The sequence below is a fragment of the Schistocerca americana genome, chromosome X, assembly GCF_021461395.2.
Source record: "Schistocerca americana isolate TAMUIC-IGC-003095 chromosome X, iqSchAmer2.1, whole genome shotgun sequence".
In the NCBI taxonomy this organism is placed as follows: domain Eukaryota; kingdom Metazoa; phylum Arthropoda; class Insecta; order Orthoptera; family Acrididae; genus Schistocerca; species Schistocerca americana.
In genome coordinates, this window is record NC_060130.1 from 767,756,720 (window position 1) to 767,900,898 (window position 144,179).

General features: G+C 40.6%; 1 protein-coding gene across 1 annotated transcript; it reads left to right on the top strand.

Moving 5' to 3' along the window:
* The first annotated feature begins 33,455 nt into the window (after window positions 1–33,455).
* Window positions 33,456–110,587, top strand: LOC124554689 (protein artemis-like). The gene is made up of 8 exons (XM_047128316.1): window positions 33,456–33,867; window positions 33,950–34,211; window positions 41,349–41,608; window positions 64,700–64,860; window positions 67,968–68,072; window positions 92,131–92,280; window positions 105,689–105,724; window positions 110,094–110,587. Exons 1-8 carry the CDS (start codon window positions 33,759–33,761, stop codon window positions 110,220–110,222), a joined length of 1,212 nt encoding a protein of 403 aa, XP_046984272.1. The 5' UTR covers window positions 33,456–33,758; the 3' UTR covers window positions 110,223–110,587.
* The last annotated feature ends 33,592 nt before the right edge of the window (window positions 110,588–144,179 follow it).

Genomic DNA, 144,179 nt, shown 5'->3' on the forward strand with positions numbered 1-144,179 from the left:
CCGAGCTTGCGCTCCGTCTCTAATGACCTCGTTGTCGACGGGATGTTAAAAAACACTAACCTAACCTAACCCCAAAAATGGACTTCTGTGAACAGGGCATATTAAAACTGGTGCCGCCATGAGAGAAATATACTGAGAACAGTGGCGACTATGGAGTAAAGTAGGTACAAAATGTAAATTAATTTATGATTCTTTTTTGTATTCTTTCCTATTAAATATACTGGTAATAAAATTATTATTTGTTGTCTTGTGATCTTCCCCATATGGCTGTTATCAGATGACTTAACTTAACAAAATTAAATTGTGTAACATTTGATAGTGCTATGATTATTATTTTTATCATTTCAGGGTTTAGTTTATTCAAATATCGGTTTTGGTGCTCAAGGATAGAAATCTTTTCTTACTTCTGAAGTTTTAAAAATGGAGCTTAGGCTTAACTGTCGTTTTACAAAAACATTGTTTATTTTAACTGTTAAAAGTTATGTTTATTCTCTCTGTATTTACTTCTTTTTTGCATAGTTTGCTGGTGTTTACATATTTCCTTAAAGACTTCATTATTTACTGAGAATTTTGTTGGGATCAGAAGATATTGTTCTTTCTTTATTTTCATTAATTATTGTTTATCTTACTGAATTTGATTATGCTATGTTTTCCTGTTTTGTTTGTCTTTAATGTTTGGGAAGGGATTTTGAGTCTTTCTGTTCTAGTTCCAATACTTCATTTTCATGATAATATTTTCCTTCTCTTTATGTGATACTATATTTTCATAAATATATTTTCACCCCTCTTCATTTGCTAAACAGTTGTTGATGATTGATTCATTCTTCGATGTTTCTGTCAAATTTTATTTTTACGATTTGTATTTTTTCTTATGCTGATCTGAATATGATTAAATTGAATTTTTGTATCGATTACACTTCTTTTAGTTTGAATTTTTCAATGTATAAAAAATGTATTTGACTATCAGCTGCTTTTTTTATTTAAAACCCAAATATCATCTACTTTCAGTCACAGACGATCTTCACAGTGAAAATGGTCCATGACCAAAATCAGACAATTTTTTGAATTGAGAATAAAAAAGCAGCTGATGTTTAGACATGCATTTCATTCATTACCTGACGGCTGTTAATAGCCACCTTACAAAAAAAAATTTTTTTAAGTTTTTGGTTTTGTTCTTTAATGTTCACTGCTAGATGTACAGTTTATTTATCTTCTTATCAATGTATTATCTTTATTTTAGCTGTTTTAAATTTGATAAATAAGTTGTCTTGTTTATTTGGTAAATTAAGTTTATTATCTTTCTATATTTTCCTTGAGGCTCTTTCCTTGGTCTCTACTTCGCTTTTGATTTTCGCTTAGGTTTACCAACCTGAGCGTTTATAGGCTAATCTTCATATACTTTTTTATATTTTACTAAATAGATTGCCATTAATATTGTTTTATTTTGCGGTTCAGAACTTTGTTATTACTCTGTACTTTACTTGATTGTTAACTCCAGTTCCTCCTATTTTATGTTTTATATTTATATAATTTTGGCTGCTTAGCAAAAGTCCCAATGTTTTTAGTTCATCTTTGACTCCCTAAGCCTCAAATAGAGGCCTCTATATCAGGCAAAATGATTGTCACTGATGTTTTACTGAAGTTAGATGTGGATGGTATTTTTCATGTAAAAAGGTTATTACTTATTTCGGTTTAAGATTTAATTATTTTTGATTGCATTTAGGTATATCAGGTGGTACCTTTGTGAGATTTATTGTTTTTCTCAAGTTGATTTAAAACCTTTAATGGATTATTCTTCTGTTGCTGATATACAAATTGTTACTGGTGATTCAAAGTCTATAACTTGGTGAGGTTGCTGGATTTATTTTCTTTAATAACTGGTTTTTTTATGTTCTTATGGTTTGTTTTGTTCGCCAAATTTTATATATAAGCATTTATGTACATGAAGATTATTAATTAACAAGGCCATAACTAACCTTATACCTAGTACAGTGTTTTGAAGATTTCTTTTGAGATTATCAGTTATTGCTGCTCCTCCTTCTTTAAATCTAGTAGGCGAATTGAGATTATTAAATAGAATTATGTCTTGATCTTTGACATTAATTTTTTATGTGTTTTAGAGGCTTTATATGTTGTATATATAATCATATTCTGATTATGGTTCTTGTTATTCTGGTATTTATACTTGTTTTCTCCATTATTTATGTGAATATCAGCTTCAACTATTGCAGTGATTACCTTTAAATAATCCTTATGTAAAGGGTTAATAACTCTTTGTATCAAATTTTTGGCTAAGTATTTTAATAAAAATATTGTTTCGTTGTATCAATGATACCAATTTTTTTCACTGTAGGACATATATTTGTTTTCTACTTGTTCAAAGGGTTTTGTCATTCTTTTTATTAAGAGCAGTAACCTTTATTTTAGGTATTTATTATTTACAAATTGAGTATCAAATTTTTGTAATGTGAGAACTGTTTAATTTAAATTTTTCTATGGTGGTAATGACTTTAGTTTTGGATTGAGTATTTTTATTTTTATATCTTCTGTTACATAATTTTCTTCTTAAGTTGTTTATTGTAGATAGGATTACATGTCTAGTGGAAAGATTATAAATCATTTTATTGTCATTATTTTAATGTTTATTCCTTTAGTGAGGTTTTCTTCAATTAGTTCAAATTTAATTCTAATGTTATTGTGTTAAGATGATCTGTTTCTTATTCTTTTGTTAATTATTATGAAAATGCAAGGTCTTATGGTGCTGCTACATTAACTGCTTTATGAAATCCTTTTGGTGATGTTGCTATTTTAATCTGTTGCTTGAATTTTAAATGTTTGTTGTTGAAGTGGTATTTAATGTTATGACTGTATTTTTTATTCCATGAGATACATCTTATTACTGTATTGATTGTTTTAGCATCTATAACTAAGAGACGTCAGATTCCCTTTTCTTCTTACTTCCTGTAGCAATGACTGCTTCTACTCCTGTTTCTGCATTAGTTGATTAATCTAGTCTTACTCTGGCTGGTTATTTATTAACTATTTTTAATCCAATACTTGATAATTATAATTGTGGTAGGTTTTTATTATTATCATATGTATAACTATATTTATAGCAAGTCTAGGGAGTTTTGAGTTTGATTTGAAAAAGGTTATTGCTCTTTCTACTTTAAATCTGCTTGTATCCATAACAAGAATTTTGGCAGTACGTTATTCAAAGCTTATTTTTTTAATTTTTAACTAATGCATTATTTATGGCACTACTATTTATATGTGCAGGTTCAATAATTCATAAATCAAAGGATTCTCAACATATCCATTTTAAAGTTTCTGTTGTTAGTTTCATAGTTGTATCTTCTGTTGCTAAAACTTTTCTAGATTGTCTTTATGTGGTATGCCTTTTTAGCTGGCTTTTCTGTTGGAAATGTCAGACAGAACTTTGTTAGATACAGCAGCTATAATAACCAATATTTCGAGGGAGGTACAAACATCAACCACAATTGGGCATGAAATAATTGCCTGGCAAAAGTTGAAAATTTGTACTGGACAAGGACTCAAAATTAGATTTCCCACTTTACACAAGCGGTCACATTAGCTGCATTGGCTTTACACTCATGCTTTCTGTCTGACCCAAAATCTCACCGTGTTGCACACTTCTAAGTACGTCCCTGTCCATTGACCTTCTTTGCTGTTAGGAATGCCGGTATTTCCACAAGAGGCTAGGACACTATTGTGTGTGTGCACTAAGGATATGACAGCAGTCAAGTTGACAGACATACTACATATGTTTCGTTTCCTTGCTATCAGATATCCAGATCTGGAAGACGACTGTTCATTCAATGATGGCTTATCTTACCAAAACACATGGAGCATGAATAAGGTAGCCAACGGCAGCAATAACAGGAGAATACAGTTTCCACCCTCTCTTTTTACTTAGTGCCCAACTACAGACATCCTACCACTGGCAGAAAGCTTTAACTCATCAGTCATCTCTAGTAGAATACAAATTTATGTTCCCACTCACATTTCCCAAATCGCCAAAAATTGCAAAATTCCCAACCACTCAATATTTCTCGATTTTTGCCGATTCTTGGGAAAAATTAGCCAGAACATACATTATTATTCTTTTATATGGATAAAAAGAATTAAATGTGGATATGAAAGTTTCAAATCATAGCCTCATTTTTAGCTTAAAATTCTACAAGATGGTGTTCATTGAAATCTCCTTATTATTTTCTTCGTTTAAGTCTCAGATTAATATTTTCATCTCTAAAAAACTGGAAACAACACCTACTTATTAGTTTCAGATATTTGTTTAGAAAAAATTTTAAATTAATTATTGAGCTCCATACAATTTTTTCTCCATATTATGTACTTAGATAATTACATGCAATTAAACACATTTCTCAAGGAAGAAAAAGAGAACTTTCTAAAGCTGAATTCTGATGATCACTGATGAAACTTTTTGTCATTATGAAAACTGTGAAAACCTGTTCAAAGTTGTCTGTTTCGTGTTTTCTTTACCTCGTTCGAATGCTGCTCAAGAGAGAATTTTCAACCTCATGAGAAACACTTTGCAAGCAGAGAGACCGTTTACCAGTGGCTACATTATAAGCTGAATTACTGGTGAAATTCAATTACTTATTTACATGACTGCCGTTTCGTAATTTTTTCGATGGGTAAGAAGGGAAGACCCTACCGAAGCGTTTGAAAAGCGAGCAAAAATATCGATAAGGTAAAATGCAGAGTTTTGTTATACTGTATTTTCAATTTTTGTCAGATACATCTTTTGTCTAGGTTTAGTAAAAATTCCCTGTTTTGTTTAGAAAGAATCTGGCAACCTTGGTTGGATGCTATTTACAATGCTCTGAAGACTTATCTAAAAGCTAATGTTTTACTCTGTACCCCCTGTAATTATGCTTCGTGCAACTGCACTTAAAGACACTAATATAGTTGGTGATTTCCGTTATTAAACGCTACACCGAACATGGAATTATATTGCCAGTAGAAACCTTGCTACTTCCTTACTGAAATTCACTGGGCAATTGTTTAAGAACATTGAAGTTGCCATAATACTTCACCACATAATTAACCAGTAAGTGTTCATAACTGCAATGCCAAAACATCATACACCTTCACCACATAAATGAACCACCATGTGCTCATAATTACAATGTGTCTACCTTTAACTACTGACAGCTTTGTGTGTAGAAAGTTAATATCATATTCCTCTTTAAATACCATGTTGTTATGATTCAGGGCACATTCAGTTTGGTATAACACGTATCTACATGTACATCTACATGGATACTCTGCAAATCGCATTTACGTACCTGGCAGAGGGTTCATCGAACCATCTTCACAATTCTCTATTATTCTAATCTCGTATAGCGCGCAGAATGAACGAACACCTATATCTTTTTGTACGAGCTCTGATTTCCCTCATTTTATCGTACTGATCGTTTCTCCCTATGTAGGTCAGTGTCAACAAAATATTTTCGCATTTGGGGGAGAAAGTTGGTGATTCGAATTTCGTGATAAGGTTCTGTCACAACAGAAAAACACCTTCTTTTAATGATGTCCAGCCCAAATCCTGTATCATTTCAGTGACACTTCCTCCCATATTTAGTAGTAGTAGTAGTGCAGTAGCAGTAGCTTTATTCATCTGTAGATCTCTTTTTACAAGGATATAGGACACGTCTAAGTATTTATAAGTTTAGATCAATTTAAAATAAGCTAATTTGTATTCACATATATTTACAGACTTCTAGTTAGAGACAATCATTAGATTTACTCCTGGTACACATTACTTTTTTTGAAATAACTTTTTGAATGATGTACACTGTTCACTCATATCTCACTATCAATCAGTCCACATACTATTCACACATTGTTTCATAACACTTCACTCACTACACACACAAACACACACATACACATACACAAACACACTGGTGATCTCTGGGCCATTTTCTGTATGGCAACTTCCCATTTGCTAGCCTGAAAAACTGAGTCAGCATTCCTACATTATGAGTGAGATATTGAGCTCAGAAAGAGAAAGAGGTGTTAGTATTGTGTTATGCATAGCTTGGGGGTAAGTATTTCTAGAAAGGAAAAAAAGAAGGAAATAAACATAAAGTGAAGGTGTTATGTGGAATGTTGGATGTTTTATAATCATTATTATTATTATTTATTTGTATAACATTTTTTTGTCAAACAGCTACTCAGTTTTATCTATGTAATCCTTCAATGTATAAAATGCATTGCAAATAGGAACTTTTTAGCTGCCTTTTTAAATAAGTATATTTTTTTCAATTTCTTTAATCTCCTTTGGTAATTTATTGTACAGTTTTATTCCTTGGTAGAAAATGCTGTTTTGAGTTTTATGTTTCTTTTTTGTTGGTAAATGTAAAATTGAGTCTATCTCTTGCTGCATGGTCATGGACAGAACTGTTTGTGCAGTAATTACCAATGTTATTTTTTATGTTTACAAATGGTTCAAATGGCTCTGAGCATTATGGGACTTAACATCTGTGGTCATCAGTCCCCTAGAACTTAGAACTACTTAAACCTAACTAACCTAAGGACATCACACACATCCATGCCCGAGGCAGGATCTGAACCGGTGACCGTAGTGGTCACGCAGTTAAAGACTGAAGTGCCTAGAACCGCACCGCCACACCAGCTGGCCAGATGTGTACAACTCACTGGTAAATGTATTGACATGGAGCAGTCAAAATCCCCAGTGTTTTGAACAGATCTTTACAATGAGCTCAACTAGTATTTTTTTTTTGTTATTATTCTTATGGCTCTTTTCTGCTGTTTGATGTTGTGTTCATATTTTGTGCGTTTGTTCCCCAGAAAAGAATGCCATACCTAACAATTGAGTGTAAATATGAATAATATGTAACTAAAAGACACTGCATGATACACACTGATGATAGGATACTAAGGGCATAACATGCTGATGACATTCTGTTTGCAAGTACCTTTGTGTGTTCACACCATTTCAACTGAGAATCAGTATTCATTCCTAGAAATTTTGCATTTGTTACACAGTCTATAGAGGTGCCTTCTATATTTAATTTAACATTGTCGTTTTTCTTCTTCAAACTGAAATTTATGGCATTAGTTTTCTTTATGTTCAATGTCACTTTATTGCTTATTCACCAATCATAAACTTCCTTGAGAGTTCCAATTGCTTTCCTGGTAAGGAGTTCTCTTGTTTTCTCAGTGACTATAATATTGCTGTCATCAGCGAAGAGAATTTTTTCACCATAAGTAACACTACTCAGAAAGTCATTGATGTATATCAGGAACAGTATTGGTCCTAATATGCTACCTTGCGGAACCACTATATTAATGTATTTGGATTCTGATAAGTGTTTACCGGAAACCCACTCATACTCATTTGTACCTGCAAGCATCGAGTCGACATCACCCATTGCAAACCATGAGTTTGCTTAAAACACTTGTTCATAGAGCTCATACTGTCTCAGATCTAGATAGCTTACCTCAAGAACTCGCCTATCTAAAGACAGTATTCAGCGAAAATGGGTATTCCATCCGTCAGATTAACAGAGCACTAACAGTTAAAACTAAGAAGCAGGAAGTGAATAAAGAGGAGAACGTGCCGGAACAATCTTTAGCTTTTCTTCCTTTCGTTGGCAACATTTCGTTTAAAATAGCAAGAATCCTCCGAAAAATTCAGGTAAAAGTGGTTTTCCGCCCACCATCGAAGATTGCGGACCTTGTGGGACCAGTTAAGGACAATCTGTTATTACGAAAGGCCGGAATTTACAAGATACCGTGTCAATGTGGTATGGTTTACATAGGTCAAACCACACGCACCGTGAAAGAACGCTGCACTGAACGTCAACGTTACACCAGCCTTTTGCAGCCAAGCAAGTCCGCTATTGCTGAACAGTGTATTTCTACTGGACATTTAATGGAGTCTCAGAAAACAATGATTTTGCCCTCAGCAACATCTTTATGGAACTCCATTATTAAAGAATCCGTAGAAATACGACTGTCGGAAAATCTGTTAAACCGTGACAGCGGCTACCAGCTGGACAATGCATGGAATCCCATCATCTCCGGAATTTGCTCAAATCGAAGACGACAGAGTGCGTCGACGGCCGTGGCAAACAGCAACGCAGAGGGCGACTGAGTTCCGCTATTCCACCAGCGAGGACGCTGCCGGCGGGCAGTGTGGTTCATCTATCAAGTTTTCGACGCATACGCAGAATAGTTACAGTACACTATATATTGCGGAACGGAGGACGTTTTCGCTGTTTTGATCATCGTCAGTGTGCCACATCAGTGTTGTGTTTAGTGCTGTTTCTCCTGTGCGTCAAGAGGTGTGATTTTAATTGTGTACTGCCTTGAGGTTCGCCGTCAGTGGTTGATATGTGCTACACCATCCGTCGATGCCTTTTATGCTCCAGTCATACTGTGCCTTGTGGTCTTTTAATTGTCGCAGTGTGTGGCTTTTTGTGTGTGCTAATTTTAAACAGTTTTAACAGATTTTTATCTCCATTTTACGGTCACCCCGTTTTTTATCTATTGCCTTCCATGATGTTCCCCCTTTTTTTTATATCTATGTTCACCATATTCTCTCCTTTGTGCTTTTTAAATATCTTCTACTGTTAGTTCTGTGTCTTTCAGCTGCAGAGCAGCGCATATGCTGCTGCCAGCCCGCCCCGATGGGGAATTGAAATACAATAAAGAAAAAAAAAAAAGTTTTCGCCAGTCTGCGACGGCTCCCCTGAAGATGAAAGTATTGAACGACGACCGGCTGCAAGCCAGAAATTTGTTTGAATAGGCTATAATTTGTTTACAACTATAATATGGTTGCTACATAATTTTCAGAACAAGCTTTTTGCTTGCTAGTTCAACCTGCAGACATTCCACTTCTATAAGATTTTAACAATTGCTTGTGTTCGTTGATGTAGGTATTGTGAATGCTTTTTGTTTTTGCAATATATAAATTATAATCATGGGTGGTTCTCCAACATGCCATCCATAATTTCAAGCAATTCTTGATATTTGCCTTGGTAGCCCTAATTTTTGCGTTTCTGTTAACAAGGCTGCTCCCTGTACCGTTCAATAAACCGTAAAATTGTTACTAACAAACCACTTTATAGACATTTTCAGGCATTGTGAAACACACGTGGTAAAACTGCTAATACGAAAACACAAATAGAATTTCCATCGCGTTTACAAAAATTTTATTTCTTCTAACTGTTGTAAAAATGTGAAACATGCACACAACGTTCCAAACATATTTTTTAACATAAATTAAATACTGCTATTGTCACTTCTGCGAGTAGCAGAGAGATTTCGACTTCTTACATATAATTAGGCCATAGTTAGGAATGAATCCAGTCTAACATTGCTCTATTTTGAAGAAGTCTGCGTATTCAGTCAGACGAATAAATAGTCGACTAGTGATTACAGATTAAGAATATTGTCGCGGAGGTAGGCTGAAAACTGAAGTGATCTATTCATAATTACTTTCTGTGTTAATGTCTGTAAAGTGTATTTCACTGACGGGAAAATCCGCGTTCTACCGATTGAAGAACATATGTTGTACCAGATTGAGTATGAATTATCTGTAAATATTTGTCAGTGAGAGTTCGAAATGCTGCTGATAATCATTGAGAATTTTGATGACCTAACAAAGAGTCTAGAAGGGGGAGACATGTCATACCAAAACTTATGTTGATTTGATTGCCCCCCCCCCCCCCCCCCCGTGTTAGTCAAATGTAGAAAATGTGGGGTGTGAAAAATGTAACACTTTCCTTTCCATGTTCCCCGACTTTGATGAGTCTGTCACAAGACTTTCTCTGCAGAACATTGTTCTTTTCGCATGAATCGCAAAATTATCGCTCGATTATTAAGGACAAATAAATAACACAGGTAGCAACGAATCGTGCCGATTGTAGGCATTACTGTGTGCGAACTTGTAGGTAGAGGCATCGACTCTGCGGTCGCCTTAGTGTGTTTTTCACCTTTGAATGAAAGCGTTCATTCACCCTGCATCTCGTTATGAAAATTAGCCCAATCTGCAGAGTGCACACCAGTTTCACGCACGAACTGGTAACCGTTCTAGGAAAGCGGAGGATGTAAGTTCGAGTCATGTACTGATTTACAACTTTGCTATAGCATTACCACAGCGCCTCTGCCTTTGCTACCCCTTTGCCTATTTCATATAGATATGTGCACCAGGCGCATCATTATAAATGGTGTCTGTTCTGTTGGACATGTCCGACAGAACAAGGCGGTACAACATGCGATATGACCACGATACGATGCGACTCACTATACCACACAGAAGTACCCACATTGGTGGATCGCGTAGGAAAATAACCGAAGCGAATTAATTGGTTCACACTTGGGCGACAGAAATACGATACCGACACGTATCTCAGTCGTATCACCCAATGCGAAAGGGAGTGCCGGTTGGTCCACACAATTATGTTGTATAACAAAAATTTCAAATCATGAGATGTGCCCCTCAAAAACGTTTTTCTAATTGAAGCAAAGGTACATGTGTCTCTCTACTTAGCTCCTTAGGAAAGTTTTTACTTTTTGCAAAATAAATAAATAAAAATAAAAAATAAAATTGGAAACAGCAGTTACTACAATTGTATGTTGTTCTTCGTTATGCAGTCTTTCTCACTCAGTTGTCGGAAACTATTCGGTAAAAAAATTAAAATAAAATAAAAATTAAAAAAACAGTTTTTTCGCATCTGATAGTCCCAAATCACGGTTTGACAATGAATTAGCATCGTCCTTGTGTGTTTCATAACACTGCTAAATTATGGTACACAAGGCATAAAAGGGCGGAGCTATCATTTGTACTCAGGTGATTCATGTGAAAAGGTTTCCGCCGTAATTATGGCTACATGATGGGTATTAACAGACTTTGAATGCGGAATGATAGTTGGAATTAGACGCATGGGATATTCCATTTCGTAAATCGGTAGGGAATTCAATATTCTGAGATTCACAATGCCAAGAGTGTGGTGCGACTACCAAATTTCAGCCATTACCACTCACCATGGACAACACAGTGGCCGCGACCTTCACTTAACGACTAAGAGCAGTGGCGCTTGTGCAGAGTTGTCAGTTCTAACAATCAAGCAACACTGCTTGAAATAACAGCAGAAACCAATGTATCCGTAAGAACAGTGCGGCGAAATTTGGCGTGAATGGGCTTTGGCAGCAGACAACCAACGCGAGTGTGTTTGTTAACAGCACGACATCGCATGCAGTGCATCTCCTGGGTTTGTGATCATATCGGTTGGACCCTAGATGACTGGAAAACCGTGGCCTGGTCCGATGATTCCTGATTTCAGTTGGTAAGAGATAACGTTAGGGTTTGAGTGTGGTGCAGGCCCCCTGAAGCCAAGGACTTAGCTTGTCAATAAGGCACTGTGCAAGCTGGTGGTGGCTCAATAACTGTCTGGGTTGTGTTTACACTGAATGGAGCGGGTCCTATGGTCTAACTGAACCGATCATTGAATGGAAATGGTTATATTCGGCTACTTGGAGACCATTTGCAACCATTCATAGGCTTCATGTTCCCAAACAAAGATTGAATTTTTATGGACGACGCTACACCATGTTACCAGACCATAATTGTTCGCAGCATTCTGGGCAAATCAAGCGAATGAATTGGCCACCCATCGAACATTTATGGGACATAATCGAGAAATCAATTCGTGCACCGAATCCTGCACCGGCAACACTTTCGCAGCTGTGGATGGCTATGCAGACAGCATGGCTCAGTCTTTCTGCAGGGGATTCCAATGGTTTGTTGAATCCATGCCACGGCGAGTTGCTGCACTGCACCTCGGAAATGAGGTCTAGCAGGATATTAGGAGGTAACTTATGACTTTAGTCACCCCAGTGTGTATCATCATTATATGTGGTATGCTAATGTGTCTTCCATGAAAAACATGCCTTTGTAGTCCGACAGATGTAAGGTATTTCTTCCAGTCATAATGGTTGAAATAACCGAAACCGGTCAAGAATTGATTCAAATGTATACAGTTGATGGCAAAAGTACTTTTCTTTAGTTTTCTTTTCACTATTGCCCATATTTATTGTCATACCATGAAAATAAGTAAACCACCGTTCATATTTTGAAAAGTCTGCAGTGAAGAAAGTATAGTCTGTTGACAAAGAGAAGAACGAGAGCTTCCTAGTTCAGAATCGGCAAAAATCAGTAAAAGTCGTCTACTTCAGCCTGCTCATGTTTTGTGTCCGGCTGCGATCTAATCCAGAACATTGCTTCTGTAGCTACTGCGAAGCGATTGTTGTGCTGTGTTGTGTCGCAAATTAATACATCTATTCACGAGTGACAATGCGATTACTATCCCATCATGGGCAGCGCCACATACGCCTTGCACTCCTCAGGGATAGACAACATCTACATCTGTACTGCGCAAGCACTTTGCAGTGTATGTTGTGTATCACTGTCAGTTCCTCCATTTCTTGTTCCAGCCGCAAATAGTTCGCGAGAAGAATGGTTGGCGATAGGCTTCCATGTGGGTTGGAATCTCTATAATTGTACACAATGTGATCAAAAGTATCCGGACTACTGGCTGAAAATGACTTACAAGTTCGTGGCGTCCTCCATCGCTAATGCCGGAATTCAATATGGTGTTGGCTCACCCTTAGCCTTGATGACAGCTACCACTCTCGCAAGCATACGTTCAATCAGTTGCTGGAAGGTTTCTTGGGGAATGACAGGCCATTCTTCACGGAGTGCTGCACTGAGGAGAGGTATCGATGTCGGTCGGTGAGGCCTGGTACCAAGTCGGCGTTCCAAAACATCCCAAAGGTGATCTATAGGATTTAGGTCAGGACTCTGTGCAGGCCAGTCCATTACGGGGATTTTATTGTAATGTAACCACTCTGCCACAGGCCGTGTATTATAAACAGGTGCTCGATTGTGTTGAAAGATGCAGTCGCCACCCCCGAATTGCTCTTCAACAGTGTGAAGCAAGAAGGTGCCTAAAACGTCAGTGTAGGCCTGTGCTGTGATAGTGCCACGCAAAACAACAAGGGGTGCAAGCCCCTCCATGAAAAACACGACCACACCATCTCACCATCGCCTCCGAATTTTACTGTTGGTGCTACACATGCTGGCAGATGACGTTCATCAGGCATTCACCATACCCACACCCTGCCATCGGATCACCACATATTGTACCGTGATTCGTCACTCAACACAACGTGTTTCCACTGTTCAATCGTCCAATGTTTACGCTCCTTACGAGAAGCGAATCGTCGTTTGGCATTTACTGGCATGATGTGTGATTTATGAGCAGCCGCTCGACCATGAAATCCAAGTTTTCTCACTTCCTGCCTGACTGTCATAGCACTTGCAGTGGATCCTGATGCAGATTGGAATTCCTGTGTGATGGTCTGGATAGATGTCTGCCTATAACACATTACCACCCTCTTCAATTGTCGGTGGTCTGTGCCAGTCAACAGACAAGGTCGGCCAGTATGCTTTTGTGCTGTACGTGTCCCTTCACGTTTCCACTTCACTATCACATCGGTAACAGTGGACCTAGGGATGTATAGGAATGTGGAAATCTCGTGTACAGACGTATGACACAAGTGACACCCAATCACCTGACCAAGTTCGAAGACCGTGAGTTCCGCGGAGCGCCCCATTCTGCTCTCTGACGGTGTCTAATGACTATTAAGGCCGGTGATATGGAGTACCTGGCAGTAGGAGGCAGCACAATGCACCTAATATGAAAAACATGTTTTTGGGGGTGTCCAGATACTTTTGATCACATAGTGTATCTTCATGGTTTTTCCGTGAGTTATAAATAGGAGGAGGCAATATATTTGTTGATTTGCCGACGAATGTACCCTCCCGGAACGTTAACAGTTTTCTCTATTGCAGTGTCAGCCACTGCAATTGATTGATCATCTCTGTGACGCTTTCGTGGTTACTATATGAACCTGTAACGAAGCGCGCTGCTCTTCTTTGGATCTTCTCTATCCCTTCTATTAGTCCGTTCTGCTACGGATCTCCTACTGACGAGCAATATTCAGGTATTAATCGAGCGAGCGTTTTGTAACCTATCTCGTTTTCTGACGGACTACATATCCTGAGGGTCATTCCCATGAATCTCAGTCTGGCATCTGCCCTACCCGCTATTGGTTTTATGGTTGTTCCATTTCAAATCACTCCATACGCATACTCCTAGATATTTTGTAGAAGAAACTGCTTCCAGTGATTGTTCTGCAAGTGTGTGATCATGCAATATGAGGTTTTCCAGTGTATGTATTCTCAGCCCGTTCCATTTATTTATGTTGAGGGTCAGTTGCCACTCCCTGCACTAAGCGTCGATCCTCTGCAGGTCTTCAGCATTTCGCTGCAATTTTATAGTATCGCAAAATCTCCATATACAACAGCATCAGTCGCGAAAAGCCTCATGGAACCTCCAACGTTATCTACTAGGTCATTTCTACATATTGTGAAAAGTAATATCCTGTAACAGGCCTCTGGGGCACGCCCAAAGTTACTTTTACGTCTGATGACTGAGCTCCATTCACAATGATATACTGCGTTCTGTTTGCCAGAAACTCTTCAGTCCAATCACGTTGATAGTCTGATATTCCATACGCTCATATTTGTTCATTAGGTACCCGTGCGAAACATTATCGAATGCTTTCCAAAACTCAAGGAACACGGCATGTACCTGAGCGCCTGTATCTACCGATTTCTGGGTCTCGTGGACGAGCTGGCTTTCACACGATCGTTGATTTCGGAACCCATGTTGGTTCCTACAGGAGAGATTTTCGACCTCCAGAAATGTCATAACATGCGAGCATAAAACCTGTTCCAAAACTCTGCAACTGATCAACGCCAGAAACACGGGCTCATAGTTTTGTGTGTCTGTTCGACGATCCTTCTTGGAAATGGGAATGACCCACGCTATTTTCAGTCGTCAGTAACACTTCGCTCCTTCAAAGACCTACGATACAGTGCTGCTAAAAGAGTGGAAAGTTCTTTCGCATACTCTACGTAGAATCATATTAGTAGCCCGTTCGGTCCAGTGGCCTTCCCTGTCTTGAAAGATTTTAGTTGCTTTTTTATCCCACGAGTTAACGGAGGCGCTGCAGAGTGATCTTACGCTATAAGCAGGTTTGGAAAAAGACGTTTAACACTCCGGCCGTGTCTGGACAGATGGCTTCGATTCGTTTGCTGATTTAACGTAAGACCAAAACATCTTAGGCTTTTCTGTAAAGTCAGAAGATAGAACTTTACGTTCGAAATCGTTGAATACTTCATGCATGGCCCCCTTTTTTCGCTAAATTCGGATTCGTTCCATTTTTGTTTATCTGTGAGGTTTTGACTACGTTTAAATTTGTAATGAAGCTCTCCTTGCTTCCGTAGCAGTTTTCTAACGTGGCTATCGAACCACAGTGGGTCTCTTTCATTCCTCACAACGTTTCTCGGCACATACCTGTCTAAAGTGTATTGTATAATGCCCTTGAACTTTGTCCATGGGTACTCAACGTTTTTAGTGCTGGAGATGAAATTTTCGTTCTGACTTCTGAGGTAAGCTGAAATCTGTTTTTTGTCGCTCTTGCTAAGCAGGGAGACTTTCCTGCCTTTCTTTGTACACGGTATTCGGTGATGGTGTAACAGCCATATGACCACTGATTCATTGTTCTACACTATCCGAGTCGAAAAGTTCGAGTCTGTTTGTCACCAGCAGGTCTAAGATGCTATTTTCACGAGCTGGTTCACTACTACCCATTCTAATGACCTGAGTCTCCCAGTCTATAGTTGGTAAGTTAAAATCTCCACCTAAAACTATAACATGACCAGGAAATTTACGCGAAATATTCTCCAAGTTTAGTATCTGATGACCATGTTTGTTCCACGTTTAACACTTGTCTTCATTCAGTTTTTTTGGCATTCGGAATATGTAATAATCTCACTAGATATTATCGTATTTTTTATGGCTGTAGACAAGCGTCCACCCATAGCGTTCAGCCTATCTTTGCCATAAACATTCCAATGGGAATTTAAAATTTCATTTCTGTTGGCATCTGGTTTCAGCCAGCTTTCTGTCCCTACTCTGTAGTACTACGTGGGCATTATTATCGTTTATAAGCGAAATTAGTCTGCTACCTTTCAGTAGACGCTTCTCCAGTTCACTAATACTATATTAACACTTTTTTCTTCGATATTCTGTGGTACTCTGTTCAGACTTGGAAGGTATCTTATTGGGCCTGTTGAGGGATTTCTCGATTCTAAAAGACCCAGCTGTGCACATCACACGTACTCCCCTGTCCTAGTAGCCGCTTCCTGCATGTAGTGATCGCCTGGCCTATTAAAGGGAATCCTACGATTCTCCATCCAATATTGGATGACGAGAAATTTGCATCCAATATCGTCGTAGAATGGTCTGAGCCTCTGGTTTAGACCTGCTACTCTGCTCCAAACCAGAAGACCGTCATCGGTTCTGGGTCACTATTGCAAAACAATAGCTCTGCTTCCACCCTGCCGTTGAGGCTAGCTGTCTTCACCAAATCGGTCAGCCACCTGTAGGACCCGAAGATGGCCTCTGAACCCAGGCAGTAGGCGTCATTCGAGTCTACATGAGCCACGATTTGCAGCCAGATGTACCCAGTGAACTCAATCGCTGTCAGCAGAGCCTCTTCCACATCTCGGATGAGACCCTCGGCAAGCAAACAGAATGGACGGCCTTCCTTCCCGATCAGCCAGCTATTTTCCTGAGGGCCTCCGTCATCTGTCTAACATTGGAACTCCCAGTGACAAGCAGTCCCATCTTCTGTGTTCATCCGGATCTCTCAGGAATATCAGCAACAGTCCCAACAGGTGAGGCGTCTTGTGCCAGCTCAGACGTATATTCTGCAGCAGGCAATACATCAAACCTATTTTTGAGAAGTGAGGGGACAACCATGTAGGTGGTACACACTTTTGCCTTCGGCCCAGAGATTCGTGACCTTGCCACTGTTTACCAGTTACCCTCAAGTAAGTGTCGATTGGCCGCACATGTACAGACGGTAGTACATAGTTTACGCAGTGGAACAAGAAGAAGAACTAACCATTTCGCTGAATGTTGTGCGCAGGAGAGCAAAAATAACGACTTGCTCCTCTCTCTCTCTCTTTCTCTTTCTCATTCAATGAGATGAACAGTAATGTACGCAGAAACAAGCTTCAGTACGGTGAGAATTCGGAAATTTTGCAGAAAGGGTCCTAGGAATCCAGAAGGAACACCTGACAAAAAGAGACAATCTTCAATAAAAATTTTCAGTTCGACACTGCTTTGAAACTACCCTCCTCTTTGTCTGAAACGTTCAAATGATAATTTTGTTTGTGTCCCTAAAAGTACCATTATTGATTGTTGAAATTCCTGATACTGTTTCCCTTATATGGGGACTATTTGAAACGTATCCATTTGTGTAGGTTCGGGTCCAAGGCACTGTCACATCCTGCAGTCATTTACTCTGGTGGGCCCTCGTTCACAAGTAATGAACAAGAAAGAAATTCCTGTGATCCACTAAATGACTAAAGCCGCTCTAACAATGACGATTATTGAAATCCCTCTGTAGTGGGTGCATAAGTTGTTCAACTGCTGTGCTGAAAGTACTGAATACAAGTCCTTCATGTGTGAAATTTTTTTGCATATTTATAGAAATGATGGTCATCATTATCATTCTGAATGATTTATCCATACTTACTATTCAGCGTTACATTTGTTAATAAAAGTTCATAATTTTAATCAGTCTCTTTATTGCCACAATGTAACTTTTGCCTCTGGCTCTTTTTACTTTCGAATTCTCTATGAGAACTGATACAGAATTAGTAGCAACAAGCACATTTATTCAATATGAAACTCTCAGTTTCGGTTTCACTTATGCTGTAAGCTTTCGTCACGCCCCTGTCTCAGTTCTTACTTTCATGGATGGGCAATATGCAGCAGGTGACAGCTGGTACGCCGGCCACTTGGAGTATAAATTGACATGTGTGTGCAAGTGTGCTGCCAGCACATGCATGTGGAAAATACGACTTGTTTCCCCCATCACTGCCTGCCACCCCTCAGCTGCCCATTTGGTTGGAGGTGATGGGTGGAGCTTGCTTCCTCCACTCTCCACACCCTCCTCAAATTCGTTCTTCTCCTAATGATCAGACTGTAGTCTCCGTCTACTTTACGTTTGGTGCATTTTAGGTCATAGATTACCGCATACGAAATACAAGGTCTTTCAAAAAGAATGACATGATTTCAAAACTCCATGTTTATTGATAAAACCATGCTACAAACATGGGATAAATTGCAAACATACTCACAAAATATTAAAGTTTTAGCTATGCTCTTACAAATGCTCTATGTGTCAACCAACAGCAGTGTGAACAACATCTAGATGATAGCTAAATTCATTATAAACTTTACACAGTGTATCTGCTTTTACAGAAGTTATGGCGGTTGGTATTCTGTTTTTTCACTTCTTCTATGTCACGAGATGAAGGGGACATGAACACTCTTTCCTTCACATATCTCCATAAGAAAAAATCGCGTGGGGTCACATCTGGCGATCTTGGAAGCCAAGAATGCAGGGCGGTGTTTTGGTGTCTTGTGTGCCCTCTCCAGCGTTGAGGGAGCGTCACTGAGAAACAGACGTACGTTGTTGTGCCAGTGTGGTGGAGCTCCATCCTGTTGGAAAATGAAGTCATCGGAGGCCTCCTGAAGTTCAGGCAAAAGTCAATTCTGCATCATTTAAAGATGGCTCATTCCAGTCACTGTGTTTTCCTTACATATAAGGAGCTATACGCTTTTTCTTGACCCCATGCAATTTTTTTGTGGGAATATGTGAAGGAAAGTGTGTTCATCTCACATTTACCTCGTGACATAGAAGGAGTGAAGAATAGAATCACAGCCGCCATAACTTCTGTAAAAACGGATCCAGTGTATAAAGTTTATGATGAATTTAGCTATCGTCTAGATGTTGTTCGTGTTGCTGCTGGTGGACGCACAGAGCATTTGTAATAGCACAGCTAAAACTTCCGCATTTTGAGAGTATTTTGTAATTCATTCCCCTGTTTGCAGTATGTTTTCATCTGTAAATGTGGGGTTTAGAAATCAGGTCATTCTTTTTAAAACACTCTGTGTAGCTAACGTACCAAAATTGTTTGGTCGTCCGCAATGAGGTTGGCAGCTACGCGCCACAAGCTAGTCTCTTGCTGCCTGTCATGGCCTGCTGTGTTGGGTTGGGAGCTGCCCTTTTTTTTCATTTTTATATGCTGCTGATACAAGGTGAAGCTGGAAATGATAAGAGAAAGCTTACTGAAATGAAAAGCCATCGAGATTCATCGGCTGATGATGCTGACTGAATGTTTTTTTCAGTTTATGCTCCCTGGTTTGAAGAAACTTTGTGACAGCCGTAAAAAGATCTGACAGCTAAATTTCTATTATTTCTGAATGAGCAGTTAAAAGACTCCGAAACTGACATGTCGGGATTTTCCGTATTGTCATGGGCTTCTTCCATTTCTTCAAATGTGCTAAAGAACTTGCCCCCCTTCTAACAGCCTTGTACCGCAAGTCTCTAGAGGAACGGAAGGTTCCAAATGATTGGAAAAGATTACACAAAGTTCCAGTTTTCAAGAAGGGTCGTCGAGCAGATGCGCAAAACTATAGGCCTGTATCTCTGACATCGATCTGTTGTAGAATTTTAGAACCTGTTTTTTGCTCCCGTATCATGTCATTTCTGGAAACCCAGAATCTACTATGTAGGAATCAACATGAATTCCGGAAGCAGCGATCGTGTGAGACCCAACTCGCTTTATTTGTTCATGAGACCCAGAAAACATTAGATACAGGCTCCCAGGTAGATGCCATTTTCCTTGACTTCCAGAAGGCGTCCGATACAGTTCCGAACTGTCGCCTGATAAACAAAGTAAGAGCCTACGGAATATCAGACCAGCTGTGTGGCTGGATTGAAGAGTTTTCAGCAAACAGAACACAGCATGTTGTTCTCAATGGAGAGACGTCTACAGACGTTAAAGTAACCTCTGCCGTGCCACAGGGGAGTGTTATGGGACTATTGCTTTCCACAATATATACAAATGACCTAGTAGATATTGTCGGAAGTTCCATGCAACTTTTCGCGGATGATGCTGTAGTATACAGAGAAGTTGCAGCATTAGAAAATTGCAGCGAAATGCAGGAAGATTTGCAGCGGATAGGCACTTGGTGCAGGGAGTGGCAACTGACCCTTAACATAGATAAATGTAATGTGTTGCGAATACATAGAAAGAAAGATCCCTTATTGTATGATTATATGATAGCAGAACAAACACTGGTAGCAGTTACTTCTGTAAAATATCTGGGAGAACGCATGCGGAACGATTTGAAGTGGAATTATCGCATAAAACTGTTGGTAAGGCGGGTGCCAGCTTGAGATTCATTGTGAGAGTCCTTAGAAAATGTAGTCCATCAACAATGGAGGTGGCTTATAAAACACTCGTTCGACATATACTTGAGTATTGCTCATCAGTGCGGTATCCGTACCAGGTCGGGTTGACAGAGGAGATAGAGAAGATCCAAAGAAGAGTGGCGCGTTTCGTCACAGGGTTATTTGGTAAGCGTGATAGCGTTACGGAGATGTTTAATAAACTCAAGTGGCAGACTCTGCAAGACAGGCCCCCTGCATCGCGGTGTAGCTTGCCGTCCAGGTTTCGAGATAGTGCGTTTCTGGATGAGGTATCGAATATATTGCTTCCCCCTACTTATACCTCCCGAGGAGATCACGAATGTAAAATTAGAGAGATTCGAACGCGCACGGAGGCTTTCCGGCAGTTGTTCTTCCCGCGAACCATACGCGACTGGAACAGGAAAGGGAGGTAATGACAGTAAAGTGCCCTCCACCACACACCGTTGGGTGGCTTGCGGAGTATAACTGTAGATGTAGATGTACATTATCTACCCCACGCAGAGTTAACTACCTATTGGTAAATCATCGATGGTGACTGACCTCACTTCAGATCCAGGAACATTTCTTCTGAATGCTCCTCCAGCTGAATAATACACTACTTTGCGAAATTCAACAATTGTAGATACACTGTCCTAGCTTTATTAATTTGTAACCATTATTTAGATATACACTGAAGTGCCAAAGAAACTGGTACTGGCAATCGCATTCAAATACAGAGACAGTCGGCCGTTGTGGCCAAGCGGTTCTAGGCGCTTCAGTCCGGAACTGCGCGACTGCTACGGTCGCAGGTTCGAATCCTGCCTCGGGCATGGATGTGTGTGATGTTCTTAGGTTAGTTTGGTTTAAGTAGTTCCAAGTTCTAGGGGACTGATGACCTCAGATGTTAAGTCCCATAGTGCTCAGAGCCATTTGAACCATATTTACAGAGACATGTAAACAGGCAGAATACGCTGCGGTCGGCAACGCCTATGTAAGACAGAAAGTGTCTGTCGCAGTTGTTAGGTCGGTTTCTGCTACTACATTGGTACGTTGTCAGGATTTAAGTGAGTTTGAACGTGGTGTTATAGTCGGCGCAAGAGCGATGGGACACAGCATCTCCGAGGTAACGATGAAGTGGGGATTTTCCCGAACGACCATTTCACGAGTGTACCCTGAATATGGGATATGGGACCCTCGATACGTCTAGATACGACTCTGACATATGATGCGTACGTAAGCTTCCTGTCTTATCACCTGGATCCATTCATGTTCATTGTGCATTCCAGCGGACTTGGGCAATTCCAGCAAGTCAATGCGACACCCCACACGTCCACAATTACTACAGAGTGGCTCCAGGAACACTCTTCTGAGTTTAAACACTTCCGCTGGCCACCAAACTCCCCAGACATGAACATTATTGAGCATATCTGGGATGCCTTGCAACCGTCTGTTCAGAAGAACTCTCCACCCCCTCGTAGTCTTACGGATTTGTGGACAGCCCTGCAGAATTCATGATGTCAGATCCCTCCAGCACTACTTCAGAAATTAGTCGAGTCCATGCCACGTCGTGTTTCTGCACTTCTGTGTGCTCGCGGAGCCCTACACGATATTAGGCGGGTGTATCAGTTTCTTTGGCTCTTCAGTGTATACCACAATCAATAAAGTACCATACTAGGTATTTTTACTAAAAATAAACATTTAATAGGGCCATTTTAACGTCACTTAAACACTTTCACCAACTTACTGTAATATGCAGCTTCTCACTGGGAGAAATAGCAAGTTGAAAATTGGTGTCCTCATTTGTCGTTGTAGGTGCTACTAGTTGCTCTGAAAAGTGGAAACCGTTTGGACTCATTCGACTGAATTCGTGGAATTTTGTGCTCGTGTAGAGGAAGCTCACAAGAAACCACAGCCGAACTGTACAGTATAGCACTGTACAGTATAGCACTGTACTGTATAGCACTGTACAGGTGCACTCAATACTTCCTTTTCTTTTTCAGTTTTCTGAGTTTTAAATAATGATAAGCCGCAATAACGTGCTCTTCAGAAGAGCTCATGACTGCAACTAATGCAGAAAAGTAATTCGTGCTGTATTGTTGCTTGTCGAACTGCAAGTCGTGTCACATATCGTATCGGATATTGTACTCGTATCACTCCAGTGGGAACACGAACATCGCATTGATAAGCGTCGGGTCGTGCGATCTTTACTGCAACGTGTTCTATCGCATATCGCATGGCCTCAGTGAGAACTGCACCTCAGCAACAACCAACTTAGTTCTTTAAATATACTGCCACTTTATCTCTGTCCAATGCGCTAATTTTAGGTTCCAACTTTTCTTTTGGATGTAATTGTTGATCATATGTCGCAATATCACTCACAAATACTTCAAGAAGGTTACTGTCTTTAGTTTCTTCGCCACTTGTGGATTTGCAGTCTGTAACATTGAGTGCTTTAATCGTTTCTCACCACATCCACTATCTGATTAAATGTATCTGGACACCCTGCAGAATACGGAATTGACCACAGGATGTCACAAGAGGCGGACCCGCAAGCCTAAAAGGAGGCGAGGAGCATTGTGTTGTTAGTAGAAAAGCATAACAGCAGAATGGGTCGGTTAGGAGAGGTAGTTGACTTCAAATGTGAACTAGTCACTGGTTGTCACGTGAGTAACAGTCAGAGACATTTCAACCGTTGTAAGGCTGCCCAAGTCGACTGTCGATTATGTGATTGTGAAGTGGAAACACGAAGGGACAACCACAGGTGAACCAAGGCCATACAGACCCCATGTACTGACAGTCAGGAACCGTCGAGCATTGTCGAGCGCTGTTGTAAAAAAAAAAAAAAAAAAAAAAAAAAAAAAAAAAAAAAAAAAAAAAAAAAAAAAAAAATCCATGAAATTACTAAAAGGAATTACTCGTGAGTTAAAAAATGCTACCAGCAGATCAGTTAAAACAATGACTGAGTAGAGAGTTAAAAAATAAGGTGTTTCAATGGGTGAGCAGCCCCTCGTAAGCCACATGTTTCTGTAGTCAGTGCTAAGCGACCCTTGATGCGGTGTAAAGATTCCACTGAATAGTGGACGACTGGAAAATAGTTATTTAGAACCACTAATCTCGCTATATCTTTGAAGTACAGAGGAGATAGTGTTGTACCAAGGCGGTGTTTTCGTGGGTAGGATTTGGTCAACAATAAGAGGACCTTATTGTGCATAAGAAAGAGCTCAATGCAGAAGGTATGAACAGAGTTTATGGCAGTGTGCGCTATGTACTGTCGAGGAACAGTTAAGAGACAATGACTTTATCAGCATGACGATGCAACCTGTTAATGGACAATAACAAAATGAACTGGTCTGCCCAGAGTACCGACCTGAACCCAATGGAACATCTGTGGGATGAGTTAGAACGTCGACTTTGCTCCAGACCATAGCGTCCAACATCACTACCTTTTCTGGTTTTGGGTCTAGAGGAAGAATGGGCTGCCATTTCTCCACAAACATTCGGACAGCTTGTTGAAAGTGTCCCCAACAGAGTTGAAGCCGTCAAGACGAGGATGGAGATACCCCATATTAATGTCCACTAATAGATGTCTGGGTGCTTTAGATCAGGCTCATAAATATTAATCTAGAAGTTCACATATGGCATAATCTTCACGTGTTTTCTGTTGATGGCTTCAATTGGTATCTGTTATATATCCCCATAGCAAACAAATGTTCACAGGGTATCCATCTTGTGCATGGCGACATGAGTCGTATATAATACTTTTTGGAGTCAAAGTTTGGTTAGAACGATGTCATTGTAAACATATACCAAAAATTAAAAGACAGTACTGGAAGTAAACAACGAATATTCATCATCAGTGTTCTCTCCTAGGGCAGGTCTTTACATGTAGCTCTCCATGCAGTCCTATCATTTGCTAATCTCTTCGTTTTCTCATAATTGTTTCCTATTCTTTTACTATCCACCATCTGGTGTCTTCTGCATCCTCTTCTTCTCCTTCCATTCACCGTTCCTTCCATAGCATCCATCAGTAAACAGTATCTTCTCGTCCAGTGTCCAAGCCCATAGTGTTTTCTCTTCCTGATTACCTTTACAATGACTCTCTTTTCTCCCATTCTCCTGAACACCACCCTATTTCTCACATTGTCTATCCATTTTATCCTCTTCCAAATCCACATCCCAAATGCTTCTATTTTTCTTTCTTCCTCTTTCTTTAGTGCCCATGCCTCATCACCATATAATTTCACACTCCATATGAAGCACTTCGTGAGTCTCTTCCTCAGGCACCTGTCTTATTAAATGTCTCCTTGGAAAATGCTATCGTGTTTTCACGTCCTTATTACATCTCATGCGTCCATAATAATGCATGCCAAACATTTGAAAGCGCTAACTTGTTCTATATCTTCCTTTCATAACTTTATAGTTGTTCTTACATATCTTGCACTTATTACCATGCTTTTGTAATTTTCATATTTATTCTCATTCCGAATTTCTCACAGGTCTTATGTAATTTTTAACATTCTAGTCAAAGTTCTTCCACTCTCTTCCAATAACACCATATCATCCTCAAATCGAATACATTATATCCTCCTACCGCCAACCAGCACAACGCTGTCTTGTTTCATAAATTTCTGAATAATATACTCCAGATATACTGGGTGATCAAAAAGTCAGTATAAATTTGAGAACTGAATAAATCATGGAATAATGTAGATAGAGAGGTACAAATTGACACACGTGCTTGGAATGACATGTGGTTTTATTAGAACCAAAAGAGTACAGAAGTTCAAAAAATATCCGACAGGTGGTGCTTCATCTGATCAGAATAGCAATAATTAACATAACGAAGTAAGACAAAGCAAAGATGATGTTCTTTACAGGAAATGCTCAATATGTCCACTATCATTCCTCAACAATAGCTGTAGTTGAGGAATAATGTTGTGAACAGCACTGTAAAGCATGTCCGGAGTTATGGTGAGGCATTAGTGTCGGATGTTGTCTTTCAGCATCCCTTTCAGGTAACCCCAAAGCCAATAATCGCACGGACTGAGGTCTGGGGACCTGGGAGGCCAAGCACGACGAAAGTGGCGGCTGAGCACATGATCATCACCAAACGACGCACACAAGAGATCTTTCACGCATCTAGCAATTTTTTTTTGTTCTGAGTTTACATCTTTGTGCCCTCTAATTGTTATTCCTTGTCAGCATAGAAAAAATTGCACAGTAGTAAAAATTGTCTCAAGAGCTAAACGGCCTTTCTTCATAACACTATCTAACTGTTCATTCAATTGGGAGGCCACACATCGGTTAGTGATAGAATTTAGTTTCAGGACACCTTCTTTATGAATAAATGTATTTTCATGAAGATGGAATTTTTCCAAAGCCTTTTTCCAGTTAGAAAACCCTATGGAAGTAAATGCATCTTCTTTTTTGAAGAAAATTGTAATAGGTTTTTAGCATCTGCCCCTTTGCAGGTTTTGCAAAAACCTTTTTCAGTAGATGCTTCATATTCTAGCCATGTAAATTTGATTAACCAAGACTTCTGAAATGACCTCCCCTTACCGGGTTGTCCAGGTTTCGGCTGTGAACGGTTCTCACCTGAAGACTATGAAGCAATTGATGACACAATAATTGTTGGAGGTTGACCTTCAGTATCATCAACTTCCAAGCGCGCCTTTTTGGTAACAAATTTATCCATTGCAAACTTAATTCACAATACACTAAGAGACTAAAGTAAACGAATAAAATATAGTCATACAAAATAGTCCACTAGACACTAAAGTCAGAACACTAAACATGTCTGCAGCATGCACTGAACGAAACTATCCACATTGAATGACTGCCACAGCAGGGTGGGCTTTATATAGCCGCAGCGTCATAATGTCTCAAAGCGTGAAGGCAACACGAGGTGGAGGTTTCCAGTCGCTTCTGCTCCAGTCCTTTAGATGTCGCTGTGGCCACAGCATTGGCCCGCCGGCGCCAGACTTTACCGGAAGGTTTGCGCACCGGGACAAATTCTACGTGTGCCCGAAGCACCATAGCACTATCATGATTCACACCATTCGCTTTCAGTTAGCCTGCTTACTATCATAATAATTATTTGTTTTAACTCATTACTGTATGTATTTTAAGAAGGTAATTATCGTCAAACAAGGAAAATAAAAAATTCCAACATAATTTTGTGATTTTACAAAGCATAATATAACTAATAATTTTCTTAAATTATTGAGGGGCTCCAAACCCCCAAATGAATTTTTGAGGGGGCTTGGACCCCCTCGGGCCCCATGGAGTCGACCCCTGTGGTTCCACCTATGTTGCCTAATACTCCTTTTCCATTTATTAGGGCATCGAGAACGTCGTCCTCCTCTGCTCTCTGCTATCTTGATTGCTGACATTATTGTCAGCTACTGCAGAAGCACCACCTTCCTCAGCACCCGTGTCCTCTCCTGCATTGAAAAAAATGCATATACAGGGCTATTACAAATGATTGAAGCGATTTCATAAATTCACTGTAGCTCCATTCATTGACATATGGTCACGACACACTACAGATACGTAGGAAAGCTCATAAAGTTTTGTTCGGCTGAAGCCGCACTTCAGGTTTCTGCCGCCAGAGCGCTCAAGAGCGCAGTGAGACAAAATGGGGACACGAGCCGAGAAAGCGTAAGTTGTGCTTGAAATGCACTCACATCAGTCAGTCATAACAGTGCAACGACACTTCAGGACGAAGTTCAACAAAGATCCACCAACTGCTAACTCCATTCGGCGATGGTATGCGCAGTTTAAAGCTTCTGGATGCCTCTGTAAGGGGAAATCAACGGGTCAGCCTGCAGTGAGCGAAGAAACGGTTGAACGCGTGCGGGCAAGTTCCACGCGTAGCCCGCGGAAGTCGACGAATAAAGCAAGCAGGGAGCTAAACGGACCACAGCCGACGGTTTGGAAAATCTTACGGAAAAGGCTAAAGCAGAAGCCTTACCGTTTACAATTGCTACAAGCCCAGACACCCGATGACAAAGTCAAACGCTTTGAATTTTCGGCGCGGTTGCAACAGCTCATGGAAGAGTATGTGTTCGGTGCGAAACTTGTTTTCAGTGATGAAGCAACATTTTTTCTTAATGGTGAAGTGAATAGACACAATGTGCGAATCTGGGCGGTAGAGAATCCTAACGCATTCGTGCAGCAAATTCGCAATTCACCAAAAGTTAACGCGTATTGTGCAATCTCACGGTTTAAAGTTTACGGCCCCTTTTTCTTCTGCGAAAAAAACGTTACAGGACACGTGTATCTGGGCATGCTGGAAAATTAGCTCATGCCACAACAGGAGACCGACAGCGCCGACTTCATTTTTCAACAGGATGGTGCTCCACCGCACTTCCATCATGATGTTCAGCATTTCTTAAACAGGAGATTGGAAAACCGATGGATCGGTCGTGGTGGAGATCACGATCAGCAATTCATGTCATGGCCTCCACGCTCTCCTGACTTAACCCCATGCGATTCCTTTCTGTGGGGTTATGTGAAAGATTCAGTGTTTAAACCTCCTCTACCAAGAAACATGCCAGAACTGCGAGCTCGCATCAACGTGCTATCAAACTCATTGATGGGGACATGCTGCGCCGAGTGTGGGAGGAACTTGATTATCGGCTTGATGTCTGCCGAATCACTAAAGCGGCACATATCGAACATTTGTGAATGCTTAAAAAAACTTTTTGTGTTTTTGTATGTGTGTGCAAAGCATTGTGAAAGTATATCAAATAATAAAGTTATTGTAGAGCTGTGAAATCGCTTCAATCATTTGTATATCAAACAATGACTATTAAAGTGCCCCAAAAATATTGTTATCATACATTTAAGCTCAGCAGCCCAGTCTGATTGTTAATTTGATAGTTAATTCTCACTCATTAATTTTAGAAAGTAATTATTAGCTTACTGGAGATAAAATGTTAACTTCAGATGTACCGCAGGGAAGTGTACAATCGTGGTATCACGAGACAACCGAGAAGCTGCCAGCACCAGCCATAGGGCTAAACGCTATAACCCTTCTCAAGTTTTGTAACGCCTTATACAATAGTATTGTTCGTAATTTATACTACAGCTTTTCTGTATCATATTTGAAAGCCATATGTAATAATACTGTTTGTAACTTTGTTGTTCCTACCCTTGCAGGGCCAAAAATTCTGAAGATGGGTTTTACATAAGCCGAAACCGGTAAATAAACAAATATTTTTGCGATCTTGAATGTTCATTCTAACTTAAATATAGCATGAGGTCGCTGTTCTCCATAGACTATGTTGTCTAAATTTATGAACATATTTATCTAAATATTTAGGCCAAATCTATTAAAGAGCTATATTTAAGTCCTCGTTATTTCATTTAATCTAATTCACTCTCATAAAATTATTTACAACAAGAATTACACTAAACAGCAGTGCTGTTATTGACAACATTTCTAGAGATATATCGAGATTACAAAACAAATTGTATAAATTTTTCATTTAAACTACACTGCCAGAGAAAAAAAATTGTGCACTTAGAAAGACGACTTCAATTTTGATCTGGTGAAGGCATATAGCACCTGGGGGATGGTACCCTTTAATAGAGAATACTCACAGCCAGAAGGCTCAGTGTGGTGCAAACGTGTTAAGCAAGCAGGCAACCATGCCATGGATACACACTCATGCTTCCTACTGCCAAATGAACTAGTTTGAAAGGGTTCACCCAGCTGGAGTGGCTGTGCGGTTCTAGGCGCTACAGTCTGGAGCCGAGCGACCGCTACGGTCGCAGGTTCGAATCCTGCCTCGGGCATGGATGTGTGTGATGTCCTTAGGTTAGTTAGATTTCATTAGTTCTAAGTTCTAGGCGACTGATGACCTCAGCAGTTAAGTCGCATAGTGCTCAGAGCCATTTGAACCAATTTGAAAGGGCTCAAATTGCGGCCTTCTGAGTGGCAGGATGATCCATTCGGAGAATTCACACACAAGTTCGATGTGCTGAGTCATTTGTGGAATGATGCTGGTATCAGTGATTATGTGAAGATTGTCTCACCTGTAGATAAGGTTCTGAACATCTACACAGCAATGACACCTGGCAGGATTATCGTATTGTTGGGGCAGTGGTGATAAATCGTAGAGCTGACACAGCATGGAAAAGAGGGCTTGTGTGCCCAGATGTTTCAACATGAACTGTTGCAAATTGGTTATTAGCAATGGGAGTATGGGAAAGCACACCCCTAGCCTATCTTCCACTCACACTGCAACATGGACGTGCACAGCTCGACTGGTGCCATCAGTGGATCTCTTGGAAGATGGAATGGCATGCTGTGGTCTTCAGTGGTGAAAGCAGATTCTGTCTGCATGCAAGTGATGGTCATTTGTGTGTATGATGTCGACCTGGTGAGCACTGTCTTGCAGACTGCGTTCTTCCAAGACACACTGGCCCCACCCCATGCCTTATGGTCTGCAGTGCTATAAGCTACAACTTTTGTTCTCCTTTGGTGTTTCTGGAGGGAATGCTAACCGGTGCTTGGTACATGTTGTCAGGCCAGTTCTCTCGGTGTTCTTGCAAGAGGAAGGTGATGTGTTGTTCCAACAGGATAATGCTCGCCCACACACTGCCAGTGAAACTCAATGCGGTCTGCAAGAAGTGCAGTAACTTCCCTGGCCAGCAAAATCTCTGGACTTGTCTCCAATTGAGCAAGTGTGGGATATGATGGAACGAGAAGTGATGTGTGTTACTAATCAACCAATAACTCTTACAGAACTATGTGAACAAGTCGAGCAGGCATATTTGCCATCTGTACGGTTGACTGGATGCCAGAGTCAGTGTTTGCGTTGCCATCAGTGGAGGCTACACCACTTACTAATATTGATGTTTCAGCATGAGTCAACATGCAGTACCTCAGAACCAATTGTGATATTGATCTGCAAATGTACTCATTTTATGTACTCCATATGCACTGTTGCAGCAATAAATCTTCACTGAATTGGAAACATCTAAAATGGGGTACTAAGTTTTTTCTGGTAATGTACAAGACTAATGAATGAAAAAGAAATTGAGGACTAATAAATGAAAAACGAATACTATTAGCACATTGAAAAGATAGACACAACCCACTTGGCGTCAGTGAAATATGTAATACTTTCTGTAAAATAACCTACAGTTCCCAAGCAAAGCCTTTCAGAACAAATTTAATAAATTATAATGTCCATTTAAAAAAGTATTTGTGGAAACGTGGAGATCAGCTACTACTGCTGCTAATCATAACAGTTCATTCTCTATAGCAGATCTTCATTAATAGTGGTTGAAATAGCTTTGTAAATCGCTCGGGTGTGGCAGTGTAGAGGCAACCGACTGCAGCGATATTACCTGAGATGATTGCAGTGATCCGTGTGTGGGGCTAGCCCACATGCAACGGCCTGTCTGTCTGCCTTCGTGTCTGCTGCTTGAAATGGACCGCTATAGATCTCGTGCATCCACATGACACAGTCACAGTTTAATCAAAGTCCAAGACAATAAGTCACGAAACTCAATAAGTCGTGAAACACCCAGTTTTTTTTTGTGTAACCGCTACTGCAGCGGTGCCGAGCAAGTAGTATGTATAATCGCATTGCACAATTATTGTTAATTTATATATGAAGCGTAGAACAACGTTCAGGATGTGCAATCTCGATGTGTCTATATAAATTATGTCAGTAACAGCTCTGCAGATTACTATAACTAGTGTTTCAATAATAGTTTGAGAGTGAGTTAGATTATAAGGAATAACAAAGAACTTAAGTATAAATGTTTAATTGATTTTCCCTAACGTTTAAATGAATATGTCCACTTAATATTACGGTTCTGGCACTGTTTAAAAGTTAAAAACTTGTAATAATAATGAGTGTGGTTGTTTGATAAATAACTCAGAATCATCAGAAGGTGTCCAGTCTATCGTGACTATGCTGTGAACTCCCCATAAGTTCTACTTCTGCAGCACAAGCTTCAAAATACTAATCACTGCAAGATCGTGGAGTGTACGTTGTACAACTTCGTAATATAAATGTGAACTGTGGCCACAACTTCACTTCTCAGTGAGGTCTGTGGCTCCTGAATAACTATGAATTCTTAAGTTCTTTCTCGACGTGGGCAATGGGAAGTGAAATAAATCTGCACAACCACGCTTATTAACCACAGTGTAGAAATATTGCCACGCCTTATGTTAATAACGATACAAATGAGGCGGCCATACTGCCCCATTCGCATGGGATTCGTCAAACTGCCTTGGATTTCCTTGCGATCAGCGACCGATCACTGTGATTTGCAGGGTCTATGAGCCACATCACAGTCTTCATAACAGTCGCGATACTCACTGTGTAAAAGTTGTTACCGTTTGACAGGTGGGGCGACACTAGCGCTCCAGGTGGCGAGTAAGGTGAACGTCAGACGCGTCGTAAGCATGATGTTTGTTTTGCATCCATTTCCTACGTAATTTACGAAATATTTTAGTTATTTTCTTGCGTCCAAGGATTTTTGTAGTATCAAAAGGCATATATGTTTCTAAAAATGATTCTATTAACGTAAGTATGGACAAAAACCATGAATCAAGTGGCAAGCTACAACACATTTGTTGAGAAACACATGTGACGTTGGATAGAACTGCACCTTACCACGTTGATATCAAAAGAATATAAATACACAGATTCACACGTAAGAAGCACAGACATGTATCTCTACATGCAAAAGCGATCGACAGCTCATTTATCGTTCTGTAGGCCTACTGTGTTTGTCATTGTCGCCTGTTGCCACAAGTCGCCTGTTGCCATCTTTATATTGTTCTAAGTGGAACAAGCAACTGCCATATAGTGGGAGAAATATGTTGAAAACATTATAATGAGCTGATTACATTACATTTCACACAAAACCAAATATTTGAATAATTTTCAAACAATCTGTAAGTGAACAAGGTGCTAAAAAACTAATGTCATCACAGGAAGGAAGCGAGAAAAATTAAGTGACTAACAACAGAAGTGAATGAAATACATACCAAAGAAATCAGCAGCCTAAATGAGACAACTTCTTCAATTTATTATTTGCTCTCTTGTTGTTAGAAACTATGTGTTGATTCCAATAAATATCGGGATCCTACAGTCTTCAACATTCGTTTGTCCTTGTTCACTTGATCCTTCTGATACAGTTTCTGTCGCTGTCTGTAGGCACTTTCCTTGTCCCGTAATAGTTTTGCTCGAAGTCTAGCGATCTGCACATTCTGACACTTCACACGCTTTTGTAAGACACTAATAACTGCACTTAATATAACCACTTCATCGTCAAAGCAGGTCTGTGTTGACGATTCACACGAATCTGGCACTGACACATGGAGAGTTGAACTGGCTGCTTCTATGTCATAGGACTGTTTTTCAACTTTAGATGGATTGTCGAATCTTTGTGGCAGTTTCCTTTTCATCGTCAGCTGAGGTGGCTTATTTGGGATGGCAAACAGTGTGGGTACTGCATTCCACACGAGTTTATTATTGTCTGCGTTAATGAACTGGTTTTGTTCGAAATGTTGGGAACAAAACATAATATTATTACGCAGGTAAACTGGGACTTTTTTCATAAGGTCTCCTCATCTGCTATCAACTAGCCATTTTCTGCTCCTAAAACGAAACAGCAATCATTAATATGCATGTAGTTTGCAAGTGAATCCTGACGATACAGTTTAGTAACATGATGGCATATACCTCTCAGGATCCTTAGAACCTAAAAAAAGACAGCTGTGGTGGCTTCTTCCTGTTGTTACTGCAATTTATTGCGCTACAAACGCTCCTGCTTGTAAAAAACATTGTAGAAATCAAAATAAACAACCACTATTCGCTTTCACGATCGCGCCGAACTCACAGTTTAACTTACTGGCCGCTTGGGGCACTGTTGGCGCAGTAGGCAACAAAATCAAGGCGAAGTGTCGCGACTGTTACGTTAAGACTGTTAAGTTTTTGCGTTGGCGACACTGGTATAACAATACACAGGTGGTGCGTGACGTTTTTAAACGTAGTGGAAATGTCAAAATTGTCAGTTTAGTGTAATGTCGTGAAGCTTATTGAATTGAAAGTTCCTCTGCGCATTATTAATTTAAATTCCTGTTTCTGCGGAGGAAAAACAAGCTGTTTTCTCCCCAACTACAGTACATCTTAGTGCTGTTCTTATCGGCAGACGCATATTTCCATCGTCCAATCGTTATGAATAAAGTGTAATTAGCATTACAAATATTTTTTGTTCTGTTTTTATCAGAATACATAGAATAAATGAGCACATTTGGTGGTCGTATGCAAGAAATTCCTGACGTATCTGTGGATAATTTTGAAAATGAAAATCTGCGATCAACAGCTTTCTTCCTTAGTCATGCGCATATGGGTATATACATCTATATATTCTGGATAAACGTGGACATAAGACTTGCTGTAGGCTGCTGGTAACATTCTTTCCCTAATTTCAGATCACATGAGGGGCTTATATGAAGTTGCTTTCTACGAGCGGCTACAAACTGCAGAAAGGGAAGGTTATAATGTTTATTTGTATTGCACGGATATTACACGTGTTTACTTAATGAATATGAGTGGTAAGAAACTTAATAAGTATATAAAAGTGCTGCAGCTGGGACCATCCTTAATAGATGTTCCATTCTCAGAAAACCCTCATGATAGTAGAACCCTAGCTGTCACCTGCATACCTGCTGGACATTGCCCAGGCTCTGTAATGTGAGTATAAGATGACGACCTTATGTATAAATCACATATGAAACACACGGAACATGAATTATGCATTTACTTTAGCATCTGTGTGTTGACAATAGTGTACATAATTAATGGATTAATTTGTTTTGGGTTTGCAAGGAATTGTGATTTTTGAAGTGTTGCAGCAAATGTCCACCTTACATATTGACACCATGGTACTGCTTGATGTCTATGTGGATTGAGATTAAGTCAGCAACCGAATGAACATTTACCTACAGCTCTCTGCATATATAATTTCTCATAGGTGGTTCACTTAAAAAAAAAAAAATTAATGGCACTCTCCAGGGTAATTTTATCTTCTATAAAAATAGTTGGGTCCAAACTTGCAGCAATAGAGAAAGAAATCCGCCTTTTAGCTCTTGGAGAGAGGACTGAATGACAGTGTGTTACTTTCCTTTGGTGCAAAGATTATAACTTTCTTACAATGAATGTGATTTAGTCCATGACATTTTTGCAGTGTAAATAGGTAACACACATGTGTATGTGTGTGTTCTTTTGTTAGTCAGCTCTGGGCAAGGATTTTGTATGAAAGCTTGGCAACGATTTGTTTTGTATGTGCCTGCTGACTGTTCAATACCTCAATTGCATTATGTGTGGTTAGCCTCACTCCTTCCATGCATCAGTGCAGTCAGTTGTGTAGCAGTACTAGTTTTCTAAAACCAGAACTGTCAGACTTAACGGCTGGCCAGTACTTACTTTTAGGATGTGAAAGTCTTAGTACTGTAAACTGACACACACAGAAATACAAGGAACTAGCCTAGCCTTTGCAACTATCAGTTCTTTACTTGGGGATAAACGAGGAATAGGTTGGGTAAGGACAGAAAGGAGAAGCAGGTCACACAGATATCAGGATCAGAGGAACACATCTGCTGTGAGGACAAGGGGTAGAGATTTGAAGGGGGAGGTGTCGGAGAATAAGAGGTTAAAAAGTAGTACTGATCCAGCTTAAACCTAGAGATGATAGAGTAAAGGGTGAAAAGTAAAAGTTACATTAAAGGGAAGAGGAATAAAGTGAATTATGCAATTAAGAACTGAACATATCCAGAGTGTGATATTGTAGATAAGTTCAGTTCAACTTATGCATGTAATTTTTTTTCTCTGATATGATGTTGACCAAATTCCATATACATCACACATTGTAAAATTCAAGTCTGTACAAATTTGCAAACATAATGTTACAGTGAGTGTTGGACAGGGACTCAAACCTGTCAAAGATCTCAACTTCAGGTTGTAGACTGGTGCACAGTTTTAATTTGCCAGGTAGTTTCAAATTGCTGTACGCTCCATTATAGAGGAAAATTCTTTCTGGAATCATGTGACAATGTCAAAAGGTGGTATGTAAAGTGTTTTGTCTAATAAACAAGATGTGTAGGTCTGATCCCTATTATGTAGTACACTTGTTCAATCGAAAGAGAAATTTATTGCTTTTGCACAAGGATAACAAGTTAGAAATAAATCCTGGTTATAACAATGAGCTACAATATGTTCGCTTCTGTTGGCTACTTGCCACTGTCTTCAGCATGCAGCTGTCTGGCACACCAGCTCCAAACAGTGCGATGGTGTGTGAAAAATCTGAGTGCTGACCTAACAAAACAACACTCGTAGAGCTGGAGTGTGCACTATGAGCACAAATCAAGACCAGCCCTTCATTAAACAAATTCCACCTTGCACATCTTAACCAACAGCACATGCTTCATCAGTGCTGCAAGAAATGTGAAAGCAGATGTACAGATAGTATCTCCCCCCCCACCCCCACCCCCCACCCCCATTCTCTCTCTCTCTCTCTCTCTCTCTCTCTCTCTCTCTCTCTCTCTCTCTCTTTCTCTTTCTCAGCACTTGCATCACCAACATAGGATATCACATTCGAAGCACTAAAATTTGTAATATCAATTTAAATAATGGAAGAACACTTCTTCCATACTAATATTAACACTTTTATACTGTTCGTTACCATAGCAGTGATGCATTTCGAGCTTGTTTAACAAGTTAGCAATTATACAGCAGCAAACATTTTTTGTTTATTAATGTGGTATTACTTGCTTATTGTTAGTGTCCTTCTGATCACCACAGTGATGGCATAAATAGTTTATAAAAACATGTTCCCTTTAAGATATGAAACTACCAAATGAGTCATTGGTACTTCACCAGTCACTCCCACTCTCCACTCGCTGACCATGACCAAGATGGAGTGCAAGCTGTGTGTCCAAAGTCAAGTTCCAGTCTGTTATCCATGTGTATGTCTCTCACTGGGCATCCTGTTGGTGTGTTGCCATAAATATGAACATTTGCACAGAATTCAACTGATAGCCTCTGTCCTGATTTATTATTAGGGTTATTCAAAAAGAAATGAGCTGGAGGGTGTAAAACTGCTGAAGGGATCGCAGTGCCATTGCTTGTGGAAGAAGGGGTGCTCCCTATAGGAATGCTCAGACCCCAAACTCACCACTAGAGGGATGTGGGCACACACCCATGTGTGAAAATAGATGAACGGAGGCTTCTAAAGAAAAGCAAAGGGATGCAGTGCATTTCCTCAAAGCGGAAGGGATGTGGTCAATGGAAATTCATCAAAGAATGACAGAAATGTACAGGGAGTACTGAATGTTCATTGCAATTCTGCTGCTCAAACTGACCTCTGGGGCAATGACTGCCCCCATAATTGGTCAGTCTTCAATAATGAGGACGATGTGGTGTGCCGTTGGCTAATGACACCTTTACTTCTTTGAATCACTTGCCCCATACTTTGGGCCTTGCAACAAACCTGCACTGCTTTTTGTACACTTTTGCCATTATTTCATGAATTTCCATTCGACAAACTCCTTCCCCTGTCAGGAAACACACTTCATCTCTTTGGATGATCGATGTGTGCATGTGCTCGCACTGATGTCATGTGGTTGTGCACCAGTGGCCAACTAGCAGCGAGTTTGTGGCCTTAGTACTCTTATGAGGAACACACCTTCTTCTGTAGTCAATGGCATTGTGATCCCGGCAGCAGTCTTCATTTTACACCCCCACCTCATTTTTTTTTAATGACCCTAATAGGTCACCATTTTTTCAAACAAATTCAGTGGTAGTCACCTGGCTCCTACTGCTCACTTGTGGGTGTTCCAGCTTTTATGGTGGATGGTAGATAGTAATGGATTTTAAAAAGAATCATTAGTTTATCATGAAATTTGACATTAAGTTATTGTTATGTGCTTTAACTTGCCATAACTCTGCTTTATAAAGTTAAGTTACGTCTCTACATTATAAATCACTATACTGTGGAAATGGTGGACGGTTAGAAAATTTTACTGCTTACAGAGTTACAGAAGTGGGTGGTAGATGGAAAAGGCTGACCACCCCTGCTCTAATACATTATTCCAAAGGGGCTTTATTGTGCATGGCACTTGAGTCACTGTTAATTTGAATGCATGGCTTGTGTCTGGGTTTACTAAGTAATAGGTGGAGTTATGAACAATCGCATTCAAGTTTAGGCTTGCTCTGTTCACCTGATGTCACATATGCTCCAACAGCCAATGAGCATTCAGTAGTGTTCTAGGTGCTCTGCTGTGTGTTATTTAGTGAATTTTTACTCAGTTTGTTTTGAGTTGTCCACTGATGATGGTGGTAAGCGGCAAATTCTGCATAAGCAAGCCAGAGACATAATTTGCAGGATACACACTTCCTTCAAGCACAAAGCCTCTCTATGCACATACCACGACTGTCATTTGGAACTGGAAACACGGCAATCACTGTCAGTGCCTGAACCAGCACTGACCGCCATTGTACATGAATTGGACTATGCATCTTCTGTGCATCATATTTGTAACAGATCACTAATGGGACATGTGTTAACGAGATTACAAATAAAATACACTTTTTGTGTGAAAATATGGCTACACTATAGCTATATACATAACTGTATTTTTACTGTGATCTTAACATGCAATCAAATCATACAAGAAATTCATCAGTTGAGTAAGTGGCATTGTCAAGCAGAAATCGTGTCAATTTATTTTTAAAACTATTTTCAGTCTACCAGAAACCTTGACACAAATGAAGTGGTCAAATATTTTTATGGTTGATACTTTGCACGTATCTGTGCAAGAGTCAAGTAAAGTTTTAGACAGTGAACGCTATTTTGTTGCTCATGTTTCCAATTTGTGACCGGTTTTTCATAACAAATTCGGGAAGATAGTAAGTGTGTTCGTGTGCACGCAAGACAATAACAAATGGAAGCAGACAAAGTAAACCAACTTTCTAATGCTTTTGTCATCATAATTGGCAATTACACATAGACCAAATATTACTGAACTCAAGTGTTAGAGATGAGCGATGTTATATGATTTGCAATTCAAGTTGTGATCCTCAAATCAACCATTTAATAATTTTGTGGCTATTTCATTTATTCTACATCTACATTTATACTCCGCAAGCAACCCAACGGTGTGTGGCGGAGGGCACTTTACGCGCCACTGTCATTACCTCCCTTTTCCGTTCCAGTCGTGTATGGTTCGCGGGAAGAACGACTGTCTGAAAGCCTCCGTGCACGCTCGAATCTCTCTAATTTTACATTCGTGATCTCCTCGGGAGGTATAAGTAGGGGGAAGCAATATATTCAATACCTCATCCAGAAACGCACCCTCTCGAAACCTGGCGAGCAAGCTACACTGCGATGCAGAGCGTCTCTCTTGCAGAGTCTGCCACTTGAGTTTGCTAAACATCTCCGTAACGCTATCACGGTTACCAAATAACCCTGTGACGAAATGCGCCGCTCTTCTTTGGATCTTCTCTATCTCCTCCATCAACCCAATCTGGTACGGATCCCACACTGATGAGCAGTACTCAAGTATAGGTCCATATGGTGTAGCACCTTTACTGGTCATGATGCTTGCATCATCAGCTCAGAGTTAAAATGAGACGGAAGGTCATTTACACACTAATGAGTCAAAACATCATTGGTCCACTGTTGAAATGCTACAGCAGCATTTCTTCATAGTATGGATTCAGCAAGTCGCCAGTAGGTTTATGGAGGTATGTGACATGGGATGTGTATGCGTAAGTCACGCAATTTCTGTAAATTATGGGCCGGTGGTTTGTGGTTGCAGAGCTGGTGCCCAATAACTTCCCCAGTTTGTTCCATTGGGTTCATATGAAGCAAATTGGTGTAGCCAAGACATCAGTATGAGTCCACTATCATGCTGCTCAGATCACTGTAGCATGATTCTGGTCTTGTGACATGGACAGTTATCCTGCAGGAAGATACTGTCACTGTCAGGAGTGACATCAACTAGAAGGGATGCAGGTTATCTGCAATAATGTTCCCATAGTCCACAGCAGTCATGGTGCCTTCAGTTACTACCACAGATCTCATGAAAGTCCAGTTGAATGTATCCCATCGCATAATACTGGCCCCACTGTCCTGCGTACAGTGCGTGTTTCGAGCAGCTGTGTTCCTGGATGGTAGTGTATCCAACAGGACTATCCTATTTGGTGTAATGAAAACAGTAATCCATCCATGAGGTATGTTTCCATTGATCCCCAGTCAAATTGTGATGATCCTGCACCCACTGCAATCAATTAATGATGTCATTGGGTCAATGTTGGAGTACGTAGCGTCATCTGATGCAAAGCCCCCTGTTTGGGAATGTCCATACAGGAGACAGCCCATCTAGACACTGCAGTAAGGGGAACTACCTCTGTGGCTGTCCTTCCATCAGAGATAGATGTCTAGTAATTTGTAGCAACAATATGGGCATCTGGTACCCTTCTATAGGGCTGTGTTGAAGTTGTTGCCAAGATCATACTGCAACCAAATGTAAAACAAATGTCCAACAATGTTCTTTTATGCTGGCAAAAATAAGCAAGACGAACAGTGGTTAATCTTCTAGAAGACTTAATCTATTATTGCCACTTACCACTATTGTTGATTAGGAAAATGATGCCATCATTCCTCTGAGTAACATTGACCACACACTGCCTCTGGTAGCTGCCAATTTCCATTGAAGCAGTGATAAGTATACATTCTGGATGGTTCATATATGTATCCTCACCCCGAGTCCATTATGGAACCATGTACAATCGAAACTGTGCGTTTTTTTTTTATTTTTATTAGCCAGAACTTTTTTTGAAGTTTGTCAGAATAACGCAGACTGCCTACTAGAAGAGGGGCATGGGTATGAATGTATTGGACACCATATGTGGGATGAGGATTAGACAATACTGTAGAAAATTCTGACTGACTTCTCAAACACAAGTTGTTGCTGCTGGAATATGAGGATATGACATAGCAACACGCTCCTAGCACAAGACTCAGATTCACAAAATATTCATAGTCAATAACCTAATATCTCTTTTAGAAGTGTAATTCGCAATAAAACTCAAGATTGAAGAAAAAAAAAAAAAAAAAAAAACATTTTATTACAAAAAAAATTCTGATTTATACTTCAGCCTCAGCTGCACATTTTTAAATTAATAACATGTTTCGATCCCTCTAGATTAACCTCAGATGTACGTAGTTGTGTCTGCAACTCATTGTCTCTGTGTCAGAAACTTATATCAGAGTACTGTACTCCTATACGAGGTTCTGACAAATACGTGACAGGTTCTTGATACAACTGCATAGATCAGAAGACAATCCAGAAAGATTAAAACATGTCGTAAATTTAAAAATGTGTGACTGAGACTGACGAATAAATGAGAATTTTTTTCAAGTATTATTACAGTTGTTCTTTCACAGTGAATCATTCATTCATTGGGAGAAAGAGAAGAGCAATAGTTTATGAATGTCCTGATTATTACCAGCAATATGTATTTGACTCGAGGTGTTACATACAGGCTTCCCTTCACATGTGCATTCCCATTTTACCATGTTTGTGTGATGTATACTTCTGCTTGGCATTTTGAAGTAGTATCTTCAGCTCTATCTGAATATTGAAGAAATGATTTAATAAAATTTTATGGTGTAATAGTATTTCATTATTGAATTTTATGTCAAAAGAATGTTTGTTAATGTTCTTTATAATTGATTAGAACAAAATTTGTTCATTTAAGCGATGTGTTTCAATAGTTCAACATCTATTACTATACCTGCATAATTTTTATAATTTTTGTTTGTTACAGGTTTTTATTTGAAACTGACAAATTTAATGTCCTGTATACTGGAGATTTTCGAATTTTACCTGAAGATATTTGCAAGTTCACATCTTTAAGAAATGGACAATCCGTAAAGAAGATCCACACTCTATATCTTGATACAACTTTTCTAGATAGAGCTTACTATTATTTTCCTTCTCGTGCAGAGAGTGCCTCCACAGTGTGCAACAGAATTCAGGAGTGGCTTCAGTTAAGCCCCAACCACATGGTTGTGATTGATTTACCAGGTATGTTGAACTTTTTTTTTTTGAATGATGACAGTTTGCTACACTGGCTACCATGTTTAGTGGTTGTGGACCCTATTGCAATAAAAATATGTTGGACTTACTGCAGGAACACACAAACTAGTTACCAGACTCATCATACTCAGATTTTACAAACTTGATTCATGGAGCATTGAGATAACTACCACCGTGTCAGAAAATTTTGTGCTCTACATTTGTAAAAGTTGCAATAATTTAGACATGCATACATACCTGTTCGCTGCATGAAACGGGAAAATTCCTGGAAGCTTAAAATTGTGTTTCACACTAATACAGGAGCAGAGTCCTTTGCTATTGGAATATTGGGTCCAGGTTTGAGTTCCAGACTGTCACACTGTTTTTGTCTGCCAAGAAATTTCACTACAGTTCATATCCTGATGCAGATTGAAATTTTTATTGCAGAGCTTTATAATTATCACTCTCATAGACAGCATGCTTAAGTAGTACCTTGCAGTTCTTGTAATCTAATCAAGCTTTGTGTGTTCACACCTCTACGTAATGTACCTCGGCGCATTGTCGAACATCATCACTTTAGTGACCTGTGTGTTATAGTGTAGGGAGGCACAATGTTGTATGGTTATACAGACCTCCAAATGTTTGAACATGGTACACTCACCCGTTAACGTTACTGTGACACTGTACTCCTTTCCTGTGTGTCTCTTTTCAGGAGTGCATTCAGCCACAACTTCATTTTTGTGGACGACAATGCACAGTTGCATCAAACTGTGTTGCTGAAGAAGTGCTTAGAACATTAGGATATTTAGTGAATGGATTGGCCTGCCCATTCCCTCAATTTAAATCCCATCAAGCACATGTGGGGTTGAGGAGAAATATTGCAGCTCATCCACTTGCACCAATGACTGACCAACACCTTTTGACCCCAATGGTGGAGGAATGGAATGCCCTTCCATGAAAGTCTGTTACTGTCCTTGTGGCTAACATGGGTGTATGTTGTAGACCACACATTGCTGTCTGTGGCGATCTCACACCCTTTGAAGAACCATGTCTCACCATTTGTAATGCCCAGGGGCTGTCATAAATTGTGGTGACTTCAGTGTGATTATTATCTGTACATAAAAGTGTCATTTCTGTTTGTCTCATTGCATATTTCTTCCGGTTACCTTCTATGCTACATGTAGTAGTTCTTTGTATGTATGGTAAAAGTTTCATTGAGCTATGGCACTTGGCAGTGAAACAGCTTGCAAAAGCTTCTTTCTACCTTAAGTTTTGCACACCTCTTTACATATGTAAATGTGTAATGGAGATAAGACAGAACACAACTGCTTCAACTCTGATGCTTCAGCATAATCCTACACTGTTAAAAGTTCTTCCTAGGGGGAAGAATAATAATAGGGGTTAAAGAATACAAAGCAGATCAAATATTCAGAATCTATAAAAGCATACCAGGCTATCAAAGCACCATCGTTTACATAACTGAGAGGGCATACATCAAAGTGAAGTCCTTGAAGGTGTTCTTTAAGGTTTGGAAACATGAAAATCGGATGGGGCCAAGTTGGGACTGTGTGGAGGATGATAGATGACAGTGAACCCAAGGCGTCAGATTGTTGCAAATATCGCAGCGCTCCAGTAGGGTCTGGCATTGTGATGCTGAAGGAGAGGGTGCTCCATGTGTGGACAAACTCTTCAAATATGAAACTTGATTATGGCATGCTTTTTCCTACACACTGACATAGTTACATTACACACAACCATGTTACATGCTACAATTCGGAGCCCTCTAGCAGCAGGGGGCTGCAAATATGTAGACATGAATAATGAAGATGTAGAATGTTAATGACATCCATTTCATTTAAAATGCTTTAAGAGTTTTCACATTAAAAAAATCAGTGGCATTACTTTTTCAGCATGCCCTCGTGTTTTTGGAACTCTGAGTAAGGGTAAATGAAAAATAACATCTTCAGTATGCTCAACCAGCTGAGGAAAGTATTCAAAATTGCGCAATATTTTGTGATATGTCACCTGCAGTTTATAAACCAGCTACAGACTGCAAAAACTCTCCATAACTGAAGCAGCTATATCCTTACAGAAAATGTCACCAGGAAAACATCTGCAGAGAAACAGAGAAGAAATATCAAGGAAACAGAGTTGAGTAGAGTACGCCAGAAACCTCTGAAGAGGTTGATGCCATAGTGTAAATTGAAACTTCTTAGAGTAATAATTCTAATTCCATTTTTTTTCTGTGTAGATTTCATTTCTCCTTCTCAAGGGAAAAGAATGGCAAAGAACAAACCTAGCTGGTGCATGGCTCCCATACTGCATAGCAACCAGGAAGTATTTGTAACACATGTGGATGAATTAAAACATTTTGTACATCTTATACCTCTACATTTGTATCTGCTTGAAACACATGCTCACATACTGTTTACCGGAGTTACAGCCAGCACTGAAGGGATGGCCTCAGTCATGTCTGAGCCAGAGATAGAAGTCCATCTACGCATGATACATACCACTCCACTCCTGTCCTTCCTAACAGGAACTGAAGCAGCTACTGTAAAAGAGCACATTCTATTTATTATACACTTTGTAATGTCTTACTGCCACTCAAAAAAGCATAGGGTAGAGGGGTTCTCATATTGCACCTCTTCTCTACCATTCTTGTTCATAGAAGAATCTTCCAGCCCTGTAGGCCTGGGGGTAAGAATAGGTCCAAGGTATTCCTGCCTGTCGTAAGACGTGACTAAAAGGAGTTTCACACCTTTCAGCCTTTACGTGATGGTCCCTTGTAGGGTTTGACCTGCATTATTCAAAATTTTCCCGAAGAGCGAGCGAATTGGGGAAGGGCATCATACATGGTGCATCATGTCCATCGTGGATTGAGATCTTTCACCCACTTTCTCGCCGTGGCATTGCCATCCCGCTCATCCTCCATCTTTTGAGCCAGGACACCTTCCTGTGTGTGTTTTCCACCACCCACTATGCAGTGTTGTCTTCTGCACCAACAAGGACCATGGAATTCTTTGCACCTCATATACAGCACAGTAGCCAGACCCCGCCAAGCCAAGGGAATTGCAGTGGCATCCACATCACCGCTGCCTACAGGCTTTGCGTATGAGGATGAGGTGAAGATTCTGGCATCCGCTGAGGGCCTAGATCTCGCCAGACCCTCAGATACAATGGATATAGCCTGTTCAGGAAATAAGTTGGTGGCAGCAGGTGACCCTCTGGTGTAGACTTCCTCATTGAGTATTTCATGCCTTCCCAGCCTGAAGATCATGTCATCCTCTAGTGGAATTGTGGCAGTTTTTTCCACCACCTGGCTGCACTACGGCAATTGTTAAGCTTTACACCTGCTTTCTGCATTGCCCTCTAGGAAACCTGGTTCCCGGCAGTACGGACCCCTGCCCTTCGCAGCTACAGGGGATGTTACAAGAACCGTAGTGAATATAATAGTGTCAGGTATAGTTTGCGTTTATGTCCTGAACTCAGTATGTAGTGGTTCACTCCCTTCAAACTCCTCTTGAAGCTGTGGCTGTCAGGATACGTACGACACAGGAAATAACTATCTGCAACATATATCTCCCTCCAGATAGTGCGGTATCCCTAAACGTATTGGCTGCACTGGTTGATCAACTCCCTAAACCTTTCTTACTTTTGGGAGATTCTAACACCCATAACCCCTTGTGGGGTAGCACTATGCTTACTGGCCGTGACAGAGATGTCAAAAATTTACTGTCCCAACATGATCTCTGCCTCTTAAATACTGGGGCTGCTACACACAGTTCAGTGTGGCTCATGGTAGTTACTCGGCCATTAATTTATCAATTTGCCGCCCAGGACTCCTCTCGTCTATCCACTGGAGAGCACATGATGACCTGTGTGGTAGTGAGCACTTCCCTACCTTCCTGTCACTCCCCCGGCATCATGCCCACAGACGCCTACGCAGAAGGGCTTTAAACAAGGCAGACTGGGTAGCCTTCACCTCCCCTGTCACCATTGAATCTCCGCCACATGGTGCCTTCAATGTTGTGATTGAACAGGTCATTACAACGATAATTTCTGCAGTGGAAAATTCAATCCCTCGTTATATACGGTGTCCCAGGTGAAAGACAGTCCCTTGGTGGTCGCCGGAAGTTGCTGAGGCAATTAAAGAGGGTCGGAGAGCTCAACAGTGACATAAGCGGCACCCTTCCCTAGAGCACCTAATAGCCTTTAAGTGGCTCCATGCCCGTGTTCGCTTGCCTATAAAACGATGGAAACAGGAGTGTTGGGAGAGGTACGTGTTGACCATTGGGTGCCATACGTCACCTTCCCAAGTCTGGAAGAAGATGAGACGTCTTTTTGAGTACCTGACCCCAGCAGGTGTCCCTGGCTTTAACATCAATGGTGTGCTCTCTACCAACCCAGATGTGATTGCCGAGCACTTTGCTGAGCACTATGCTCGAACCTCTGCGTCGGTGAACTACTCCATAGCCTTTCACACCCTCAAAAGGTGGATGGAAAGGAAAGTCCTCTCATTCGCTACATGCCACAGTGAACCCTATAACACCGCATTTACAGAGTGTTAGCTCCTCAGCGCCCTTGCACATTGCTCCGACACAGCTCCTGAGCCAGATTGGGTCCGCAGTCAGATGATTAAACATCTCTCATCTTATTACAAGCGATATCTCCTAATCATCTTTAACCGGATCTGGTGCGATGGCGTCTTTCCATTGCGATGGCGGGAGAGCACCATCATTCTGGTGCTAAAACCTGGTAAAAATCTGCTTGATATGGATAGCTATTGGCCCAGCAGCCTCACCAACGTTCTGTCAGCTGCTGGAACGCATGGTGTGTCGGCGGTTGGGTTGGGTCATTGAGTCATGTGGCCTACTGGTTCCATGTTAGGGCGGCTTCCAGCAGGGTCACCCTACTAGTGATAATCTTGTGTTCCTCGATTCTACCATCCGAACAGCCTTTCCAAGATGCCAACATCTGGTTGCAGTCTTTTTTGACTTACATAAAGCATACGACACAGCCTGGCAACATCATATCCTTGCCACAGTGTATGAGTGGGGTCTCTGGGAACTGCTCCTAATTTTTATCCAAGACTTCCTGTCGCTCCATACTTTCTGTGTCCGAGTTGTTGCTTTGCATAGTTCCCTCCCCCCCGGTTCCCCCGTACTCAGGAGAATGGTGTTCCGCAGATTTCTGTATTGAGTGCATCTCTATTTTTAGTGGCCATCAACGGCCTAGCAGCAGCTGTAGGGCCGTCGGTCTCCCCTTCTCTGTATGAGGATGACTTCTGCATTTCATATTGCTCCTCCAGTACTGGTGTTGCTGAGTGGCACCTACATGGAGGCATTCACAAGGTGCAGCCATGGGCTCTAGCCTACTGCTTTCAGTTTTCAGCCGTAAAGTGGTGTGTCATGCACTTCTGTCGGTGCCATGCTGTTCATCCGTACCATTCATCCTGAACCTGAACTTTATCTTAATGATGATCCACTCACTGTAGTGGAGACATATCAATTCTTAGGACTGGTTTTCAATGCCCGATTGACTTGGCTGCCTCACCTTCGTCAGCTCAAGTGGGAGTGCTGTCAGCACCTCAATGCTCTCCACTGCCTGAGCAACACCAACTGCGGTGCAGATTGTTCCACACTGCAGCAACTCTACAGAGCCCTTGTTCAATCCCACCTTGACTATTTGAGTCTGGTTCACAGTTTGGTGGTGCCCTCAGCGCTGTGTTTCCTCCACCCAGTGCATCACTGTGGCGTTCGCCTAGCGACGGGAGCTTTTAGAACGAGTCTGGTGACCAGTGTCCTGGTGGAGGCCGGAGTCCCTCCATTGTGGATCTGATGTGCACAAGTGCTTACTAGTTATGTTGCACACATTTGTAGTTCCCCTGTGCATCCGAATTATCATATCCTTTTCCCACCCGTGGCAGTTCATCTCCCACATTGGCAGCACAGGTCAGGGCTCACGATTGCGGTTCGTGTCCGATCCCTTCTCTCCGAAGTGGAGTCCTTCCCTTTTCCACCTCTACTTGAGGTCCATTCATGTACACCTCCATGGTGCCTGGACCTTTTGCATGGCCTGAAGGACTCTGTTAACCCCGCCGCTCTCTGGTGTCACTTCCTCTCAGTTCTTGACGTCTTCCGGGGCTCTGAAGTTGTTTACACTGGCGGCTCTATGGCTGATGGTAATGTTGGCTTTGTCTATGTCCACAGAGGCCATATTGAACAGCATTCCTTGCCCGCTGGCTGCAGTGTATTCAGTGCAGAGCTTGTGGCCATATCTTGTGCACTTCAGTACATCCGTTCATGTTCTGGTGAGTCTTTTCTTCTCTGTTCTGAGTCCCTGAGCAGCTTACAAGCTATCGACCAGTGCTACCATCACCATCGTTAGGTAGCGAACATCCAGGAGTCCATCTCTGTTCTGGAATGGTCAAGTCGTTCAGTGGTGTTTGTGTGGACCGCAGGACACATTGGAATCCCAGGCAACAAACTTGCTGACAGGCTGGCCAAACAGGCTACATGGAAACTGCTCCTGGAGATGGGCATCTCTGAAACTGACTTGCATATTGTTTTACGCCACAAGGTTTTTTGGCTTTGGGAGACGGAGTGGCATAACAGTATGCACAACAAACTGTGTGTCATTAAGGAGACTGTGAATGTGTGGAAGTCTTCCCTGCAGGCTTCTTGCAGGGAATCAGTTGTCCTTTGTCAACTCCACATTGGCCATATGTGGCTCACACATGGTTACCTCCTCCATCGCGAGAACCCACCTCAGTGTCTCTGTGGCTCCAAACTGACAGTCGCCCACCTCTTGCAGGACTGCCCACTTTTAGACACTCTGAGATAGACTTTTAACTTTCCCAGCACGCTACCTTTGGTGTTGGGTGACAATGCCTCAACAGGAGCCTTACTTTTACGTTTTATTTGTGAGGGCAGGTTTTATCATTTGATCTGAGTTTTAGTGCATGTCCTTTGTCCCTCTGTGTCCTCCACCCTAGGGCTTTTGGGGTGGAGGTTTTAATGTGTTGCAGGGTGGCTGGCTTCTCCTTTCTTATTCTCATTGTCAGCCGGCCATGGTAATCTGCTTTCTTGTTTTTAATCTCCTCTCCCTGTTTCTTGTGTGTGTCTGTGGTTTTTTGGTCCTGTTTTGTCCATTGCAGTGTTTGTTGTCCTACTGTCGTTCTTCTGGTTCTTCCGTTCTCCAGTTTTTGTGCCGTATGTTTTCTTTGTTTCCTTCTTTCCCTTGGGTAATTGTTCTAATTGGGGGAACAAGGGGCCGATGACCTCGCAGTCTGGTCCCTTCCACCCCCCCACCCCCCTTTTAAACCAACCAACCAACCATCCGTAGAAGATTTTAATGCATAGGTTGTTGGCTCTGCTTTCATCTGCATGAAGGACTGAGTTGTTGAGAGCCTCATGTAATCACAGGTGCTATGACTTCAGAACAGTAGCTAATGAGCACTGCATTAGGGTGATTTTCTGGCATTGACCTTAGCTCCTTCCAGCCTTGCAGTCGCTGCCTTGTGGAAACTGTTTGGTGGTTTGATTCTCAATGAATACTTCATCCGGATAGAGCAGTCCTTGAAAAGAAACTGCTAAAATTGATGCTTATTAGAATGGATTATGCTGTTAAGCTGACTGAATATTTTTGAACTCCAAAACAGTTATCAGTATCTCTTTGCAAGTATCATTGACCATTCCACTGAAGTGCCTATCCCAAAGTCTGTGAACAGTTTGGTGATTTGATGAAATGATGAGTGCCACTCTGCAGTTGGAGTCATATATATGACACTGAATGTTCAAATATAGATAACCTTCCAACCCCTTGGGTCACTGGCGCAAATGACTGACAAAAAATCTGAGAGATGGAAAAATGGCCATGATATTTCTGCACCTATGAAATTATTCAGTTTCAGAAATGTATCAAAGCATTCGGGAGCATTTCTGGCAGATATGGCAGCTTGCCAAAACAGCTGTAATGAAACTAGTGTGTCTAAATTATGCTTGGGAGACAACATAGGCAATGTCGGAACATTTCAGTTTTCAGTTACTGTTACCATGAACCAAAATAGAGCTTTGCATAATCGTAATTTTGTGATGGAAATGATTATATGGTATTTCCATTCAGTCACCAAGGAATACAATTGCCCATAATCCATATTGGAGCTGGAGTCAGTATTAGTTGAGATTTGGGGCACTGTCCCCTGGACAACTTGTTGGAAAAGGCAGTCTTGAACTTCCTCATCTTCGTGACACCAGGAAAGGACCATTCATTGCCCAGTAGTTTAATGTTGTCTTCACAAGTTGCATAGGAAAAACTCTGGAGTGAATGACCAAGTAGTGCTAACTCTTGGTTTTAGATCTGGGATCCATATCCATTTTCAACATGGATTCAGGAGATGTTGCTCTGCTCTTGATGATTTAACCAACCAGGAGTTGGTAACACAAGATGCTTTCTTAAGCAGACATCTTACATGTGTTCTCCAAGATCTTGAAAATGATGTGTGCCCTGTGTGATCTTGAAAATGCCTCTGACACTGCCGAGGGGATAAGATAATTGGATGTATTAAAAAATAAAACCTTCCCCTCTTCTTATTGCCCTTTTTGCCAGGAAATTGTTTCAAAGATGGAGCAGTTGATACCTCATGGAAAATAAATGCACAAGGAATAGTGTCTCTTCAAGGAAATCTTAGCTATAGCAAATAGTAATGTATAATCTGCTATATACCTCATAAGGTGGCATAGTGGTTAATAGGCTGGACTAACATTCAGAATGATTCGGGCTTAAATCCCTGTCCAGTCATAAATATTTCCTTAAATAAACTAGGGTGCTTGACAGAATGGTTCTTTTGAAATGGATGTATTCAGTTTCCTTCCCCATTCTTATACTCCATCTGTAACATCCTCATCATTGACTGGATATCAAATCTTGATTTTATCCCTATCCTTTCTTCATTTTTTATATAGTCTTCAGTTCAGTGCTTGTTGTCTGTGAGTGATTTTATTATTTTCTGCTCTATATCTACATAACTATACATTTTTAATGATGCCAATTGTTGGGGTAATGCATAATAAAAAAGAAAACAAAACTCAAGTTTAAAAGTATTTCTTGAAATAAAGTACAGTTTACTGTAGGTAGCAGTTTTACTTATACTATACTACCACAAAAAATAGAGTAAAAAAGTTTATCCATAATGATTTTCCTTAGGGATGAATCATGTGCCGATTCAAATTCCATGATTCCAAGAATCGCTGATTCTCCAAGAATGGACTAGTATCAGAATTGAATGATTCCAGTGTCATAGGCATCAATGCTTTGTTATTAAGTCTTTTTTATGTTAGTGTTCTCATTGTATCTTCACAGCAGTGCAGTCATACCAAAGTAGATAAAGAAAGGAGCAGAATAGAAAACTATAGTCTCTCAAATGTCACTACAAATGACAGTAAACCATTTTTTCCCACTGAAAACAGTTTAACATTTAGGAATACATTCATTATCAAGAAACACATGTCAGCCGTTTAATACACATGGTAGTAATTTTGTTATCAATAAGCATTCTGTAGTAATATTCAGAGATTTGACACAGATTATAAAGTGTGTTACATCCCTCATTTTAATTGGTAAATTATACATTCTAGCAGTAAAAACTTTGAAAAGTAGTTTTTTTTTTATATAAATGCCCAGGTTTTGGGCATTTAAAATGGCTGTGGACAAATTCCCAGGCAAATGTTCATTTATGAATGTCCTGCCCACTAGGCATTTGCCCTGCACACATCACTATATCTGCACCTGAAATGACTGTTCTTCAATTACAAGTCACTAATGTGGCAGTTGGAGCAGTAGCAGACCAAACTTGTTTTAAATTTTCAAGAGACAAAACATGGTGTGTGAATTTGTGCACCATGACATTAGCCTGACTTGAGGTGCTACTAGAACCAGATTTATATTCAATCCATTTGCTGAAGCTGGTCAGCCACATTTTATTTGGACCAAGCAAGATGGTGCAGTGGTTAGCACATTGGAATTTGGGAGGACAACTGTTCAGTCCTGTGTCCAGCCATCCTGATTTGTTTTCTGTGATTTCCCTAAATTGCTTCAGGCAAATGCTGGGATGGTTCCTTTGAAAGAGCACTACTGACTTCCTCCCCATCTTTCTCCAATCTGATGGGACCAATGACCTTGCTATTTGGTCCCCTCCCCCCAATCAATCAATCAACCAACCAACAAATTTCATTTATGGATTCTTCCATCACTTCGTGATAGAACATTTCCATATTGAGGGCTGAATAACACTTAAGCGGTGCAGTGTCCAGTGCAACTGTTCACAACAAATACAAAAAAAAAATCTAATTTTGTGATTATGTGTATTCTACATAATTCTAATTGTTGTCATACATGGTACTGACAAATCATAAAATGTGATTTATTATGATAAAGAACAGTTTTACAGAACAAAAGTCAAAAGACCTGTTTGACAATTCCAAAGACAATACCACAACTAAAGATCATATGTAAGTCTGTTGTATCTTAGTTCAGAATGTTTGGTTTGTAAGAACACGAGCTTCTTGTAAACAATAGCCAGTAGTTATCTGAAGATGGCCTAATAAGCCATTAGTTCATACAAATAAAAATCAGTAGAACAAAAAACCACCTAAGTGTTATTCAACCCTCAACCATTAAATTTATTTGGCTGCAGCTCATCATGGAGCATCTTAAATAGGTGTCATATTATTCCTCGTGTACCAGTGACTCTTCGCAAATGGCCCATAAGCAGTAATGCTGTTTGGGATCTACACAAAACAGGACCAAGCAGACGGTATCACTGTTCTAAACTGTGGGCTCAATCCTCCTATTCCCTGACTGACAAGGGAGTCCAAAATTATTATAGATACCGATTTACAGAAAGAACTGTACTCAAATTATGTTTGAAAACATTTTCCAATAATCAAACCCAAAAAATTAGCCACCCTGAAGGAGACACACACTAATCTTAATCTATAATCTGCAAGTCACCTTGTGGTGTGTGATGGAGTATACTTCAGCTAACACTTTCATTTCCCACATTCTCTGTTCCCTTCAGGAATGGTATGTCTGAAGAATAACTGCTTATTACCTTTTGTATGAGCTGTAATTTGCTTTATTTTCCTGTTGTGGTAATTATGTGAGATGCATGGGATAAAGTTATATGTTGCCCAACTTTATTGAAGCATAAGCTCTCAGAATTTCTGTGATATTTACGAGATGGAATCCAAAATTTTCGGAATTGGTGCTGCCATCTGGAAAGTAGGAGTAGTAGATCTTTGCACCACTATGTGGTGAGAGCTGCATATCTGATGAGTCGGTGTACGCAGTGGCATTCATCTGGGAGGACGTGTTGCGTGTCCACAGTGACTTCCGTAATACTCTTTGTTTGGTGTGTTGTGATTTTACAGTGGATCTGCGATCAGAACAGCGCATCTCATGATCCAACCTTCTCGTCACGGATTACCACTGGCAGTGAGAGCTGGATTTACAGTTATGACCGAGAGACAAAGCAACAATCGTCCCAGTGGAAGAGCCTGGGCTCTCCAAGACCCGAACAAGCGAGACAAGTGAAGAGCAAAGTGAAGAGCACAAGTATCATTTTCCTGGTACCGAGGGAATTGTGCACAAAGAATTCATCCCACCCAACCAAACAGTGAATTCTGTGTACTACTGTGGCATTTTGTGACAGCTCCATGAAAACATACCATGCTGACGGCCCGAACTTTGGCATCAAGGGAACTGGCTGCTGCATCATGACAACTCGCCCTGTCGCACGTCCTTGCTCACCAGGACCTTTTCGACAAAAAACAACATGGCGGTCGTACCCCACCCTCCGTACTCACCAGATTTGGCACCTTGCGACTTCGCGCTATTCCCAAAACTGAAACTCAAGTTGAAAGGCTTTCGGTTCGACACTTTAGAGAGAATTCAAGAAGCAATGCTGGTGGTGATAAACACCCTCAAAGAACAGGACTTCCAGAAAATGTTTGACCAGTGGCAGAAGTGCTGGGACCAGTGTGTATGCGCAGATGGGAACTACTTCGAGGGTGATGGTGACCATTAGTCTAAAGGTAAGGTTTTCAACAGATGGCAGCACCAGTCTGGAAAATTTTGGAGAGCACCTCGTAATGCCTCTTCTGTAGTGTCTGCAGAGTTAGTATAGCTTCTCCATAATGTCGTCACACTTACTAAATGATTCCATGAAGAAATGTGCTGTCATGATGCGAGAGTATAAAATGTGTTCCATAATTTTGCTGCAGATTGATATCAGTGATATGGACCTGTAATTGTGTGTCTCTCTCTCTCGACCCTTCATGAAAATTGGGCTTACCTGCACTTTAATACATAATACACTTCATTGTTGTAACAACGTATGACAAACTGATGCTAGAAGAGAAGCAAGTTCTTATGCATAGCCTTTCTAAAATGTCATATACATCTGATCTGGTCCAGATGCCTTTCCAGTTTTGAGTGATTTTAGTTGATTTTCTAATCTGTGATCACTTAACTCATTGTCTACCATTTTGGAGTTATGCGATCATTGAATAAGAGTACTGAATTACCATCTTCCATGGTGAAACAATTGCGGAACACCAAATTTAGTATTTCAGCCTTCTCTTCTATTTTGGAACTAGCGAGGTCACCAAGTGACTGAAAACATGATTTTGATCTGCTTACTGACTTAACATAAGACCAAAACTTCTTATAATTTCCAGTAAGATCAGATGGCATAATTTTACTTTCCAATTCATTGAAAGCTTCTTACAACGCTCTCCTTCTGCTTATTTTACTTGGGTAATGCCATCTAGCTTTGAAACAGGCCTCAATTCAGTAGAGAAGAAAGCCCACATGTGTCTTCAGGTAAGCATTATTGAGTTAAAGCCATCTATTGATACGTCGAATCCATACAACTACTAAATTGTATGGGATGTTGGCTACTTGGTCCTACCCTGTGTTCCAAATAGTCTCAAACATTTTCTGTTGGTTTAAGACTAGGTTCTTTAATGGGCCACTCAAGGTGCAATAGTGAGCCTGAGTGTTCATCAAACCAGGAATGGGTGTGTCCTGCCCTGTGAAGCTGGCTGTTGTCATCTCGGATAACAGAAGTGTCCACAACATACTGATTGTAAAGTACAGAAGAATAGGGTAACAGCTGGTCATCAGTAACATTTAATTAAACATCCTAGTCGATATTCAGAGTAACCAGTATGACTGGGCCCAAGTTGTGGGATGAAAATCAGCCCCAAACCATTGCAAAACTACCTCTGACCAGCATTTTCCACACCCTCTGAGATACTTGCTTCATTTGACTGTCTGTGCATTCAGTGCCTTGAATCATTTGAAAACAGGCAAAAATGACTCATTGGTCCACACTATGGGCTCCCTGTCAACTACTCTCCGGTTTCCATATTGTCTGGCCCATTTAAGACATGCAGCTTTAGGTACAACAGTGAATACTGGTCTTTTGTCACATACACTCTTTGACAACAAACGTGGCCGGGGAGCGGCTTCTGCAGAGTCCAAGTCTGCCCTGTGCATGACATTGGGACAAATGATGAGGCCACACTGATAATATTCTAAGCATGGCTAACTGCACAAATGGGCAACACTGTAGATTGTGGCAGTTCCTGGAGGAAGTCTTGTCTTTTGTTTGGGCTTTTATGGTACATATACACCTGTGGTCTAGCTGTAAGCCACCTATTGTTTGAATTCCATGCCTCATGGGAAACCACTCAGTGCCTAAATTTTTGTAGTGTCTTTTATCTGAATGATTAAGTCCTGAATGGAATTGTATCTTAGATGCAAAGTATTTCATTTTCTGACACACCCGTAATAACAGTTGTGTGAAAGACTTCTCAGCAGACTACTTTTGGAAACCACATGCACCAGAGCTCTCTGGGACCCATTTGCTGACACGTGGTAATTGTGGTGTAATGTGTTTTACTGTCATTGTTTGATATTTTATTGTAAATGTACGCAATAAACTGTGTGCAGTGCATGCTCTATAACAATGCAAGCACACTGCACATTTTGCGGTCCAAGTAAGGTCTCATGGAGAAATTAATGCTGACCAAAAGAGATTTTTAAGGTATTAAATTAGATTTAAACCAACAGAACTGCCCATTCTTTTCAGCTACCCAGAATGGAAGGATATTGTTAATGCTGGTGTCAGCAAACTTCTACAAGGGTGCCTAATATCTGTTACACAGATTTAGCATGGAGAAACTATATTAACTTCATAGTTACTCCCATGACTTACGGGTCCTATGTGACAAACAAAACTCAAATTTGTACTGTTGATGGTAAAGTCAAAGCTCTTCAGACATGTCCACATAGTGAAGCAGCTTTGTATTTGCAAAGCAGGCATCTATGACGATTAAAACAACCTACTGAGTTAAGCTTGTGAGAGGACTGAATGTGTTAAGGTTTTCTGCAGATTTTGTTAATGAATTTCTTGTAGCATTTTGTTTCTCCATTAAATAAAGTGGAAAATAAGAACCTAGGGTGCACTGGTCCCTCACACAGCTCTTGTATCACAACACATATGTGGAACCATTGAGCTAACAAGGCCCTATAGGCAGCTGCTCTTTCTCAATGCAATATTGCTCACTGAGCCTCATAACGCAACATTAAAGATAAGAACAATTGTTACTTCAGTCATATATGGCACTTCTGGAGTCCAAAAATTAAATTTCATCTCTCATTGCCTCATCTTACATGAGGATTATGAAGCATAAGTCATCAAAGTGGAAAGGGAATGTGAAGTGAATTTAGTGGAACAATTCAGGGCCACACATGAACATAATGGGCTGTTGCAGAGTTGCCAAATATTTGCAGTGATGTTGCAAATTCTTAGCTGTGCTAGGAGCAGCTATGTAGTGAAATGCTTGTCATGCTCATCTTATATGGGCTCTTGAAGGGGTGGAGTGCATGAATTTTATTTTTATGAAGCATTATCTCCAGATACTTTTTAACATCTCCTCTCTGTCTGTCTATTTAAGGCATTCAATTAAATTTACTCTAGAATTCCTCATTCTTTAAGCTTTTGGTGTAAAAGGTGGTGTTATATAATTTCAGTGTAGGGATAGCGAAGCTAGTGATATTAATTTATGCTCATGCAGCATATGAAATTTTGACATGTGTAATTTTCCATCACAATTACAATTTCCCCAAAATGTGAACAAATAACACTTACTTTGATAGTTTACAATAAAAGCTTATTTCAGTGGAATAAAAGGTAATTGGAAACCAACATTGCTCCACATATCATGAAACAGTAAGATATCAAAATAGCAAACATTTTGCTCCTTGAAACTGACTCTCTCTCTCTCTGTGTGTGTGTGTGTGTGTGTGTGTGTGTGTGTGTGTGTGTGTGGGTGTGGTGTTTTGGCGTGTACTGGCGTGTACAAATACTTATCACACACTTTTATTTGGCCCCTGAACGGAGGATGCTGGGAGTGCAAGCTTGTGATGGGCTTATAGCACATTGGCTGCTTAGACAAGCCCTGCCTCCTTTTCCTGGAGCAGCCAGCTTACAGTGTATAAAAGAAATGAACTGTAATGGATTAATGCATCGCAGAAGTAACATGAAACTTTATTCATTTTTAGAAATAATATCAATCACTACGCACAACGATGCATATGGATCAACACTGTATTCACAATGGGTACTTATTGTTGTCGTGAACAATACTGTGACATAGCTAAGGTTGGCAACAAGCATAAACATTCCTGAACTACACGAAGTCAGCTGACCTCCACTCGTCACAGAGGGTCCAAGTAAAAGCGTGCGTTCATACATTTTTCACCTTTAGATCTATACGTATAATGCATACTAACTAGACTGTTGATTGATTTCATAATGTTCCCCTCTTGTCTGATACCCAAATGATAAAAAGAATCCAAATCCATCTCACTTATGGTTCCTTCAAATTTTTCCTACAACTTTTTTTATCTGTTGTTGCTTCTTATTCATAAAGCAGACCAATATGCCTGCTCCCACAAGGTATTGGATTAAGGTTAATAGAAGACTTACAAATTGTATTCAGAATTGACTGTCACAACTGAGACATGCACTTCATTACCCAGAATTTCCATGTTAGTTTACATTGCTGTATAAATAAAAGCAAGAATAAACCCTAATTTATCCATTGGCATAACTCATTCAAACAGCATAAAAAAACCCTAGGAAATATTGTCTTCCATTTACAGTTTTAGCTCTATAACCAGCAGCTGAGTCAATGGTAAAGCATTGTTGTGGTCACAAATTGTGCAGGGTGCTTTCATTGCTATAAAGCATGAGCTGCAAGGTATTCACATGGTTTTTACACCACAGTCACTCATTCTGACTTGATGAAAACATTTGAATTCCTTAGGAAAAACTGCATGAAGAATCACTTTTAAAAGGAAAAGAAATGAGGTATAAAGCATTATTAATAACAATAAATAATGTAGTGAGGTATTCTGATTGGATCACAAATTATAAAATTAATTTTGAGTGATACTCATGCCTTTGCTAGCGTAATAAAATACTTATTATATTGATATGTCTTATTTGCCTCCAGTGTTATTGAGTGTGAAATGAAAATTGTAGACATTTTTTTGTAGAGCATCACTCAACAACAGTAAAGTATTTTATACTATCTAGAGAGATGAGCGGTAGCTGGTACTTTCAACAAAAGGCGAGGAAGTGCAGTGCTGCTGCAGCAGTTGGTACTGGGTACCAGCAAATGGGCCACGGAGAGGTCTGGCACATGTGGTGTTCAAAGGCAGTCTGCTGAGAAGTTTTTTGCAGAAATGTTATTGAATGGAGCTGTTATTAATGGCGTGTTAGAAAGAAAACTGCATTATATCTATTCTACCATTACTCTCAGGATTTAAGCATTCAGATAAGAGGTGCTATAAAAATTTAGGCAACTAGTGGTTTTGATCGCCAGATGTTGCATTCAGATGACGTTTACCACTAGACCACGGATATAGACATAGCATAAAATCTCTAACAGAAGACAAGACTTCCTCCAGGAACAGCGTGGCCATTTTCTTTGTCCCAAGCTGAGAGCAGCGTGGACTTTGACTCTGCGATGACAAACTGCTGACCAGGCTTTGTCAAAGAGTGTACCTAACTCCAAATGTTCATTGCATGCTCTTCCTTTCACAATATTTGCTCAAAACTGGTTGACATGGATCTGCTTTCACTGATAGCAATAATTCTTGTCAGATTTGAAACGGATTGTCATTGATAAGACATGATAGTTGTGTCCAGTTGTTGCTGGTTATGATATCTTTAGAATTGCTGTTTTTACATTGTTTTACATGGCTGTGAATGGTACACCATTCCATGTAAACGTGTTGAATAGTCTGCACTGAAATATTCCTGCTCACATTTAAATTGTAAATTAGTTAGAGGTCTCATCTCGGAATCTGCAATGTTCTCATTAAAATAAAGGGTTACTTACAAATGATAGGAAGTTTTAGAGCAGGAAACAATTCGTTGACATGCTACATTCATCTTGATGAATCACACGTCAGTGAATGTTGGCCAAATTAGCATGTCGTCGTCGTTAGCTGCAAGAATCACCAGGTTGTTTCTTTTTGGATTGCGCTTTATTCTTACATAAATCACATATTTTTACTTTTAGAAACAAAACTTGAAAAACACAAAATAGTTCAGTTTTTCTTATTTGTTCATAAATGGTTCAAATGGCTCTGAGCACTATGGGACTTAACATCTATGGTCATCAGTCCGCTAGAACTTAGAACTACTTAAACCTAACTAACCTAAGGACAGCACACAACACCCAGCCATCACGAGGCAGAGAAAATCCCTGACCCCGCCGGGAATCGAACCCGGGAACCCGGGCGTGTGTTCATAAATACTCTGCCTAAAAATTACTGCCCTAATACTGCCAAAACTGAGCCAAAACTGAGACTAAGGTGAGCCGTGCAGTTGCAGCTGCTGTTAGTTTTGTAACTTTTTGACAATTAAAGTGGAATTTACTTTTTTAATTAAACCTCTGATGTAAATATTAACCAAGTAATTTCACTAAAAATTCACATTTAAATTTGCTTGAAAAATCAAAACTAATACAATTACCATGATGATTTTTATCATTTTCTTTTTTGATGAAATTAAAAAATATTCCACATTTATCTTTAACTTCTCTTCATTTAATATTTTTCGTTGCTTTGTGCCTCAACATTCACCCACAAGAACTAGAATACTGCTAAGCATAATCATTGTTCCAGCAAGTACAACTCTTCAACACTGACATCTTTCTATGAAAATTATGTAAATTTTGTGATGTGAACAGTACATTGTTTTATTGTGTCTAGTATTGATTGACTTAGTCAACTATTTCATTTATAGAAGTGAGTATAAAAGGAGGAAAAATTACAGAGAAATGATTGCAGTTGAAAAGTATCAATGTGACGGTTATATTTATTGTTAATTGTTTTCTTCAGTCTGAAGACTGGTTTGCTGCTACTCTATTCTGTGCAGGTCTCTTCACCACCGAATAACTACTGCAACCTACAGCTTTCTGAATCTGCATACTGTATTGGTCTCTCGGTCTCCCTCTAGGATTTTTACCATCCACACTTCCCTCCAGTACTAAAAACTACCGAGCGAGGTGGCTCAGTGCTTAGCACACTGGACTCGCATTCGGGAGGATGACGGTTCAATCCCGTCTCCAGCCATCCTGATTTAGGTTTTCCGTGATTTCCCTAAATCACTTCAGGCAAATGCCGGGATGGTTCCTTTGAAAGGGCACGGCCGATTTCCTTCCCCATCCTTCCCTCACCCGAGCTTGCGCTCCGTCTCTAATGACCTCGTTGTCGATGGGACGTTAAACACTAATCTCCTCCTCCTCCTCCTAAAAACTGGTGATCCCTTGATGTCTCAGAATGTGTCCTATCAACCGATCCCTTCTTTAAGTCAGGTTGTGCCACAAATTTCTTTTCCCCCCAATTCTATTCAGTACTTCCTTGTTAGTTAGTTGATCTACCCATATAATCTACAACATTCTTCTGCAGCACCACATTTCAAAAGCTTCCTTCTTGTGTAAACTGTTTAACTTCCATGTTTCACTTCCATACTTGTCTACACTCCAGACAAATACTTTCAAAAAAGACTTCCTGACACTTAAATCTATATTTTTCGTTAGCAAATTCCTCTTCTTCGAAAACGATTTTCTTGCCATTGCCAATCTACATTTTATATCCTATCTACTGCTGCCATCATCAGTTGTTTTACTGCCCAAATAACAAAACTCATATGATATTTTAAGTATCTTGTTTCCTAATCTAACTTCCTCAGCATCACTTGATTGAATTTAACTACACTGCATTATCCTTGTTTCCCTTCTGTTGATTTTCATCTTATATCATCCTTTCAAGACACTGATCATTCCATTTGACTGCTCTTTCAAGTCCTTTGCCGTCTATGACAGAGTTACAGTGTCATCTGGCAAACCTAAAAGCTTTTATTTCTTCTCCATGGACTTTAATTCCTATGCCAAATTTTTCTTTCGTGTCCTGTACTGTTTGCTGAGTGTACAGGCTGAATAACATCAGGGATAGACTACAACCCTGTCTCCCTCCCTGCTCAACCAGTGCTTCCCTTTAATGCCCCTCGACTCTTATAACTGCTGTCTGATTTCTGTAAAAGCCTTTTGCTCCCTGTATTTTACACCTGCTACCCTCAGAATTTCAGAGAGAGTGTTCCAGTCAGCATTATCAAAACCTTTCTCTAGGTCTACAAATTCTGTAGATGTAGGTTTGCCTTTCCTTAACCTATCTTCTTTGCGAAGTTGTAGGGTTAGCATTGTCTTGTTTGTTCCTATATTTCTCTGTAATTCAAACTGATCTTCTGTAAGGTTGCCTTCAACCAGTTTTTCCAGTCTTCTGCAAAGTATTCGTGTTAATATTTTGCAACCATGACTTATTAAACTGATAGTTCGGTAGTATTGACACGTGTCAGCACCTGCTTTCTTTGTAATTGGAATTATTACATTCTTCTTGAAGTCTGACTGTACTTTGCCTGTCTCTTGAACATCAGATGGTAGAGTTTAGTCAGGGCTGGCTCTCCCAAGGCTATCAGTAGTTCTGAGGGAATGTCATCTACTCGCGGAGACTTGTTTTGACTTTGGTCTTTCAGTTCTCTGTCAAATTCTTCTCACAGTATCGTATCTTCCATCTCTTCATCTCTGTCCTCTTCTATTTCTATAATATTGCTCTCAAGTACATCTCCATTGCTTAGCTCCTCTGTGTACTCCTTCCACCTTTCGGCTTTCCTTTGTTTGCATAGAAATGGTTTTTCATCTTAGCACTTGATTTTCATACAGCTGCTTCTCTATTCTCCAAAGGCTTTTGTAATTTTTCTGTAGTCAGCATCTATCTTTCTCCTTGTGGTATATGTTTCTAAATCATCATACTTTTGCTGTAGCCATTCATGTTTAGCCATTTTGCACTTCCTGTCAGCCTCAGTTTTTAGATATTTGATTTCCTTTCACCTGCTGCATTTACTGCATTTTCATATTTTCTTCTTTCATCAATTAAATTCAGTAACACCTGTGTTATCCAAGGATTTCTAATAGGCCTCGTCTTTCTATTTGATCGTCTGCTGCCTTCACTGTTTTATCTTTCAAAGCTCCCCATTCATCTTCTGCCTTATTCTTTTCCCCTGTTCTTGTCAGTTGTTGCCTAATTCTTCATCTGAAACCATTAACAACCTCTGATTCTTTCAAATTATCTGGGTCTCGTATCCTTAATTTCCCGTCTTTTTGCAATTTCTTCAGTTTTAATCTGGAGTTCATATTCAATAAATTGTGGTCAGAGTCGACATCTGTTGCTGAAAATGAAATGAAAATTAATACAACACTGTGAAGAAATATATGGATTGAAAGACAGACTTTGAAAAATCAAATATACATGTGTATTGTGTCCTACAACATGTGGATCTCAGACGATTGCATTACAGCTTCAATACATCAACAACATGGTGTTGTTATGGTCAAATCCAGAAATGATAGCTGCTTTCTGCCATTCTGTCATATCTTCACATCGACCCATCTTACTACACTGAAACTGTACGACTGACGGGCACACATCACTTCTGTCATGAATTATGCTAGTGGTGGAGGGTCACATGACTGCCCCGTACTAGTTCCACCCAATTTACAATACTCAAAGTGACCAGTGTGCTCTTTTAAGAGGATGGCTGATATTTTATGTGGTGAGCATATTTTACCTGGGAACTGTTAGTATGTTATACTGTACGTGTATGGGGCTCAGGAAAAAATTCTGCAAGATACACATACCAAATGTGTGTACATCTTTTGGTGTGGAGGACTTGGGATTACAATCATACTGTGAATCATACCTCACATGTGCAGACTCCCTCATTGCCCTTCCATCAATTTTACTCCCTGATGAGGAACTAATTCAGGACTCCCTTCTTGCCCTGCGAAGGCAAATTAAAGTTGTACAGTTGCGTCAGGTGTTGGGGTAGATGAAGATACAGGAAAATGATCAAAAGAAGACATAAACTGTACGTAAGAGCAAACAAGGGGTCGGGAGGGGAGGGGAAGGGTGCAGTGGGCTCTGCTGTTGTGTAACTTTTCACAATGAAGTTTCATATGAATTAAAATGTTAATGGCACTGAAAGGTATTGCGATGTTCTCCTGCAGTGAGTTGGGAGGGGAGGGGCTGAATCCTTTTGTAGTTCCATATGAAGCTTTGGTTTGAGGAGTACAAGAAAGGATATATGTGTGTGTGTGTGTGTGTGTTGAAACAAGACCTGCTTTCACCTCCTCTGCAGTAGCTCCGCACTGCAAAACATCAAAGTTATTCCCGAGTTTGTCAAAGTTGATCAGCACTTAACTGTGCTCAAGTCTTTCAGAAACTTCAAATCATTTATGGAGCTGTTCAAAATGAGTTGTCGTTGTAGAATGTGTCAGCCTTATGGGTTTCAAAGTTTCTGAATGAAGAACAGAAAGCTGTGCAAGAAGCAGTTTTTTGCGTGCTTCTCTTCAAGTATGAGGAAAGCGGTAATGTTTTTCTACAAAAAACATTGCATATGATAAGACTTCAGTCCAGTGTTACACCCTTTAATCAAAGAAAGTCAGTATGGAGCGAAAAGAAGCAGTGGAGGGATCTTGAGTAAGCAAAGATATGGTTGTCCATTGGTGAGGTTATAGCCACAATGTTCTGTGGCTGCAAAAGTATTCTGCTGGTCAATTTCTTGCCAGAACATCTTACCATTGATGCTTCATACTACTGTGACCCCCTTCGCCAAGTGTGAGCTGTCCACTGCTCAACATGATGCAGTACCCAGAACAGACGTATATTGCTTCTCCATGACAATGCCACCTCACACTGCAACAATAACTCAACAAAATTTGGTTGGTATACATTGGGCTGCCCTTGAACCTCAAGCGTACTTGTCACTGTGTGAGTTCCAAGTGCTTGGGCCACTCAAGAGAGCTCTAGATGGAGAGCACATGATGACTGATGCAGAGATCCTACAGTTGATATGCAGTTGGCTTCAGTCACACTGTCATACTTTCTTTGAAAATGGCATTATAAACTGTTTTGCTGATAGTATCAAGAAAACATCAGCTATATGGCAAGTGGTTACCTATACTCATTCCATTATTTGTATTTTGCGAAGAACTTCCCAAATGCCTTTAATATTTAGTGCCATAGCATCAAAATGTGTGAAATCTGGATAATACAGTCCATTTACCACAAACAGTAATAATGACCGCCATTTGAATAAAGGTGAAACTGTGTCTGACTGTAGCATCTTTGACACAAGATATAGCAAAACATCATTGATATAAATGTTATGACTTATCTCTCTCTCTCTCTCTCTCTCTCTCTCTCTCTCTCTCTCTCTCTCTCTCTCTCTGCACGTGTGTGTGTGTGTGTGTGTGTGTGTGTGTTTGTATCTATCTATCTATCTATGTATCATTTAGTACATTGTCTGTTATGTAGATGGCTGCATTGTTAAACCCTAAGCTTCATATTGGTAGTAGTAACAACAAATACATTTAATCATTTTCTTAATTTTTTCAGCTCATTGTGGAACTGAATTCATCTTTGCAAAAATTAAAGAAACTTTAGGTATTAAAGTACATGTGAAACGTAATAAATACTTACAATATGAAGGAATTGAAGAGATTCGTACCTGCTTAACTGATGATCGTTTCACAAGAGTACATGCATGCTGTCGCCGTGTAAGTATTTAAACCATGAGCTTGTAAACTTACACAATGTGTACTCCTGAAGATATGTAGCATACTAAAATTTCGCAACCAACGTCACATAACACTGGAATTTGAAAGGTGTTGCATCACAGTGCAATAGCTTATAATTGAAATTAATATTATTTTGAATAACAAGATTGTGTAGTTTTCATATCGAATAGCAAGATTGTGTAGTTTTCATAACAGTGGTAACTTTCGTAGTAATGAGACAGTACAATTAAGTTAATACATCGTGTGTTCAAGTTTTAAAATGCTAACTGAAACTGAGGCAAAGTATTTGATATAATGTAAGCAAGAGAACCAGATCTCAAAAATTTTCACACATTAAAAAAAATGCAACAAATTTTTCCAGAATTGTTCCAGGTGGAAGTTTTCCTTCCATACTTCCCAGAACTAATTTTATGTAGTTCCTCTATATATCACTTGCTAATGATATGTCTATACATGGTATTTAAATTATGTGATCTAGCAGCATTTTGCTGGCACTCCTCTCAAATGTTACTATTTTTGTCTATGTTGTTCTTGTTAGTTTGGATTCATTTATTTGCATTTAAAGAATGCTGCCATTCACTGTAACAAGTAGAAATTACATGCATGTTGTTCTTAATTCCTCTACAGTTACTCAGTACATGTACTTCCCTACACACTACAGCACTTTCAACAAGGAATTTGAGATTGTAGCTTACACTGCCTGATAGATTGTTTATCATTATTGAGAACATGGGTGGTATAACCATATGTTATATCCTTCAATGCTGATTAGAAGTCATATTTCTGGAAAGTATATGTGGCTCTAAGTTGTAATCAACTATAGTGCTTTACTAGGTATGGTTCTACTGTAGCTGGTATACACTTGCCTTCCTCAGACTTTTGAACTGAATTACCAGTCTGGTTATAGGAAGACTGCAGTTTGACACAGCCTCCAAATTGAATTGCTCCTTGGCATTTTTCATATATCCAAATAGTTGTCAGAGTGAAGAGAAGCAGTAAGTGACAGAAAAGAATCCTAGGACCCAAACATTTGGATTTGTGGACTGATGCTTTGCCCAGTCAACCACTGAGCCACACCATATGTGGTACCGTAAATAAAGCCAGTCACATATTGGAGAAAATTGTCTGTATACTCACTTATTTGTTATCTATCAACATTATGGTACATTACTGAACACTTTTTGCAAATTTGTGGTGACTCAATCCATACGTTCACATTCAACAAAAATTTGTGTGAAAAGAGTAAATTGTGTTTAGATGATTGCTGCTTCTTAAATTTATGTTTATTTTTGGAGAGATGCCTTTCTTTTTCCTGGAAAATTATTATATTCACGCATAGAATATGTTGTAGAATTCTGCAACAGACTGACACACCTGATCTATAAATTTTTTTTCTACCCATTGGCACATTTTTGTAGTCCTTTGGGACTGAGTGCTGCTACAGATATTCAAAATTAATGATAAAGGCACTATTTCTGCGGAAGACTCAGTGTAAAGCCTAACCAGATTCGTATGAGAGTGGTGCATTATTCCTTCTCAGGTGGTTCACTTGCTTTCTCAACAGTGGAGATGCTTATTGTTATGTAACTCGTGTGTGTTTTTCCCCAGTCAGATCTTTCTAATATATTATGATATTAATTTGTAAATGTAATGAAATGTAGAAGTTAATCTTTTAAGTATGATAAGGGAAGTTCTCTCAAAATCTCCGCCCGAACAGGCCTCGGAAGGCCCTGAGGTACTGACCACACTCACACCCTATCCTCAGTCAATAGGCATCACTGGATATGAATTTGGAGGGGCATTTGGTCAGCAAACCATGCTCCCAGCTGTTGTCAGCTTGTCAGCTTTTGTGTCCACAACTGCTACTTTTCAGTCAAGTAGCTCCTCAGATATCAAAAGGACTGAGTGCAACCTGCTTACCATTGCCTGTCATATTAATTGCAATCTTCTGTTCAAAAGACACTGGTCACATGTTGAATTTGAACTATATGCTCTGGTTCTTCTCATCATTGTGTGCACCCCCTCCCACCCCAATGATGTGTGTTTTGCCAGTGGTGATAGTGTAATTTGTTTCAACAGGTGAGTGATCAGAAAGAACTTCACAGTGAGAGGTGTAACAAGGCCTTTAACCATTATATAGTAGGTTGACTTATGCACATCCTTTCTGTGCAAGAAATATATTGTAACTATTTATGTGGGTGATGTAGAACTGCTTTGGCAAATGTGAATAGAATCTTAGGAAGAATGATCTGTTGCACTCTTCTTACATGTCTATAAGATTTACCCTATTCTTTGCAGTTTCTGAAGATGATTTTCTGCCACCAGAAACTTAACATTCCATCTCTTTTTCACACACTTCATTATCATCTTAACAACGAACTCAAACATGTGCATTTTATCAATTTTGGCACCTTGGAGCTAGATTTTATATGCAGCGAACATTTTGATTGCCTATGCCTTTTTCATTTCACTTGTGCATATACACAGTACATGTAAAGGGAAATCTTGAAGGTATGTGAAATTAGTAGAAAATTTCACTGAACATTAATTATGGCCACAGAATAACTAACTAATCTCAAAAATGTGATTTTTCTTCATTAAAATATTTTTCACTATTTTGTGATACCATTCTGTATGTTACCTGGCTGATCTCCTCAAGGCATGATACATCCATAGTCCCTCTGGATGTCACTGTTATTTGTTTACCACACTGTTGCTTCTACTTACATGGAGCACATGTTTAGAGATTTTCATCCAGCTGCCTTGCTTCACAACTAATGGTCTCCAATATTTCCTATAGAATTACTACATTTTTATTTGTTTAATTTTAAGGCAAAAGTGAGATGACAATACCTTTTTAGAAATGTAATCAGTGTAGAAAGGGTGCTAATAATCTTGCCATAGAGCATTCTCTCTCTCTCTCTCTCTCTCTCTTTCTCAAGTTTCCACTATTCTGCTTTTTCAGTTTTACCCTGTTTTAGAATCACCTGTTATTGCTTGCTTTTAATAGCCTGTAAGTTTCCATGAATTTATTTTTATTTGATAATGCATGAACCTGGTAATATTAATACTGTCCATGCACACAGGATGAAGTTCAGGGTACGTATCTACCTTGCCGTGGAGATGGCTATCATACCAGAATTATAAAACCATCTGCTATGTGGTTTAGATCCTCAGCAAAGGGCAGAAAGGTATGTTTGCATTCTGTATTATGTAAAATTAGAATAGAGTACTGTCTATTTCTTTTGGGACTTGTTAGCTAGAAGACTTGTTTGTTGAAGTAAGACAGTGATCCATGTAATGTCCTGCAAGCATTCAGCTTATGACACACGTTTTGTCCACATAAAACCACACCAAGGGCTATTGTTCATAGGTGCAACTATGTTTGTTGTGCAGAGTTGTAAAGAGAACTGAGCACTTAAACATTGAAAACTTTATAGTAGATTTGTATCCAAATAATAAGTTAGTGCCGTAAGACAGTCCACTGAAGAGGATGCTGGTTCAGCAAAAGTATAAATACTGATGACTGACCTTTGTTAACCAGTGTGTCCGAGGTGCATGCAGATGCAATGGAAAGAGCGTAATCAAAAGTTTGGGATGTGTAGACGAGTTTTGACAGTGTCTTTTGAGGTAGTGCAGTGCATACATATCTTCTCTTCCAAGTGTAGCATATGCCACAGTATTAATGTGAGCATACAGTCAAAGATGTTGATTGTATTTGTGTGTACCAAAGGCCATAGGCTGAAGAACAAATTTACTGCATCATACTGCTCGCCAGATTTATCAGTTCAGTAATGTCAGGCCTTTGTCTACAAGGAATTAACAGTACAACTGTTATAACCTTTAATCACCAATAATTGTGTGGATATTCAAACACACTCACTTAGAAACAATATCTCGTTACATGATAACAACTCAGTATCTCTTATTTGACTGCCATGCCGTGACATGCGGCCAGCGCCGTTCGTAGCTAGGTGGCGCTCCCGCGCTCAGCCGAGTTGCGGAGCGCCTCTATCGCTGTTTGCGCGTACTGTCGTGGCGGCACTGTTAAATGTCGTGGCACTGTCAGAACACTTTTCCCCCCTTGAAAAAAAAACACTCACTTCCTTGGAGACATGGACAGTGCGGAGACATCCATGGCCTCTTGTGAGGCCCCGAGAAGATTCCGCGGAGAGACACGAGAGTATGGTCGAAAATGTCCAGGACGGAAGCTTGTGCGTGGAACGTGCCTCCTGGACAAGATGATGGGTGAAAACTCCGGAGCAGCATCCATAGCTGTTGTGGACCTGGGGGTGTGCTCCAGCGAGATGGGTCCTGGAGAAGGCGGCGTCGCGACTGGGGCCGGTTCCGGTGTACTCGGAAGCGGTAGCGACGTCGGCTGCATCAACACGTACGGTAGATCGGCAGCAGCAACAGGACTGGCTTCTTGGACTGGTGGAGGTGAGGGAAGGGGCGGTGGCACCAGTGTGGCCACCGCTCGTGGGCGCATCTGGTCGTAATGGCGAAACAACCATGCCGTCGTTTGTACGTATTTCACAAAGCCGGCGGCTGCGAAGAGCCTTGACCACCCCTGGAATCCATTTAGGGCGAGATCCATACCCTCGTGCCCACATGTCGGCGCCCACCGAGTATTTTCCCGCGCTAGGGGACACAGCACAAGGCCTGACAGGGTGAAGCAGGTGCAGTGGAGTGCGCGGTTGGCGGCCATGCAAGAGTTCAGCAGGGCTGCGATCACCCAGAGGCATGAAGCGATAAGAACTCAGAAATTGCAGCAGAGCATCATCTGTGGAAAAATCACTAAGGAATTTTTTCATCTGGCTTTTGAAAGTGCGCACAAGGCGCTCGACCTCCCCATTCGATTGCGGATGGAAGGGCGGTGCTGTAACATGATGAATCCCTTGTCCAGTACAAAAATCACGGAACGCCTGTGAAGAGAACTGAGGGCCATTGTCCGTGACGATTGTGGATGGAAGACCTTCTAGCGCAAAGATTTTGGAGAAAGCCAGCGTCGTTGCCGCAGTGGCGGGCGACGAACATCGAACAACAAACGGAAACTTCGAGAAGGCGTCAATCAACAGTAGCCAATAAGTACCGAGGAAGGGGCCGGCAAAGTCAGCGTGCATCCGTTCCCATGGCTGCGCCAGATCAGGCCACGGAGAGGGCATAGTACGAGGTGCAGCCAGTTTTTGAGCACACTGACCACACACAGCAACCATGTGGGTGATGTCCGAATCAATACCGGGCCAATAAATGTGCCTGCGGGCCAGGGACTTAGTCCGAGAAATACCCCAATGGCCTTCATGCAACAGTTTGAGAACATCTTTGCGAAGAGAGGCTGGCACCACAACCCGTGAGGATGCGCCATCCGTTGCCAGAAGAACAACACCATCACGAACAGACAGACAAAGGCGCAAGGCATGGTGGTTGCGAAGGGGATCCGATGCCTGGCCCTTGGTCCTGTCTGGCCAGCCCCGTTGAACAAAACCGATCACCTGACGCAGGACCGGGTCCCGCGCAGTAGCCGACGCGACCTGCGAACCTGTAAGTGGAAAACCTTTGACCGCACGACGTTCTTCCTTATCAATGTGGAAACAGAGTAGTTCATCTCGATCGAAAACCGGGTCGGGGCCCACTGGCAAACGCGACAACGCGTCAGCCCGGACAGAATGTGGCAAGACAAGGCGCTGAATGCAAATGAGCCTTCAGGCGGACAAAAGCCTGCTCACACTCGTCGGACCAACAGAAAGGGACGTTTTTGCGTAGCAGTTGATGCGGAGGATGAGCTACCGCCGCCGCGGATGGAATGAATTTGTGATAATGAGCAATCTTGCCTAGAAACGCCTGAAGTTCTTTGACCGTAGACGGCCGGGATAGAGCGTTAATGGCCGCAACGTACTGACGTAGAGGACGTATACCCTCACGGGACAAGTGGAAACCAAGATACACAATGGAGGTTTGGAAGAACTGTGACTTGGCCAGATTGCACCTCAACCCAGCCGAATACAAAACCCGAAACAGTGAACGCAAATTGCGAATGTGCTCCTCAGTGGAGGCCCCTGTGACAACAATGTCATCCAGATAGTTTATGCAGCCGGGAACGGAAGCCGTGAGCTGTTCCAAAAACCGCTGAAAAATGGCCGGCGCACTAGCGACGCCAAATGGTAACCGCTGGTACTGATACAACCCACAAGGAGTGTTGATGACGAGAAATTCCTTGGAAGACGCATCCAACGGCAACTGATGGTACGCCTCTGATAAGTCAGGTCTGGAAAAGAACTGGCCCCCAGCGAGCTTGGTAAATAACTCCTCAGGACGGGGAAGAGGATAAGTGTCAATGAGGCTCTGAGCGTTGACAGTGGCTTTAAAATCACCACCCAATCGCAGACTCCCATTTGGTTTAGAAACCACCACGATTAGCGATGCCCATTCGTTGGAGGTAACAGGAAGGAGAATCCCTGAAGCTGTTAACCTGTCTATCTCAGCCTTGACAGGTGCACGCAACGCCACCGGAATAGGGCGTGCCCGGAAAAACTTAGGGTGAGCTGTAGGTTTAAGAGTAATGTGGGCTTCAAAATCCTTGGCACAACCCAGACCAGCAGAGAACACGGACGAAAATTCAGAACACAATCCATCCAGGTGTTGATAAGGAATATCCTCAGATATGAAGTGCACATCATCATCAATGGAGAACCCGAACAACTGGAAAGCATCATAACTGAACAGGTTTTCAGTGCCCGCATGATCCACCACATAAAACGTGAGGGGCCTAACAACAGACTTGTAGGCAGTGGAAGCATCAAACTGGCCAACGATAGGAATTTTCTGTTTATTATGAGTTCTCAGATTTCGCGTAACTGGAGACAAGGGAGGGGAGCCCAACTCCAAATATGTGCGAGAACTAATGAGAGTTACTGCAGAGCCAGTGTCCACTTGCATGCAAATGTCTTTATCCAGAACACGAACAGTAATAAACAGCTTATTTTTTTGAGAAAGCACACAGTTAACATCCATGTTCGATGCCTCGTCCTCGTCGACAGAAACTTTAAGGGACTGACACACAGAAGCAAGGTGGCCTTTTTTCCTACATGAATTACACGTGGCCCAACGTTTTGGACACGCGGCCCTGTCATGCTGTACGAAACAATGTGGACAAGAAGGAAGTGCGGAACAAACCTGCTTCTGTGGTTGCTGTTTTCGCTGCGAGCATTGCGGCCCAACGCGACGTTGTTGACGCGAGTGAACCGCCGCCACATCTTCGTTCTCCTGTGAAACAGGCAAATTGTCCGTGTCAAAAGTTGACTGTACAGCGCCTACAACACACCACGCGTCTATTTGCACGCTAGCAGCGTGAGACACTTCAAAGGATTGAGCGATGTTTATAACTTCCAACAATGGCGGGTTTGGCAGTTGTAGGGCACGTTGCCGAACTTCTTTATCAGGAGCAAGCCGTAGAATAGCATCCCTAACCATTGAATCAGCATAAGACTCATGATGAGTGTCCGTGACAAACTGACATTTCCTACTCAGACCGTGTAGTTCCGCCGCCCAAGCCCGGTAAGATTGATGGGGCTGTTTACGACACCGGTAGAACGCCACGCGGGCGGCAATGACCTGGGTGTTTTTTTGGTGATAGTTAGACAATAAGTCACACATTTCTTGGAAGGACAGAGAGGCAGGTTCCCGCAGAGGGGCTAACTGAGATAGCAGCTGATAGATTCATGGGGAAATCCAAGATAGAAATAACGACTTACACATAGGAGCGTCGACAACGCCGAAAGCCAAGAAGTGTTGCCGCAAACACTTCTCATAATCCTCCCAATCTTCAGCAGTCTCATTGTAAGGAGGGAATGGAGGCGGAGAAGAGGAAGACAGACGATGAGTAAGCGAAGTCGACAACGCCTGAATAGCAGCCGTCAGCTGTGTTTGTTGTGCCTGAATAGCAGCCGTCTGCTGTGTTGTTGTGCCTGAATAGCAGCCGTCTGCTGTGTTGTTGTGCCTGAATAGCAGCCGTCTGCTGTGTTGTTGTGCCTGAATAGCAGCCGTCAGCTGTGTTTGTTGTGCCTGAATAGCAGCCGTCAGCTGTGTTTGTTGTGCCTGAATAGCAGCCGTCAGCGGTGTTTGTTGTTCAATGAGCGCGTGCATAAGCTGTTCCATGTCTGCCCCGTCATGAACACACAAATCCGCAACGCAGTGAAAATATCTGACCTCGTCGCCAAAAAGTGTTATAATCTTTAATCACCAATAATTGCGTGGATATTCAAACACACTCACTTAGAAACAATAGCTCGTTACATGATAACAACTCAGTCTCTCTTATTCGGCTGCCGTGCCATGACATGCGGCCGGCGCCGTTCATAGCTAGGTGGCGCTCCCGCGCTCAGCCGAGTTGCGGAGCGCCTCTATCGCCGTTCGCGCGTACTATTGTGGCGGCACTGTTAAATGTCATGGCACTGTCACAACAATAACTGTGGCTGAAAGTTAATCGTAAGATGTCTTGTATCATAAGACATAATATCTAACGTCTTAACAAAAACCCTAAATTAATTATAAAATAAAATTTTAAAATAATTAACTAAAATGCAATCTTAAAGATAGGTGGTTTAAAGCCTACTATTATGTATTTTAAAGTAAACAAATTATAGGTTAATAACTTTAAAGCTTATCCCATAAAGAATAAATATGTTAAATTTTTATCTAAAAAATGAAATAAAAACAAACTAACAGAAAAAAATTAAATTTTTTCCTCAGAAATTAGATATCTTAGGAAACGATTAACATTTCATTTCCACAAATAACTCAACAGTAATTACGGTACATCAGTTATTTTTAAATCAACCTAAATCAAGATAAGTAAATAAATACTAAAATTTTGATAAACTCTGATACAAAATAAACAAAAATTTAATATAACATCATCAGTGATAAAGATGCCTTGATTTGCACAAAAAATTTCAGTGTAGGTGAAATACTTTACTAATAAGTTATATCTTGAACATATTCCTAGATACTTTCCAGTACATCTACTATGTTAAGATTTATCTCATCTAAATTGAAGCTACCTTAACAAAACTTTTTGTTGGAATAATCAGTTGTGAGAGTGAAATGTATACACCTCAGAGCCAATATCAGTTAAATTAACTAAATTAAATTACTATCAAATCCACTCTCATTAATAGTTTTTCACCATCAAAGCCGTTATAAACATAACTCTATTGTAGCCGACCTCGGTCTTAACTATAAGCTACATGTTGATCTGAAATATTTTATAACTATAAATCAAGAGAATTATAGTTCTAAAAAGATTCTCTGATACCAGAGATACGCAAACAAATAAGGTAAGTAAGGTCAGTTGTGTATTCTTAATCACAGGGTAGGTTCTTCTGAGTGGAATGTAATACCACAAGTTCTTTGGGTTTAAAGACCTAATAGTACTGTGGTAAGTATAATTAAAATCCTAAGTAATAGGGTACCTAATCCTAGTTCATTATTTAAGTTTCACAGGTTTGTAAAAATAGCCATAAAATTTTTAACATTTCACCTTACAAATTATAATTTAACTCTTATATTATATATAACTGCTTTACCCAATGATATCCACTTGTCAGTGATATTACCATGGCTACTGGCATGAATTATGCAACACTAAACTAATTGCTAGCTCTAAGATCACATGCTAATTAAATGAAATTGCTGCAAAAAGAACATGTAGTCAACAAAACTTGCATATAACACAAAGAAAAGTGAATAAATAAACTCTTTTTAAACAAACACAGTTAATTATCTTACAAAATCACAAATTATCGAGAATATTTAAAAGAAGTAATTTAAAATAATTAGAACACAAATCCTTCATGACCACAACTACTTCTGTTATATGTAAATAATATAAATATTGAACTGGTATCCTGATAAATATATTACGTTATTGTCTATCATTTGATCTTTCTTTCCTGTTAGTAGTACGTGTGTGTGTGTGTGTGTGTGTGTGTGTGTGTGAGAGAGAGAGAGAGAGAGAGAGAGAGAGAGAGAGAGAGAGAGAGAGAGAGAGAGAGAGAGAGAGATAGTAAATGTGTTTCAGAATTATATTGTTACTATTAAAATAATTGATTATATTAATATAATAATTAAATAATGGTATTTAATATATTGTACATTAATAATGTAAAATATATAATTATATTACTATAAATATTTTATTATGCAGTAATTTCTTTCTCTCTAGAAATAGGTAGCTTCAACCTTTGAAAAATATATAAGATAGAATAATCAGTCCACACTGATAAAATAAAACAAATAATGATATATTCAATTATATGTAATCAAATTATTTATATTCAAATAAAACAAAAATGAAAAAATTTTCTCCTATACACAAAATTAATTAGACCAAAAGAAAACCATGCATACATAATTTTTTTTTAAATCTTTTAATTTACATATTAAATGACAAATAATGAAGTTGCCAGATTAAGGGGACCACACTGTGGTTCAGGTCGAAAAAAAATCAATTTTCTGTTTTCATCATATTTCGATAGATTAAGGTTTTATTTAAGTAGTCTGAAAAGGATTTTGCTGAAATTTTTTTTTTTTTTTTCGAGCATTTTCCTACCACGTGTGTTTCTGTGCCACGCCCACTTTTCTGCACATATTTTAGATCTTTATATCCCCTACATTGCATGTTATGGATTTTTTTTTTTAACTCCAGAGTGTGTTGGCTATCCTTGGAATGCAACAGTCGGTATTCTTTTTTTTCTGTTGTTTGTAAACAACATGCTTTCAAACATGAGGTTAGTTTTGTTCAAGTGTGATTGCGAGTAGTTGTTATACTTAAGTTTGCAGTGCTTGTTTACGTGTGTTTTGTTGTGTTTATTGAAGATGATGAAATGTAAAGGCATTTTCAAGAAACATCAATTTAGAGGAAACAAGTTTTGAAAGCTTTCTGTACAAGAGGTTATGTCGCCTGGCAATGATGTTTCTAATTGTAATTCTTCAACAAGTGCATCATCAAGGAAGGTCTCACCATTTCAAGAGAGTTACAATGAATTTACTGTAAGTGACAAGGGGTGCAGTAACATTATTATAAATTTGAGAATATTATCAGACGTAATTTCTAAATTTGTACAATGTTGACAGTGTGGCAAGTCACAGTGTGTGAAAATTCGTGAGAGTGCCAGTGGGAGAAAATGCCTAGCAATTGCTTTGGATTTAATTTGCACTAAATGCTCAGCTGTGATTTCATTTATGAGTTCTTCAAAACCAGATGCAAGTGGCCCATTTGAAATCAATACTAGATTCGTTTATGTCTTACGATCCATTGGCAAGGGCATGGTTGAAGGGAGAACATTTTGTTCAGTGATGAACTTACATCAACCACCAAATAAATCTCAAAAACTGACTGCAGTATTAGAGAAAGCTGTATGTGAGGTCAGTGAGGAAAGCATGAAACTGGCTGCTAGGGAAGCAGTGGAAGAAAATGATGGATGTTTGGATATACCAGTTGCACTTGATGGAAGTTGGCAGAAAAGAGGACATACTTCTCTGAATGGAGTAGTGACTGCCACGAGTGCAGACACTGGTAAAGTGTTAGATGTGGAGATAATGTCTAAATATTGCAAATGTCGTAAAGTCAATGAACATAAAGAACACAACTGTGTGGCTAATTTTAGAGGAACAAGTGGTGGTATGGAAGTTCATGGAGTACAACAAATATTTCATCACTCTGTAGAAACAAGAGGTATACGGTACACCAAATATTTGGGCGATGGTGACAGTAAGGCATACAACAATGTGGTGAACTCTAAGCCATATGGAGATGCCATTATTAGCAAAATAGAATGTTTAGGCCATTTTCAAAAACGTTTGGGAACAAGGCTGAGAAAACTAACTGTTGATACGAGAGGGAAAAAATTAGAAGATGGAAAATTGTTGACCGGACGGGGTCAGTTAACTAAAACTGAAATAGAAAAATTGCAGGTATAAAATGGTTCAAATGGCTCTGAGCACTATGGGACTCAACATCTTAGGTCATAAGTCCCCTAGGACTTAGAACTACTTAAACCTAACTAACCTAAGGACATCACACACACCCATGCCCGAGGCAGGATTCGAACCTGCGACCGTAGCAGTCCCGCGGTTCCGGACTGCAGCGCCAGAACCGCTAGACCACCGCGGCCGGCAAAAATTGCAGGTATACTATGAGCAGGTGATTAGGAGAAATAAAGAAAATCTGTAGGCAGTGAAGAGAGATGTTTGGGCCATATTCTTCCATAAGTCATCTACTGATGATAATATGGATTGTGTCCATCAGGAGAAAATTTGTGGTGCAAATACAATAGGGCTCAGGCAACTGGAGAATCTTATTCTCACCAGCATTCTCTTCCTGCTGCTGTTATTACAGCAATTAAACCTATTTTCAGAGACTTGGCTCATCCTGACCTTCTAAGGAAATGTTTGCATGGGCAGACACAGAACCCAAATGAATGTTTCAACAGCATAATTTGGAACTGTCTTCCTAAAACTGTATTTGTAGGCATGCATACAATGAAACTAGGAGTTCATGATGCTGTTATTACATTCAATTGTGGTAATATTGGAAAGTGTTGGGTACTGAAAAAGCTGGGAATTAATCATGGTGAAAATGTGATCACTGGGCTGCAACATTGCGATAAAATGAGGATAGCCGATGCAGACAGGTCTGCATCTAATATGGCCAAGAAAGCAAGAAAAACATCCAGGAAGGTGAAAAAGAAGCTGGAAGACCTGCTAGAGGCCAAAGAAGGGCTATCATATGCAGCATGACAGTTTTAATTAACTGTTAGTAACAAATTTCAAAAGTTTTTTTTTTTTAAACTCAATTTCCCACAAACAAAAATTTTCAGTACATATGCCCCATTGTATCAGAAACTATCATATATAAATTAATGAAATTTTCAGAGACTCTGCATAACATAAAAAGCCACCTCTGGTACTACATTCATTAATATTCTCCCATTTGGAAGTTCACAAAAAAATATTTTCTGCAGAAAAAGCTTAATATTTTTTGTTAATAAATTTATAAAAGTATTTCTTAAAAACTATAAAATGGATAAAGTAGATTTTAGTACAGTTGACTCTGTTAGCATCATGTAACATACAGTGAAAATATTAAGGCCCTGCATCAAATAGTTTTTTCAGAAATGGGTGAAATACTTGCCTAAATTAACATGGGTCCAATAGGCAGGGTGTGGTCCCCTTAAAGTGCTTCCTTGATAGGGTAAATTAAGTAAATAAATATTACCTAAGATAAGCTAACTAAGCTAACATATTCATACCCCTCTACTTTTTAATGACCAACAGTTCTACGAAACTTCTCTTCCTATCAGCATTTATGATAGGAACAGTCCTGCCCATCTCTCCAAACTCCTGGTTTGGAGTTTAAATATGACTAGAGATCAGCTTACTCTCATTTACCCCAAATTAACAAGAAATAAAAATGTAATTATAAATAATCAGTTAGTGTGGCTCCATTACACTTCTGATTTCCAGAAGTAATGGGAGCATTGAACTGAAATAACAATTTAACATTTATAACATGACAAATATTGCTCCTATAATAGTTCTTACATACTGTATCCAGTTAAGAACATTTATTTGAATTATTGCTATCTTAAGAATTATTATTGGAGCAATGGGTCTAAATGAGACAATTATGACAACTTTTAGCATATTCATCAATTGGACACCTAGCATACTCATCAATTAGATGCCTAAGATGAATAATTAGATCATTATTTAGTTACAGAAAATGTTTGACAACTTTATTTCATTATTTATTCATTATTAAGCCTAATTATAGTCCTATTGTTCAAGCAAATAAATTTATTCTTTATAAATCAAATCTGTTCAGCAGGAATTATAAAAACAGAATAAATTCATAATATTTTTCTCACTCTTATTCCTTGATGGATTACCGACCTTTCTTAGATTTTTACCAAAATGAATTGTTATACAATCACTTGTGAAAACAATATATCAACATTAATAACAAATGTAGTGGTATTAACTGCTGTCACACACACACACACACACACACACACACACACACACACACACACACACACACAATATCCTCAGCCCTTACAATATGTTATACAAAAAATTCATCATAAATGAACATTTAGCCTAAAGATCAAGGTTTATACGACTTATAACTATTATAATTTCAAGAATAGGATTAATTTTTAGAACACCTTTAACTTCATTACACGAAGGACTTATGTTAAATAATCTAATAACCTTCAGAGTTAAAATTAAAAGAATAATCTTTTAGGCCTTCATAAAATTTTACACCTCTAAAATTGCGGTCCAGAACCATAACTGAATATAAGACCAACTTATGGTAAGAGGGAAAATTCTCATAAGTAAAATTACTGTCTACCTGTAGTAACCAAGTAATACCATAACCAATTCAAGTAACAAAAATATGACTCCACATGTAACAAGACACAGAACAACTGATGTCCGCGGTACAAACTGGAAGTACATAGAGAGGCAGTCAGTGCTGCTCCGCGCATATATAGGTGAGAGTTGCCAGCAGACAGTGACATGGAGACGGTGCCATGCACATGCCTCCCACAGACTACCTCCAGTGGTCGACCATGCTGATACAGTTGGTGGACAGTTCAAACACACATGTGCAGTGACACCACACTCAGCACGCTCACAGTCACATGCACTAGTAGCAGGATTCAGCACACCTTTCCCTCATGCAAAATGGGCACCCGGGCAAAAGAGGAGACCCTGGTGGCCTGACAAGTGACACATGCATCAGATGCGGAGCAGCAGCAGCTGGTTCTGATGGTGGGGGCGAGAAGATGTGCCAGGTGGATACCAGAGCATAGGGCTGGAATGCATGAGGTCACGGGGATGCCTGAGGGCAGTGGGCCCATGCGCCACCTGACAGTAACACTGGAGAGGAGGGTGTCATCACCATCTCTGTGTCAGCATGAGCAGTCAGGTCCCTGTGTGGAGGAGATGGGGCTGGACCCACCAGTGACAGTGGCTGAGGCGATGATGATCCAACCTGAACAGTAGGCTGCGGCAACGGATGCGAGGCTGGAGGTGGACTGGTGCCCAGTGCCGAGAAGCTGGAACCTCAGGATGCTGCATATGGAGGATGGGGCACCTGCAGAGCAGGTGATGATGGGCTTGAGACAGATGCATGGGGTGGGATGTGGTGACAGGAGTCGCACCAGTGAACCGGTAGCTTCCGGCAGCAACCAGGGGTGTAACTGATCAAAATGGCACATCACCAACCCGTACGCCACACGGATGTGACAAAGACAGCATTCCTGGTGGCAGACAACAGTGTCTGGTATCCACTTGGGCCACTGACCAAACTCTTGGGCGCGCACTCGCACTGCCAGATGAACCTGACTGCAGCAGGTGCAGCACAGGCTGCCAAAAGTGGAGCAGCGTGCATGGCTGCCGGCCAAGAAGCAACTCGGCTATGCCTTCACATAGGCATGAAGCGATAGGTGCTCAAAAAATGGAGAACGACATCATCTGGTGAAGAATCCACAACAAACTTTTTCATATGGGACTTAGTGCATATGCACTATTCCTTCCACCTCACCATTTGATCGAGGAGGGGATGGTGGAGCTGTAACATGTTGAATGTCATGATGGGAACAAAACAATTGAAAGGTGTGAGAAAAGAACTGGGTCCCATTATTGGAAACTAAGGTAAAAGGCAACCCCTCGATAGAAAGACCATCAAAAATGTAAGAATTGTGACCTCTTCTGACATTGATGCTCACCATAGACTGTAAGGAAACCAAGAAAATGCATCCACAACCCAGAGCACATAGGAATTAAAGAAGGGACTGCAAAGCCTACATGAATACATTCCTGTGGCTGGCAGGGAGCAGGCCAGCAGGGATGCCCTGAGAGCTGACTGTTTTCGGGCACACTGCTCACAAGCTGTGACAAAACGGACAATTTTGCCATCAATCTCTGGCCAAACAACATGTCTCCTAGCGAACAATTTAGTGTGCAAAACTCCCCAATGGCCCTGGTGGAGAAGGTCTAGAACCTCACTCCGTAATATGGTAGGAATGACTGCTCTGGGAGAGAGGTCTTCTGTGGGCAGCAGCAAAACCCCGTCAAAAACAGAGGGGTGATGCCATAAGGGAAAAAAGTTGCAAAGGGGTCCAAAGCATGACTCAGTGGTTTATCTGGCCAACACTGTTGAACAAACTCAACCACCTGACGGAGAACTGGGTCGGTGGCAGTGGCAGATGTTAAGCATGAGCTCATAATTGGAAAATCCTCGACCGCAGCCTACATTTCAGTATCAAGATGGAAGCAAAGCAATTCTTCAGTATCAAAGTTGGGATCAGGACCCACAGGAAAGTGGGCAAGTTGTCCACATTGGTATGTTTAGCCATAGGTTGACAATGGATTTCGTAATTGTAATGAGATGATAACAGCACCCAGCATTGTAGATAGTATGCTGCCTTGTCATACAAGGGTTTATGGTCGGTCAGCAATAAAGTGAAACTTGGAGCCACACAAAAAAACATGAAATTTCCAGAGGGCATGGACTGTGGCAAGAGCCTCTTTTTCCATCTGAGAATAACACTACTGGACTAGAGTGAGAGATTTAGGGGTGAAAGCAACAGGTTGTTCACAGCTGTTGGCATATTGCTGTACTAGGACTCCGCTGAGGCTGTACTGTGAGGCGTCAGTCGCCAAAGCTATGTACTGGTCAAGAGAGAACGTAGTTAGACAAGGGGCCAAGAGTAGTTTGTATTTCAACATTTGAGAATTGCATTCATAATCTGGGCTCCAGCAAAAATGTACATTCGTGCGTAACAAGTCATGCAATGGGTGGGCCAGTGTGATTGCCCCCAGTGGGAATTTATGGTAGCAGGCTATCTTCCCTAGAAAGTCCTGCACATCCTTAATGGGTGAAGGATGAGGCATAGGTGTAACAGTGGAGATGTGGTCTGGCAGAGGATTGAACCCCATTCCATGAGACCTCAAACCACAAATAAACAAAAGGAGGTTCAAAAAATTGAGAGTTTGTGATGTTACACTGTAAGCCTGCAGACTGTTGGATATAAAACAAAGTGCACAAATTTTTCAAGTGATTGGTCGTGGTGGAGCGTGTGACAACAACCTCATCCAGATAATTAATGCAAGTAAGGTCAGGCATAGCTATTTGCTCTAAAATTGTTGGAAAATAACAGGGGTGCTAATCACACCAAAAGGGAGGCAAAAATGTTGATAGAGACCAAAAGGAGTATTCAAAACCAGACCTCGCCATGACTGTTCATCTACAGGAACCTGCAGGTACAGTTCAGATATATCAATTTTAGAAAAGTACTGGCCACCCTATATTTTCACCAACAGTTCTTCCTAGTGTAGGAGGGTATACGTATCCATGATCAACTGCGCATTGATGGTAGTATTGAAGAACCCAATGACTTCTGAACTACAGCCAATAGAGACAACCATTCACTAGTCATAGCAGGTTGCACTATCCGTAGAGATTGAAGTCTGTTCAATTCTGCTTTCACGTGATCTTTCAGGGTGACAGGTATAGGACATGTGCAACAAAAATAAGGCCAAGCCATGGATTTCAAAGACATGTGAGCAGAAAAATTTGTAGCACACCCTATAGCTTCCGAAAATAAGCCCAAAAACTCCTCACTCAGTGTTTCCAATTGAGAATATGTTACCTGATCGGACACAAGATGAGCTGCATCAGTGATAGAAAATCCAGATGCCTGAAATGCATCCATCCCAAACAAGAACAAGTTCTCGATGCCAGCATCAGCAACCACCAAAAATTTAATGGAACAAATCACTGACTTGAAAGAGGCAGATGCCATAAATTGTCCCAACAGTGCAATGCTCTGTTTGTTATAGCTGACCAGCTTCCGCGTGATCGGTGTCAATGGTGGTGAGCCTAAACTCTCATGGGTTTGAGAATTCAATAACGTCACTGCAGCACCTCTGTCGACCAGTAACCAGAGCACTTGGCAAAAAGCATGTAACCCAGTAAATAACATGGGAGAAGTCACAAGCATTGTAGTCACACAGTTTACATCCATGTCCATATCTGGAGCAACCTTTGGCGAATGACACACACAGGCGATGTGACCTTTCTTCTGGGAAGCATTACAAGTAGCCCAGCGTTTAGCACATGCCAAACATTTGCACAGGACAGAACAGAAAGGACAAGACAGAAACAGAGAATGCTGATGCTGGTGATGTGGTGTTCGTGGCTGCTTGGGCCGGCCTTGGTCTGCTCGGTGCTGAGCCTGCATGTTTACCACTACCACTTCCTCATGCAACCTGTCATCCTTGTTGGCACATCTTGTGACACTACTGCCACATTGCTCCATGCTTCAATTTGGGCACCTGCTGCCTGAGAAACGTCAAAAGATTGTGCTATTTGCAGAACTAACGCCAACAGGGGGTCTTTCACAGAGTAAAGTATTCTGGTGCACTAGCTTGTATGGAGCTAAACAGAGAATTGTGTCATGTACCATAAAGGATGCATAAGAGTCATTAAGAGCATCTGTAAAGAATTGACACTTGTGGTTAAGGCTGTGAAGTTTGGCTGCCCAGGCCCTGTATGACTGGTTTGGTTTCTTGCAGCATTGATAGAATTCAGCTCGCACTGCTATGACATGCATTTATTTGTGATGGTAGTTGGACAATAAACTGCACGCGTGATCAAAAGTAAGAGCTATCGGTTCTTGTAAAGGGGCAAGCTGACACAGTAATTGATACATTTTAGGTGGAATCCACGTGAGGAAGAAGGCTTTGCACAAATTCAAGTCTGTCACACCGAAAGCCAAAAAATGCTGCCCTAGTCTTTTTTCATTATCTTCCCAAGCCTTGTCTGAAAGATAATACAGAGGAAATGTGTGCTGATGAACTGGTGGAACGGTACCCAGTCTGTTAATGGAAACCAGTAAAGCAGTGACTGCCAAAGTAAGCTGTTCAATCAGGGCCGGTAGCACGGCATCCAAAATGACTAAATCGGATGAAACCACACACATACAATGAGGTAGTATGTGGAAGGTGTAGTTCAGGTCACAGGTGGTCCCATGACTTGGGCCTATTCCTTCAGGGTACATTGAACATAAACCAGGATGTTTATTTCAACATTCTCAGTGACCAACTGTTGTTGCTCTTTCTTCTAAATCTTCATGATGAGTGTGCCATGGATGCTAGCATTTTGACATCAGTGTCACAAGGTTGCACATATACATTCCTGGTTTTGCTAACACTAAGACACCATGTCACACTTCAATTGGTCTGCTAAATCACTGAATCTTAATCCCACAGAAAGTGTCTAGGCCAATTTGAAATGGTGGCTGAAACGAAGCAGTCAACATCCCTGCAGTTGGGTAGATCTACAGGATTTAATTATCAATGAATTACTTCAGTTGTATACATCATGCATGAAGAAACTTGTGGGCTATTTTACTAACCTAACTGACACCATTGTCTGTGCTAGAGATGGTGTTAGATGACATTACTATGTCATCTCCTAGGGATGACTAATTTTTTTTGTGGTGTGTTTGTTCTCATTCATGCTCATATTTGATAATGATGTTCTGCCTATTGCACGATAAAAAATTCTATAAGTAATGACCAGTCACTTCCATAAATTAGCCTCGATCCTACATGCAGGGAAATATGCTGGGAAGTACCATCTTAATTCCACTTTGACCAGTTTGGAAAATTACAATTAACCCTTCTGGATATTGTAACACAAGCATGTCTTTTCAGTGGTTTATAATACAGTACTGTATTCAGGACAAGTAGAGTATGAAATGTTGGGGAACCTTATGTTTCACCCTGAGAGCATAGTAATAAAATTTGGTGCATAGTAGAGTATCCTTCATTGTCAAGAGAGGCAATACTCAGCTGCACAATTTGTTCTTGAAATGTAATCCCTACCAACTACATTGGAATTGTATTTGGATGTTTGATAAATTACCACTTAATATATTTCCTTGAATGCAAGAGCTGTGAGCAAGTCAGTTCAGGAGACATCACTGAACATTTGATTGCCTGACCCTACTGGACATGACAGTGCAGGAGGCATTTGTGTGCGAGAAGCAACTAATGTTTATAAGATTTAAAAGATCTTTAAAACTATTTGGCAGTGTACCATCACACAGAAATACGTATTTCTGAGGTTTCATTGTCAGTACTCAATTAAATTGTATCCTTTCTGGAAAACTGATTATTTGATTACTTAATTGGTTGTATGACTTTGGACCAATGCTCCCTAACAATTGGCATTCTTCAGTAGACTGTTTTATATTTCACACTTTTTGGCATAGCAATTATTAGCACACCATTCACAGCAAAGTTGTAGTGGAGAGGATAGAATAGACCTGTAGTGGTTCCTTGCCTGTTGTGAGAGGCAATTAAACGGCGTCTTATACAAAGTCAAGGTTTTATGTTGACAGCTTGGCTATTGTTAGGCCACCTATCAGTTTTAGCCCTGTTCACAATCTTTCCCTAAGCCTTTTTGGCTTAGTTAGTTAAGGTCCTCTTAACCTTGACCTACACATTTCTAAATTTTACAGACATGCAGGCCATTTGAGGAAGGACTCCTTATGTGGTGTGTTATCTATCCACTGTGTGCTATGATTTCCTACATCTGCTAGTACAGTGGATTTATTTTCACATCCACCTGAAATCCAGAATGATAGCCAGTTCGTATTAGGTGGGGAGGGGTCATCATGTACCATCATGGCTGTGACCACTGACAATGCAGGGATTGCGTTGCTGATGCCTGAGCTGTAAACTGATCATGTGTGCCTAATAGTACATGCCTATCCAATCCAGTGCACTGTTACCCTGGACAACAGATACTATGCCATGTAGTCTTTGCCATGGTAGAGTGGCACCCGTGGGGAGAGCCTCCAATCAGAGTGTGTGGCAGCAAAGCAGATTATCCGTAATGAAATGGATGAAACTCACCCATACCTGTGGCTATGCCACCATGGCCATCTCAGCAGATAGAAAACAAGATTTTAATGCAGAGGCTTACAGCTCCATGACATTTCCGTCTTTGGATGCACCATTGGGTGAGAGATATGCAAGGAGAAATGGAGGTGGACAGCTAACCCACTTCTTGGTATGCTCCAGGACTGATAGTGAATCTTTTTAAATGACGTAGCCACTGATTTTCATTGAAAATATTGAAGATCGGTTCAGAGAAATTACTGCAATAGAGAAATATAAAAGGGATCTCAGCTGATCAAAAATTTGGATATCAGCAAATCACAGGCATGTCTGGCTCAAGGATATACCATTTACCATCTCTCCTCATGAAAACTCAATAGGATTCAAGGTGTCATCTTTCTTCGGGCCATAACACTACAAACAGATGAAGAACTGTGAACTAACTTAGAGTGGTGTAGTATACAGTTTGTTCGCCGCATTCAGAGAGGGAATTAGGATAATTGAGTGGACACTGAAGCTTTCATTATAGCCTTCAATGGAAATGTTTTACCTTCAAAAGTTAGGGTCGTGGTTTATACGTGAGTTGTCAAACCCTATTTTCCTCCTCGTATGAGAGGATTGAGGTTCCAGAGGTTTGAACATATCTGCTCCCGCTGTACTAATGAGGTCACTTGGGGTATGTGCAAAAAGGACAACACATGAGAGCAGTCCTTACAAACAACATGTGTAAACTGACCAGAACACCAACCCTCTTGTCCACTGACATGTTCTGTTTTCAAGAGGGAGAACAAAATCCAGGAATATGAAACACTTGACTGCCTGTTGTAACAAGGTGCTGAGAAAAAGTTTGAACAACTACTCCCAATTGGTACGACAGCACCCTTTGCAAACATTGTGTCAAAATTTGTATTTGGTGCAATGACAAGATCTCAAACAGCAACTCCTGGCCCTAGCCACATCTCAGTGCTTGTTTTTCAAAGGGTAGAATACATCAGCTGACTGATGACCTCAGATGTTAAGTCCCATAGTGCTCACAGCCATTTGAACCATACATCAGCTCCTTCGATCCCCAAACCCATAGCAAAGGTGGTAACTGCCTCATTGGCACAGCCGGATATGCCTCAGTCTCAAACATCATCCAGGAAAAGAAGGAAGAGGACACCTGCCAAGGTGGCCCCCCCTCCCAGGACGAAACAGACCAGCAGCCTACCACTAACCAGTGGCTGAAAGAGCCACAGGCTGTAGGTTATAGAAAAGAATGGCGTTTTTCTGTCTGAGAAGTCAAGACAGGAAAATCCTTGAAGAAACAGAAATCTCTCAGGGACGAGAGGGGAAAAAACTGAAAGTTAAACCGAATCCTGCTTCTCCAGTCAATCTAGCCTCCATCTCTGCCCCCCCCCTCCCCTCCCCATCCTTATCCCTGTCAGAGGTCGAGCCTGTGAATACTGAAGAAGAATCACACCTTCGGTTGGAGCATGACTGAACAATAAAGTAATACATATTCATGTTTCCTCTTTGCTGCTCTTTCATATCCCAATCTGACATACCACCACCACCACCTGGCTAAACTTCATCAATTAATGGCAACTTACTGTGAAATGGTGTGGCACATCAGGAGAGACAGTTCTCATAAATCCAACTTCCTACTCTTAAAACTTAGAAATACTACTGTGAAAACTGCATAAACACCAAGAAAGAATCTGAAGGAGTCTGCATGCTCATGGGTTCACTTTCAGCACCTTAGCAATGACACCGCAAAATTTGTGTTTTTCTATTGTATTTGGTGGGACAAGAAGTTTTCTTATCAGTGGCAGGAGGGTATTATTATTCTTATAGTGAAAGCGGGAAAAGACCATCAAATTTTCATTAATGATTGACCAATCTCTCTAACAAATCAGCTGTTAAATTATTTGAAAGAATGGTGAACCTATAACTGTGTTTGCACCAGGAAGCCAGATGACATTTATCACAATTTCAAAGTTGGGCACTCCAGCCCACCACAGACCAACTGATCATCTGAAATTTGCAGTGTGCGATGCTTTCATGCATCACCAACAGCTAATTGCTGCGTTCTTTGAACCACAGAAGGCATACAATACTACCTGGCACCATCACATCCTTTCTGTTCTGCATGAATAGGGCTTTCAGGGCTGTTTGCCCACTTTTATCCAGAATTCCATATCCCTCTAACTGTTCTGGCTCTGGATGGATTCAACCCTCAGCAGTAAGTCTGTACTGGGAACTGGGGCCCGTCAGCATCAATTTTGAGAATAACCCTCTGTGCCATTGCAATCAGTGGTATTGTGATTACAGTGGGGCCCACAGTCTATCACTGTAGCTGGATGATCTTTTCCTGTATTGCAGCTCTATATAATTGCACAATGCAGAGTGCTAACTTTAGGGGGCTGTACAAGGAAGTCCATAACTATCCGCACATCTACACCAGCTTAAGGCAGATTGTTTGAGGAAACTTAATGCCTGAGATTTCTGAGCAGTATGTCATGGGGTGTAGTTCTTCGCTATTCTATAAAGTTTTGATTTTGTCCTACCTGGGGTTTGGATGTGTAGCCTATGGGCTGGCAGCACCATTGATACTGCACTTATTAGACACTGGCCAACACAGTGGTGTGCAGCTTGCAACTGGAGCCTTCTGTATGGGCTCTGTATGATGGAAGCTGGTATCATACCACTTGAGGTCAGACCCCAGCAACTCTTGTCAAACTGTGCAATCATAGTCTGTCATATGCCTACCCATCCACATTACTTGACTCTTGTTTGACAACCAACAGTTCAGATCATTTACGAATCACCCAAAAAATGGGTCAATCTAGTGGGATAAAATTTGAGGCTCTGTGAAAGGACTTCCAGCTGCCCCTCTTGACTGTGTATACAGTTCCCTCTTGGTACCCCCTGTGGTGTACCTATATCCACTCCTATAATTTGGATGGACCTCTTCCATGGTGCTAAGGAAAATACTGACCCGACCATTTATTCCATCCAGTTCTTCATGACTACCCCAATTTGCCATGCATCTACATCAGATGGATTGAAAGTGAGCGACAGGGTTGGTTATGCTTTTGCACAAAAACGGGGGACAAGAAGTCTTCTCTGCTGAGTGTATGCAGTTTGTACACTGCAGAGGTGGTCACTGTTGTGGATAGGCAAGAGAGCCAACCCAATATGAGAGGAAGCCGAAAGGCACGCATTTTAGCTCACGCAGGCTGGCGTGAGGTCTGGAACAGGACAAGGAAATTAGACTAGCAAAAAAGGACGTAGATGTGGAATACTTAACTTTAATCCATAAATGGTGAACATCGCTCTTGACGGTACATGTTTTACAGCTTCAATAGTAACTGGTAATGGCGCCTTGCTAGGTCGTAGCAAATGACGTAGCTGAAGGCTATGCTATCGTCTCGGCAAATGAGAGAGTATTTTGTCAGTGAACCATCGCTAGCAAAGTCGGCTGAACAACTGGGCAGAGTGCTAGGAAGTCTCTCTAGACCTGCCGTGTGGCGGCGCTCGGTCTGCAATCACTGATAGTGGCGACACGCGGGCCCGACGTATACTAATGGACCGCGGCCGATTTAAAGGCTACCACCTAGTAAGTGTGGTGTCTGGCGGTGACACCACAGTCACCATTAAATGGACTCTGCAATACATTAAAACTCATACAACAAACGACTTCATGGTTTGTAACAATCCTATGAACTGCTTACAAGACATATCTCAGCACTGCCCCACAAACATTTTGGTTGCTAACTTACAACTTAGTTGACCTTCATAGCTATGGAATCACCATAACTTTCATCTGGACACTGAGAAACATGACATTCTGGGAACTGAACTCTCTGAAAAATTAGCTAAAGAAGCAATCACAGGAGACAAACTTGAATTCGGAGTCCATGGCACAGATCTCAGTTTGCAGTTGTGACATCAAATTTTGAAATCTTAGGATATAGAATGGTAGGCTACCACAAACCTCAACAAGATGAGGGCACTCAAAGGAACCACCAAGGTGTGACATACTTCTCTCCGAGCCTCCCAGAAAGATGCAGTTGTACTATGCCAACTACATATTGGTCACACCACACTTACCCATGGGTTCATTTTACATCAAGAGGACTCCCTCCCCCCACCAATGCAACTATGTAAATCTTAAATCTAATCATTCAACAACACAGATTTTATTAAGCACAACTTATTTACAATTAAATCACAGAAAGGGATAGTTCTTGACTCTTCTGGAAATGTGCAAAACAAAATACTTCCAGAAGTGGATACTGCATAATCAGTGTAGTACTCAGAATGTTTGTTGAACGACTCACTTGTCAGTGATGCAGAACACTGTTTGTAGGTCTGACTGGGAAATACACATATATGAACCACGTTCTCAGTGCATGTGTATGCCTTCGTTCACTTACTGAAAACATTATTGTCAGTTAAATGGTGAGTGAAGACAGTCCCACACTACGCAGACAGGCAAACCTACACACCCTAGCCAAACATTGTTGATAGATAATGATTAAATCCAAATCACAGTGCAGGAGAAGAAAACCATGTAGCACAGGGTCGTCATAAGTACACCAGAGAGCTTGCTGTAGATATGGGTTAGTTGCCAGATGAGACTATGGCAGTCCACGTCAGCCCCTAAATCTATCACAGGTGTTTTCTGACATGGCCTGGCACTGGCAAATGTATCCTTCCACACTGTCTAGTGACCTCGCTGGAGGACAATGGTTCAAACCTGCGTGCGACCATCCTGATTTAGGTTTTCTGTAGTTTCCCTAAATTGCTTCAGGCAAATGAATGGATGGTTGCTTAGAAAGGGTACGGCCAACTTCCTTCCCTAATCTGATGGGACGAATAGCCTCACTGTTTGGTGCCCTTCCCCCCTATAGTAAAATAGCTGGTAAAGATTCTTTGACAACACTATGATGTTTTACTCAATTATGCCAGTAATAGAAATTTAGAACCTGTTATAAATTAACTATTTCAGATATCTTCACAAAATGGGAAAGAAGGGAATGACTTACACTATGTTGTTCTAGTATAAAAACTGTTGTATACTGAACTGCACCAATAAAAAATATACTTTAGTCTTTACACAGATGGTAAGCACTGCTTATAGCCTCTTATGAGAACTGCTACAGTACAATGGATTTGTAGCTTTTAATTATGGCTTAGCTATAATAGTACTTTCCATCATCATACTTGGGCAGCAAAATAGATCTTGCTGCAATGGAACGCATGCCGTAAGCAAGCATATAACTATTTCAAACTGGACCACAAAATATATAGCCACCTTTTCTTCTTTGGATAAGAGCTGCTTAAAAACCACTGCGGAATTAATAGTAGCAACTTTATCTCATCCATACAAGGCTTTTGTAACAATTATGCTCAATTTTGCCACCACCTCGTAATATAGGTATTTACCATGTAACACGTAACATGAGACTGTCTATCCACACTACTTAGAGAATTTTCTAGTGAGTAAAAAGGCAGTAATTTTGCCGTCAAAATCCATCCGTTGGGAAGTCCCTACTGATTATGTGTTAAAACTAAAGTCGTCACCCTGTACATTTGTATTTACATAAGTTCATGATAATTACAATGACAAAAACGGTTTTACAAAATGCCTATAACAATAAACAAGTCACTGTTTAAACAGTAAAGTTCAAAAATATATCTACAATTTAAGATTGCTCATTAATCTGTCTGACAACAACGTCATACAAGGCTAGGTTAGCTCAGTATATCACTGTTTCTGCTAGGTGGAAAAAGCGTACCATGCTTGCTGTAATATCTCACTGCTTTCTAAATGATGATCTCCATCTGTGCACGGCTGATACTCATAATAACAAGTTAAAGAAAAACGTTCTTTGTTATTGAAATGAAACAGTTTACACAAGGTGGTAATGATACTTGTATTGCTACAATCTGTCCTTCTGGATGCTTCACTTTTTTTGTCAGGCAGCGTATATGGCAGTGTGTGTGTGTGTGTGTGTGTGTGTGTGTGTGTGTGTGTGTGTTTTGTACTTCATGCAATAGTGTTTCTTGTTATATTTCACATGTTGCTGTTAATTTTTTTGGTGTTTTTAAAATTTGGCTTAAATGAAAAAAGAAATCATTTCATTGTCAAGAGACAGCTTTTTTAATTTGAGGAGTTTTGTTTATGAGTGTGATTGGCCAATCTTATTCCCTTTGTTATTGTGAAAAGAAAAGAAAAAATCTAAAAAGTCATTATAATAGTGAGCATCCATGTTTCAGCCACTATCCAAAACGTCAAGAGATGGTTACCATTGCAAAGTAGCACAGTCATCTCATGCTTCATTCAAAGAGCTTGCCGATTTTATATACATGCTGAAGCCCAACCATATAATTCCAACTGCTGTACCACCTTCGAAGTCCAGACGTGAGGTGAGTGAAATAGCATCATTTGTGTCATAGGTTTGTTGTATTGTAAATTTCATTCGCCCAACAACAGCAAGAAAATCATCCTGCTCCGAAGTTCTCATGGCGTAAATAATCCACATTCTACTCTGTGTAAAAACTTGTACAAATGCATGTGATGTAATTTGCCAATTATTATGTAGTATAGTGAGAAGTAAATAATAATATCTACTTATCTACACTCCTTAGAAGACTGTTATGCACTGTTTCATGGCAACAGGAAGGATGACTTAGTGCTAGTGCCGTGAGATGGTCCTACTCATTAAATGGGACATTATGCAGCTCTAAGAAGAAAGAGGGGCTGACAGACTATGTTGTGCATTCACAAACAGGAAAGATGAGTGGTAGCTGCCAGATTCAGACTATTTCAACAAAATGAACATGGAATGTTTGGCAATTGCATGAAAGTCAGACTCCATGTACTATTACAGAAAGCTTATAGTCACAAAGCTGAAGAAGCCTGGTTCATATCTTATAAAATGGAATGTATTCTCTCACAGATGACACCTACCAGCACTCCTTTTTATTGTTACATAGTGTGCCCCTGTGCACAATTTTCAGTTAAATCAAACTGGTCATGGATAGATTTTATATACACTGCTTAAGTATTTGTCAGCATTCTCCAATGACTGTCGTGATCTCTTCAATCCACTAAGGTACAGTTTTATGGAGAGGACATAACAAGGAGGAAATAATCTCTTCTGAGGCATTTATACCACAATGTCAATTTGTTGACTGACTTCAGACACTATCCCAGAGATGAGGGCTGGAAAAATTGCTTTTTCAAATCTTCAATATAATGTGCTCTCTATTGGCCAATGGTCAGAAAGGTAGAAAATAACTGGAAAATGCTCACTGCCACAGAGATGACCACGGACATCCGATATGAACAAGGAGCTGATAACTAGAATACGAATTATAGGCCCATGCTGGAGTACGCAGCATGTGCAGTGTTGAACTATATTATTAGCTAAATTAAGTAGGTTAACATTAATATAGAACCAAGAAAATGTATTATATTTATAAACCCAATGACATGTTCCATATCGTGGCAAGACATCACAATTATGGTTAATGAAACACACAAATAATAATCAATTCACAAACTAGTATTTGAAGCACCTCATAAATAGTGAAACACAGAGCCTGATATTCTTTGGTATATTTCACCTCTGACCAAATAGTCAGTTCAACACCTTAATTAAAAGGGACTCTATCCACATCTTTCCAACAGCTGCAACTTCACTAAACTGCTTCCAATGTATTTTGTGAGTAACAAGAGTTTTGTGACTTAAAAGTTTATTTATCTGTTCAAGGGCACACCAGATACTAGGCATACTGCTTTCCTCAATTTCATCTCACATGGTTTTCTCCACATTGCATTGCAAAGGAAGGAAACAGATAGGATTGTAGCTCTCCATATCAAAAATATTGTTGCCATATAGTGTGACATGGCCATTTCCTAGTGGCCCAAAATCTGTAAAATTTGATCCACTTCATTATACATCATTTGTGTTGATGCCACCTGGCTTAAAGGTACTCCTAGTGGGTGTAACCTTGCTATGACAATAGTTACCTGGCATGCAGCCTTTTCCTGGAGCCCCAATACCCTGGACAAGACAGGCACAAAGTCCACAGCACAGACAGAGATTTCATAGCTGAGGCATCAGCAATGCAACCCCTGCATAATATGCAAGTTATGAACACTGTGTTTCTTTCATAATACCCTTGCTCCTTCCTCAACTTTCTGGCTGCCATACTGGACATTGGGTGCTCGTACTGACCCACACAGGTGAGAGATACTTGGGGCTTTAATACACAAAGATTGCATCTGCTCTTCTACAAAACCTGTGGAAAATTGTGGTCAAAACCTGAAAGAGACTGAAGATGTTTTAAGCTGAAAGGATTAGAGTGGTATTTTGTCAGAACCATTATCTGAAGGTTGATTTTGTCAATAATACTTTAATCAATTTTGGAAGCTCAGCTTATGAGAGACAATTCTCACATTCACCTTACAATGGATAGGAACTAATGTGGAATGATTGTGCTCCCCCTATTCTATTATGTGAAGACCATGCCACACAATCACCTTTGATGAATCAAGTGGTTCCAGTTGATGTGCATGTGGATTTTCCATAGTCTTATTCTACAATGCTGCATATTGAAATGTCCGTGGAGGTGGAAATGGGCTTTGTCTATCCACAAAATGTTCCATGGCCATTCACTGCTCACTTCCATGTGAGCAAGAAATTCCAGAGTGAAAGTTTGTCTTGCTGGCAGGTCAGCAGGAAGCAACTCCTGAACATGAGTGACCAAGTATGGACAGCAGTTCAGGATATTTTGTAGGATTTTATGCACTATGCTTACTGGCATGTGCAATTTTTGAACAATTCTCCATGCACTGCATGTTTTTACACCACTGCTCAACCCCTCCTGCGATGTTGTGGCCATGTGTTCGAACATAGGGTTACATTGTTGCAAATTGATTCATTTTTCCCTTCTCCATCATCACTTAAAGTTTTGCGATCATCATGAAAACATCTACAGAAACACTGCAACGATATGAATATTAATATTCTTATGTGCACTAAACCAATGATACAAAACAGAGTCATTTACTTGAAACAAAGATTGGAGCATTGTGTCAGCCATTGACCTTTGCATCTCACTGTCACCATATGCAGACAGTTTCTGAGTTATAATGTTACGTCAATGGATACCGATAAATGATAGGTCCATGGAGCCATCTGGGAAGCATAAAATTGATCTCTGTTGTATGGTATGAACACACATTGTGTTCAGAACTATATACCATCCTAACCTTTACTTAGGCAATACTTTTTTTAAATGGTTGAGCAATGCTGATGCCTGGCTCTCTTTTAAGGTGATATGTTGACATACTACCCATGAACACATCTGCTGAAATCCAGCTGTATGGCAAAGCTCAATGCTCGTAGGTACCTCAGTTGAACTACTTGGCAAGGTTATTCCATGATTCTTTAGCATGATGATGATGATGATCTAATCTCATGTAGCTGAATGACCAGGTGCAAGTCTTTCAATAGGGTGCCACTTCAGTGACTTGTATGTCTTTATCTGGCTCCAGTTATCCAATCAGGGAAAGGGGACATACGGTTTAACTTGAAATCAAATATGAAACGTGTCATTCCAGCAGCTCCTCACATCATTGATAGGTAAAGGCTAGATTTAAACCAGACAAAATTTCTTTAGTCTGACTGGGATTCTATCCTGTGACTTTTGGTTACAGGGCATCAACTTTACAGCCATACCACCACACCTGACATTTACATGATCAAACATCTTCAATTTTATTGCAATTAGACTTGGGATGTGTTGTATACAGATCTGTCATGCCATCAGTTAAACCTTCTCTCTCTCTCTCTCTCTCTCTCTCTCTCTCTCTCTGGCATTAGGGGCACTGACACTACTTATGTGTTTGGTTGCACTGGTGACTATGAAAAATTATGTTTGCTGAATGCATGCAGTGTGTTCACTTTCAATTTGATAGCTTTCATCTGGGTTTAGCAATGCATCAAAATTCAGGAAACTGAGAATTTCCTTGTTCCATAACTCAATGAAATGTTTGCAAACTATTATTCAGTGCTATCCATAGAACATATTTGCATCAAAAATACAAGATTTTGTCATGTTTAATTTGGATATGAAGTCAGGTTGGCTGTCTGGGAAATGAGCGTACCAACAAAAAGGACACAGAGGTTGCCACAAGAGAATTTTATGTGAGGTGGCAAGCCACTGCAACCTCAGACAAATTAAGGATGATTAAGGTGACCACCACTGCATAGAAGACTTTGTTTATTAGAAGAATCTGGCAGACTGTCCATTGACTACCCCAGATTCTGTTGAGTATTTATCTTAAGATACTTTCTGTGTCCAGGTGAGAACATTTAGACTCTCTTCTTCCAAAATTCTGCAGCTTTAATGGCATTATCATTGCACAAAAATAGATCTTCCACTGTGCAAACAAACTTCATCCGTGGGTACATGAGCAAATGTTCAGTCATCTGTGATTCTCTGCATTCACACTGGTTATCTTCAGAGTAGCCCCACTTAACCAAGTCTACTTTGTATTTTGTGACTCTTGTTCTTAACCTATTCGGTGCTCCCCATGTAATGTACTGCAGTTGCTGCCCTTGTGTGACTTTCTCTTGGGGGTATAGGTTTGTTTTGTGGAATGTACAATCATTAAGATTCACTGAGGGCCTCAGGTTGGCCTTCTAGCATTACTGTCCATTTGATAAAGCTCTTCCTTGACTTAAGATGAGTTGGAACTGTTTGGTGTTTATACGTTAAGTGCTGTGGGTCGGTTTGCAGTTTTTTCCTTTCTGTTTCACTGATGATTCTGTAGCTGGTATTTGGTGAAGTTTTGGCTGCAAGTGGGCAAATTTTGTGGATAGGCATGGGCCTCAGGCATCTGGTGACAATCCTGACAGTCTCATGTAAAGTGATGTCTACTTGTTTGGAGTAGCAAGACACCTCTCATACTGGTGCTGCATATTTTCTGTCTTCAAAACAGAGTCCCATTGTTGACTATCAAAGAACTTCAGGCTGTGAAACCCATGTTGAACCAGTCAGTTTAATATTGTTTCGTGCACTTAACAATCCTTTTAGATCAGTGCTGAGTTTTTTAAATGACACTGTAGAGTCTAGGTTGACTTCCAAGTATTTTGATTCAGTGTTGAGTCTAGTCCCTCTCCATTCTATCTCAAACTGTCTTGAGGCTTCTCCATTAAACAGGTGGAACACGCATACTTGAATTTTTTCTGGCTCATGTCTCTGGTCATTTTCTTCGTAGTAGTTCCCCAAATTATCCAAAGCCTCTATCAGTTACTTTTAACCTCTTAAAATGTTCTTTCTTAAGCAGTATTAGCAGTGTTGCCTGCCTGTATGAATCTTTTTATTTCTAGCTGGTGTGGCTGGTCATTTGTGCTCATATTATACAGAATAGGGGAAAGAATGCTTCCTTGTGGTAATCCATTTGTTTGGTTTCTCCATCTACTTTTCTTCTCTTGTTGGGTTACATAGAATCTTTGATTCTGCAGTTTGCCTATTAACATGTAAGTCAGTCAAATGTCCTTTGTTATTTCATAGACTTTCATCTTATGACGAAAGGACTCAACTCGGAGAGTGAGAGAGTGAGTGAGTGAGTGAGCAAGTGAGTGAGTGTTGCCATACCGATTACAGCCCATCTACTCAATGTGCCATGATGAACAAGCTGTGGAGGAAATGGATGCTAAATAATTTCCTACAATTGCGGAGCGCCTCTATCGCCGTGTTCGCGTACTGACATGGTGGCACTTTTAAATATCGTGGCACTGTCACAACACTTTTCCCCCCTTGAAAAAAAAAACCACTCACTTCCTTGGAGACACGGACAGTGCGGCGACATCCCGCGGAGAAACACGAGAGTATGGTCGAAAATGTCCAGGATGGAAGCTTGTGCGTGGAAAGTGCCTCCTGGAAGAGATGATGGGTGAAAACTCAAGAGATGATGGGTGAAAACTGAGGAGCAGCATCCATAGGTGTCGTGGACCTGGGGGTGTGCTCCAGCGAGATGGGTCCTGGAGAAGGCGGCGTCGCGACTGGGGCCGGTTCCGGCATATTCGGAAGCGGTAGCGACGTCGGCTGCAGCAACACGTACGGAAAATCGGCAGCAGCGACAGCACTGGCTTCTCGGGCTGGTGGAGGCGAAAGACGGTGGCACCGGCGTGGCCACCACTCGTGGGCGCATCTGGTTGTAATGGTGAACAACCATGCCGTCGTCCGTACGGATTTCACAAAGCCGGCGGCCGCAAAGAGCCTTGACCACCCCTGGAATCCATTTAGGGCGAAATCCATACCCTCGTGCCCACACGTCGGCGCCCACCGAGTATTTTCCCGCGCTAGGGGACACAGCACAAGGCCTGACAGGGTGAAGCAGGTGCAGTAGAGTGCGCGGTTGGTGGCCATGCAAGAGTTCAGCAGGGCTGCGATCACCCAGAGGCGTCAAGCAATAAGAACTCAGAAATTGCAACAGAGCGTCATCTGTAGAAAAATCACTAAGGAATTTTTTTATCTGGCTTTTGAAAGTGCGGACAAGGCGCTCGACCTCCCCATTTGATTGCGGATGGAAGGGCGGTGCTGTAACATGATGAATCCCTTGTGCAGTGCAAAAACTACAGAACGCCTGCGAAGAGAACTGAGGGCCATTGTCCGTGATGATTGTGGATGGAAGACCTTCTAGCGCAAAGATTTTGGAGAAAGCCAGCGTCGTCGCTGCAGTGGTGGGCGACGGACATCGAACAACGACCGGAACCTTCGAGAAGGCGTCAATCAACAGTAGCCAATAAGTGCCGAGGAAGGGGCTGGCAAAGTCAGCGTGCACCCGTTCCCATGGCTGCGCCAGATCAGGCCACGGAGAGGGCATTGTACGGGATGCAGCCAGTTGTTGAGCACACTGACCACACGCAGCGACCATGTGGACGATGTCCGAATCAATACCGGGCCAATAAACGTGCCTGCGGGCCAGGGACTCAGTCCGAGAAATCCCCCAATGGCCTTCATGCAACAGTTTGAGAACATCTTTGCGAAGAGAGGCTGGCACCACGACCCGTGGAGATGCGCCATCCGTGGCCAGAACAACAACACCCTCACGAACAGACAGATGAAGGCGCAAGGCATGGTAGTTGCGAAGGGGATCTGATGCCCGGCCCTTGGTTCTGTCTGGCCGACCCCATTGAACAAAACTGATCACCTGACGCAGGACCGGGTCCCACGCAGTAGCCAACGCGACCTGCGAACCTGTAAGCGGAAAACCCTCGACCGCACAACGTTCATCCTCATCAATGTGGAAACAGAGTAGTTCATCTCGATCGAAAACCGGGTCGGGGCCCATCGGCAAACGCGACAACGCGTCAGCGTTGGCGTGCTGGGCCGTGGGGCGACACTGAATCTCATAGTGAAAACGAGACAAACGTTGCAGGCGGTGAGCTGCCTTATCCGGAAGCGACGCCGATGGGCCGAACAGAGAGACCAGTGGCTTGTGGTCGGTGATGAGGTGAAACTTAGAACCATACAAAAAAACGCTGAACTTTCTTAGAGCATAAATGATGGCGAGCACCTCCTTTTGGATTTGAGAGTAACGCCGTTGGGCATCGTTGAGGGTCTTGGAAGCATAGGCGATGGGTCGTTCTGACCCATCCTCATACCGATGGGCGAGAACAGCCCCTAGGCCATACTGTGACGCATCAGTTGCCAGAACCAAGTGCTGACCCGGACGGAATGTGGCAAGACAAGGCGCCAACTGCAAATGAGCCTTCAGGCGGACAAAAGCCTGCTCACACTCGTCGGACCAACAGAAAGGAACGTTTTTGCGTAAGAGCTGATGCAGAGGATGAGCTACCGCCGCCGCAGATTGAATGAATTTGTGATAATAAGCAATCTTGCCTAGAAACGCCTGAAGTTCTTTGACCGTAGCCGGCCGGGGTAGAGCGTTAATGGCCGCAACGTGCTGACTTAGAGGACGTATACCCTCATGGGACAAGTGGAAACCAAGATACACAATGGAGGGTTGGAAGAACTGTGACTTGTCCAGATTGCTCCTCAACCCAGCCGAATGCAGAACCCGAAACAGTGAACGCAAATTGCGAAGGTGCTCCTCAGTGAAGGTCCCCGTGACAACAATGTCATCCAGGTAGTTGATGCAGCCGGGAACGGAAGCCGTGAGCTGTTCCAAAAACCGCTTAAAAATGGCCGGCAGGCTAGCGACACCAAATGGTAACCGCTGGTACTGATACAACCCACAAGGAGTGTTGATGATGAGAAATTCCTTGGAAGACGCATGCAACGGCAACTGATGGTACACCTCCGATAAGTCAAGTTTGGAAAAGAACTGGCCCCCAGCGAGCTTGGTAAATAACTCCTCACGACGGGGAAAAGGATAAGTGTCAATGAGGCTCTGAGCGTTGACAGTGGCTTGAAAATCACCACACAATCGCAGACTCCCATTTGGTTTAGAAACCACCACGATTGGCGATGCCCATTCGCTGGAGGTAACAGGATGGAGAATCCCTGAAGCTGTTAACCTGTTTATCTCAGCCTTGACAGGTGCACGCAACACCATCGGAATAGGGCGTGCCCGGAAAAACTTAGGGCGAGCCGTAGGCTTAAGAGTAATGTGGGCTTCAAAATCCTTGGCACGACCCAGACCAGCAGAGAACATGGACGAGAATTCAGGACACAATCCATCCAGCTGTTGATAAGGAATATCCTCAGATATGAGGTGCACATCATCATCAATGGAGAACCCGAACAACTGGAAACCATCATAACCGAACAGGTTTTCAGTGCCCGCATGATCCACCACATGAAACGTGAGAGGCCTAACAACAGACTTGTAGGCAGTGGAAGCATCAAACTGGCCAACGATAGGAATTTTCTGCTTATTATAAGTTCTCAGATTTCGCGTAACTGGAGACAAGGGAGGGGAGCCCAACTCCAAATACGTGCGAGAATTAATGAGAGTTACTGCAGAGCCAGTGTCCACTTGCATGCGAATGTCTGTATCCAGAACACGAACAGTAACAAACAGCTTATTTGTTTGAGAAAGCACACAGTTAACATCCATGTCCGATGCCTCGTCCTCGTCGACAGGAACTTTAGGCAACTGACATACAGAAGCAATGTGGCCTTTTTTCCTACATGAATTACACGTGGCCCAACGTTTTGGACACGCGGCCCTGTCATGCTGTACGAAACAACGTGGACAAGAAGGAAGTGCGGAACGAACCTGCTTCTGTGGTTGCTGTTTTCGCTGCAAGCGTGGCGCCCCAAGGCGACGTTGTTGACGCGAGTGAACCGCCGCCACATCTTCGTTCTCCTGTGAAACAGGCAAATTGTTCGTGTCGAAAGTGGTCTCTACAGCGCCTACATCACACCACGCGTCTATTTGCGCACCAGCAGCGTGAGACACTTCAAAAGATTCAGCGATGCTTACAAGGGAACCTCCCCATCGCACCCCCCTCAGATTTAGTTATAAGTTGGCACAGTCGATAGGCCTTGATAAACTGAACACAGATCAATTGAGAAAACAGGAAGAAGTTGTGTGGAACTGTGAAAAAATAAGCAAAATATACAAACTGAGTAGTCCATGGACTACATAAGCAACATCAAGGACAAAGTGAGCTCAGGAGTGCCGTGGTCCCGTGGTAGCGTGAGCAGCTGCAGAACAAGAGGTCCTTGGTTCAAGTCTTCCCTCGAGTGAAAATTTTACTTTCTTTATTTTTGCATAGTTATTATCTGTCCATTCGTTCATTGACGTCTCTGTTCACTGTAATAAGTTTAGTGTCTGTGTTTTGCGACCGCATCGCAAAACCGTGCGATTAGTAGACGAAAGGACGTGCCTCTCCAATGGGAACCGAAAACATTTGATCGCGAGGTCATAGGTCAACCGATTCCTCCACAGGAAAACACATCTGATACATTCTATACGACACTAGTGACGGCATGTGCGTCACATGACAGGAATATGTTGTCGACCCACCTAACTTGTACACTTGGCGAATGGGTAAAAAGATTCTTCTACCTTGCCCGATTTAGGTTTTCTTGTGGATGTGATAATCACTCCCAAAAAAGTGATGAAAACATAAGAGTTTCGTCACATAAACTGAAAATAAAAAATTAAACTTTTTCACTCGACGGAAGATTTGAACCAAGGACCTTTAGTTCGGCAGCTGCTAACGTTATCACGAGACCACGGTGTAGGGAAGCAGCCTACTCACGCTGTAGTAAATTCTCATCAGTTTCCATTGTGTGCCAGCCAGTCTGCTGTAACTAGCTCTGACGTCATAAATGTTGCGCAATACCTTAAAAATCAAGCAAATGACCTAAAATTTTTCTAGCATGTCAGAAATAATACTAAATTAATGTGTGTTAAATATCAGTTCGATAACTTCAGCCATTTTCGAAATGTGGACGTTTTTCTGAAAAAATCATTGGCGCAACAGAAAAGAGCTAGAGACTTCAAAATTTATATTTAGATTCATCTTTCATAATGATTTAATAATAACAGTACTTTGGATTTCACAAATTAAGACTTTAGTGGAAATTCATGATTTTGTGGTTTTCATCTCAAAACTGAAGGAAGCAAGATAGATTAAGTAGGCTAATAAATAAGGCTAGGATGTTTAGATTTAAATAGGTTGGAGGTCCGCTATGATTATGAAGATGTGTAAAGTTTCTTTTTAATACCTATAAAATTATAGCGATAGCGGATCTCAAAAGGGGCAGTTCAGAGCTCATCTACTGCGTGCAGTGTAATTTGATTAATTCTCTCGCCCAAAGTATTTAACTTAGCCACGTCAAAATTTTATTATCAATACTTACCTGCGTGCTGAATGCACGTTTAAATTAAAAGCTTCATCGGCCATAAGCAAAAGAAGCTATAAATTATTATGTAACTTGAAGTGGTGCGTTACTAGCCCAGCAGCTAGTCGAGAGAGCCGAAAAGATCAGGCGTTCCCTTCGCCGTCCGCACCGCGGCTTTATATATAAGGACGCTACGCGAGGAAGCAAGGCCCTAGTTCTCTCCAGACGCTGAATGACACGCCATCTGTGTCGGTAGTCGCGTCGCATCAGTGTATCTGCTACAAACAGCCTCGGGTGCCGTATTAAGTTACTAGAGATACGCGGAACCATGAAAACATTTCATGTGAAGTGTTAATTCTGGAATGATTTTCATTATCTAGCTTCAGTTTGCGTATTGTCGTATTTTCACGCGCCGTCGCGGGACAGACATTCTACCAAATATTTAGCGTGGCGTTTGATGAAATATTTTCATCAAATTAGGGCGAGCATTCTTTTTAACATTTAATTCGGACATTTATAGTTGCATCAGCGCATTAGACTCTGAACTGCTCTGTTAGTTAGGTTGTAGGGATACTTGTTTTTTTTTATCAGTGAATTTCAGAATATACTCAACTATTTTGGAAAACCGTTTTTGATTAGAAATCCCGGACAATCTCCTAATTCCTCAGAGCTATAAGCTGCAGCTATAATGGTATCTCAATTGAAGTGGGCACTAGGATCTCTAATTACTGGCTCCATGTTTTATTAAATCACTTTCTGGGTGCCAAGAAGTAAATAGAGAGCCAGTGTTGAGAACGGCGAAAGACAGCATTAACAACATTCTAAAAGCTAGAAGCTGATCTACATGCAAGCAATTATACAGCAATTCAATTATTTTTCTACAAACCAATCCGCCGCCCCACAACGGCACTCCTGTGTTACCAGTCTCCTTGATGTTGCATATCTTCCCATAAACTACTCAGTTTGTATATTTTGCATATTTTTTCACAGTTCCACACAACTTCTTCCTGTTTTCTCAATTGATCTGTGTTCAGTTTTTCAAAGCCTATCCACTGTGCCAACTTATAACTAAATCTGAGGGGCGAGCGATGGGGAGGTTCCCTTGTTAGAACTTCCGACAACGACAGGTTTGGCAGTTGTAAGGCACGTTGCCGAACTTCTTTATCAGGAGCAAGCCGTAGAATAGCATCCCTAACCATTGAATCAGCATAAGACTCATGATGAGTGTCCGTGACAAACTGACATTTCCTACTCAGACCGTGTAGTTCCGCCGCCCAAGCCCGGTAAGATTGATGGGGCTGTTTATGACACCGGTAGAACACCACGCGGGCGGCAAAGACGTGGGTGTTTTTTCGGTAATAGTTAGACAATAAGTCACACATTTCTTGGAAGGACAGAGAGGCAGGTTCACGCAGAGGGGCTAACTGAGATAGCAGCTGATAGATCCGTGGGGAAATCCAAGATAGAAATAACGACTTACACATAGGAGCGTCGACAATGCCGAAAGCCAAGACGTGTTGCCGCAAATGCTTCTCATAATCCTCCCAGTCTTCAGCGGCCTCGTCGTAAGGAGGGAATGGAGGCGGAGAAGAGGAAGACAGACGATGAGTAAGCGACGTCGACAACGCCTGAATAGCAGCCGTCAGCTGTGTTTGTTGTGCCTGAATAGCAGCCGTCAGCTGTGTTTGTTGGTCAATGAGCGCTTGCATAAGCTGTTCCATGTCTGCCCTGACACGAACACACAATGCCACAACGCAGGAAAAAAAATATCCGACCTCGTCGCCAAAAAGTGTTATAACCTTTAATCACTAATAAATTGCGTGGATATACAAAAGTAGAAACAATAGCGGGTTACATGCCACCAACTCCGTATCTGTCATTCGACTGCCGTGCCGTGACATGCGGCCGGCGCCGTTCATAGCTAGGTGGCGCTCCCGCGCTCAGCCGAGTTGCGGTGCGCCTCAATCGCCGAGTTCGCGTACTGACGTCGCGGCACTTTTAAATATTGTGGCACTGTCACAACAGATACTATATATCTTTAGATGTTAAATAGTTAGCAGTGCTTTGTGGGTGCTCTGCAGTTGTTGTCTGCTTGGCTTAAGACATGAAAGGACTGTAAAGTTATGGAAGAACTCCATAAACAGGTGAAACAATTACAGTTATTGTCATGTAATATGATTTTTTGATCACTGCAGGTGGTCAACACTGTATTCCATCTACCATCCATATGTTATATGAGATTATTGATGAGTTTCAGGGGAACATTTTTCCACTCCTGTAAAAGAGCAATCTCCATTTATGAAATGATGAAGGGAGATGCTCGTTAGTTGTAGTAAGTCAATCCAAAATATAATGGGTTTCAAATCTGGGTGCTTGATGATCTCAGCATTCATCCTTCTTGCCCACTATCCAGTAATTTCACTCTTTTTAGCATGAACATTGTCATCCATGAAATGAAATGGAAAGAACCTCCAGTGACATCAGAATATAGCAGAAAGAAATATTGGAAGACCTCACCCCTTTATCTTAAAGGTTAAAAGAACTGTTTTGGGTTACATGGAGGTCATACATCGATTGCTGCTGACTTGTGTCCCCTCTATCAGTTCAGCAGTTTCACAATGGGATGTTTTGTATACAAATTTTGAGTTTACCATCATCATTGTGTGATCTGAGTTGTGTAACCAATGCCAAGTCACTTTCAAATGTAACTTTAAGCAGTGGCCTGTTATCTGAACTGCAAGTGGCAGTGAATCTCTGTAACACCGTGTTAATTTGCATTTCTTTGGTTGCTAACAGTAATGAAGAAATTCACAGATTTATTATGTAAGTCATTGAAACTATCTTTAATGTGATGTCCTACAAATTTAGTGATAAGGAAACTGTAAGAAACAAATTACGTTGTATTGAGTTTGGCAGACTTCAAGAAAAAAATATAATTAGATGATAAAGATGTTCAGTGATAGTTTGTAACCATTTGTGAACTGTGTTACAGGTGCTGAAAATACTTAAAGAACTGCTTTCAAACGCTGTAAGTATCTGATGAATTGTCCCTAATTACTTTTTATATCCAAACAAAACTTGGATTTTGAATTTTCATTTATTTCACGTTCTCTCTGGAGTTATTTCTAGAAAAGTTAGAAATAACATGTCTGCAGTCATATTTAAAATGGAAATGTTCACTGTTTATAAGCATTGAGTGAAAAATTTGTAAATTGTTCTCCTAAGTTATAGCCCTCAACACACTGATGAAAATACCTGGATGACATGAATGAAGTGTATAGTGACATCATCGTGACATTGTGTAGCAAAGTGTGTACTTACGTTAAGAAAGAATTCATGTCCTGTACTTCAAGGCATAAGTACTGTGATATTATAGTATTTGCTTTCTGGTTAGTATGACTTCCATTTACATGTGTGATCTATATGCGAGGGAAGTAAAAACATTGTAATAAATATACTAATGTGTGGAAACTGGAACAACCTGTAGGATGTGTGTGACTGTAATATACTTGATACTGCAGATTAAGTACTTGACAATGCACAAATGGCTTGTATTGAAGAGCTGTGCATTATGTCAAGCTTTAAGAATTCAGAATTATGTTAAATGCCCACATGTTGTAACCAGGCGCTCTCAATGTGGAATGGAACCAAAAATGGCCTGGATACATTTATGCACATATGTTGTGTAATGTGTCCATGAAGCTTCAACAATATTTGCTGGTAAACTGTGATGGACAGACTGCCAACCAACCATATCTGAGACATGGTTAGTGGATGACATACCAAGTGAACTGTAGTATAAATTTCTTCCGCAGACACTATATAGAATCATATAGGTATCCCATCAGGCCCATTCGTCTTTTAAGTTGTTTTAACTAATTTTCTGTCTCACTTATTTTGATATCCATCATTTTGGCATTTATACAATGATCTGAAGGAGGGATCACAGCATAATGCTCCATAGTGAAACAACTTTGGAAAAATTAGTTTAGTATTTTGGCTTTCTGTTGTCCTCCATTTTGAAGCTATTATGGTCACTGAATGTCTGGGAAGACAACTCTAATCTGTTTTATGATTTAAAATGAGGCCAAAACTACCTAGGACTTCCTGCCACAGTGGTAGATAGAATTTTACTTTCGAATTTGTTGAATGCTTTGTGCAGGGCTCTCCTGATGCTCATTTTGCCTTTATTAAATTTTGATGTGTCTAAATTGCTTTGACTACATTTACATCTGTGATACAGGTATCTTTGCTTTCAGAGCATCTTTCTAACATGGATGTCGAACTATGGCGGGTCTTTCCTATCCCTCACAACCTTGCTCAGCTACAAAGCTGTCTAAGGCACACTGTACAGTACTCTTGAACTTTGACCATGTATACTCAATATTTTCAGTCTCACAGTTGAACATTTGATGTGTTAATGCTCAGATAATTTGAAATATGTTTGTCGTTACTCTTACTAAGCAGATAATCTTTCAGTGGAACTGTAATGGCTACCATTGCTACCTGGCTGATCTCCATCAGTTAATGGGTACTTACTCTGCAGTCGGCGTGACATTACAGGAGACACGGTTCTCAGAAACCTAACTCCTTACTATTCAAAATTATAAATTCTACTGTAAAAATTGCATTAACACTGAGAGGGGATCGTGAGGAGTCTGCAAGCTCGTATGTTCTAACACTTTCAGTAAACAAGTGCCACTGAACATTGCATTAGAAGCTGTGGCTCTGTGTTTCCACATGCCAGTTAGGTGGAACAACTGCCTATACCCTTCCTCCTACTGGGGGCCTCCAATTCCCACAACCCTCTGTGGAGCAGTGGGACAGCACAACCATATCAATAATAGTGCAACTAATTTTGGAAATGGAAGTTTGTCTAATACTAGAGCCACAACACATGTCAGTGCAGCCCATGGAACATGCTCAGTCATAGATATTGCAGCTTTCAGGCTGAATATCTTGCCCTTGATCCTATGGTGCATCCATGGTGACCTCTGCGACAGCAGCCACTTTCCTATCACTCATTCAAACAACCAACCAATGAAATATATGCACTGTGTTGGTCGCTTTGGAAAGCCAATGGCAAACTTCCACCTCCAAAGCAACTTTTGAAGCCAATTAAGAGAAGGATGTCAAAGGATTGGTACTAGATGCTATTAACACGATTATACATAGTACGGAAGTAATCATGCCTTAGTCTTCAGGCCATCCCTTCTGAAAATCTGTGTCATAGTGGTCTGAAGAAATAAGTGCAGCTTTCAGAGAGCATTGAAGTGCACTTCAGCAACATAAGTGTCATACTTCTTTCAAATATTTAATAGCATTTTTAATAAAAAAAAGTAAAGCAGGAGTGTTTCGAACAGTACGCATCGTCTATGAGGGCCCACACCTCATTGCCTGAAGTATGGACTAAACTCTGCTGTATTTGTGGCCATTCACTATCCACAGTAGTTTTTAGCTTATCTTTCAATGGTGACATCTATACTGATCCTGCAGTCGTTGTTGAATGTTCCACATCACATTTTGTCAGTAACTACCATCCTAATTTTCTAACCCAGCAACACCTGGCAGGGCAAAACTACTTACCCTTCCATACACAAGAAATGAACCATACTATGTTCCATGTAGTGACTGGAAGCTCAGCAGCGCTTCAGCAGAGTGTCAAGACACAACCTCTGGACCTGATAAAATCGTGAACCAGTTGCTTAAACACCTTAGCACTTAGAAATTTATGAACCCCACATGAGATGATTTATTTAACAACACATGAAACTTCTGCAAGCGTTCTGTACATTAACAGTTTTGTATCTGTGAAATCTACCAAACAATTCAGTTTACTGTGTGGTGTATCTTGTTTCTCTGGTGTATGCTGCATACTCAACTCTAATGGTTTCAAACATAAATACTCATTTCGAAAATTTGTATACATAAAGGTCTGTGAAGTACAATACTGATTATAGCTTAATAAAAATTAATTTTGTCCCCTATTTCTCTACATACAGCTTCCTTCCACATTGTGTCATTGTAGCAACAGTCACTCATATCACAGAATTCAGGGGGTAACAAACCAACTTGATTAAACATTTGTTGAATTCTGTATTATAAATCTAAAATAAAAAAATAACAATGAACACCACAAACCTGTGATAATAAATGAAATGTAAAATGGAACTGAAACACACAACAGCAGCCACAGGTGACTCAAACACTGATATATGCAGAGAACTCCAAAGTATGGGCAGAATGTAAATAAATATGAAGGCTGTCTTTGTCAACAGCAATAGGGCCATTGAAACATTCTTCCTGAAAAATGCTGGTGTGGTGATAGCATGTTGTGATGAGATGATGGCATTCCTTTGACGGCCTGTGTGAATGACACTATTTGAATTACAGGGGAGAATCTTTCGACATGATAGTGACATTCCATCAGGTATGAATGAGCCTTAATAATGACTACATAAATGAAACATCAACAATCAAAGATGGTTATGGTGTTGCCTCAGTATAATTATTAATTTCCAGATACTAGTTTAGGGATGTGGGTGGAAGAATAGGAGTCTATTAGATAGGAAAACTATGGAGATGAGAGGTAGGAGTTGAGGTGTACAGTGGAAATTACAGTCAGTGGGAAAGACAGAGGGTGAGGAATAGTGTGTCATATGGTTAGGGCAGTGGTTACAAGAGTAATATGATGGGGATGGATGGAGAGCGAAATGAGAGAGGAGCCCTTACGTGGAGTGGAGGAGGTGGGGAGGAATTAAAATTGGTAAGAGGGATAAATATCAGGGCAGATCTCACTGTCTGAGAGAGGGAGTTGGTTGAAGTTGCATCAGGATAGGATATGGAGCATATGTATGTGTAGCGACAGATGCATTTGTGAAGGCATGGCAGCAGCCCAGGGTTGGTGATCAGAGGGGAGACAATAGGATTATTGGAATGTAGTTTGCAGACAGTATAGGGGATATGGAGACGTTCGATGTCAGTGGAGAAGGGTGGGAATTTGATGAGATGGTAGAGTATCCAGGTGGTGGAAGGTAAATGGAGGAAAGTGAGACAGAGTGCAATGCATTTGAGGATTTGGAGGGCAGAAATCCGTGCAGCATTTGCATGGCAGAAGATAGAGTGGATCAGGGTTTTGTTGGCGTGGAGGATAGCGGGTGGGGGGGTGTAATCTCAATGTTTGGCTTTTGAGTGGTTTTAGTCTGCTGGCACGGAAGGACCTGGTGCACCAGCTTATGTATACAACTGTCTGCACATGACACAGCACTGGCTGCGCTGTCTATGCAGAGTAGGGCAGCCTCTTTAGGCCGGCCGTGCAGGCACACACAGTTTAGTTGTGTGCGCTCACTGTATAGGGTTACAACATTTTTGCTTATTATTTTATTTTTATCTTTCAGGCGGCTGCAGAGAACATCCAACAAGACTCGTGTAGTGCTTTGGAATCTGATACTAGTAGTGATGAAAGTTTTGAGCTGAGGATTGAAAGTGTAGAGGAACACTTATGTGATGGACTGCTAAATTTTTAGACCATTTACTTGTATTTATGACACTATTTTTACTGTTTGGTTTGAAAAATAAAATGTGTAACATCGTAAACAATCTAATTGTGATATGATGTATACAAACAAATTACCTGCAAAGACAAGTAAGTTATCTACTGCAAATGATATACAGAAATATTTCTGTTATATTTTTTAACCTTTAGAAACTAGGTGTGATATTTTTATGCTGTTTAAAGAGACATTATAATGTCGCTTTTATTTTCAATCAACTGAAAGCATTAAAAATAATGATTTTACTCTTTATACAAAGACTGGATGTTAGTGCTACATGTTTTGCCATTGGATTTTGTAAAATGGAGCCATAGTTTCAATAAAAATGGTGAAAACAGTATTGCTAGTATAGTCTTTTTCTGGTGATGTCTTTTTTCACTGTTACAGGACAATGTAAATGCAATGAATATTCGCAATTAAATTGAGATGTGTTTATCAGAAAGCATGTTTGTTTGAGATATGATTACTCAAGATACTGTATTACATTATCTTTCAAACTAAATTTCCCCATCTTTTCCAAAAAAATTCATTAGTATTCTGAGGAAAAAGTATTTAGCTTGAAAAGTGATTCCAATTGAGGAAATAATTTGAAAATATGGCACTAGAATTTCTATGAGTTTTTGGTGCTTTACATGCTTTAATCTGAAACATAAACTACATATTTCTTTGCACATAATTTGGATTTAAATCTTCATTCAACAAACTTGAGTTACACAATGAGCATGTCAGGTTTGCTACTATTTGCTTCTTACTTCCTGTTTTGAATCAACACTGCTTTGTCCTATCTCAAAGGGAACACAGTAACTGTGTGATAGAAAATTAGAATATTATCCGTATTTTGTCAGCCTTGCCAATTGTGATATGGAGGACCAAGTATTTTACAATATAGTTCTCACTTCCTCATTATATGCTCAGGCAGAGGAGAAGAGTAGAATTAAGGTACTCAGAACTGAAATGTATGGTGCTAAATTGCCATCTTTTATTAAATTGTTTTCCATCAGTGTTACACGAATTATGGAAATTCTAAACTATGACTACAATCCAACATTACAGAAATTCTAAAACAATAGAAACACTAAATTTTAATAGTATAGATGCCAGTTACTTTTGTAATAAATGACTAATAAACTCTTATTAGCTGCAGGAGATTGATTTCTTTATATATCATTAGCACAGTTTTTATCAATAACAGAATGTATTTATAAAACATGCTGTTCTTGTAATGATGTTGAGTGGGTCATTTAATGGTATTATTTGTTACTACAAACTGTAGTTCTGTTTCTCAGCAATGAAACAGCATCAGATCAGCAGTATGAAGTCTAGTTAAGGGCTGATTGAATAATTAAAAAGAAGAGTGAATGAGAAAAGTGGTGCAGTAGTTGCAGTAGCTGATGGGGAGACCACACGGCAACGGGATTTTTGTGATTTCTTATATTTATGATAGGTGAAGTTCAAAAGTCGAGTATCAATAACCCAAAGCAATTTGCTGCAACTCTCAAAAATTCTTGAGAACAATGACTTTTAAGTTTTCTGAGTGCCTTTAATTCACCAAAGTTTGGATGATTTACCAATGGGCCAAGGGCTCTGTGGTAGAACGCTTGCGTGCCATATGGGCAATGCAAATTTTTAAACAGAGGTGCATGTTCTGCAAACATTTCTGTGAAGCATAAAATGTATATAGAGGGGGAAAAAAATCAATAACCCTTGAGACTGGTAACCGGAGGACCACTGCTTTGCATCCCATTTTGAACTTTTTTTTGTCATTTAAATATGAAATTCCTTAAATGTATGTTAATTAACACACCTCTAATTGTTCTTTTTTTAAGAAAAATGCACATCTTATTAGTTCTAATTACATATTGCATGCAAAATTTCTAGTTTTCATTGGAAATATAAGTTCTTAGTTGCCAATGTTGCATAAAACATTGTTTAAATTAGAAATATTGGAAATTAATTTTTTTTATCTTAATACATTTTATGCTCCTAGGAAATGCTTGTGCAACATGCATCTTTATTTAAAAATTTGGGGCAGCCAGGTGTCGAGCCCAGGTCACCCTTGTGGCAGGTGAGCATTGTCCCACACAGCCACGTGCACAGTCAAAAATTTGTCTTTGCCATAATAAATTAAGGATACTAAGAAAACTTTGAAGTCAATATTCTTGAATTTTTTAGAGTGCCATCAAACTGCTTTGGTTGATTGATGTTTGAGTTCTGAACTGCACATACCATAAATATAAAAGAATTACAAAAATCCGATTGGCTTGTGGTCTCCCTGTGAACTCACATTATAGAGGACTGGTTTTCTAACCTCTGTCCAGCCAACCAGGTTGAAGTTTCCCATGGTTTTCCTATATTTATTCAACACTTGCACAAATGCTGTTTTTGAAAAGAACATGGCCCTTTTATCTCCCCATTTTTGTCCAGTTCAGAGCCTTTTCTCCAATGCCAATGACTACTTCATTGATGGGAAGTTTGATCCTATGCTTTCTATGAATCAAAGAAGTAACGGCAATAATAAGTAAGCTGCCAAACAGCCCTCGGTGGAGCTACAGCAGTTTCTCTTTGAACACTGAAATGCGTAACCTTTTTCTTAAAAAATGAGTTTTCTTGAAATAGTTCTAGTGCATATGTTATAAATATAATAGAAAATTTCAAATTCTCGGTTGTGTGAATCCATGGAAACTTAAACAGGAAAATCTGTGTGAGGTATCACAGTGGTAGGACACTGAATTCATGTTCAGGAGGAGATCAGTTTGAATTTCCTTTCAGCCATCCATATTTAGTTTTTCTTTGATTTTCCTATATCAATTAAGTATTGTTCTTGTGAAAGGACATTGCTACTTCCCTTCACCAATTATTATCTGTCCTTTGTATGTAATGTTCTTGTTGATGATGGAATGTTAAACCTCAACTTCCTTCCTTCCTTCCTTCCTTCCTTCCTTCCTTCCTTGACATAAGTGCCTGTGAGTGCTACAGCTCACGCACCAGACAAGTGCAAGTGGTATGCTGCCTGCAAAGGGACTTTACTTCACTACATTCAAGTCATGTTCTGTTGCATGCACCCAGCCTCTGTCACTAATGTTAAGAGATATTTAAATAACTTAAATATGACAAGTCAATGACAGTATCTATCTTTGTCTGTGACGAAATTAATGTATTCATGGACAAATGGCATCTATTCGAAAGGCAGTGTGGTACAGGAAACATAACTTTTTTGATTATCTTTCTTTTTGTACAATTACCTCCAGACATGTTTCATGGGTTATCAACATAACACTGCACAACTTCATCAGAGATTTGGGACAAATCAAGACTTGTGTAGCCTAGAAAATGGATTGAAATTATTTAGCGACCCATTTTAAATTGCACCATATACTGTACCTTAGGAAAAGTAATTAAAAGTGATTCTTTATGAGACTGAACTCTCGTGGAGGTAGCACAACATACACGTAGAACACACTCCCAAGGTGCACAGAAATGTGCCCAACAACATGTCTGTTTGTGGATATACCTTTTTTTTGTTAACAATTTTTTTTTTTTTTTGATGAGAAAACGGAAGGAAAAAATTGCAAAAAGCTCCCACCTTCACAATCCACCACTGAAGAGCATTCTGTATTGTGCTGCATTGTTTCATCCATTGTGAATAAAAGTAAATGTCATGTTCCTCAAATGTAATAAAATGTAAATATTTTTACTTAGGTTTAATTTTTCTGTTAAATGCATCCTCTTACATTTGTATTTGCTTTGTCAGTGTTACCCCACTAGTGGATATTGCCACAAGTTGTGGCGCCTGCAGTGTGGTGTAGTGGTTAGCATCAATGGCTGCCGTGTTAGAAGGTTCCTAAAGTTTCTCATGTTTGTATATTTTGAAATATTTGATAAACAGCAGAACTCTCTGCCCAGGAGTTCAGTTCTGTTCCATCTGTGTGCTGATGACATAATAAATGTCCTTGCAGTTCTGAGTGTTGTACTTCATTGACGACCCTGCTATCTGATTTGGACTGGAGCACAGTTGCAATGTGATATTGTTTGGTGGAGACTTTGGCTACTTCAAAGCATCGACATCACCGTGGCTCAAAGTAGGCACTGTGCAAAAGCCTTTGCCTACATGGATAGGAACCGAAATAAAAGGAGGAATCCACTGAGTTTTGGTTACATGTTAAATCACACAAATCTAAAGGCTGTAAATTCAAATAAATAATTAGGGATTGCAATTATAAACAGCTTAAATTGGAGCAATCACATAGATAATGTTAGGGGAAAACAAACCACTGCAGTTTATTGGCAGAACACTTAGAAAATGTAACAGGTGTAATATAGAGACTGCTTACACTGCACTTGTCTGCCATTTCTGGAGTAGTGCTGTGCAGTCTGGGATCCACATCAGATAGGATTGCTGGAGGAAATCAAATAAGTCCAGAGAAGGGCAGCTCATTTTGTATTATTGCAAAATAATGGAGAGAGCATCACAGACATGATACATGAATCGGGCTGCCAATAATTAAAACAAAGGTGTTTTTCATTGCAACAGGATCTTCTCATGAAAGTTCAGTCACCAACGTTCTGCTGAGAGTGCCCACCTGCAAAGGGGGAAATGATCGTCATAAAACAAGAGAAACTGGAGTTAGCTTGGAAAGATTTAAGTGTTTGTTTTACTAACATCCTATTTGAGAGTGGAATGGTAGAAAAATAGATTAATTGTGAATTGCAGAGTAATAATGTAAACATGGTTGTAGATGCAGATGGAATTCGCTATATTAGATATTATGAGGGGCAGGAAACAAGTTTTTGATGGACACAAGAGCAATGAGTTTGTGGCAAATAGGGATCGCGTGGTCTGGAAGCTATTGAACTCTCTATGAATAGGTTGCATGGGGTGGGGACAGTGATGTGAGGTCACCGGGGCCAATGGAATTAAGTTTTCAGGATGGGTCGGTTCAGTTTGAGCAATCTTTGGAAGTGGTGCCTCATTTAAGTGAAGGTTACAATTTGATCCTGGGCTGAGACTTTTTGTATGAACATCGTGCCAAAACTGACTTGTGGCCATATGTGTTGAAATTTAATGGGACAACATTCCAGCCAGGGGAATGTCGTCAGTGAAGTACTGTTGCATGGTTCATCTTTCTTAAGGGGCAAATCAATTAAACTGTGTACAGAAACACTAAGGTTTGATTCACATGATACTGCGCTGGAGGGCGCCAGAGAGTTCTTTGGGTGAATTTAGAATTGGAATTGCCTGTTGATATGTTGTGTGTAATAGACCTGCTAAAGAAGAACAATTGATTGGATACTTGACATTGTTTTTTGAGGAGAATTGTACATGTACATGTACATCTACAGGAAGGGAATGGCAGGAAAGTGGTACTTGTGAATTTGGATAATTTTGGCGGTGATTAAGAAAGGTGTTGTGACTCGCCGATCTTTCAAAGTGCCGCCGTGCAGTTACGCGCATCCTCTACATGCGGCACTGTCTGCTAGCCATGCAGGAGCAGCGCCACCTAAGCGGCCAGCCAGCCAGCGGCCGCTAGACTTGGACTCAGTGCTCATTCGAGTGTGACCGTGTTCACATGTCTTGCTTTGTCAACTTGCTCAGTGACTTGTATGTGTTGTGTCGTTTTGAAATATATGTGCTCAACTTGACGTTATAACAATTGGCAACGAGGATGGGATTTTTCCTTTTCATCGTTGACCCACAGGTTTCCATGGCTACTGTCGAGCAGTTATTGCAAGGTCTCATTGAACAGCAAACGCTTCTAACATCGGCGATTCGTGATTTCATCGCGGTGTCAAATGCAGGGCGTTTCTCGTCGTTGGCTATAGCTCCTTTTCCTCCTTACGACGAGACAGCGGAAGATTGTTCTGATTATGAAAAACGTCTTCGACAGCACTTCTTGGCATTTCATGTCACAGATGAACAAACATGTAAGTCTCTGTTCCCTTCCTGGATTTCACCTCAAATGTATCGGTTGTTGTCGCAATTGGCTCCTTTGAAAGATCCTGCGTCTTTGTCCTTTACTGAAATGTGCTCACTTCTGTCTGTCTATTTTCAAAAGCAAACGCATGTGGTAGCCTCTCGCGTTGCCTTTTATCATTGTCAAAAACAACTGAATCAGTCCTATCGCGCTTGGGCTGCTGAACTTCATGGCCTCAGTCGAAAGTGTCAGTTTGTTACTGACGTTCACAAAGAATCCTATGCCGATTCCATGGTACGGGCTGCTATTATCCGGTCGGTGCCCGACAAAGGAGTTCGGCAATGTGCCCTTCAGTTGGCAAATCTGACACTAGATGAAGTCCTATCCATCGCGCAGTCTTTTGAAATTTCTCGCGCCGCTGGGGCACAAATAGAGGCATGGGGTGACGTCGGGGAAATACAACCTCTGTGCGCTGTTGACGACGCGTGCGGCGTGTCCCCACCGGCCAACGTGGCCGCAGTACCCTCCCACGCACAGCCTCGGCGTAACCGTAAACAACCCTCTAAGAAACTAAATCCCCGGCAACCTCCTTCATGTCCGCGGTGTTTTACGAAACTTTCACGCAAGGATTGTCCCCAACGTTGCGCTGTGTGTCACAATTGCAAAAAGAAAGGTCATGTGTCTTCCGTTTGCAAATCCGACCGCATACATGATGATCATGAACATGATGCTGATTCTGATTCCGTGTTGTCTGTCAATTGCACTTCTTCCCTTTCAGGGAAGTTATTCCTCACTGTCCACATCCTTGGTCAGGATGTTCGCATGCAGGTGGATACTGGTTCTGCTCCCATTATAATTAATTCTCAGACGTATCTTCAGTTGGGTTCTCCACTCCTATCACCTATCACTCGGCAATTACGGACGTACAACAAACAGAAGATTTCTCTCTTGGAACAATTTAATCCTGAAGTATCTTACAAATCCGTCATTCGTGCTGTTCCCATATTTTTTGTCGACCAGAGTCTCTGATGCTATTCCTTATGCTCAATTGGATTCCTTGTCGACGACATTTTCGTCCCATTTTTCTCCTGGGTTAGGCCGTGCAAACGACTTTAAAGCTCATATCATGCTCAAACCCACTCCTTGGCCTAAGTTTTTTTTGGGCTCGGCCCATGCCTGTGGCCCTTCGTGATCGGGTAAAACGGGAGCTGGATCGTCTCACTATTTCTGCGGTCTTGCTTCCTGTCACTTCCAGTGAGTGGTCCTCTCCTGTCGTTGTCGTTGCTAAGCCCAATGGTGATATTCGTCTCTGTGGCGATTTTAAAGCCACTGTAAATGCGCAATGCCTCATCGACACTCACCCTATGCCCCGACCTGAAGAATTGTTCACTAAACTTGCGGGAGGCCAGTGTTTTTCTAAAATTGACCTGTCTCAGAAGCTTATCATCAACTTCCTCTCGACGCTGCTTCCCAGTAGTTTCTGGTCCTTAACACGCCTTTCGGCCTCTATCAATACCAACGATTGTCATTCGGGGTTGCCAGCGCCCCTGCTCTCTTTCAGCGATTCTTGGAACAATTATTGCTCCCTGTCCCTTGGTGTATAAATTACATGGACGACATTGTTGTCACTGACTCCACCTCTGAAGAACATCTTCAGAACCTCCGCACACTTTTTCATGTCTTACAGACTGCCGGTCTTAAGTGTAATCTTCAGAAATCACAATTTTTTCAGGCATCTATCACGTACTTGGAGTTTCAACTCTCTTGGGATGGTATTCGTCCCCTTCAGCAAACTGTTGCTGCGATCAATGCCCTTCCTCGCCCTACATCTGTTATGGAACTGCAGGCCTTCTTGGGGAAAATAGCATACTATCACAAGTTCTTACCGTCTGCTGCTTCGGTGGCTCAGCTGTTGCATCGCCTGTTGCATAAAAATGTCCCATTTCACTGGTCCGCGTCACGTGATGCAGCTTTCCAGAAATTGAAGACTATGCTGAAACAGGCCCCGTGCCTGGCTACTTACCGACCTGGCCAACATCTTGTTCTTGCCATGGACGCTTCTCAATACGGGGTCGGTGCAGCCCTTGCGCACCGTTTTTCAGACGGCTCTGAACAACCCATTGCTTATGCCTTCGAAACGCTCATGGATGCCCAACAAAAGTATTCTCAAATTTAAAAAGAAGCATTAGCCATTATTTATGCTCTTCATAAGTTTGGTGTTTTTCTCTATGGGTCCAAATTTCATCTTGTTACGGATCACAAACTGCTTGTTTCCTTGTTTCATCCATCGTCATCACTTCCTGACAAGGCTGCACACTGCCTCCAGCATTGGGCTCTTTACTTGTCTCGTTTCAATTATGAGATTCATTTCCAGCCGACGGCTCAACATGTGAATGCTGATGCACTGTCTTGCCTTCCCATGGGTCCTGATGTGGCATTCAATAAGGACGAACTTTTGTGTTTCCATCTGGATGTTGCCGAGCAGAGGGTTGTGGACGGATTCCCCATCACAAGGGACCGGCTGGCGGTGGCTACAGGTTCTGATCATACCCTCTCCTGGGTTTTATGCTTTATTCGGAAGGGTTGGCCAGATCGTCCATCCGCTAAGACTTCTGACCCTTTGCGGCCTACTACGCTTTGCGCTACTGCCTCACGGCTAGGGATGGTGTTATCCTCCTCTCCACCGACAGTGCTTCGCCGCGTGTTGTGGTACCTGCGTCTTTGCGTGCTTCGGTCTTGCGCCTCCTTCACTAAGGACATTGGGGTGTCTCTCGCACAAAATCTCTGGCGCGCCGTCATGTGTACTGGCCTGGCATCGACTCTGAAATAGCACACACGGTCGCTGCCTGCGGCCCTTGTGCGTCACAGGCCGCTGCCCCGAAGTCATCTTTGTCACCGTGGCCTTCGCCTGAGACGCCCTGGGAGCGCATTCTTGCTGACTACGCGGGACCTTTTTTAGGTAGTTATTGGCTCCTCATAATTGACGCCTACTCTAACTTTCCTTTCACTGTCCATTGCATGTCGCCTACCACCGCGGCAACCACAAATGCTCTCGCCCGCATTTTTTCTTTGGAAGGCCTTCCCTCTACTCTTGTTACTGATAATGGTCTGCAATTTGCCTCTTCCGAACTTGCGGATTTTTGTGCTCGTCACGGCGTTATGCATGTCACGGCCCCTCCATTCCATCCACAATCAAACGGTGAGGCTGAACGACTGGTCCGCACATTTAAGGCTCAGATGCAGAAACTCCTGACTTCTTCTGCTGCTGATGATGCGCTTCTCCAGTTTCTGGCTTCTTACCGTTTCACCCCCATGGGCGACCACAGCCCCACACGCTACTTCATCTTCTGCGGCCTTCTACCTCATGACTGCGGGTGCCTTCGCTTGGCCGGTTCACTGCCGACGACCTTGTCTGGGTACGGGGATATGGCAGGCAGCCAAAATGGAGTCCGGGCCGCATCTTACAACACCGTGGCCGACGCCTGTATGAAATCCGGATGGACACGGGTGTTGCAGTGCGTCATTCAGACCAGCTTCGGCCTCGTGTGCCGGCAATGCCTGTTCCGAATGCCGCTACACCACCTCCAGCTCTACCTGACACTCGGGATCTTGGCACCTCTCATTACTCACAACGCAGCCCTCTCATCGTCATCTTGGTCCCAGTACAAGAACAGACGCCACCAGGAGATGTGCCCATGCAGGAACCGGATGACCATCATCTGTCGGAGCCAATCTACTTGCCTCCTTCTCCTATGGATGCCGACACATCGCCCATGTCTCCCGTTATATCAACTGGACTTGCCGCAACACGCAGATTGGTGCACGTGGCCCTAGCAGATTCGACCCCTACGTCTCCTGTCATCTCGACCCGTTATCATCGGGGACACTTCCGTCCATACGGGAAGCCGCCTCCTCGAGACCTTACGGCCAGTCAAACAATGCCTATGGACGTTCCCACTCTACAGGCCACCTCCATCAAGACCAGTGAAAAAATTTCAACGGGGGAAAAAGTGTTGCGACTCGCCGATCTTTCAAAGTGCCACCACGCAGTTACGCACGTCCTCTACATGCGGCGCTGTCTGCCAGCCATGCAGCAGCAGCAGCCACCTAAGCGGCCAGCCAGCCAGCGGCCGCTAGACTTAGACCCAGTGCTCATTCGAGTGTGACCGTGTTCACATGTCTTGCTTTGTCAACTTGCTCAGTGACTTATATGTGTTGTGTCGTTTTGAAATATATGTGCTCAACTTGACGTTATTACAAAAGGCTGACAAAGGGATTTTTAGTAGCAAATTTGGGCATCCTGGATGAGGATGATTTGGACATATTGGGTGTGAATTGTGGCCAGCCACAGGCCACTACTGAAACTGCATTATGTAAAAAAATAGAGCATCTAGAGCGGAAGTTAGTACTGGAGTTCAAGGACTTGTTTTAACTTCAGGGTCCATTGCCAGCAGTGCCAGTGATGCAACACCAAATTCCATTGGGAAATGAAGCACTGGTGTATCAGAAATCATATGGTATACCTCAGCATTTACAGTACAACCAATTGTGGGGGATTTCATTAACCAACAATTAGCCAATGGAATAATAGAGGAGATCACTAGCTCATGGGGCAGCCACCATTGTGGTGATGCTCAAAACATTGACAGGTGGCTCTAGGAATTACAGGTTCTGCTGTCACTATCATCACCTTAATAGTAAGATGGCAACCAGTGCATGTCCAGTACCACATAGACCATCAATAACTTGAGACAGTACCAGCACCATAGGTTTGAAGGAGTGAGTATCATGAGTTAGAGGTGTTTCTGGAGGACCAACTGAAGACAATATTTTCAGTTCCTTGTGGTCAGTGTCATTGCTATGTAAACTGGTGGCACTAATGTGTGTTTCATGCAACTGTTTCAGAGTCATGATCGGCCTCATTTTAATGCGGCTGTTAGGTGCGTTAACATGGGGCTGGGGAGGGTGCTGATGGCAGAGGGCATGGGTCACATTTCAGTGGTGCCAGTTGGGTGTATCGGTAAATCAGGTTTCACTAGGCATGGCCTGCACCCCAATAGTTATGGGAAGGGGAGGCTGGCAAAGCTTATAGGTGACAGTGTAGTGGGTGGTGGTGGGGTCACTCATGGAAAAATTACTATAGTAGTTGGTGTTAGGCAGCAAACCTGTAAGTTATTTGAACATTCAATTCGCCGGGAAAAGTTAAGATCTCACACCACTTAAATACTTTGGCAGTTCAGAGCCTTCCTTTACCAGGAGACAGATTAGCTGGCTGTTTTTCAAGGAGTTCCTTGTGGGGTGGGCGAGTAGCTATGTACATAAAAAAACAGTATTCTGTTTGAGTCCATAGACATATCATGGCACTGCACTGAACAGATATTTGAATGTTGTGCAGGGGCAGTTGAATTTAGTGAAACTAAACTTCTAATTGTTGTTGTTTATAGGTCCCGTCACATGACTTAAGAGCATTTCTGCTCAAGCTAGAGAGGGTTCTTGATTCACTCTGTAGGAAGTACCAAAAATTAGTTAGATGTGGTGACTTAAATTTATATTTATTTTATAAATGGGTAGTGATGGAACAAGAAAAAGGATGTTGGTAGATCTCCTAAATTTGTATGATCTGATGCAGACTGTGTTTTTTCCAATTAGGGTGCAGAGGCAATATTTTTATTCATTCTTCATTACTAGATGGGCATTCTGTTAGTAAAAGGGTGACTGGCCTTTCAGACCATGATGCCCAAATTTTAACACTAAAAGACTTTTGTACTCAAACAAATGTCACGTATAATTAGAAACTATGAAGGAAAGTTAATCCAACAGCAACAGAGTGTTTTTCTAAACCTCGTTAAGGAACAAGAGTGGCAGGATGTTTATAATTCTGATAACATAGATGATAAATATAATGCTCTCCTTAACACACTTCTTTTGCTCGTTGAGAGTTGCTTTCCATTAGAATGTTCTAAACGGGGTACTAGCAGTAATAGGCAGTGCGGGTGGCTGACTAGTGGGATAAGGATATCATTGCTGGTGAATTAAATAAAAAATTGGTTTCTACAGGGAATCATATCAAAATGTTAGAAGAAGTCACAATCAAGCTACAGTAGCCCATTACAAACAGTATTGTAAGATGCTTAAAAATATTATTAGGAAGGCAAAGAGTATGTGGTATGCAAATAGAATAGCTAATTCACAGGATAAAATTAAAACCATATGGTCAGTTGTGAAGGAAGTGTCTGGTCAGCAGCACAAGGTCTACGATATAGTCAGTTCGTAGTAAACATATTTCTGTTACCGATAAATCAGATATTATGTACAGTATTTAATGATCATTTTCTGAGCATTGCTGGTGAATTAAATGAAAAATTAGTTTCTACAGGGAATCATATAACTTTCTTGACAAATGCCTTTCCGAGATTGATATCTGATATACTTCCCTGCGATACAGACAAGAGGGAGATTGAGTCAATAATTAAATCACTGAAGACTAAGGACTCTCATGGTTATGATGGACTGCCCAGCAGTTTATTTAAGTATGGTGCTGCACATGTTAGCCCTGTATTTAGCCATATTTGTAATTTTTCTTTTAGGAGTGGTCAGTTTCCTGAAAGATTAAAGTACTCAGTAGTAAAGCTGCCTTATAAAAAGGGAGAAAGGGATAATGTAGATAATTTTAGATCTATTTCTATGCCATCAGTGTTTGCTAAAGTTACTGAAAAGGCTGTGTATGTAAGAATAATTGATCATTTTATTCCACATGATTTGCTATCAAATATACAATTTGGCTTTAGAAGTCTTTTAACAACTGAAAACGCCATAGTCTCTTTTCTATGTGAGGTGGTGGATGGTTTAAACAAAAGATTTAGAATCCTAGGCACATTTTTTGATTTGACTAAGGCATTTTATTGTGTTGATCACAAAATAGTGCTCCAGAAGTTGGACCATTACGGAATACGGGGAGTTGCTCACAATTGGTTCACCTCTTACTTTAGCAACAGACAGCAAAAGGTCATTATTCACAATGTTGAGAATGGCTGTGATGTGGGGTCTGAGTGGGGTACGGTCAAGTGTGGGGTGCCCCAGGGATCAGTGTTGGGGCCACTCCTGTTCCTTATTTATGTAAATGATGTGCCCTCTAGTATTAAAAGTAACTCTAAAATATTTCTGTTTGCTGATGACACTAGCTTGGTAGTAAAGGATGTTGTGTGCAACATTGGCTCGGTTTCCAATAGCACAGTTCATGACCTAAGTTCATGCCTAAGTTCATAGACTAACACTTAATCACATTAAGGCTCAGTTTTTACAGTTTCTAACACACAATTCAACAAAACCAGAGATTTTAATTTCACAGAATGGGCATATGATTAGTGAAACTGGACAGTTCAAATTTCTAGGTGTTCAGACAGATAGTAAACTGTCGTGGAAAGCCCATGTTTAGGATCTTGTTCAAAGACTTAACGCTGTCATTTTCTACTATTCGAATGGTATCTGAAGTGAGTGATTGTTCAACATGAAAATTAGTCTACTTTGCTTATTTTCATTCACTTATGTCATATGGAATTATATTTTGGGGTAACTCATTCCACTCTAAAAGGATATTTTTGGCTCAGAAACGGGTGGTTCGTGCAACAAGTTGTGTAAGTTCATGAACCTCTTGTTGACCCCTGTTCACGAATCTGCAGCAGTCATTAAAAGATGGCCCAGTCCAGTGCTGCTAAAACCAGTACAGTACTTTTTAGGGTTACTAAAGGAACAGGAGTTGCTATCTGAGTTGGGACTCATTGTGGTGCTTGTTAAGCAAAATTTGCCACTATATTATCATGTAGTGTCAACAGAGGTTAGGACGGACTAGGCAGATTCAGTTCCTGGCAGTGAATGGTTGTATACAGTATAAGTATTACACCATTCACCAAAACCCGTTAAGGTGGGGGACTCTGGGACAATTTGTGCAAGTGAGAATAGGTGAAGTATTGCTAATTTCAGTACAGGAAGTAGACCTGTGGTAATGATGGCAGAAAAATTCCAGCACTGTCAGAAGAAACAGATTATGGTGTGCCCAACATGAGTAATCTGATGGGTTCAGGCACATGGAAGGTTCAGCTGTTCTTAGACAAAACAGATGGCCAGGGTTGTTGATGGGACGTAATGAAACCTAAACCTTACTTCTAACAGGCAGGAGTACCCTGGCTCTATTCCATGTACAGTATTACACCATAGTGCTGATAAAAAAATCTCTGTAAGCAGAGTAGACTAGCAGGGACAGAGGAATTGGAACTTAGTGATAGTGGGATATTGATTAATGGAGCAATGTGTGACACAATAGGGCTCACATTCCACCTACCAGCCATGGTTATCGGGATTACCAGGTTAAATATAATGTCATAATACAGTCTCAGTTATACTAGCCAGGCAAACAGATGGTGGTACTTCCATCTCAAAATTTAACCTCCCTTAACAACACATTGAAACCAGATCTAATGCAGTCCCTGAACAAGTTCATAGCAATACAAGAAGGGCATATATCGACAAAAAAGATGCTGCAGCATTATCAGGAGGAACAATACTGTACTGCCATGATCTTACATGTCATGATATATAGTACCATAGAGCACTGACACTCTTCTGCACAGACTTCATCTACCTTAGGCAGAAAGCCACACGACCCCACACTAGTGCAGACCCTGGTAGACTGGGTCACCAATACTGCTTAAGGTATGGAGGATAGAGGTGGAGAATAAAAATGATTGATTGTGTGACATTGTGATGTGTGTAGCAGTGACAAATGTGTTTCCTAGTGCTTAAGAGGTTATGAGGCTACTGAACAGGCCATGAGGACTTCATGAACTGTGTTGAGTTGTTAAGTGGTATATGGAGAGTTGCCAAGATTAGTGGGATGTTTGTATTTCCACTTTGTGATGTACATTCTCTCAAAACTGAATGGACTGTTAGTATGAGACAGGTGTAACCTTGTAGCTGTAAGTAAGGATCTAATGGGATAAGCTTTTTGTAGGGTAACACCGCAGCCTCAGAATGTTATGGTTCAAGTTGCCTAGCACTTGCGAAGTAAAACTTTTTGTAAATGTTGCGTGTTGAGTTTCGTTGCAGACCAGTCCAGGGTAGGAGACCTGGGGGCTGGTCTTCCAAAGGAGGAGGGTATTATAGTGCAACCCCTATTTTTTAGTCATTCTGTGTAAGTGGAACAGTGCAGCACTACAGAAACCATACACAGTTGGTGGGTGCAGGATGTCAGCATGTCAGTTACAGCAACAAGACTGTTTATGGATGCAGGACAGACCAGATCCAGAACCATGAACCTGCCAACACAGTGTTAAGGCCGGGGTATAACAGAATGGTCCAAGCTGTTTCTCTACTGATGGGCCACAGAAGTATTACCAGGAATATGACTGGAATCTATGCATCAGCACAAAAAATGGGCTGCTATCTTTTATAAGTAGCTGTGACCTTTTGACAGAGATGTTCACAGCTTGGCAGATTGACTACAATGATGGAGCTATACCATGCACTGCCACAGCATGGGTCAGCAAACAGCCTCCACGAGCCTGGTCAGCCAACACTGGCCCACCATTTTCTAGCACCAAGCCCTCCTCCTGGGACTTCGTGCATCTCCAGTGGTGGCCACTTCCAAGCCAACTCCAGCAGCATCGCAATTCCTGCACAGAGACAGTGGGTCATGTGCGATGTTGATACAGCCGCTCTCCCTTCTGTGCTACTGTGGGCACCACAGCACCTGATGTACAGGCAGAATTTCCAGTCAGCAGGCTGGCATCCTCTGCAAGTGTTTTGGTTGTCCTCTGTGTCACTGGCACCACTTGCATGCAGTGTAACTTACTTAACTGGGTCGTGTACAGCTTGTTGGCCACAGGAATCAGCATTCCCAGCTGCATGTGTTAGAACCCACAGTGCCTCAGGTCCAAGCATGCGACACGCCCAGAGAGGACATGGCCACCACATTGTGGTGTCAGAATGTTTCTGCTTGAGTTTCAGTAAAGTGATCGACTTGTTTTACTAAGCTGCCTCCAGCATGGATCCTCACCATGACCCACAGCCACCGCCCAGTCCTGCACAGAAGTTTTCTGCACCATGGTCAACTTCATCAGAGAGCTGGTCAGGATCAATGAAAATGGCAGAAAGGATCTGACTGAGTCACCAATAGGTGTGATGACATGATATGTCTGGCAAATGTGTACTTCCACTTGGACAGCACAGTATACTGTGTTTTGATGAAGAGAAGCTCGGTGACTGGGAGAAATTCCAGGCTGAACTGAAGAAAACAGCAGCAAGTCTGCTTAGTGGAAGAACAATTGAAGAACAGAGTCAGTAGATGGAAATATCCGGTTCTGCCCCAGGCCTGGAGCTACTCGCTATTTCCATCTAATAATGCCAATTTCCCCAATCTCCCCTCACCCTCAGCCTAATTTATTCAGTAAATTGAACCAAAATCTCATGAATGAAAAGAAAATCGAAAGAATTATGTTTTTTAAATGTTTATAAAAAATTTAAAAAATCTCGCCCACGAAAAAATGTAGATTTGAGAATAAAGAAGAAAAGGTAAACATTTTTGAAAGAAATATTCATTTTTCCATTATTCCTTTCAGATTATATACACAGGGTGAGTCAGGAGAAAAGGTACATGCTTTGAGGGGTGATAGTACTTCTGATGTTGAGTAAAAAGCTTCATATGGACTTCTGCCCTATTCCGAAAGGCTTCCAATATAGAACACATTTAATATTCATTGTTATATATGTTCTGTACTATCAAACATTGTCACTGTTTACAACGCTGTGCCATTTCTCTGGTGCGTTGCGTATCCGGCACTATCGATAGCGACTTGTATTTCTGTTTACGTCTGGTTCGGCCTGCGCAGGCACTGAGGCAGCTGCTGCCCTCTGGAGCGTTTTTCGCGTGGGGCCGCCCCGCGCTCGACTCAGCAGTTGGATTCACACCGAGCTGGTGGTATTTTGCCTTCTGCCCCGGCACGAAGGTGTGGTTCTCGTTGTTGGTGGGCCTCATTGATTTGGGCATTGGGCAGTGTGGCGTGTTGATGATTTGGTGTAGTGGACAACTGATGGATTCCTGCATGAGATCGCTTGAGGTTCTCAGCCTCTGAAAAGGGTGCCACGATATCGCTTGGGTTTCCGCACCCAAGACTTGTAAGGACTGCAGGGCAGGTTTTCTGTGTGTTTGCTCTGTCCGGTCTGCGTGCAGGGTTCGTTTCACCTTACTTCAGCTGTTGATTATATTTTCTGCGTGATTCCGTTTTAACCGGAGTCTGGGTGTTGAGTTTCCTACTGGTGTGTACCCGGTCGTCGCCCCTGTTTTCCCGCCCGGTAGGCAGACGTATGTGTTGGTGGGAATTATTTATCAGTGTGTGTTTTATGTGGACCCGGTGTGCTCACGTGCCCTGATTCTCAGTTGCTAGCAATTGCTTTTAGCCTTGTGCTTCCTTATTTTATTTAAATTGCTGGGCATTGTCATTTGTCTGTTCTTTTACCTTTATTTATTTGTAGTGTCAATTAAGCCTGAGACGATGTCCAAGGTGCTAGCGATTGATTTTGGCCTCGTGTGTACTTAATCCTATTTACATTCTTGGGCATTGGCATTTGCTTGTTCTTTTACTCTTATTTATTTGTTATGCCAGTTAGCCCTAAGATGATGCCAGACCTTGGTATCTGTCAGCCTTATTTTGGGTACTAGCGCTCAGGTGCAAGATTGCCGGGCCTATCCTGGACTTATCATTAATTGAGAGCTTTTTATACTGTATTTTGAGTAGTAGGTTTGGCAAGTGCACTTGCGTATGGTATTTATTGTGTTTACCCCCCGCCCCCCTTCTTTCTCCTTCGTGTAAGATTGCTAGGTGGCCTTTGTTATTACCTATGTAAGTTTGCCCGCTGCTGTAGTCGTAACATGTTTTGACTGGCAAGCAGCCCATGTTGGGGAAAGTTTGAATGTGTTTGCGCTGTTGATGTTGGGCCTTGCTGTACATATATTTAGTCATGTACGTGTTGTTGTGTTAATGATTTTAGGACATTTTTAACTGAGATACCTGTTGAAAACTGTATCACTCTTATAAAGAAAGTATAGGAAGGAGTAACTTCAACTGGAAATTTAATTGTAAATTATACATTTGTGCTTCACATTTAAAAATTTAACTGTATTAGGTGAAAGTATGTAGTTTAATGCCCAACGATTATTTGTTAAGGTATCAAATTGTAAACAGTTTTGAAGTTTCTCTCTTTATCTGTGGCATATAACATGTTTGTCACCTCATATTGTAAGCAGCTTGATGTGTTTGTGTCACTGCAATTTGTAAGCCACAGTGTAATTTATTACAATTAATTGTTTTGGAGAAATAAACCTTGAATTGTATGTCCCCTTTTCATTAACCGAATCCCATCCAAATCGTCCGCTCAAACGTACCACAATAGTTTAGAGCAAGTAGAGATGAACAGTTTGATATGGGACATTTGCTGTCCATCAGGTCGGGATACTACCTCAAATTGGCCTACAAAAACTACGTAAGACACAGCGCATGCGCGTAGTACGAGTTTTTAACATTTTCGCGCTCTCTTCACACAAACTGTTAGTTCCAGAGAAGCAAATTTAATGTAGTTTAATTTTGTACTGCGACACGTTTTCACTGGAGACTGCGGTTTTCGAGTTATTCAAGAAAAACGTACAAAAGTGGGATTAAATGTGTTCTATCTCGGAAACCATTCGAAATAGGGCATTAGTCCATATGAAGTTTTTTGTTCAGTATCTCAGTACTTCCATTTGTAAATACTGAAAATCCCAGCCAGTAATTATTTTCAATTATCTGTCTGCCAAAATAATTTAAAACTCATTATTGAGATCCATACAAATTTATCCCCTATATCTAGTTTTCAAATATTCACATTCACAACCAGTAATGTTGTATAAAATGATTACTTCTCACTCACTAACCATTTTAAACAGATTAGACTTGTTAACATTACTGAGCTTCTTCAGTAAGGCTTCCATTTCTATAGAACAATTTCAATAAGATTAAAGAAAATAAATTCATTCTGAAAAAGAAATTACCTTTCCCAAATCGCGTTTTTCCATTATGAAAAAGTTTAATTTTTTCATTTTAAAAATCTAATAATTTCTTTCCTTATAAATTAAGACTGAAAATTAATGTGTGGGACGAATTTAAATTTGATGAAAATATTTTTAATGAACCAATGGAAAATGTCAGAACTAATGTTTGCAAAGGCTATTTTAAACTATAATTAATTATAGAACATATGAGAAGTGACGAACATAATGAAGGTATTGATGTTTTTACAGCAGATTATCCTGAAGAATATTAAGCATGGGAATTTTATAATTATGAGAAAACAGGTAAAGATATTTGGGAAGAGATTGAGAAAATGGTGAGTTATTATGAGGAAAGAAATCTAGATATTTTGAGAGACACTAAAAAATCAAACTTTTTGTTATCTATGACTGTGAGAAATATAGCAGATTATTTTATTATGAGGAGACAGGTATGAATTTTATAAATAACCAAAAATATTAAAAGATTATATTTGTGCTTATTTACTATTTTACCAGTTTCTCACTCAGTAACCAAAAAACAGAAGATAATTGCAAAATCATTGGGTAAATTAAATCACAAATTTAATTTCTGAAAAATCCCTTCTACTACCATACAGGGAAATTTTTTAATAAGATTAAAAAATACATTCATTCTCAAAAACTGCAAAACCTTGGCGCCAGGAGGAAAGCAGTTGGTTTTTTTTTTTTTTTTTTGTAGGTTCTTTCTTTATTTCGTCTTTCCCCAACGGATTTCTTCTTTTGAACGTCACTATTGGTCTGCGGCTTCGGCTGTTAAATCCATCCACATCCTTCTTGTTGGCTGCATCTTGCTGTAGATGGAAGAGCTGCTGACGGCTGGTGTCCTTGTCTTTTCCTTGATGGGCTCCAGCCATGGATGGATAGCAAATGCAGTATAATTGGCTGATCAGTCCAATTGCTATAGTGTTCAGCATTGCCCCAAAGGGCAAAGAAATAGCGTTCACAAGTTGTATATATAGTTGGTAACAGAGTGACAAAGTTGATTCGAGAAAAAAATAATGCACCTGTTAGTGGTGTCCTTCACCAGCTGCAGCTGCTGAGACCATCTAGGAAACTGATTCTGTAGTGCAGTGCGACCTTCTGGCGGCGGATGATAGCGATAAATACTTCAGTCAGCCTCGAGGCGTGCTAGCGGTAGTAGCTACATAATATCTCCTGAATAGATAATTTTCGTTAATTTCTCAACCAAATATTAGCCGATTCTAAAAATTCAAAACGTTAACATAATCTGCATAAAAATAGCTGCCCTTAGAAATTATAATGAATAAAATCGCATGTCGTTCAATGAGTAAGATATTAAATATTTCAGTTTAAGAATTCTGAGTTAATATTCAATGCTGTACATTGTAAGTTACAGTCTTTTTACCATACACAATTATGTAAGCAAGTGTGTCATTAGAAATGTTATCATCAAAAGTAGCACACGATTATGCAGTAGTTTTTTCTGTAGCTAATATATTCATTCTCCTAGATATATATTTGAATAGTTTTATATTAACAATGCCATTTAACTTTGTCACCCCCTTAAAATCTCAGCAAGCATCATAAAGCTTCAAAATGTTATTTGGTGAATCTAGATTTCACGTCTGTTGAGGAAAAACTTCATATCTATCGTTCTTAGTATAGAAATTATGTAATTTAATATGATCAAATAAAGAAGAATTGGTCAGCGGATCACTTTTTTTCAATTAGTTTGAAAAATTACAAAAATAAAATAAGGCATATCAAATTCTGCAGGATTATAATAATAAGTGATACCGAATTCAAAATTTCTTTTTCCACTTAATCCAGCAATCTCAATAGTTCGTGCTTCAAAGAAAGAAAAGGGAATTTTTGTATTTTTTAGTGTTTCTTGCTCCAGCTCAAACGAATACTTTGGCTCATATCTAACTACAGGAACACTAATTTTCATAGATTCCACAACAATATTACCTTCCTTAGGAAGCATATCTTTTATTTCAACTCCAACTTGATTATGGTGAGACCATTAATTAAATTATTTTACTGTCGAAAATGAGGATATAGTTTGAGAATATTTTACTAGACAAAGGTACGAAGAAGATACCAAAACAATTAGTAAGAGATAATATAATTTTTCTAAATATTTTTGGACAAGACGACATAATTTTTATTATTTTTTTATTTATTGAGTCCTTTGATCATATGTAGTACAGTGCACAGGATGATATTGGACTTATTACTAAGTTCAAATGATACATAGTTAAATAAACATTTTCCAACATGCTACCAATTTCAATAGTTGTAGTTCTTACAATGATACAATGTTACAAATTACAGTAGCTTTAGTTCTTAACAGTTATTCTGGTCCAAGTATTCCTTTACTGAGTAGAAACAGTGGTACCGTAGATATTCTCAGACAGATCTTTCAAAAGCAGTAATATTTTGTAAGCATTTTATACTATTTGATAGTCTATTATAGAGTTTAATACCCAGATAGTATGTACCTTTCTCATACAAACTGGTATTGGCTGGGTTACATGCAAGTTATATTTTATTCGAATATTATAATCATGTATATCTTTGTTTTTTAAAGTATTATCATCATTTCCAACCATATACTTTTTTACATACATTAGTGTGTCAACAATAAACATACACGGTAGCGGTAGTATATTCAGTGCTTTAAATATTGGTTTGCAGGACTGTCGAGCACCACTCCCTGTCACAATCCTAATGGCTCTTTTTTGTATTCTGAAAGTCCCTTGAGCTGCTGGGGAATTTCCCCAGAATATGAGTCCATACTTGAGATGGGCACTGAAGTATGCATAATAGGCACACAATAGTGCCTGTTCATTGATGCATCGTTTGAGAACCCTAGGAAGATAACAGCCCGTGCTCAGCTTGGCAATAATTTGTTCTATGTGTTTGCCCCATTTTAAGTCTCTTTGTATCCAGATGCCGAGAAATTTTGTAGCCTCATCATTTGCAATAGGGTGTTGATTGATTTTTATTTCTGGATATATCAAGTTTTTGGTGGTTATGGAAATTAAGGCTACTGTTTGGTTGTAGTTTATTATCAACTGATTTTCTGCTGTCCAATTACTTAGATGTTTTGTAACTGTGTTTACTTCTTCTTGTATATCTTCATTTTTTGCTGCTTTTACCAGTATTGTTGTGTCGTCAGCAAACAGTATTACTTTGTGGGAATCAATATGTATATCCAAATCATTGATATATAACAAGAAAAGTAGGGGTCCCTTACCGACTCTTGCGGTACCCCGTAAGTGATTGGGCTTTCTGATGATACATATTCTGTGATTATTCGTGCTTTATCATCTATATGTCTGATGGATACTTTTTGTTTACGGTCGCTGAGAAATGAACGAATCCAATCATTTGCCAACCCCCTAATTCCGTAGTGCTCTAGCTCCTTCAATAGGGTTTGTGGTTTACCATATCAAAGGCTTTGGTTAGGTCCAAAAATATACCTGTTGTTTGTTGTTTTTCATCTATTGTTTTTAATACAGTAGATATGCATTCATAGATTGCTGTCTCTGTTGATTTCTTGCTTCTAAAGCCATGTTGAGTATTAGATAGCACACTATTTTTGTTTATAAACTTTAACAACTTACTACACATAATTTTTTCTATTACTTTTGAGAAACAGGATGTTAATGTAATGGGACGATAGTTTATTACTTCATCTTTGTCACCAGCTTTGAAAATAGGGATGACTTTTGATGTTTTTAGTTGATCTGGAAAGATGCCTGACTCTAGGGAACAGTTGCATAAGTGAGTAAGGGGGTCAATTATATTTTGGATACAGAATGTTAGGATTCTGTTCGGTATACCATCAATTCCTGCTGAGTATGTTGTCTTTAGTTCTCTGACAGCCTTCAATGTCTCCTACCTGCTTACTCGGTCCACAAACATTGAAAATTTATTACTGTTGCACTTGTTTACCACTTGATGCTGAATTGAACTAAAATCAGTTTTTATTAAATTTTCAGCTATCCCAGTAAAGTATTTGTTGAATATGTTTGCTATTTCTGTAGGCTGTAAAATCTTTTTATTGTTGTGTATCAAGACAATGTTCTCCTCAGTTCTCTTATTTTTGCCAGTTTCTTTTTTAATGATGTCCCACATAGCTTTGATTTTAGTGTATGTTTTGTAGTGAGTATGCATTTCCTCAGTGGCATTATTTTCTTTGCAGATTCTGTGGAGCTCCCTCTTTTTCTGGCAAGAAGTTCTGATTCCCTTAGTAATCCAACCCTTTCCTCTTGTCTTCTCTCTTACATTTACCATTTTTTGAGGGAAGGCTGTATCAAAATGCTTTACCATTTTTTCTAGAAAAATATTTAATTTCGAATTCAGATTTTGCTTTTCGTAGACATCAGACCAGTCTTCAGTATGCAATAGTAAGTTAAAGTGGTCAAAGCTTTTCTGCCTGTAGATCCTTCTCTTGACCTTTAGTAAGTCATTCTTAACTGGTCTTCCTTCCTTTGTGGTAGTAAGTATTTGAGCTTTGTGGTCACTGTATCCTGTGTTTGAATCATATTTATCATGAATTTGTCGCTGGTGATTTAAAATTTAAGTATTTTAAAGAAATGCGTGGCAAATGCTGGAATGAAGGTAAATTTGATTTTATTAAAACAGATATGCCAAGAAAAATTAATAACAGCAAGTACAGAGATAAGATCAAATATTTTTTAAAAACGTAAACATAAAAATAAAGGTTAAACATAACTGATATACATAAAAGTTAATTATAAGAGTTAAACATAAAATGTAAAATCTTAAAAGTAAACATTAAACATAAAACCTTCAACATAAAAGGTTAAACATTGAACATAATCGTTAAATATAAATATTAAACATAAAACATTAAAAGCTAAACCCAAAATGTTAAACATTAAAAATAAATCATTAATGTTTTTAATCCTAATTAAATGCTTCCAAAATACTGTCATTCAGAAGGGCTGAGTACACATTCTGCATACAACCCAATGGTTGTTAAAAACGCTAAAAGAAATAGAAAGGCAAAGAGCAAGTAAAAGACGAATTTAAACATTGGAAGAATCAACCTAGAACAAAATACAAAAAATATAAAAGAGTTGATCAGTATGTTATTAATACAATGGAAAAAGTAAACAAGGAATCAAAGGTTTAGGCAGTGATGTTCTGAAAGCTATAGAAGAAGACAGAGAAGATGAAAAGCAGATAGTTCCCTGTAAATATTTTGAAGAATTTAATGACACAACAGCAGTTGAGGAATATGGTAGTGATAGAAGAGATTATACACTCCTGGAAATTGAAATAAGAACACCGTGAATTCATTGTCCCAGGAAGGGGAAACTTTATTGACACATTCCTGGGGTCAGATACATCACATGATCACACTGACAGAACCACAGGCACATAGACACAGGCAACAGAGCATGCACAATGTCGGCACTAGTACAGTGTATATCCACCTTTCGCAGCAATGCAGGCTGCTATTCTCCCATGGAGACGATCGTAGAGATGCTGGATGTAGTCCTGTGGAACGGCTTGCCATGCCATTTCCACCTGGCGCCTCAGTTGGACCAGCGTTCGTGCTGGACGTGCAGACCGCGTGAGACGACGCTTCATCCAGTCCCAAACATGCTCAATGGGGGACAGATCCGGAGATCTTGCTGGCCAGGGTAGTTGACTTACACCTTCTAGAGCACGTTGGGTGGCACGAGATACATGCGGACGTGCATCGTCCTGTTGGAACAGCAAGTTCCCTTGCCGGTCTAGGAATGGTAGAACGATGGGTTCGATGACGGTTTGGATGTACCGTGCACTATTCAGTGTCCCCTCGACGATCACCAGTGGTGTACGGCCAGTGTAGGGGATCGCTCCCCACACCATGATGCCGGGTGTTGGCCCTGTGTGCCTCGGTCGTATGCAGTCCTGATTGTGGCGCTCACCGCACGGCGCCAAACACGCATACGACCATCATTGGCACCAAGGCAGAAGCGACTCTCATCGCTGAAGACGACACGTCTCCATTCGTCCCTCCATTCACGCCTGTCGCGACACCATTGGAGGCGGGCTGCACGATGTTGGGGCGTGAGCGGAAGACGGCCTAACGGTGTGCGGGACCGTAGCCCAGCTTCATGGAGACGGTTGCGAATGGTCCTCGCCGATACCCCAGGAGCAACAGTGTCCCTAATTTGCTGGGAAGTGGCGGTGCGGTCCCCTACGGCACTGCGTAGGATCCTACGGTCTTGGCGTGCATCCGTGCGTCGCTGCGGTCCGGTCCCTGGTCGACGGGCACGTGCACCTTCCGCCGACCACTGGCGACAACATCAATGTACTGTGGAGACCTCACGCCCCACGTGTTGAGCAATTCGGCGGTACGTCCACCCGGCCTCCCGCATGCCCACTATACGCCCTCGCTCAAAGTCCGTCAACTGAACATACGGTTCACGTCCACGCTGTCGCGGCATGCTACCAGTGTTAAAGACTGCGATGGAGCTCCGTATGCCACGGCAAACTGGCTGACACTGACGGCGGCGGTGCACAAACGCTGCGCAGCTAGCGCCATTCGACGGCCAACACCGCGGTTCCTGGTGTGTCCGCTGTGCAGTGCGTGTGATCATTGCTAGTACAGCCCTCTCGCAGTGTCCGGAGCAAGTATGGTGGGTCTGACACACCGGTGTCAATGTGTTCTTTTTTCCATTTCCAGGAGTGTACATTAAGCAAATGAGAAATAAAAAATTTCTTGAAGAACTACAATGAAGAGCTTAAAAAATAGAGAGAAGTAACCCACTAAAAAAATAAACATAAGTGAAAGAATACTAGAATGCATCAACCAATAGTGATGATCAAATTTTTGGATTCAAACCTGTAGGTACATTTAAATATATTGGTAAATTACCTGTGACATTTGATGGAGGTAAGTTGGCGATAGGCAACGGCCTTGCTGCAGTGAATATACCAGTTCCTGTCAGATCACCGAAGTTAAGCGCTGTCGGATGAGGCTGGCACTTGGATGCGTGACCATGTGGGCCGCCATGCGCTGTTGCCATTTTTTGGGGTGTACTCAGCCTCGTGGTACCAATTGAGGAGCTACTCGACCGAATAGTAGTGGCTCTAGACAAAGAAAACCATCACAACGACTGGGAGAGCTGTATGCTGACCACATGCCCCTCCTATCTGTATCCTCAGCTGAGGATGACACAGCAGTTGGATGGTCCTGATGGGCCACTTGTGGCCTGAAGATGGAGTACTTGTGCAAGTAAACGAAGGGTGAAAAAGAATATGAAGGAATAAATTGCTTAATGAATCTTTTAACAAAAAGACAGATAACTAGGGATAATTTAAGCAAAAAATTTGATCATATTGATTTATTAAATTATGCTAGAAGTTTGTACAACTCAAAAGCAGTATATAATGAAAATAATCCAAATAAAATAAAATCAAGTAAAGGAAATAAATATATTTATTTGATAAGAGAAATTTTTCAAAAACGTTTTCTTAGTATTTCACAAAAATCTTGATTATTCATTAGATAATATAACTGAAAAAACTGAAGAAGTTTAATTAAAAATATATAGAGAAACCAATCAAATAACATCTGAATGGTGTCAAAGATTTAACCGATAAATTAGTAGAAATTCACTGGAAATAAAGACTACCAGAATGCAAAAGTTGGAATAACACACATGTTAACAAATAAATTTAGTGATTTTATTATCAAAAATCCAAAAGCAATACCATATCTTATTAGATTTTTGAATAACTTGCCACACACATTTTGGAAAAATGAAAAACATGGGAAAGGATTAGTTAATACTTTAATTAATAAAATACCATTCGAAATGTATCTTCCTGGCTGTAGATTTTGTGGTCCAGGGACCAAACTAGATGAAAGATTAGCTAGAAGAGATCAAGGAGTAAGTCCACTAGATGAAGCTTGAGAACATCATGATGTGACATATAGATATAATAAAGATTTAGAAAAAAAAAACACGAAACAGATAAAGAATTTCAACCAGATGCAAAAGAAAGAATGCATGATTCCCTTGTATGAATTGGAGAAAAATAAGGTGCTACAGCAGTTAGATGAAAAGTGTACGGAAACAGGAAATTAGGTATGGGTTTAGATGTTGATGATAATGGTTGGGACTGTAAAAATATTAATCTTTATAAAAAGTTTATCTATATAACTGAATAACTTCAGCATTGATTATACTTTCCTAGTTAGTGGCAAGACTAAACCAAAAGCAATTAAAATTAAACTAAATAATGATCATGTTCATAGTATTGACAATTTTTTAACTGAAGTACAAAAAAGAAAGAGAGATAAGAAGACAGGCACAAATTTACTTATAACATTAGGTATACCTGTTGTAAAAAAATTATTGAATATCTAACAAAAAAGAAAGAAGGTTCAGGACTAACAAAAAATGAAGGAGGATTTCTGCCATTAACTTTGGTGGCATTACTATATTTAGCTACTCTTGGTTCATTAGCAGACAGAGCAGCTGGTATTGTAAAAGCAGTAATGTACAGTTAAAAACTGCAAAAGTTGTACCCCTTTACAAAAAGGGCGATCGGCAGCAGATGGTCAACTATAGGCCCGTGTCACTCCTATCAGGTTTTTCAAAAATCATTGAAAAACTAGTTCTGCTACAACTAACTGATTTCTTTAACAAAAAAAATATGATTTCAGGATGTCAGCATGGCTTCAGGCCTCAGTGCAGTACTGAAACAGCCACTTTTAGCCTCATAAATCGTATTTTAAATTCAGTGGATAATCACAAAAATGTTTCGGGGATTTTCCTGGATTTAACAAAAGCATTTGATCTAATAGACCATGAAATTCTCCTAAGAAAGTTAGAGTGGTATGGTGTAAGAGGCCTGCCACACGAGTGGCTGAAATCCTACCTAGAAAATCGCTCTCAGGTAACAGAGGTAAAACACATGGGAAAAAACGAACTCCAAGCTTATCAATCGAAACCTTCCACATTAACCCACGGTGTACCACAAGGCTCAATTTTAGGTCCCTTTCTCTTCCTAATTTTCATAAACGACTTCCCCCTACACGTTCAACACTCCGAACCAGTGCTATTTGCAGATGACACAAGCATATTAATTGAAGGTGAAAACGAAATGGCTCTAAGTTTAAATGCTAAAGTCACAAGTGATAATGTCTCAGAGTGGTTTATGAGGAATAAATTACTGATAAACCCTCAAAAAACAGTCGTCTTACACTTCCATACACAACAAAATAAAAACCCTTTAAAACCAAACATGTCAATAGAAAACCAAAGAATTAACAGTGTCACTGAAGCAAAATTTCTTGGCATCCACTTACAAGACAATCTTAAATGGAATTCCCACATCACTTCATTAAATTCTAAACTATCCAAAATGACTTATGCGATGAGGATTATGTGGAACAACACAAGTCCTGAAACAGTTAGAGCAGTGTATTACGCTTGCATATACTCCCTATTAAGATATGGCATCATATTCTGGGGAAATTCTCCTTATTGCATAACCACATTCTGGAAACAAAAAAAGATTGTGAGGGTAATGAAAAATGCCAACAGCCGAAAATCATGCAAACCATTCTTTAAAGAACTGGGGATTCTACCCCTACCATGTATCTATATACTAGAAGTTGTAATGTTCCTAAAAAAGAGCATGCTAAAAAATGGAAATGTATTTATTCAAAATAAATCTGTACACGAACACCATACAAGGGCAAACAGTGACATACACAGACATCATTGTTATACCACACTGTGCAAGAAAGGTGTATATCACTCAGGTTCACATTTGTTTAATAAGCTGCCAAGTAATCTAAAGGCCATAAACAAAATCCATAGCTTTAAAAAATCTGTAACATCATATCTCTTGGAAAACTGTTTTTACTCAGTTACACAGTATCTTGAAAAATAAGTTGGTTGTCACAGTATAAAAATGTAATGTAACAACATAGCAATATAAAAATGTAACAATTTATAAATGTAATTTATACACCAATGTAACAGTATATTAATGTAATATTTTGTCCAACATCTAAGGTATGGTATATGTACCACAAAGATTCAGGACGTAAATAAATAAATAAATAAATAAATAAATAAATACAAGAAAAAAGACAATAAAGAATTACAAGAACAAAAAAGACATAATTTAGCAATGGAGGACAAAGCTTCAGCTGGTGCAGGATTGAAGAAAAAAAAAATTCCCGTAAATGATTAAAACTGTAATAAACATTTATAAAATATTGCTAAACTAAGTTGTTTCATTATGACTGATGTACTACCTAGCCATCATAGAGAATATGAATCTAGAATAGTTAACTTAGATATTTCGAAAATGTAGGCACTCATTGGATATACTTTTATAAGAATAATGATAAAAAAAATTGTGTTTGATTCATTTGGAGGAAATATTTCCAAGGAACTGCTTAAGAATCTCAGCTCAAGTGAGCTGTGTTATAATGGAAAATGAATTCAAAATTTTAATAACGTAAAATGTGGACATTTGTGTATATTTGTGCTTAAGTTATTGACAGGTAATTATACATATAATGATATTTTGAATATAATAAATGGATATTTTTGGAAATAAAGCATGACCTGAAGGCTTCCAAATAAATTTGCATGAACTGAAATAAATAAAAGCGACCTCAGAATCATTCGACCGAAAAATACAAAATATGATTTAACAATTTTAGAAAGCATTAAGTAGAAATTTTCAATCACCAAGGACTATATTAGTTTTTATGGAAGATTAGTTTTTAAGTAAGACTAGTCAATATAAAAGATCCAGTAAGTGGTTATAATGCTGTTACTGAAAAATATTTAAAAAATCAACTAAAAGATCTTATCACAAAAGCTAAGTACATGACTATTCTCACACAATTCAATAATTATGTTACCAAACAAAAATTAGCATAAGATATTAGAGGACTAAATAATTAGTTTACAAAAAAGAAATTGAACAAGATTATTAGGTTTAATTTCACATATTAAAACAAAATCCGAGAAAATTTGTGATATACAAACAGTAGAATTTTCATTTATTAACATAGATGAACAAAAATTATCATTTTGCGTTTGATTTTAATCAAGTTTTTGTTGAGTGAAGCTGTGCTTAGCTTTGGCAACAGAAATCTGCTCCTGTGGTCAGTTGTCAGGATGATTTGTAGGTGGAAGACCGAGCAGCGACATGAAGGACAGTGTCCAAGAGTTGCAGCACTGGCTCCCTGTTCCCAAGTTCAACAGTTCACAATGGGAAGATCGGTTCTTCATCCACAGAAGATTGGCCTGGCCCTCATTTTTAGACAGTTGCTATTGTGATCAGCAGGAGTGCAGCTCACACATTCGAAGTTCCCTTCACAGCCAGATGGCTGCAGACTCACTGAAGTGGACTCCAAGTTGGTGGCGGCTTCATGGTATTCACCAGGGCATCCTGCAGATAGTAGGGCTGACCTTCCATCAGTATCTGTGATGCAGATGGGACGGCTTGACTCTTAGAGTGAGAGGAAGAAAGGTGACAGTTTTATAGCAATCGACGACGTGATTCCCCAATATTGGTGACTGAATCTGCCCCGTTTCCCGATCTTGTCAGCGCTCTTGGAAATTGACTGCAGCACTTCAGAATGTTCCTTTATGCAAAGTTTACAGCCTGGAAGGCGTTCTCTTGTCACCCCTAGGTGGAGTTAATACATTATAGAAGAGTGTTGTGTCTGCTCTGCATTGTTGCCTAAGTGCTGAATCAGGGGTTCCTGGCGTCTTCGAAGCTACTTTAATAAGTCTTAATCCTTAAATTATCACACTAATTCCTAATCAGTTCTTTACTCTTATTTCGTACAGCTTAGACCTATAATTCGACTTAATTACTCCGTACCATTTCCTGCTATATTGCTAAACCAGGCAACAGATAAGTAGTGCATAGATACTTTTGGGTGTTGTACCTTACTTCTTAGTGCTTAGACCTATAATTCTACTTTAATTACTCCATAGTACTTCCTGCTATATTGCCAAACCAGGCAACAGGTAACATATGTGCAGGTACTTCTGGGTGCTGTACTGTTCTTCGCTTGTAATAAACGTAAGTTAGACAAGTGAGGACCAGAACCGCTACAGTACGAGCAGTTGAAATACTTATGTATCACAATGTGGTACGCTTTTTCTCACGGTACTGTTGGATATGTTTCAACATCTGTTCTGCGAAAATGCGACTCTTCTGTGACGCTATCAGTTGGCCTAATGAGTGAAGGGCATACGTGTTCATGGTACCATTTAGAAATGTTACGTTTTGGACTGACAGTATCTACTACGGTTTCTCTGCCCAAAACAACCATGGATGTGAAACTCGATCATCGTGGTACCCATAATTGTGGTTGGTAAGCGAAATGTTTTGTCCCAGCTATGTCGCAAACCATACCATTTATTAGGATTCCGCTTTCTTTTAGCTGTAAGTCATATCCTGTCGATTTCCTTTTTTGCAATAATTCAGAATTATAATCTCTGGGGTGTATACCAAATATATCCAATTTGTACTCATTCTTTGAAAATGCTGATAGGGGATTAATATTTTGCTCCAGCGCTCTGTTGCTTCAGATTTTCCCGAGAACAATTGTACCTCACATGCTTGTGTCTGGACCACTCAGGTTGGATAGATTGTGATACTCTCCTGTTGGCAACCCTGTAACTCTTCCTTCGACATCAGCATGTAGGTTTCCTTGTTCTCTGGAATTATTAGTACTTGGCTAATGCATACTTGTACCCATTTCCCTGTTGTGCCCCCTTTCACCACGTAAGGGTGTAAGATAAAACATTGATTCCGGCCTACTACCGGAACATGTATTGACACATGTAGTCTGGCTCCATCTCTCCTCACTTTTACTATCGGCACGTGGTAAAACAATGCTACATTTCCTTCAGTTGGTTCCACTGTATGCCAAAACGCAGATACAAAATCCTTCTGTTCTTCTTGTAGTCTTACTAAGAACTGTTGCAGTGGCAGTAGTGTAGCACTTAGTTGGCCACGTGCGGCATTGAAGATGGATTCCTGTAATGTTGTTTCCAATCTTGTGTCATTGATATTGTCTGTAAAAATCTTTAATAGTCTAGCTACAGCTATCTACCCACCTATTGCATGCAGTTGATTCTGTAGCCTTCTTAGATCATCATTTATAGTCCGCTTGGTGTTTTGAGTATCCTGTTTCACTTCCGTTGCCAGTTCCCTTATCAATCTTGTTTGATTCAGTAAAGCCTGCCCTATGTTTACTAATTGGGTGGTATGCCATTCTTCCTTAGCCTTCACAGCGTCCAATACTGTTTTTATGTGGTTTAGTGTGCTGTTCGAATTCTACATATCTTCGTCATCTGCTGTCCCAAGCACTGTCTTCTGAAGTTTTTAACCTGCGTTTATCCATCCTCTCTTTCTCCAAATCTGTGTTCTGAGTACCAGGTCGATTACCTGTTTCAACTGCTCCGTCAGTTATGTTATTCCTCCTGGCCTTCGGACAGAATTTCTTCTTTCTCTGCTTTTTCTGCAATTCCCTAAAGGTGTTTTCTAATCCAAACACCTCATTTCTCATCTTCCACACATTCAAAGTTAATCCCAGAGTTCACCCATGACTTGTTAACAGGACGTCAGGTTGTCTTGAGAACACGACTCCAGATTCAAGAGGCTGGTTCCGTAATTCAGCCCCTACTACCCTCTGGACAAGGTGCAGGAATAGCAAGATTACCATATTCTTCCTCGTTGCCTTTGCTAGAACGCCATCTAAGAGAAAGGGATTTCCCGTCATTTCCCCTCCCTCCTTCCGAGCGCACCTGTCCACAATAAAATACTACCGAATACTTCAACAATGATCTCATTAACCTGCACAGTATAACAAAAAGACACCCTGAAAAAAAAAAAAACAGTACCAACCTCAATGGTTCAGAAATACTAAGTCAAAATACGCACACCAAACCAAAGGCAACTAAACACGTGGTCTTAATCCATATGGTATGTTACGTGAATCCTGAACATTTTAACTATTGATTTCTTTGTCTTCTTAGAGTTTTTATTCTGTACCGCCTGTGGCGTTGGAATCTGTGACAAAGCATCTACTGTTCCACTGAAGGGTTTGACTCAGCTTATAAGAATAACTGGAAATCGTTGGAAGCTACAGTTCACATTTATTGGCGATGTCATCTCCATCACTTGATATGAACCCTGGTACCTAGTTAAAAACTTTTTGTTCGTCTTTTTGATGTATAAGGCTTTATTACGAAAACCCATTGATCCATTCTTTACTGCGACAATTTCCCCACACGTCGTCGTATCCTTTCCTGATGTTTGAGTGCTTTGACCTTCTGCCAAACTTTCCTTAATTGCTTCGTGAATTTATTTACTGACTCCTCATTAGCACCTAATTTAGGTTTCAGATTCTTGAAAAAAGATGGCATCTTTCTACCGTATACCACCTTTTACAGTGAAAGACCTGTACTAGTGTGTACTTTAGAATTATATGCTGAGATGACATATTGAAGATATAAGTCCCAATTATCGTCCTGATTATTCACATGATGACTTAACATTTTAGAAATTGTGCGATGAACCCTTTTCGTACGGCCATTTGCTTGTGGATGGAAAGGAACAGTGCAGAGTTTTCGGATATAAAATAGACGACACAACAGCTTTAAGAGATCTGACATAAAATTTGTACCCTGATCTGTAATTATCGTATCAGAAATTTCAAATGTTAGTATCCAATTATCAACCATCGCACTTGTGACTGCGCTCGCTCGGTGGTCTGGAATCGTTATCATTGCTAGAAATCAGGAAAAGTGATGTGTTATTGGTAGACTACACTTATTTCCAGATGCTGTCCTAGTAGATAGTCCACGAATGTCAAAACCAAGCTTTTCAAAATGTTTTGTCACTTCTGAC

Coding starts and splice junctions, on each gene's coding strand:
- LOC124554689 (XM_047128316.1), top strand. CDS start 33,759: ATGAGCACATTTGGTGGTCGTATGCAAGAAATTCCTGACGTATCTGTG. Junction 64,861..67,967: donor TACATGCATGCTGTCGCCGT/GTAAGTATTTAA, acceptor CCATGCACACAG/GATGAAGTTCAGGGTACGTA. Junction 68,073..92,130: donor CCTCAGCAAAGGGCAGAAAG/GTATGTTTGCAT, acceptor TCCATGTTTCAG/CCACTATCCAAAACGTCAAG.